We start from the raw sequence: 139321 nt of genomic DNA on the forward strand, positions 1-139321 counted from the left end.
TTTATGACTCGATCAGATTTAATCACAGAATTTTATTTTTATTTTATTTAAAAGCTGGAGTGTCACTGAATGTGATTCCTTAAGAACAATGGACTGTATCCAATTTAGATTTCATCGTTTTTTCAAAAGAAAATTTATTGATTGAAATAAAATAAAGTATTATTATTTGCGTCATAAATTTCTTTTGAATTTAAAATTAGAAACTGAATTTTAGGATTAATCAGAGAAATTTTTATTGAATGATTACTATTGATATTGTTCAAATTATAAGAAATATTTTGTAGTACATATAAGACTTTAGTGCTGTAAATTTTTTTGTACCTACATTTTTAAAAAAAAACATGTTTGGATTCAGCAAAAGGGTTTTTGTTTTAATTGAAGTTTAATCTCTTCCGTTTCAATTGAAAGCTCAAAGCTTAAGGAGTTTGACAAAAAAAGTAGAAAAATATATAATGTAATGGGCAGAAAGGCATATAATAATAAGTTATGTGAACAATCAAAATGTGTAGATTAAAAAATATTTTGCTGAAGAAACTACTAAGAAATCAAGTTACACAAAATATTGAAAATTTTGCCAGTATTAATTCTGGTGATATAGCTGGTCGCCAAAGGCGGCTAATTTGTAATATAAAAGTTTTGCTTACTAATGCTTACAGAATTTGATGTACATGAGTGTTAAAATTTTATTGTTACCAAGAGATAGATCTTCTTGTAATCATATCATCTCAAGATGATAGTAGATATATTTGTTCTATGAAAACCGTTTTTTTTAAATGTAGATTTCTTATTTGTTCTTAAATATAAATTTTATTTAAATCTTCATTTTTTTAAAGTACATTAGGATTATATTAAGTTCTATTTAACTGCGGTAAATGATGTATTAACTTCCTCCTCTGGTTTCATTTTTACCTTTGCCTATAGTATATTTGGTAAATATGATATCGAGTACGAATACTTGTAAATGCTTCATATAATAATCAAAAACACAGAAGAGTTTTCAAAATTAACAAAAAAAAATGTACAGATGTAAGGCGAAATCATAGGAATGCCTGAGAAAAATAAAGAATACGAAATAGTTTTAATTAATAATTTTGCCTCCTCTAATTTGATTAATTGAGAGGACATTTAGTTATCCCCAATTCGCTCCAATTACACCTTGCATTCGATGTGGATTGCACAAATAAAGGTCGTGCACATTCCCCATTCAGAGTTGCTTCGAGTTCAGATAATGTGCAGGGAAGAGAAAACTGAAAACAGACTTTACTCTCTAAAATATCTCAGAAAGAATCTATGTTATTAAAATCAGGGGTTAACACCGCTAGGGTTAAGGGTAAATACAAGGACTCGAAGTTATTTACCACATGATCATTATGCTCGTCTAAGCATGTTTGAACGTAGTGAGTTGTGTGCAGAGGGCAGTTATAATTTGGAGTAAAGAACAATCTGAAGAATAGGGTGGAATTGATATATTAGAATATGTTTTAATGCTTCTCTGTGATATTTTTACTCAGGGCATGTGTCCCTAAACCACTCCAATGTATCATTCCCCATAGCGTCATAACCCCATTCATTTTTAATTATAGTAACAAGACAGTCAATATTAAATGCTTGTGCTAGTTTTCTCCAGACAAACACACTACAGTGTCTTGAAATAATGCAAATTATGATTCGTTTGATCTCCGAGTTTTGACAGTCTTGGAGCCATTATTGTCATTTCATAGCATTCCGTGGCGATATTAACAATTTTGGGATGACCGCTATTTCAGCAGTGGTCTTGACACGCATCTTCTGTCGAGTAGTTTTGGCGGATACGGGATACTGAGGATGGATGTTCATATCGAGCGTTATTGGAGGTAGTGCACTCTTATATCTTTTTGAATGTTTCAAAACTCACTTATTTTGTTCAGCCAACTTAGATTTTCGTCCAATGTTCGCTTTGCAGAAGACACTTTCCCTAATTTGGGAAGACTGTCATAATCCTTGATGCAATAGTCCTTGAAATATCAACAAGGTTTACTGTTCTTAATAAGGATGCTCTAGCAAAACACACTCCCAGAGATCATGCCTTTTCACATCGGACATAATGACGCTTTACCGGTTGCAAAATTTTTTCATACATATTGGCGAATGTTCCGTTAATACATTTCCAGTTACCACCATTAGTTGGCAGTCTGTTACGATAAGTGGTGGATCTGTTGATCGAGATACGACGCAATACGAAATGGGTGCCTCTATTATTTTGTCGTATACCTGTATCCCATTTTGTTTAAGTAAACTACATGTTTTAAGCAAATAACAAATTTAAATCATATGCATTGAATGAATAAATAAAACAAACAAAGCTAAGAGTTACATATTTTATTGACTAGACACATTTGAAAATACATCAGGTTAATGATACTGAAACTTAAAAACATTGAAAAAGTTCAGGTAGCATTTCTTTAAATGAACAGTCACTTAAAAAAATGTAAATTAAAATGACTTAAAACATATCATATTGTGTATAAATATTCTAGATTAGAAATGCGCTTTGGTTGTGAGTAATAAATAAAAATAATGTTCAAACATCACAAAACTTAACATCACATATAAATAAATCTTACAAGCTATATTCTTGCACGATGTCAGATAGTTTTTTTTTCAATTACTAATTAAATGTGATTTATATATATTTTTTATAACTGATATATTACACGTCTGATTTCAAAGATGTTTCTTGCTATTTTTTTTTTCACTAAGAAAGTATAACAAGAAATCTTATATGGAATGTTAAACAAAAAGTTATAAATTTCACTGAATATTTACCATTACTTTTCCACCATTAGATAATTTGGTTATTATTATTTATTCCAATGTAGGATGAAATTTGTGCGTTTTTTAAAATAATTTTTCTAACATAATAAAGAACATTAAAATATCTTGCATTATATATGGTTCTTTCTTTTAATTAATTTATCAGCCATCTAGAAATAAAGAAACGAATAATAAATTCATAATAAGCTATCAGCAGTGCTTTCGTATTTTAAATTTTTATTAGAAGATTTCAAAACAAATGCTCTAGAATCAATACTGTAATGAAAACAATATCATTAGACTTTTGAAGACTTAGGATTTAAAATTGTATCATTTTGTGGATTTCTAAAAAAGAAATACTGAGTGGTAAGTATTGTTAATTATAAATTATGCAAAGCATAATCAAATGGAATCTTTGCATCCTCCTTCACAAATGTATAAATCCCTAAATTTAAAACACCCTGATATATTAAAGGAAACATTTATATAATATTAATGAAAATAAAGGAATTTAAAATTAATTGTTGCAAAATTTCAAAAAAAAAAGTTTTTTTTTAATTATTAAATTTTATACCGTACATGACAGTTAATTTTGAATAATTTATAAAGACTTTAAGTGAGAAAGTAACTCAAAATAGCACAGAGAAAATGATTTAACACTTCAATTCTATTCTCTTAAAATATTAATTTTAATTATACATTAATCATTAAAATTTATTGGATTCTTTTTAAAATATTTAGATTATTAATCATATTATTGACAAAAAACACACAAATGAAGTAAATTTCTAGTACATAAATGGATTTTAAAGAAACTTGACATCTATAATGTAAATAAATTGAAATTATTTAAAAAGAAAAATCCCTTTAAATGTTGACATCTTCAATAGAAATATCTGGACGTATTTTGTTGGGGCTTACGACATTTATGTCAAGGAATTTGATACTATTGAATGTTTCTAATTTCATTTGAAAAAAAATCCAGCTTGAAAGAAACACTATTGACATAAATATTTTAAAATTTATTTAAATTATAACTCACATCTTCATTTAAATTATATTAAATTCCGTTTCTCATTATTACCCTTTATAATCAAATAATGGGACTATAATAATGCAGGGAATATATTATCTAAAAAAGGTGTGCTGCCTTTTTATAATATTTAAATCTTATAGCAAGTTTTCTTAAAAAGTTTGGCTTTTATTATCATCTGTATTTCATTATAAAACTACAAAAAAAATTACTAGTTAAAATCTGTACTTCATAAAACTTATAGTAAACAATTATAGTTTCGAAATAAGCATATTAGAGATAACTGTTATTTAGACCGATACCACAATAAAGTATTTTTAAACATGTGGTAAATAAAATAGATTTGAATTTTAAAAATGAAGACATTTTTCAAAATGGTTTTAATTTAGTTATCACTTATGTTGAATTTTTTAAACATCAGCTTCTCAGATTTTTGATTATTTTCTTTTGTTAAAAAAACCTTAAAAGTACTAATGATAAAATTTGTTTATAATTTTCAGTATTAATTTTTTTGTCTAACTTAGTTTTATTTCGATATGCAATTATAAATCAACATGGCTGTACTTTTTTTCAATTTGAAAAAAAAAACAACATAAACTATCAATAGTCACGAACGTTCCTCATGCATCTTTGTAGATGTTAATTTATATTTTATTCGAAATAATTACAGAAAAAGATCATTCTTTACTCAAACTTGACATGGAAATTTAAATTAAAAGACTTTAAATACTTTTTTAAAAATTTAAGGTAAATTAACTAGCAAAATTTAGAGAAACCTGAATAAAAATATTATTTTGATCATTTTTTTCTAATGTTTAAACAATTACTAGAAATCAAATAATAAGGAAGAATTAACTTGCGAATAAACACATTTTGTAACATAAAATTGTGCGTTGATTTAATCTCAAAATATCATGAAATACAGAAGATATTAATATTACTCGAATTATTTTTCTCCAAAGTTGGATTCTAGACACTGAGAAATAATCTGTATGATGTAAAAAGATTATGAAATGACTAGACCCGCTACAGTGAAGTGTTCGTTTTCCAGAGAATAGAACGACGGATACAAAACTATTTTGAAATTGAAGGAAATGCATTTTATACACTGAAAACTAATCGATGCTCAAAATCGTTGGGGATTTTTTGAGGATAAAAAAACAAAAAAGAGCAACTTCCAATCTCGTGATTCTAGTTCAGTCTTTCTTGTGCAGAATCCAGAGAGTTTCCTTTAAAATATGAAATATTTCAAGACGATTTCAGTTCAGAATGGAGATTAGTAGTGTGAATAAGTTACACTTATCAACAGTATCTAAAAGTTGATAGTTGATGTTGAAGCCTTCAGCAGAAAAGGTCATTAGAGAAGTCCTTCACACACAGCAGTTCAATGAGTTAGTTACATCAGTGCACTAAAGAGAGCTTGTGTCCGTTTTTCTTTTGTACAAGATAAGCTCTGGCACGAAAGTTTATTTTAGTAGATATTTGATAGTTTTGTATTAACACGTTCAGAGCCATAGAAGAAACTGTAATATCATCATACTGATATCGCATCTAGTCCATAATGTATTATTTTAAAATTACGAGGTTTATAGTAATTATGGGAGAGTAGGAAATGAAGAATGCTGAATATCTAAATTTTGTTTAGCTTTGAATTTCTTCAGATTATTGAAAGTTTTCATGTTCTGTTTTACGTGCCTATTAAGTAAAATTAATTGCTTTGATAAAATAATATATGAATAATTTTATTTCCAGGAAAAATTTTAAAATTTTAACATAACAAATTTAAAATTTCAAAGAAAAATTTTTCAAAGAGTAAATCTGGAAAAGTTCAGAAAAATGACTATTGAAATTTTCATGAAAAAGGGAAATGTAGACGCTTTTTTCAAATGATAAGCATGTTTGTTCCTAAAAGAGACCTTATAATGATTAAAAAAATTATATTTATAGCAGAATTTAATCGAAAACAAGTATATATTGAATGCAAAGAAGATATTTAACTATATCGTAGTGTATAACGTGCATGCCAAACAAATGAAAAATAATGTATCTCATCATATTACTTTAGTTTTCATTTATTTACTTATTTAAGTAATAAATTAACATATTATTGGTAACAAAATATAAGTAAATAAATATACGTATGTATAATGTTTTGCAAAAAAATATATCAGCTTAAGGATATATGCTGCAGACAAAATGATATGGATATACTTGCTCGTGGAAAAAATATATTTTTCTTTAAAGTAAATTTGAAGAGATTTCGATTTATTTATAGACTTTATTTAGAAGGACGAAAAGAATATATGAAATGTACATAATGTACATTAATGTCTTAAATAATGTATATTAAATGTATATAAATGTATATTGTATTGTCCTAAAAATATGAAATGTAACATTTAGAAATTGGAAAAAAGCTGATATTTAAAGAAAACTTAGTTTATTTATTTTCATTGGTTAGCAACTATTTTTAATAATCATTTTTCTGATTTTTTTTTTTTTTTTTTTTTTTTTTTTTTGCTTATGACGCTTTTATTTTATTTATTTTTTGCTTTTATATGCATTTTCCCTGATTTTACTTTATGACTAAATGTATTTCCCCTGATTTTACTTGATGCCTACAAATATTTCTCCTGATTTTGTTTGATTTTTATATCATTTTCCCCTTGTACTGTTTAATGACTAATTATATTTCTTCTATTTTTATGTGATGACTATAATGACTTTCAAGAATATTCATCGCATCTGAACACAAAGTAGGTGCTGTTAATCCAGTCCATTCATCAGGAACTTTGTTAACGAATATGAACTTAACATATTCATATCTTTGAGATTCATAACTTAACATTTTCTTTATTCATTTGCGTGAATAAAACGTTCCGTTTCTTCCAACGAATGGCAATGAGCGTGTTATAAAAAATACTTGTTTCATGGGTAAAATAGATAAGAAACTCCAGCACCTTGACGTTTCAAACTAAGGTTCGCTGAGGAGGTCTTGCCAAACGCCATAAAACAAACACCCGATCACTTTCTTTTATGTTTCTGTGCAAAACTGCACAATGCTATTACGTCTGGTACTGCAGCATGGGCGCCGCAGAGAGGTTTGGATGCGGCGTCGTGTTCATTCTGAGGGCAGGAAAGCTCTTGTTGTACCAGTCTTCATCTGCGTCTTGCCTCATGGCCGCAGCCATGTTAGGGTTGGCATGGCCCATGGAGAAGGGCTGAGCTGCCATGGGTGGGTAGCTGGAGGCCATAGGTTGGTACCTCCCGCCCATACTGTTCATGGCATTTGGAGGTGGGTACTGATAGCCCCTCGAAGCCACCGTGGCCGTCGGGTAGATGTTGCGCATCATGGCGCCGTTGCAGGTTGGGAGCACAGAGGGCGCTGCGAGTGCCTTCTGTAACTGTTTTTCCTGCTTCCGGTACTTGGCTCGTCGGTTCTGGAACCATACCTGGAATAAGATTAAATTTTTAATACAGATTATTTAAAAACCTAATGTAGTTATAATTAGGTAAGAGACTAATTATGAAACTAATGTGATACATCATATGGCTAATTATATCCTGTTCTGCAGTATATTATAATTGTTCAAAAAAGTTTTGCAAATTAAATAAATGAAAGTAAGGAATGCAAGAAAAATAAATCTGCAATTTATTTTAAAACTCATTTTAACTGAAATCAATCATTAAAAATATTTATAGTTTCATACAATTTATTTAATAAATCTTTTTTTCCTCTCTTTACTTAAAAAAATACTTTAAATATCAATTATTAAATTATTCAAAAATTAATCGAAAGAAAAAAAAAGAAAACTGCATGATGCATATGTAAATATCTATTCCCGTTTATGATTTTAAAGACTGGTTAATCTTGTTCGATTTATTAGATCAAGATCAATGATCCATGATTGTTGTTAAGATGAAAGTAAGCTCAAAGTTCCTTTAACCATGCTCAATTCGTTCTGTTTTCTTCCTTTCTTTAAAGTTATTTTAATGCTTTAGAAGTTCATTTATCGACATTATTATTAGATATAAAAATAGTCGTGGCATATCCATCTAACTAAAGAAACCATTTGCTAAAATCACCATACATTTGTTGTATAAAATAAAAAAAATTTTAAAAAATTAATAGACTTTGCATTAAATAGATTTAATAATTCGCCTTTTAAAAACCAAGCGATTAGAGACATACTTTCTTTCAGAAACTTTCTAATGTATTTATCTAATCTAATTTATTTTAAAAGTTAATGTCTTCGAAAAGATCTCGAAGTTTTTTTGCTAAAAATATTTCATTACATTTGGGCAAATTTCAATGCTCACTCGAAAAATAAGAATATATAATCCTAATATGCATTTATTACTTTGATAGTTTGTAACAAGAATGCTACTTTATAAATGTGTAATTACAAGACATAAACGAAGTTCTCGTGAGGCATTGTTTTGTGTAAAAGTGCTGTAATAGATTCAAATTTATGCACTGAAAATTCTATGAATTTAATACCAAATTTATTGAAGAACTTGAAACATATCCAGAATACTAAAATGCATGTATTTACATCGATAAGTTATTTAAAATACATAAGAGAATTCAAACATTTTATTTACATAGCTATACAGCCAATTCTAAATATTAATGGATTGTGGTGATATTTGTATTTTCTAAAATGAAAATATATCGCTATTTGTCCTCGCAAACGACACACTACACTTATATTGTATAAAATGAAATTCTGAAGCGTGAACTGAAATTTTGCACATCAGAAGGTTTTTGAATTTCATCGAAATTTCATGCAATATACCAAGGATTTTTTTTTTTTTTTGAAAAAAAGAAGCGATGAATTATTTTTAATTTTATGAGTTCATTCAAAATTTAATGCATAAAATTATAATCAACTAATAACCTTAATAATTTTAACGCTATAAGTATAGTATATCCAAAACCAGTTCAAAGTTTTAGAAGTGGTATTCTAAGAAAACATGGATTTAGTTAAAAATATGCATTTTTATCAAAATGTTGCGACTTTTGATCTAATGTATTAAAAATTATTGTATATCTAATGTTTCATCCTGATGGTTTTAATGATTTTATCACCACTTAAATATTCTTATGTAAATGAACCTACGCATGTTCACATGATATAAGTTAAATGCGAGAAATTTTGGAATTCATCGTGCATCTTATCCAAGTAGAGGGCAGGTGATATCAATTGAAATTAGCTACTATATGATACAATCACTTGATAAATATGACTCTGACGTCTTCTGGATTGATCTATTTAGGAAATAAAATTGAATTAATGATTTATTTTTTGTCTAATTTTACACAAAATTTATTTTATTTATACAGGAAATGAAAGTTTAAATTATGAAAATTTATAATTTTTATTTTACCAATTGCACAAAATTAGCTTTAAAAGCAGTCTAATGAGATGAAATTTGTTTCCTTTACTTTATTAAATAGCTCTAATTTTAAACAAATAATTACAATCATATCTGTTGCTTAAACAGACATATTTAATTAAATATGCTTATTACATCCGCTAAAAATAATACTAATAAATAACTATTTATTATAAACTGCCATTAATAAAAAAATATATCGCCGTTTGTTCTAATTCATTGGGAAAACTAGAAAAATGTAATAAAATTAAAGAGTCTTCTAAAATTATGTATAGAATAGCAAGATTATGCACATTATTCGTTTGATGAGTTTTGCTGTAAAAATGTCAGTGTCATTTAAAAAAAAATCTAAATGTGATAAAATTCGATTTTATTCCTCCAGCATAAATATTTTATTACTTTATGAATAGATCTGATTTTGTATACCATTTTTATAGCAAAATGAATTTTATAGTATTGAAAAAGAATTATATTGATTCTTTTTTTCTAAATTTTCCTTTTTCACTAATGATTTCTTAATTCGCTTTTAGCATTTTACATGTGCCAACAATATACTTATGAAATCTGCGAATCCAATGAGGAAATGACATATTTGGTAAGAGAGTGGAAATTAAAAATGCATATTAGTATTCATGGTTTCAATTCAAAACAAGTGCTTTATTTTAACAAATTTTAAATGATTGATGATTCAGTTAAAAGGTATTGCTTGTTTTGTATTCTTTTGTATTCTGCAATAAAATTTTATTTATGTATAGATTTGAACAAGAATATAATTTAGCTAATTAATTTCATTACTGGTATTACTTTTTTCTGAAACGAAGTAACGATTTCGAAATAGCCCTAACTAAAATATGCTTCAAATTTGTGAATCTGTACTTTAAAAATGTCCACCTCTTTCCTGAAAGTTTTATTTTACGGTTAGAGTAAGAATGCTTATCATCAAATCCATCAATTTTTAAATGTTAATGGTAAGCTATATTATTACTTTTAATGTGAAATGCTATTGTTAATAACTTTAAAAATAACAGAAATTATTAATTAGTGCAAACTGCGTACTTCATATTAGTAAATACATATTTACTGTGATTTTAACAGTAAATTAATTATCATTTTATTATTATTTGAGATACTTAATGTAAAAAAAAAACTATTCTAGAAGTTCGGTATAAATTGTCTTAGAATTTCAATGAGAATCATATATAATGCATCATATATAATTTTATCCTAAGATAAAGGCTTTCTTTACATATTAGCAGTAATAAATACTTCTTTTTTCAAAATGATTTAATAATAACTCAAAAATTTCTTTCATAAGATCTATTCCTTGTCAAGTGCTTCAAAAAATTTTGTTCATTGCCTACCGTTTACATTTTTCTGCCTTTTCAAGTTCTAAATCGATAATTACTTTCTTATATACTGTGGAAGCAAATATATTATGTAACCTTACAGTATTTATAAGAAATTTTGGACCTATATTTCAAATAAAACTTTGCTTTTGTTTGCTCTATAGAAATGATGATAACTAGCTTTTTACAGTAAACGAAATACTTTTTTCTGAAAAGTTGACAATGAAACTTCACTGTGGAAAAAAAATAATATGGCACTATTCATGCATAATTATTATATACTCCTTTTTTAAGTAGAATAAAAGAAGCACTAAATAATTATTTCAAATACAAGCAGTTTTAAGTACTAAAAATGCCCAAATGTAATAATAATAAGTGTCTTAAATAATAAGTGTGTTAAGTTTGATTGAATTCAACTCAGCTATTTCGGTGGAAATATATACCTACATAGCCGCATTAATTTTTATTTATATTAATATTTCAAAACATTTGTAAAATGTAATAAATAATTGAAGATATTTATAAATTTTAAAAAAATTACAAAATACTCGTCTCTATATTCATGAAATTTCTATAATTTCTATCCTGTAAATTAGTATTTTGTAATTTTTTAAAAAATGTTTATTTTTTGCCGATGATATTTAAATATCACAATTCTATTTAAGTTGTATTCGTTAGAATTAGAAAAAATAATAATAATAAAAGCTACGATTATTTGGAAAATGATTTTCTATCCATTTTGAATTCAGAATTCATCCTTATTAAGGGTAAATTCTTAATAGCATTTCAAAAAGGAAAATGATGAGAATTTTTAAAATACTAAAAAATTTATTAAGAATACATTTTAAAGTAAAGAATTTTTTTTAAGTTATAGAAAATGCTAATTCAAATATAATTCATTCATAAATAGGACATATTTTTACTGTTTACAATATATTTTTGTCATTTAAATTTGCAAAACCATTTCATAAAATCCATATAAGTGTATTTTTACCTTTTAAAAACAGATTAAGGAAAAAAAATTCATATGAAATCAGTCTGTGATTATAATACATCCTTAACTCCGATTAAGATTAATATTCTATCAAAATTCGAAAACAAATTGTTCGAAGAAAAACTCGAGGCAATTTTTTTTCTCTTAGAAGAAGAAAACTTTTTCCTCAATAAAAGGTGAAATAAAATCCAGTCTCCTTAAGTTGCATTATCTACCAAAGCAGACATTTAATGTTCGCTCTAAAAGGATCAAGCAATCACTCTTTCTGCTTCAAAAAAGAATAGAAGCAGCGAGTTGGATATTGGATCCTGTTGGGACGAAATGGCTTTTTAGCAGAACGAATGAGATGGATTCGAAAACCTTTTGAAATGGGTTCTGATATGCTCAAAGAAAGAAACTTGACAAAAAAAGAAGAGATTAGATGGCTTCAAACGAATTGAAAGTCGATTGGTAAAAGTGAGAGTTATTGTTTCTAAAATTGTTGACTACCTCAGGCGATATTTCTCTTGCACTGAAATCTTTAAAAAGCGCATTAAACAGATTGCCTTATATTTCAAAAGTTGGAGTGCCGTTAAATATATTTCTTTAAAAAAAAGAAGTTAACGGCAAAGTTTCATTTATATAAAAATTGCCAAAACAAAAATTGTAACTAGATAAAATCAATACTTTTTCGTGCTACAAATACAGACTGCAGAAACAAGAAAGACTATGCTCTTTATTGCTTAGTTTCATATTACTATAAACAATATAATATTCTGTTATAATAAATTAATTACAGTATTTATAATCTTTGGTATACGGTTAACTACATCCTGCTTTTTTAGTTTCTTTGTAAAGTTGGCATTTAATTTATATGTTTTGTTTGGCTCATAAATATTTATTAATAAAATAAAATAAATAATGTAATTGAATAAAAATAAAAAGATTTAATATAAATATTTTTATATACATATTTAAAAACTAATATTAAGTAATATTTTATATAAATATTTAAAAAATCCTATAAATATATGACAATTGAGAAAAATATATTTGAAATTTAAAATTAGAATTTTAAGTACAAAAGCGGAAAGATGTAGTTAAGCAAAACTGTAGATCAGCATGAAGAGAGTAAATGAAATTTAACAAATAGAAGTTGCTAAGAAAAGTTATGTTTTACATTGAACTAATCCCAGTTTGTAGATAATGTGTAATATCCAGAAAGTTTATTAATAAAGTTCAATATAATTTCCTTATATGATACATTTATGATTGCCTATAATCGTTGGCAATATTTAATAAATTGTAAAAATAAACAAGCCTTAGTGTTCTCACCAAAACGTTTTCATATATTCTCTATTAATTGTACCAGAAAATTATTAAACGTATGCCATTGACGAACTATAAAAAAGAGATTATTAGAGATAAAATTTTTGGCTATTAATTATTGGAGTGTACCGGAAAACCGAATGTATATTTTGAACTGCATTTTTTCCGTCCAATTAAAATTAAAATTTGACACAGAGCTACAACTGTAATCACAAAATCATATACGAAGTTTCATATATTTTAAGCATTCTGTGTTTGAGTTATTTATCACGTTGACAAGTTTGTAAGATCGACAGACGGTTGATCCCTCGATGGATTTGATACCGAATTTGAAATATAAATACCCTTTTGATATTAAATCTGTGTGCCGAATTTTATATATTTAGATTTCTTAGTTTTGTATTTATCATCTTAGCTTATATTCGAACAGCCGGAAAGATCGTTTTTTTCTGAATGCATTTCGTTCAAAATTTGATACCAATTTACAAATTTGGAATAGACCATATTTTAAATTTCATTCGTATAGCTCAAAGCGTTTTCGAGTTATCGCGTTCATAGACAGATAGACGAATAGAGAGCCTGGCACAGTTCCAAAAATGTGTTTTTCGGACTTAGTAAGTTCTGCAATGTGGAGAATCGTCAAAATCTAAAGTTCAAATATTTTGATGATTGCAACAGCTTTCTTTTGTAGATAAGAAGGTAAAAATCTTTGAGAGTCAGAATTAATAATTCAAATTTTCTACAGTTTAATGACTTTTAATGAAAATTTTTCTTTAAATATGTATACTGTTAATTAAATGCGATATAAAAATTAAGAAAAAATGAATTTATATTTAGTCCTAAACAGAATGAAGTTTCCAACAAATATCCAATTTTAAGTAGTTAGCGTTTGTATTTCACAGATTATTTTCATCTTTTATATCCAATTAGCTATTTTATTAATTATCTTTTCTCCAAAATTCAATTAAATGCATTTTACATTCGATAACTTAGAACATTTTGATTTTCTTTAGTGGTCTCAATAAAATATAATCGAACATTTAACTTGATTTGCTGTAATATAACATTCTTTATTCTTATGAAAGAGGTGGAATGGATTTCAAAATACATTTAGTAATACTCTCTTAAATTTTATCATTTTAACATGAATCGGGTTTGATGACAAAGAGATGACTTAGATTCTTTTAAAAATAAATTAAATGAATCTGAATAATCTCTTTGTAGTTTAATAAAAAAAATATAGAGTTGCTAAGAACGTACTCATTTTTGTAAAACAAAAGTATTATTGCAAACTGAAAATATATATAAAAAATGAAATCAAATATAATATATTTATAATTAAAGTAAGTTTAATTAACATATCTGATTTTCATAGTTTAAAGAAATGATATTAAGAGGTAACTCTAAAATGAATAAAATATACGAAATGAAATACGAAACGAATCAATGTTTGAAATATGTGTGTAAATAATAAATTAGATGAATTAATAATATAAAAAGCTAATTAATTAATTATTAAATAATTAAATACCTAAATATTAATTTATTATAAATAAATGCTAAGTATTTCCAACAAAGAATATCTGCTCAAATAAAAATGAATGCTTGTTTGTGTGTTTCTTTTTATTTAATTCTACAGTTTTTATCCGCTTTTGAAGAAATTTGGCAGAAATGATCTTCAAGACAGGAAGCTAAATGTCAACTTTTAATTTAATAAAAATTTTCTGCTACATCGTCCAAAACAATTATCTTATTAAAATTACTTTTATACTACCCTAAAGACTTTTTATATTTCTTTTATATTGCCAAATTCATTTTCATGCATTTTTTCTCTAATTTTAATAATTTTCTTAAAATTTAAATTGCTACAGAATTTGTAAAAATGATCTTATAGTTATGTTGTAATTCAAATTAATTTCCTAGTTACATCGAAAAATCAGTTTCATCCTTCATTCATGTTAAAATCAAAATATAAAAAGAACAACTGTCTTTGATTGTTAACACCAAATTAGGATTTTCAATTCTTTTATTTCGAAACATATGCAATTTTTAATTTGCGCGTGCAATGAAATTATGTAAATTCAAATTCATTCAAATTTTCCCACCTATCTAGTAATATCAACTTTTAAATAAATGCATAGTAATAGCTTAATAGTCAGGAAAGCTCAAATTTCAGGCGAAAAGAGGCTAGTGATATGTATATTAAAGATAATTGTCTTGACTTCCTATATATAATATATATATATGTGTGTGTGTGTGTGTGTGTGTGTGTGTGTGTGTGTGTGTGTGTGTGTGTGTGTGTGTGTGTGTGTGTATTTCTTAATTTAGAGGTGGATTTATATATTTCAGCATTTAAAATTAGCCTAATCATTGCTGTTTCACATTACACAATTTTTTTTACCTTTATTACCTTATAAATTTTACAAAAACACTTTTTTAGCATTTATAAATTAAAGTATGGAAAATGAAATTGGCAAGCTTTATTGTCTTTTTTGTCCTCACAACGTGCATAAGTTTGTTCTAAATTTTTGATGAAAACTTTAATAATATTACTTTAAAATTTTTTTATCCTCATTCCTCAATAATAATTCTGTTTTCAAATGAAAATTATTCTCTCTCTCTCTCTTTATATACTATACAAGATAAATAAATATGTAATAATAAAGGTTTTATAGTTGAGAATTTATGAAAAGATGAATAATTTCTGTCGAATAGTTGACAATAAGCACCAATTGTTATATTTGACAAAAATAATAATATACATCGCGATTATGAAATTAAATTATATATGTAATTATGCACAAGTTTATAAATTTTGTTAATTTCGAATGATAATACATAAAGCTAATTCTAAATGGAGAAGGCAATGGATGAAATGGTTTTAAATATATCTTTAGCTATAAATGAAGATTTAATTTTAAATAAAGCATTTAAATTTAACCTCGGCCTGAAATGCGCATAAAAAAACAAAATTTATTCATGGGACAATCTGAATAGAACTTCTCTTTTTCTACCAGATAGAGAATCTGTTTAGAGAAAAAAATGGGAGCTTTGGAAAGAAAACTAAATCAAAGTATGACGTAAACAATAAAACTGATTTTATGGACAATGCATCGCATTTGCCAACTTCAAAAAAGGAAAAACTAGTAAAAATTTCCGCTTCACAAGATTACTTTCTTTTACTAGTCTATAGACAGAAAGCAGAAAATGCATAGGGAAATTCTTCCACTTTAGGGAAATATGTATGTGTTTTTGTAGCAAAACAAGTTACAGAAAAGTTATTTATGCGCAAGATTGCTTGAAAACTAGATGGATTTCCGGTAAACCAAAAACGGTCTTCAGCATTAAAAGCCATTTACCACTACGAAGTAAAGTCTTTATTGCGTTGGGTATTCGATGCGGAAAACCTGTGGCAAACAACGTCTTATCTGCTGAGACTGAACATCAGAAATGTTTCCGCTTGATAGAAAAAAAAGAAAGAAAAGAAAAGAATTTACTTTTGCATACAAGAATCCTTAAAGCCCAACGGGGCACGTTGCTTCGCCTTATGCATAATTGATAAAGATGCTGCATCGTCCTTATTTCCTTTCTTGCCCTCTAAGTTTTGAATCCTAACTTTAAAATTTGCATATAGAACGCAGTTTTTTTCCCCCTTCTTCGGAAGATTTATTCCCTCTTCTATCGCCGTTGCACGAGTTTCCTTCATTCCTGAGGCATATGCAAAAGAATGCTTGTTTACGTGGGAAACAAATTCCTCCTATGGTGCAAAGAGGTTTTTGTTGCCAGTGCAATCCCATTGTTGATGCCCTTTTATTTTAGACTCCTCTGTAATTTTTTTTTGTTGTTGTTGCTATTGCTGCTTTGTTCTTATTCCTTTTCCTGCGCTCCTTTAAGGTGAGAAAGGGTAAAAACTCGAATCCTTTTGATGGCGGCTTAGAGCCTTGCCGAAGATACAGCAGAACCTCAGCTGTGCGTGTGTTACTTCTACTTGATCCGTAGCTCACTTACATAATTCGCAGCGCTTACTTCGAAACTTTGGTACCATTTTTTTCTCTCTCTTTCCTTCGTTCTTTTCTGTACCTTTCCTTATCTTCCGCCGCCTCTCGCATTCGTATAACCCGATTTTATTGGGGTGTGTGGAGGGAAGCCCAACAGACAGCTGCGTGCAGAAGGCAAGGCGGGGGTGCAGGGAATGCCCGTTTCATATGCAGAATCCATTACTGCCGCTCGCCTGGCTTTCCGCGTACGCTCTTGTCATACCAAATGAAGGCCGCTTGTTTTTCTTGTTCCTACTCTCTTCGCCAGAGCATCCACCCCTCCCTGCTGTTTCTGAAGGAAAAGAGGGCCTTCCCGCCCTATCCCCCATCAGCCACTTACAGCAGCGCGAGGCTGCTGCGAGGGTTGAAAGGAAAGAGCCGCATTAAGGCGGGAAGGCGCTCCCCGCTCTTGCTCCAGCACCCTTAATGAAGATTGGCATCCCTGCGCCGTAGCTGCCGCAGCGACAACTCACTGCAGGCTGCAAATTCGATTTTCTCTCGGGCACCGGGAACGTAATGGACTTGAAGACGTTTCATCGCACGCCCGAAAAAGCCGGAGTTCCACCACCACCGTTGCCTTTTCCTCCAAGTCCCTTTTGCACCACCATTTCCTCTCTCACTCTCTCTTCCCAAGTACGCCTGCAATCAGTGGAACCAGTAATGGCGAAGGGAGACACACACAGAGAAAAGACAGAGATATATCCTCGGCGAAACTTAACGGATTTGATTTGGAAGGTTCCCTGGCTAAAAGGAAAAGGGTGAGGGAAGGAGGACAAGGGTCTGATAAAGTTCCCCTAAAAATTACTTTAGTCTCATTGTCGGTGCGCTGCAATGGCGAGAAATCAGATTAGAGTTCCGATCTCTTCGTTATGTGCCCTGCTTTTCGGGCGCGAATGCAATAAGTGGTGAAGCGTGTCAACGTGTGCTCTGCGCAACGCCCTCCCTCACTCAATAAACTATATTAGTGAGGTGACCCCGCTCAATTATTTGCCCACACACGTGCGACAATGTGTGTGTGGAAACGAAGGATTTTAAACGAGCTGACATTATGTGCTCGCGGGTAATGAGCTTACTTTAGACACCTCCCAACGGGAGAACGAGCCATTAGTCGTGGCAATATCCGTAGCAGGAGACAGCCGCATTGATCTTTGAATCACTGTTATGTAATTATACTTCGATATGATTTCGTCTGCACAGGGGTTCTTGGGGTTCCGGGTGTGATTGGCCCGATATCGTTCCTTTTAGAGTAAAATGATTGGCTAGCTCGTCTGGTCAAAGTGGTGACAGAGGTAAATGTGGTCGATTCGAGATGCCTGAAGTAAGTTAAAGTGGAAAATACTCCAGAATATCTTAAATCATACAAGTCTGTGGTAAAGAATTTCAATAGATATTTCTGTACTCAATAAATTAGGTTTTAATTTAGATTCTAAAAAGAAACTATCTTGGGGGTTATCCAGTTTAAAAACTGCAACAAATAAGAAGTTCAAAAATTCATGTACTTCAAGACTTGTAATGGCCTTGTGTTCTCTATGTAGTTGTTTCATGCTAAACTGATTCGATTGAATGTGTTAGAGATGGGAATTTAAATTGCCAAAAAATTAAGTCTAGATGATTTGATCTAGACTTAAACTAAACTGGACTCTAGATCACTAAATTCATACAAATAAGAATCATAATAATGAAATCATTTCTAAAATATAAAAATAGATTTAAAAAATCTAGGTAAAAGTAACGCCAGATATCATGCCATTAAGATTTGAAGTTCTTATTCATTACTTCATTAGATGATAGGAAATATGTTATGAGATTTTTATTATTATAAAATAAAAATGAAATATTTATGATATTATATTTTGACTATTACAGCACCGTATTATATGAAATATCATAAATAATTGACTCGCACGTTTGACTTATTGGCTTGAATAATTGAATAAATGACTTGCATGAATAATAAATAATACTCTACTAATCTAAGAGATTTAAAAAGCAAATTAAATTCTTCGAACAGAGATTACTGATTAAAAGTATTAAAATTGTCACAACGCGTTATCTCTTTAGAGCCGTCGAGTGGCGTAACTGGATGCAAAACTTTCCACCAATCTTGAGTAGTCATAAACAAGTAAAGCTCTTAAAATGTTGCGGAAACTGATGGTATAATAGTTCAAAAACAAACTGTTTATTATAAGGGCATTCGAATTCTTCTCAATCTGTAATTCGATCGATTATTAATTTTTTAATAAGTTTATCTTGAAGCATTTTTTTATGTTTCTTTGTAAATCACTATTGATTTGCTTTAGTTTAAACTGGTTTATTTTTGTGCGAAAGAGGGACTAAATGAGCAAGATTTTGCTACCATCAATAAATACTGTTTATTTTAGAGTAAACTTCCTTTCTTTTAATATGAAATAATAAAAAAAAATTAATTTAATTATTCACAGGAGCCTTGAAATACTTTGACGATTATCAGATCTGGAAGTTAAAACAATTATTGCTCAGAGTTTCTGGAAAACAAAGATGCATGCTGTATTTCCTACCTATCCATGATTCTAGTACTTGATACAAAGTCAAAGGATAGTCTCAACAAGGGATAATAATTTTCTTTCGGATCTTGTGCCAATATTTTCAGATCTTGGACGCAGTAGATTTTTTTTTTCTCCCCATTTTGTGTGGAATCGTATCCTAGCTCAACTCGCTTAATTTTTTGTGAGTGTAATTATTTTGTAGATCGTTTAATTCTCTTCTTCTGCTGTATCGCTACTTTTGCGATAAACAAATTTATATTGAAGATGGCAGATTGGAATACGTAACACTAATAGGCCGTAAAAATATAGTGCACGTCTTATCGCATAATGACTTAAAATTAGAGAAAGCATATCTTCATTTCAAAATCTCATTTACAACAATATGAGATGTTGATAATTTAAGACCATCACTTAGTTCTATGTGCAGGCTACCAATAATGATCAAAATTTAGAGGGAATAAAGATTACTTTAACCTGTGTTTTCGTAAGGGTTGCAGATGCAAAGCAGCTTTCTTTGAAGAAAAGTTTTATTGAAATACCAGGTTCTAGGCGATGCAGATTTGTGAAGTCCGAGATAATAGATATTCGTTGATAAGGTAGAAGTTGAAAATAAGAGAAACACATTGATTGATCTATCATGGACTGCTGAAACCAATGTTCAAACTAGATTTATTACACGAAACTCGCTGCAGCTGCATAGTTTGTATCGGAATTGATGAACCAGCACGTGAATCTTGAAATTATATTATTATGCACAGTATTATAATTCAGAAATAATATTTGTAAATGAATGTTTTATATTAATTAATATTTGGAAATTGTGTTGTTAAAATTTTTCTTCATTGCTTTACTGCATTATAGAGAATGTCCAAGGGCTTATTTATGAAATTGGTGGAAAAATAATTGTGGTTTTTACAAAGAAATATGTTTATCATGCATATGATTTATGTCATTTGATATTAGATATTTGATACTTAAATTTTACTTTTGATGTAAGTTATTTATAATTTTATTTAGAGATGTTTGTATGATGTTGATTTTAACGTGGAGTCTAGAAAAAGAAAATTTTCATCATATATATACATAATTTTTTTTTTTCTTGAAAGAAAGGAATTTTTTGGTAATTACAAAAATACATGGAATTTATAGTGTTGATGATTACTTAACATAAATATCAGAATTTGTTTACCAATTATATTTTGGCTGTTTTTTGCTAGGAGGTTATCAACTTTTCACTCGTCTAACAACTCAAATTGATTATAATAACTGATTTCAATCATCATAATTAAGTCCTTGAAATTAGAGAAGGACCCCAAGTTCAATTTTCAATCACCAATCCGATGAAAACCGCGAGCTTTAAGCAGTTCAATATTTGAATTACACAATAATTAAAGAAAATTAGAAAAACACGGCGTGTAAAATGTACGGTTGATGCACCAAACATTGAAAAGGGTCCATTTTAAAGCGAATGATAAACGGCAGTGAAGAATAGATAACATGCAATTATATCAATAAAAAAATTCCCAGAGAATTTGAGATGAACCAGTACAAATCAGATGGAAAGCTGACACTCTTCAAAGAAAGATTGTGCCATTAAGAGGAATTGCAGAGATATTTTATATTGATTCAAATGTGTATTGACAGAGATAGGGAAAATTAGATGAAGTAATCAAAGAAAATTCTTGAAATAGCAGAAGATTTAGGTATCAGATTTCTTCCATGATAACATAAGATTATACTTATCTGTAGAAACTCAAAAAAAAAATAAAAAAAAATTGCAAAATGGGTGAACAGTTAAATTTACCCTTTACGGAACTCAGACCTTGAGGCATTAAATTATATATATATATATATATATATATATATATATATATATATATATATATATTGTACTTTTTTCAGTGTTTTGTTGTTAAGAATTAGAAGTTTTATGTAAGTGAGTTAGTGAATAGTGAAAGATAGTTAGCTGTTATAGATAGCAATAAGAAAAGTTGTTAAAAGTTTATTCACTGTTTCAAAATTAAAGCTTTAGTCTGTAAAGGAAAAAAAAAAAGACGGCAATTATTTTTGTTCCACCTTAGAACTTTGTAACCGAATGGTCAATTTCTTTTAGAGTAACAAAATGAAACTCAAAGGAAAGAATAAATGAATTAACGGATTTTCTCACCTGGATCCGAGCTTCGTTGAGCTTGGTAATTCTGGCGAGCTCCTCTCTGCAGTAGATGTCCGGATAGTGGGACTTGGCAAAAGCTGCTTCGAGCTCCTGGAGCTGTTCTTGTGTGAAGGTGGTCCTGTGTCGACGTCGGGCGGGGGTGGGAGGACAGGTACTCGCACTCGACCCCGGCGTCGTCGTGGGGGGCGTCAGACTGCTTGCTGACGTCACCAGACTAGGACTCGTCTCGACTTTCAGCTTCTTGAAGGCACCTTCTGTAGCTGCGCTCAACACTGCAAAAGTAACATTGCTACTCAGTCAACATTAAAAAACAATATCTATTCTTCAAATTAAACGTTTTCGCCTTCATTCATCTAACCAAAATGTGGTTCAACTTAAGAAATATACTATTGACTTCCAAGCCGGATTTTCAAGAATAATTCTTATTTTCTAAAGTCGTGCCCAAGCGTTATTCATGTATCTATTAATTATTAATCTTCCTTGTCAGGTTGTATTTTGTAATTTGTATTTATTGGTTTTGTTTCTTGAGATCATCGCAATACAAGTATAAATGCATAACAAAGGGTAAATAATAATAACGTAATAATGCGTAATATTTTTTTTGTTTGTAATATCATTAAGAGGATTAGCATACAAATTTTTAGAAAAAAAAATTATGTATCTATTAAAATACATTAACCTTGGATCTTGCCACTCAGTTTTGCAAGATTAGATAATTTTTCCTACAGAAGATTTAAAATTTTATCTCAAGTGATGTAATAAATTTTTCAGAAAGTGAATCGAATAGAATAATTAAGAAAATCCAAAAGTGTTTGGAGAAGATGGGAGCTTAGTTTATGCAGGCTGTAACAATCTCATCAGTATCCAGATTTTATAGGAATCGATGCAGAATTGTCCCTTATGGTTAATTAGGAATAAATCAAAACATCAAAAATTTTACTATGTTATTGCTATTATTCCTTGTTAGTTCTTTGTTGATGGTCGCGGAAATAATAGTAATTGTTTTCAGTTTTTTTAAGCAGTAAAATTAAGTTAATTTTAAGCGTCCTCAATGAAATATGAATGGTTTGATTTTTTCAATTGTCAAGCTACGAATGCCACCTCATATAGAAATATATATATATTTAATTTAAAGTTATAAAATGGAATGTAGAGGTTGAAAATATAAGGATTTTGTTCTACATTTATAGAATTGATTTTGATTTGATTATTATAGGCTAAAAAAATGAGATAATTTAAGATTTTAGTTTGACTATATTATAGCAAATACACTTAAACATTAAAAAATCATTAATATTGCATTTTATAATGCAAATTTTTTTTAGATATATGTGTGTCAATTAAAATAATTAGTCTTTTTTACTATATCCCCCACAAAAAAACAGACACTGTAACAGAGTCGAAGGTAACATGTTTGATATTGGAAAATTCTTTGTTTTTTCGCATAATCTTTTTTCAGTAAATATATTATCCTTGGAATAAAATTTTATTTCTTAAGGATTTTATTTTTAATTGATTAATTGGATTAGAAAGAACCATTTTCTAATGTATAACTACAGAGAAAGAATAAAATTATGTTTGTCCCAATTATAATTTTAATTAAATGTTTTTTAAGAGTGCCTTTGTTGATATTCACAACGTATGCAGTAGCATCACCTAATCGCCGTTGATTTAACTTTAATAATGAAAGAAAATTTCAGGAAGATGTTACATATTGAAATTTACTGTTCAATAAAAGAAACAAAAATTTTTAAAAAATAACAAGAAGACGATTTTGTAATGTCAATGCGTGTAATTTCTTTTATTTTCAGCACTGAATAACTGCTCAAAAATACAGTGCGTAAAATAAAGTCCATTTTTCACTGATTATTTTTAATATTTTGTCTAATAAAATAACCTAGTAATTTAGAGTAGAGAAAGTAGTTTTAAACTTGAACATCCAATTAAGAATTTTTTTTGAAAATCAATGTAAAGTTTTTCAAACTACATTTTACTTTATCTTCATGATTTCAAATAATTTTATTCAGGAAAAAAAATCATGAAGCTAATTTATTAATCTACGTGATAGGGAAAGTCGAAGGATAACGCATGTTTAAAACTTTCAGTAACATCTGTTTTGAAAATTAATGCTTTTTTTAAACTTCCCATTTGTTAATTCATTTCAACATTTCCCACTCTGTGTAACAAGTCCATCAGTGCGAAACAAATCGGTAAGAAAAAGGGTGCAAGAAAAGAAATTCTTTTCTTCCTCATTTTGAAAATCAAACTTATAGGATGTATATTTTGTTAATATATAAATCCAAAAATAAGAAACAATGATTTATAATAATTTAGAAATTTCATATGTTTGTATCAATTTTTCATTTATTTTAATGATTTAAGAGTTCCGTTTATATATAATAGTGGAACGTAGGAAATTCAGTAAGATATTTAAAATGGTATGCAAAAAAAAAAAAAAAAAAAATGATATGGAAGATGTAAACCACAGACATATTTAAATAATATTTATTTTTATCTGTCAAGTATTAATAAAAAAGGATATATTAATTTCAAATGTGTAGCTGTCTATTCTTATTTAAAATTTAAGCTAAATTTTTTGAAAATTTATTTAATATATAATCAAAAAATTTGTTTCCTATTCTAAATATTATTTTTAAATTCAATTATTTGATTTCGCTAATTTGGAGACTATTGTTTACTCTCATAAGAGATAAAGACTTATGAATCTTATTCGGTGCCTTAAGAGGCAAAGAACCTAATGATGAAGGGCTTACCTCCGTTTTGGACGTGTCTGAGGGTGGACGACGTGACGGAGGTGGGCATCGTGTAGAAAACCATTCGACGACCCTGAACAGCTACACAACCGAAAAAAGAAAAAAATAAATAAACATTAGTTTTCTTCAAGTTATTAAATGACTAAAGAAAATAATTCATTCATCTAAAATCTATAATACTGTGCAAGTTTTTTCTAAAAAAAAATATGCCCATTCTTGCTCCATGTGTGTAATAATTTTGAGTAAAAAATTAAAAAATCAAATAAATAATGTCTGTTTTAAATTATTAAATAAAAATTATTTTTCACCTTATTAAATGGCTGAATTAAATATTGATCTAAAATATATCGTATTGTATCAATTTTTTCAAATACATACTCGTTTTATATGATATAAGGATATTAAATTAATTCTCAGCATAAAGTTGACATTTTGTGCTGAATATAATGCCATATTTCTTCACTCATTATATCAGCAAAATGGTCACAAAACATTTTAATAAGGAAAGGATTTTAGTTTTCTAATATTTAGAAATTTTTGAATTGAACTTGAATAAGCATTGGGAGTTAGAAAATAACAATAAGAATTATATACGCGAATAAAGTCAACAATACTAATTTCTGATAATTTAATTTAAAAGAAAAATTGAATAAAATTTGTCTACCGAAAAGTTTTATAAGTAATTGCATTAAGAATTTTCTTGTAGAAAATACGAAGTAAGCAAGAATGGGAGAGGGAATTAAAAAATGCGCTTCAATTGAAATGAAGCGAAAATTTATCTTTCTAATAAGATATATTAAAAAAAAAAAGAAAGAAAAATTAAAAAAATAAAAATAATAAGATGTCAATATAAAATTCCTAGAAAATTCCTGCATTTCAAACAAATATTTATTATTATTATCATGGTAATCCTACTTTTTCAAATTGTATTCTTCATAATCTTGAAGATTTCATGTAGATAAAATCTGTTATTTTGATCAAATTTTTAAAATAACTTCGTTTTTAAGTTTATGTTCATGAATCTCAGATTCTGCTTTAAGATGAATACGAATGGGAAACAATAATATAGATTTAGAAATTCAATCCCCTCACCCCTTTGCCTACATCAACGCAGAATTTGCATCGGATTATTTCTAAAGTCATCGGATAACGCTGTAATAGCATTGGATATGGATAGAAATGAACTTCTTTGCAAGAGCATTTGTATTAGCTTATAAGCTTTATATGCAGATATGAAAAAGCCCACGGTTTTATCTAAAAAAATAAATAAAAGAAATCGAGAGATTGGTGTTCAAAAAATCTAAAACTCGATATTTATCTTAATACATAATATGGCATGCTTTGTATATGAATTTTTTTTTCCTGCAGTGAAACATATCGCATACGTTTTTGAAAATTTTCATTATGACTAATGAGTCTAAGATTTGATATAACTTCAGTGACAAGATAACATACAAACTTTATTTTACTAACTCATAGTAGTTTTTAGTCTGCTTCTTGATAGATTTCACTCAAAATTCAGTAAAACTATGCACACACACACACACACACACACACACACACACACACACACACACACACACACACACACACAAATATATGCAGGAGATGGAAAAGCAGCGTTCTGTTTGATTTTTAGTCCTTTGTTTGATAGTGTTACGAATATATATCAACACATATTTGATGTTACAAATATATATCAACGTATATTTGATGTTACAAATATTTATCAACGTATATTTGATGTTACAAATATATATCAACGTATATTTGATGTTACAAATATATATCAAATTACATGAATGTAGCTTTATGATATATTTTTTTTTTAGTTATCGGGCTCAGAGATAATATATATATTCCAAAAATGTGCTTATCAGACTGAGGAAGGTTAAAAATAAATCGTGAGTTCGAATTTTTTGAGGATAAAAATACTTTCTTGCTGTAAGCCTCATACACAAGAAAATAATAAAGGAAAATAATGGAATTATTTTAGGTAAATTATTTATTTGTATTTCTGAATTAGAAATTATATTAGTCATTTACACATTAATTAAATATAAATTTTATTTATTTCTACCGCACTTTTTAAAAGTTACGCGTCTTATATAAATACAATGAACCTCATCTTCTATCATCGGCATCAATCCTTCCAGCATTGTCATTGGAGTAGATTATCTCGAGGAAAAGCGAGAACTCACTTTTTGCTCAGTGACTTCTCTTCCACGTAATCGTGCTTCCCCATCCCCACATTCGTCCCTTAAAATCGCATCTTAGTCCACCATATAATCGAACACTAATTATTAATTCGCTTTTTTTCCGTTTTTGAATAGCACAGTATATGATATAATCTGATTTTTAATTTTGATCAATAATGGCAAGAATAGAAAAGTAACAGACTTGAACAATTAAGGTTTCACAAAAATATTTGGTTTATTCTCTATAAGGATGACTTAAATATGTCAACGATTTATTTTAATGGATTAAATAGTCACATGTTAAGCAGAGTTTCATTTTTCTTCCTTTTTTAAAGAGGAGAGATTTAAATTATCTGAAAAGCATGCATTGTCAGATAAATAACTCAGAATCAAACTTTGAATTCACTTGGAATTTCTGGCGCTGGTTAATGGAGTTAAATAAATTCATTATCACAAGGTAAACATAATAGATTATGATTTAACACTTCACTATATGTTTCATTGTGCTGTGACATAATACTACTAAGAGCAGTTGAAAAATACGTGATAGATTACAAAAGCATATTGGCTTGCCGCTTTCAATAAGAATTACTTGATAATGAATTCACTTCTTTGACAAAGAAATATATTCAAACTATTTTTTTTAGTTTAAAAAATAAACTTCAAAAATCTTATTTATTTGTTTATTTTAAGCGAATACTAAATTAAGGCTTTTAATAAATTTACAATTATTTTATAATTTAATGTCATGCGTTTAAAAATGATCTTTCCTAATTAGCTAATATGGATTTAACACAATTAAAATTTTTTACTACATGCTACCTATATCTTAAATATAGATGCATTAAAATAAGATGCATGGATTTTTATTTTACATTTTATAATCTCAGATATAGCTATATTACATGCATTTGAAAATAAATTAAAAAATTAGAACGTAGGAAACGTCTTTAAAATTTTTATGTTGCACATTTTACAGGGCAGGTCAATTGACTTACAGCTAACATTTCAAGAGTTTCAACTAAGCTGTCGGAAGAATTCTCGATATTATGTTGTTTTTTTTAAATTAGACTTTAGTAAATGAACATTTAATAGAAATGTTTCCGTTTTCTATGATAAAATCGAAAAATAGAAGATGCATAGTACAATGAATATAATAAATGTAAAGCTACTAAATGCTATAAATTACCTATGAAAATTCGAAATATAGAAATAACTTACTGGTAGAAATAACTAAACGAAAATCATTCTCTCCCCCTTTTGTTCGATTCTTTTTATTTTCATTTTACTTTTTACTTTCTACTATAAATAAACTATAGTAATCGGAGGGGGGGGGGACCTATCCAAGATTCAGATTTCTCCGAGTTCAAAAAACCTATTTTCATAATTATGTCTGTCTCTCTGTGAACACGATAGCTCAAAATTGCTTTGGGTGAGACGGATGAAATTTGGCATATAGTCTTTAAAAAAATTTATAAACTCACCTCACATTTTGAGTGAAATCCATTCAGGGAAAGTTTGTATTTGTCCGAATATATATCAACACGATAGGTGAAAAGCGTAGTGAGCTAGACAGATAAAATTTAGTTCACAGATATAACATCTAAAATGTAGATACCTATAATTTGGAGCTAAATCCATCAAGAGATTGACACGCATGACGATCTGTGCTTTCACAAGCATGTAAAAGCGATTAAAACTCAAAAAACGCAATGACTTATGATTTAAATACATGAAACTCGATATGTGATTATGGTGACTGCAATTGTAGTTCTGAACCAAATTTTGATTTTAGTTGGTTGGAAAAAAAATGTCAAAAACACTATTCAATTTTCGGATATTATTATTCGAATGATTAATTAAAGATCATCAAGGATCACACGATAGATTTAGTAAAAATGCTAGAGTCATATTAAAGATTAATATTTCATAATTATTATTCGCCAATTCCATGCAAGGCATTCGCAGCCTTATCTAAATTCTACAATTTTATGCGGGAAGAGGAGGAGAATACTATCTTTATTACAGGGTATGTGAGAATTTTAAAAAGACCGCTCCCGAGTATATAAAAGACCATAGTAATTTTAGCGAACCATATGTTTTCTAACTACTGACAATATTAAATGAAAGCTAAGTCTTGTAGTTTTGTCTAATGAATGAGTTTTCGATCTTAGAAATAAATTATTACTAATTCAAAAGTGATCATTTATTTTTTACTGTTCCTTATAAAATATATATTCGGCCTAAAATTTTTAGAGGTACCTATTTTAATTCATTAATAAGTATACAGAATGCATTCACTTGTACTTGAAATGAACGATGTGTACCTAAAGTTTATATATTTTCATTATGTTTGAGTTGCCGGCGTCCTTGCATAGGGGTAGCGCATCTTCCCCGTGATCTGGGCGTCCCGGGTTCGAATTCCGGTTCGTGCATGGTTGTTCTTCATCTGTGTTCTATCTGTGAGGTGTGTGAATGTGCCCCCCCCCCCCCGTAAAAAGGGGTTGTGCAAGCAAGTGTGAGTTTCATCTTCATATGAGCTAGAAGTCAGACTTCTGCCCTCGGGTGCACAGGGGTCTTTACCCTCAGAAGCTACTGCACCCCTTTTCCACAGTAACGTGGATACGTCATCATTGTGTTTGAATTAATATATATTTTTATTAAAGGAGCCTGAATAAAAATAAATTTTTCAAAGAGCAAAACATTATTATTCTTGCGTTTTTTATAGAATATTATGTTTTATCTTCATCCCACAGTTTTAAGATAAGCTTTTAGGAAAGTGAAATATTGCTAGAAATATAGACTTTGGACATCTCACTATAGAACAGTATTCGAATATTAAGACTAAATATCGAATTATAAATTCTAATATTTTTACAAGCATATTCCTTTTTGTACCAAATATAATCCGTATTTCTTAAGTTTATGCAACTAAATACAAGGATATGTATTGCATATATCTTAATTCCTTATAGTTTACGATTCTTTATTATCAACAATTCACTTATAATTAATAAAAAACAAAATGCTTTGAGCTAAAATAAAATAAATATTAGCAGAATATTTATAGAAATATCTATAATGGTTTTATGTAACGAAGCATTTCCACGCGATTATATTAAAAAATATATATATCACTATTCAGATAAAATATAAAACCAGCTTCATTTTTCTAAAAACGGTTTTAATAATAATAATAATAAAACCTTTTAATTCAGGAAAGATAGGAAAAAATCAATTTCTGAAGTTTATTTCCTCCCATTTCACAAACATGTTTCATTTTATAAATAAATCAGAGATTTACGTTTGGAAATCTTCTCGGGCCCTCTTGAAAAGGATCCCAATTAAGTTATTCCTAAAGGAAAGGTCTAATGAGAATGAAGGAATTCTCGGGAGTCTGGTTTGAACGAGAAATTCTCCGAAAAAGGGAGCAGTTGCTGGATTCCCTTAGGGAATTAGCGTTAATTGATTTCGGGTCGTTATCCAGTTTAGAAGGTAGCTGTTTAGACGAAGCAAAATATTGCCAAGAAGGTCTTGGTTTGACATTTCCATTTTGTGTGGGTGTGAAGAATACGAAGATGTTTATTTCGATAAGCCCTTGTTAATGTTTTTCCAAAACTGCCATCATTATGGTTTCTTCATTATAAGAACTAACACTGTTGAATTCTATTTCATAGAATAAAAAAAGGAATACAGAAAATTGACTTTTCTAAAACTGAAAAATGTTTCATTGATTTATGCTTAAATTAATTTCGATTTCGTTTCTTTAGCCATTTCAGAATAGTCTCAGCAAAACATTATAAAGAAACAAATGTTTGACATCTCTAGTTTGTATCGATGGAAGTAAAAAAACTTGCTTATTTATTTTCATTTTTATTATAAAAATCAACACAATTTAATTCTGGGTGATGGAATAATAATATAGGAAGGACATAGAAGTCTGAAATTTCTTTTAACTTAAAAAAAAATGCTATATTAATGAATTTAGAAAGACATTTCATTTCTTTATCTAGTTTAGATAATTACTATTTAGATTTTTTTTAAAAAGTATTTAAAGAAACATCCTAGGATAACATTTTTAATTAGTGAGTGAATAAGAACAGAGCAAAAGTTCGTTTCATTCAACCATTGTCAATATATTTCGAAATGTGATCATTACCGTATGAATCATAAAGTTTCTTTATTTTAAGAATTGGCATTATTTTATTCTGCTAAATAGTATAAAAATGCTAAATGAAAAAAATTACATTGTTAACACTTCATAAAAAAGCTTCACTAACGTATTATTAATCATTAATGTCAATTTTAGCAGTTTCAGTACTTAGTAACAAAAAAAAAATAATTAGAATTAAAGTTAATCATTCATTCTAAAATTCTTTATCGTAACTTTTTCTACTTCATATCAAAATAGGTTTCAGAAGAAAACTTAAATAATCCCTAAATTATTGAAAATCGCTAATTAAAAAGGGAGAATGCAGATGAATCATATATATGTTAAAGGATAGAATAGGTTTGAATATTTCATGAAATGAATTTGATTTTGCATCATAAATTTTGATTTTTATAAAGAATTTTCTGTTCAGAAATTTATTTAGGGAAAGTAAACTGATAAACTAAATTCTAATTTTTTTTATGTATCTTTGTTTCTACACAGAAATTTAGTGCTGTTAAGAGTATAGGGTGAAAACTTCGGTCGTAAAATTATCAAAATCCATTTTTAGGAAATTTAATTTTCTTTTCAGAGAACTTAAATTGTTTTTTAAGAAAATATATGTTTTGATATAAATCTATATTTTTACTAAATGTTTATAGATTTATATTTTTGTATAGAAATTTGCTTCACAGTAAAAGGGAAAAGTTCTTGTTACAGAACTTGCTATGTGTTATACAAAAAGCATAATTTTTCTTGCAGAACGTGAGAAACGAACAATTTTATCAGAAGAAAATTTTTGATGGATTTGCTTTTTCTGAACACCTAGACACCTGATTCAGAGCATAGAAATGAAAAAAGAAGGTGAAACTAAATGAACATCACATGGATGAAGCTTTTTAAATGCGAAAGATAACTATCGAGCAATTAAAAAAAAAGGGCGTATACAGTTTGTTTAAAATGTCAAGAAGAACAGTTTCAGAAACATAAAGTTTTATGACTGTGTCATTAACATTAAAAAAACCATGTTTTCCGAACTAACTAAGTAAATCATTTATTTTACAAAATGCAAAATAAGTATGTTTACAATCTAACTATAAGGGAGGGGGAGACGAAGCAGTGTATTTTAAGTGTGTTGGATCCGATATTTTCTAATAGATATGGATTACAAATCTAAAACTATACTGATATTTATTCGTTTTCCTTAATTAGGTTTTATAAAAAGAAACGATTTATAAAAAAAAAAGTAAAAATAAAACTTAATTAGTAGGAATTGTTTTCTTACAGGAAACATTTAAATGAATTTGCTATAATAATCAAGTCGAAGGATACAGTTTAAGTTCGGTATAAAATAAAAAGAAAGGACTGTTTCATACATCAAACTGAAATTGCAAGGATGACATTTCTAATGAGGGACATAAAAAGTAATTGTTCTCCTTATTTATTTATTATTTTGCCATATGTACTAAATATCCTTTGGCAAGTTTCAAAGCCACTGAAAATCATCTAGATGGTGGACTTGTTCTGATTTGACAAAAAGTAAAAAGGCAAGAGATTCTCATATTAAACTTGCGATTTCAGGATATGATTAATAAATGCTTTTGCTCAAATTTTTCAAAATAGCAGAAGAGAAGCGTCGAAAAATAATATTTAAAAGGATAATAAATAGCCTTTTTTAACCCTTTGACTCTAGAAGATAGTCAAAACCCGAATGCAATTACAGCTGGATGCAAGTGCATTCAGGTTTTTGACTATCTACGGGAGTCAAGGGGATAAAAAAGCTTTTTATTCTCCTTTTAAATATTATTTTTCGACATTTCTCTTCTGGTAATTCTGATATTTTTAAAGAGAGACTGTGTCTGAATTGAAGAGTTTTTTTGTATTCAGCATCGAACTATGAAATTCTGTTTCGATTAATAAAAATGATTCCTTGAGTAAAATTAAAATAAAACATGGAAGTGAAAAGGCTAAATATGGAAAGGTTTAGAAAAGTTCAAAATCTAAACCTGGGGGTTCGAAGCGATTAAGTAATGAATTGCAACAGTACTAAGTCAGATTCTGAATACATTATGATTATGTGGCGACATCTGAGTTAAAGAATGATTATTTGGTACATTAATGATATATTTAAAATAACTGGATCAATTTGTTTTGAACTTTGATGTCTTTGACCTTTGACTCATTCAAGTAAAAAAAAAAAAAATTAAAATCAATTATTTCTACAGTATTCGTCAAAGATTAAAAATGAAGGTGTCTAGGTGATCAGAAGATCTTTAATAATTAAAGATATTTTCTGGAAAATAAATATTTTCCATTTAACCAGAAAAAGATCATAGACAAGAAAGTGAACAAACTTATTCAAACTGTTGTTATTTACTTCGTATTCTATATCAAGCAAAGGATAAAGTAAGGGAAATATTGGTGCTTAATTTTTAAGCTCCACAAAAATTCAAAATCATCCTTTAAAATAACAACATCGAATAAGAGATAAAATAAATCTCTATGTAGTAGTAAGAAATAAGAATTTTTTTTTTCACATAATGAAATAAGAAATAAATTCAATTTTATGTTACATTTTATTTCCTTAATTATCGATAAAATTGTACCAACTAAAAAATTGCTATTGCTTTAAATTCTGTAAATGTTCTTATATCTTTTTTTACAAAGTAATCTTATTCATAAAATCCTTAATGAATGTGTGGTAAAATATTTAAAGGTCATTAATGTAAACAGCTATTGATTAACCATATTAAATCTAAACCCTTTAAATTATATATGTACCATTTATATCTGAACTTGCTTTTAATGAGAAAAGAGATTTTTTTGTTCGTGCAAAGATGAGTTGGCATTCGTTGATTATTTACTCAACTCTATAACTTCTAAAATAACTAATCTGAAGTTGCATTTTATATAACATTCAAACAAGAATTAAGACTCAATATGTCAAGCCATAAAAAAAAACAGGCCATTCTTCTATTTCTAACTTATAATGACACAGTCATCTACGTCTTTTCACGCCTAATTGGAAAGGAGTTCGGGAAGAGCTCGATAGAAATCGTTCGCACTCACCTTCCATCTCTGAGAAAGCTTCATCCAGTTGGTTCATCTTGTCCTGCATGGGGCCACCCATAGCGTAGTCGGACGCAGTGCCCAGAAATTCCATACTGCGCCGGGCCAGCAGCGCTTCGAGCTGAGTCCGAATTGAGCTGTCTGAAGAGGTGGGGGGAGTGTCCTCTTTTTTAGCACTGATATCCATTGGCAGAGAATCAGTTGCAAAGAAAGCACACAGCTCCTGCAGAAGCATATATTTAGATGTGATTAATTTGAGTTACTAACCTATTACGGCTAGACGAAATCTCATTTTATCCTTCTTTCAAAAATGGAGATTCTAATTAAGTATCAAGAATGTGTTTCATAATTTTGATGTTAATGGAAGAAAATGCTTTGTCTCTCTTTTCTACAGTCCATTAATATTTTTCTTTTTTAATTTTTTTAAATTATACTTTTCTTCTGAATCTTAAATGTATCGTTTTGTTTTCAATATATAATGTTTCTTCTGTTAAATTAATTCTTGTTTATTTTCATTATATTCTTAAACATGTTCATGTTTTGTTCCCATGTGACCAACGGGTGCGGGAGATCAGTGTTTTCATGTCACATGAAAACACTGAATAGATTCTCAATACATTTATGCAAATGTTTTCTTTATACTTGCTTTTTCAAGGCACATTTTCATACGCATTCAACCGTTGAATAGCTCTAATAGCTCATACATGGAGATGCACCAGATTAAAGGAAATGAAATTTTCTCTCAGGTTATCTGAACGAACGATAGATTTTGATATGTGGGAGGGTATAAGGGAATATTTCATCGATTCTTTCATTTACAGTCGTTACCATTGATACAAGAAAAATAATAAGGAATAAAATAAAGGAATTTTATAAAATTGAATGTACTATATGCATTTTTTAGCATAATTAATTTTCATCCATGAGCTTACAAGTGTAAATATAAACGAGGCTCACCAAATTTTATTATATGCTCCTAAGCCAAAGGATTGGCCAGATCTTCTGGATGTTAAAGGAGGAGAGAAAAAAAAAAAAAAAAAAAAAAAAGATTAATAAGTCCATCTTCAGAGTTTCAAATTCAAAGACTACCTTCAGAGTTTTTTCTTAGTATGTTGCAATTAATTTTTCATCCTAATTAAACAAATCTATAGATTTTTCTTCTAACGAGGTGGAATTCAGATCCTTTCGTGAGACAAAATACCAATCGGCAGTCAAATGAAATTAATGTTTTTGTATTACTATACTGCTAATATAAGAAAGATTAAGTATCCCTACATTTTTTCATTTAAAAAAGATGGAAATAAAAAATTATGAATTACGAGGTATTTTTGGGGAAATTAATTGAATTATACGCATTAAATCTGTCCTTGATAGGTCTGTGCTCATATTAATGTACTGTGAATTCTTTGGATTCTAAAGTCAAATGTTGCTCTTGTAATCTGATAACAATTCAAAATTATGAAATTATCTTTACTATGGCTTTTATCACTAATGGAGCATTATATTCTACAAATCCATGATGTAGAAAACAAGGAATTGGAAAGAAAAAAAAACATGTTAAAAATTGAAATGAGCTGGCAGACGATAGCTCTTTTCTTATGATAATATGCTTGTCTTGCCAGTTACCGAATAAATAATATGCTGCAATAAATGAAAATATTTTTAGAAAATAAAAACTTTTAAAAATAATGATAAGTGGAAGAGTGGAAGAAGTAAATAACAATGGACAAAACTTTACATTACAAGTAAATCTAAAAGGACAAAGATTTAATTTCTAAGACATCCTTAAAATAATATAATATTTATTACATAGACAGGCATTTTTATTGAAATGAGATTATTTTTTTTAATCGAAGAAGGATTCTCTAATTTACAATTTCTTTAAATCTTTACTCAGATGCAATGTCTTGCAACACAAATCCAAATATTTTTTAATGAAGCAAATTGTTACTTATATTCAACCTTATACTATCGAATATAATTCAAAGTTGTGATATTAAGAAAAAATACATTAGCCTTCGAAGGATAAATATTTGGAGGGTTAATTGCACTACAATGATTTGTAAACGATTTTGACCAGATAATCTGATTATTACGAAATTCTAATAAGATTACAGTAATTTTTTGAAGGTTTTCACCAAATTGAATTTGGCTAGTTTCTAATATTCCACGATGGATTTCAGTCGTTAAAATATGTAAGCAGAGCATGGATTTAAAAATACAAATTCTACTTAGAGGTAAGTTAAATTTTGAGCTGTTACTTTGATGACAAAGTTTGACTTGAAACTTGATTTATATCAAGTACAATTTATTGGCATTTAATATATGTGTGTAGAAAATATATTACTGTGCCAAAAAATATTTCTTTCTTTTTCTAAGATGCCTAATACTTCAAGAGGAAAAGTAGGCGAATAGGAAAATGTAGTTTTAAGTTCAATAGTTATTTAATTTATAAAACCTCTTTATAACTCTCACAGGAAACAAGCTTAAATTCATGATCACAACTATATTACAATTCTTTATCTTATCAAATTCTGTTCTTTTTACCACGTGGTCATTATTATGTTTGCTATTTTCTAGAAAGTTCACTTGTAAAACACATTCACCCCTGATATTTTAAAAAGAATATTGATGGTTATTCTGAAAGGCAGCAAAATAATGCGAGTAAATTATCAGCAATTAGAGAAGTGAATTCGTACATTATGAAGTAACTCAACTCACTCTACATTTTTTGGGGAGTAAATTTAATTTTAAATATACTGCAAAAAGTTTTATTTACTTAGCCCTTTGGATCGTTTATTATAAGGCTTAAATATTTTAAAACACTTTGATACAAGTGGATTTGTGTATTTACTTCATTCAGCATTTCGATACAAATTTTACAAATACAAATTTACAAAAAATACAAATTTTTAAATTTCATTACGTTCAATTTTCTGTTTTGTTGAAATTAGCAGTAAAATCTGCTTTGCATATGTACCAAGACACTGATTTACTGATACTACTGAGGTTTGTTTTTATCTGAGGACATTTAAGAGTGAAGGACACATTGTTGTAAGGAAAATTTAACTGTAAAATGAGTTTTAGGAAGGAGAACAATATTTCAATTGGATTTTTATTTTTTATTTCTTTTTGGGAAGCTGCTTTAGGTATAGCATGAAATGAGACTACGCAACCAAATGCCACATTGGCAAATGACATGCTAGTAGTAACAACAATATTATAAGTTTGTAAATCCTTTTTTATAGATAACATTTTGTGTGGTAATATGCGAAGTGAATATGTGATGAAAAGAGGTTTGATAGGATGGTCAAAATGAATATTACCACAAATTTAATCTATATCTATTTAATTTCATCTAATAAATTTAATCATTACACTTTTTTCGCAATTTTTGTTTGTTATTCGCCTTTTTAGTGACCAAATGGTTCGTCAAGAGTATGACGTTTAATTAGAATTAAATTTTAATTCGAATTATTTTTAAGCATCAAATTCCGACGCATACCGAATCCATGCTAATCTTACAACTGCTCTGCTCCTCGTATGTGTGAACTATCCTAATATTATAGATCCATTACATTGCAGCTGCTCAATTGATCTATCTTCAAACTTTCGAATTACTGTCATTTTAATTTCTTATGCTTCATCTGATCTATAGAAATATTAAGCAGAATTCCTCTTTCTTAGCTTTCGAAAATGGAAGAAAATCATTCTCTTGATGATTGAATATCAGTCCAATAATAAATCTAATTGTGAAAATTATTCAAAAAGAAATATAGTAATTTTAAAAAGTTGCCAAGATTTAGAAGAGATTTTCTAGTCTATTAGACTGGTATCATCAAACCTAGTATTAGCGCTTTTGGCGGCCAGGTGGTTTGCCGAGATTAATCAATGTGTGAATAGCTTCCACGGCAAAAGATTTTTAAACTTGAAATTTTGATAGACACTATTTTAGAGACTTTACACTGTTCTCTAACAATCAATTTCTTTACTTTTCTATCTTCATATATCCATTTATATCACAAGAAAGAGCAGTAGCGCTTAAAAACAGGCGCATTTAAAAACGAGTGGGTCCATTTCTAGACTTTAATTTTTAAAAAAATTTCAAAAGTTTTATTAAAAGTACGTCTAGTGCTGAAATCTACTCAACATGGAAAAATTAGCCAAATCTTAACATTTTGATACTCAAGATTGGGATAAAAATAACAAGTTGAAATATCAATTTAAAAAGTCAAAAGAATTTAAGTTTTAATTCTATAATGAAATATATTGTTGTAAAACACTTATAATACATTTTTTTAAATAATTAAAAACAGAAAAATGTTTTACGCAAAAAACTGGTATTTTGATTTTTATGGTAATGTAAAAATATGTTGACGCTGTTATATTTTTGAAAGCTATTACGGAAAATGCGCTTACTTAAATTAATAAATTAAATATCGAACTGACATTTGAGATAATCCCTCCGAAATTCACATTTCCCATCCTTTAAAAGTATGCATGCACCATGTTTGTTAACTCTAGATCAAATGATCTGAGCTAGAGTTCCAACACATTATACACATGCACACACACTCATCTTTATTAGTAGAATAGATTTTGATGTTCCAAATAGTTATGTTTTTCAAGTGGGCATAGTTTTAAATTTCAACCGAAAATCGAATGCTTGGGATTATTGAGTTCCTAAACTCCATAAAATCATTACTTATGATATTCTCATTCCATAGAATCATTTCAGTAATTTGATTTCAATATTAAACAATTGGTTACTCGGCTATATAGCCCATTAACCAAATCAAAAAAAAAAAAAAAAAAAAAAAAAATTCCAACCCTTATTAACAAAAGTCAGAACTAAAAGACGCCAATTTCAACTCCTTAATCGTCGTCCCCGTATCCCGTACAGGTATCGAAATATCGCTTCTTAAACTTATAAGCTGTAATTAAATAATTCAAAGATGCAATAATGCGACACAAAAATTACACATAATCCACAAATACTTGAAATATCTATTAATGATTCTTAATTGAATCAATAAGAGAGCATATTCCAGTAACGGAATCATCTAATTAGATTCTGAAAATAAATAACACATAAGACTTTAAACAATTTAAAACTTAAAAAGATACCGCGGGGAATAAACAAGTCATAGAAATTATATCGGCATTAATGAATAAAATCGAAGTTCGAGAAACAAGTTAAAAAAAAAAACCCAACAGAATGGAAAAAGTATTAATTTCAATTCCGGCATTAAACAGATGAACAGATTAAAGAAGGATTCATTTCATATGAATATATATTTATAAGTATTATAATGCTATTTATTCATTTTATCCCTACTAGCAATAAACTATATATATGCATATGCTGACGTTCTATGAGCCAGTCCATAAAGGTTAATTAGCATTTAATTAATTAAAGCTTAATTATATATATATATATATATATATATATATATAATTAAGCTTTAATTAACATAAATTCAAATTACAATACCGCGGAGGATAAAATATAAATGATCAGACCACTCATTTTTAATAGCACTGGTATATCATGGAATCTGAATCCATTTGGAATGTTCATTTAGGCAAAAAACAGAGCAAGTGTAAGGCTATTAAAATAACTTGGCTGTGATGTGTATCATATTTTTCATGTCTAAAAATACTTTTTTTTTTGGGAAACCATGAATATTAAGTTAAGTATACGACATCTAATGGAAAATAAAACAACAAAAGCAACAATAGTCTCTGAACGAACTTGAAACACAAGGCGGCTAGTTGTTAACAACACTAAACAATACATTGAAGACAACCAGATTCGGGAATACAGTCATTAGATAAACGAAATTTTAAAAAATTTGGATCCAATAAAATTTTCCCGCTGAAAGATAACATTCGAGACCTTCCTGCACGATACATTTGATAGGGCTCTTTTATTTGTCCCATGTTTGGGTCTGGAAACCTGTAGCAGATTTGGTCGGTGATAACGAGTTTCAGATAGGGTGATAGCGCTCCCCTTTGTTGAGATTTTGCGTCCCTCAATAGATATATCTCACTGAAAATCTAGAACGCAACACGCGGGAGCCGAATCATGATATACCCTAATGTTGGGTTTCTTTTGGAATTGGTTGTTGTTATCCATAAAAAAAAAAAAAAAGACTTTCTCGGGAAATTACAAACTTAGTTGCCTGTACCTTTTTACAGTACTGAATATTTATTACTTGATGAGCTCAACACATATTAAACACAATTAAAAGAAATATATATTATTTTTAACTACATCTACGAAAATTAATTTTTATTAAAAGAAATCTGCTGCCATTTAGTATGAATGCTAGAAATGTATTGAAAATTCTTTTGATTGACTTACACATTTTTATTTAAGATTGAATATTCAAGATAACATTCTCTAGTGCAAACTTTGTACTATAATAATTAGAAAGATTTATAATTTAATAGAAAGTAAATAATAATAATAGCATGCGGTAATAAATAATCTAAAAATGTCCGATTAAAAATTCTAAACTATTTTGATTACTCATTTTAGAAATTTAGGATTCAACGATTTCTTAATCTTAACAATGATTTATAATTAAGAAATGACTTTTATATACAAAATAAAAGTTAAATAATTAATATTTTATATAAATATTATATTTTATGTAGAATTATATAATATATATTATATCTTATTGTAGTTAAAACGTACCGAAAAGTGTGAGTTGGCTTTGAAGAATATTACTTTTCTTTGTTGGAAAAGGATGCGTCAAAATGGTACTGACCATTCTCCCATTAATAATCCCCAGTCATGACAGTTTTCATCTTTTTTTCCTTTTTTCTAAATCGATAAAGACAATTGGAGATTCCTCTAAATGAGCTTTGTATAATTGTTCTATTTGCATATTGATTTTTATGACACGATCATCTTTTCAACTTGCAATATTAATTTTTATTAATCAAATGATATGTTTCAATTTTTTATACTAGTTATAAAAAGGAATAAAATAAGTATCTTTAAAGATTTCCATATACAATGTAAATACATATGAAAAACATATCCATTTAAAAATGCATAGATGCAGGATATATTATACAGGATAATTATGATGTATAATATAAAAATTTACCCCCATATCCACTTTGGATTAGTCGGATTTCTCTATCTTGGATACAAGACATAATATCAGTTAAATCCATTTCCATATAAGTATTATTACATTGATGATTGAATTCTAGATATTAATCAATTAATTGTATATGTTACCAAATGTTGGTATTCTAGAGAATATCTGGGTACTTTTAGAATAACTTGAGTTTTTAGACAAAATATGAAATATTCACTTTCCTTATTCAATGTGTATGAAGACATTTTACAGAATAAAAAAGTTATATAGGCAAAATATGAAGAAAACAAAAAAGGATCATGATAACGCTATTGTTTAAACAGTCTTAATAGTTTGTTTAAACATTAATTATTAGTTTAAACAGTCTAAATAGTCTTAAATACAAAGAGAGCAAGAGAGCACAAAACATCATTAACATAGCTTTTACTCACATGATCACAGAAAGTATGAATTTTTTTGATCACCCTTTATGCATGCGCGTACATCACTAATTTTCTTTAAACAAGCACAACAGTTAACGGAAATAGAATCTAAACTAGAGTTGGATTGGGCTTCATTTCTGAATTCTGAAATATTCAGAATTAGTGTCACATAATTATGATCATTCTATTAGACTATGCAATGTTTGATTTACATTTAGGTCTTAAATAATTTCAGCTATGTCCAAATAAATACACATACACAAAGAATTGGCAAGAAAAGAAAACACACACACACACACAAATTTTTGCATAATTGCATGAAATAAATACTTAATAAATAATTTAGAATGGGAAATATCAATCATTTTAAAAAGTATTTAGAATACCTATTTTAAAATACAAAACATATTCCATGTTATATACTTCATTCATAGATAAAATAATTTTCTATGAATGAACACATCATAGAACACATTTTGCCTAAGGTAACATAGTACTTCCAAACTTCCGTAAGGAAATTCAAATCTGTTCCAAATTGTACATAATCCTTTTGTGAAAGAGGGTTTTGATATGCAACAATGGATCACTCGAGGGGGGTATTTTATGTCAAACGACACGCGTCCGAACGCGGATCTCTAATTTGAGGGGCGTGTGGGCAGGTGCCGCTCTTTACACCCCCGATCTACACCCCCCTAACACGTGTTTGTGTGCAGTCGGCGCGTGTTAGCAGCCACTCATTGTTATCATACTAACCAAACACTACGACGGATTATGGCACTCATATGTCAACTTTTCTGTTGTCCCCGCTGGAGCTCTGTCTGCACTTGTTCGTCACCTTTTGTCAAGAGTTCAAATAAAGAGGACGAGGGGGGTTTTGCTTTTCATGTTCCCTTCCCCAGTTTTTATAATAGAGAGGGACGAGTTGGTTGAATTGAAAGCTTGCATCAGGTTATTGTGCAACTTCTTTTACGTTCCCTGTTGGCGTAATTGTACCCGAAATCAAAGCCGCGAACAGTATTTTTTATCTAGAGAAAGTGAATAGTAATATCCCCCTATCCCGTTATTTAAGAGGAATATGCATGTAATGGACTACCACTCTACTCATGGATTGAAACGCTTTGGAAAAAAAAAAAAAAAAAAAAAAAAGAATGGTGAGTGGGCTATTGCATATGACAGGATCTAACATAAGGACAGTTTGTGAAGGTTTCAAGTGGATGTCGAATATGAGTTTCATGTCAAACTCATGAAAACCTGAAGGAAGAAAAAAGTGATACAGAATTTTGAGATGTACTTTGCACAAAATGAAAGTATGTTTAAGATTTTATATGATAGCAAAAATTTATTCTATAAATACTTTTGAGAAGAATCTTTGTAAAATATTTGTGATGATTCTATTTCTTTTCCAGAAGTTTCTTTCTCTTATGATAGTTCGATTGCTTCTTGAATATGAAATTGTTCCGTTTTAATCATAGCCCGTTAGTAAAGTTCTTTGTCTTTCTAGACATATACATACTATGATTTAAAAAATGCTTTGAAGTATGTAAGGAATAATATTTTATGTTGTTTGAGGCAATAAATATTTTTCTGAAAGAATTACAAAGCACAAATTCTTATACAATTCATTAGCCCAAATAAAACATTCTTGACAAGCTAATATTTTAAACGAAAGAGCTCCATTCTTCTGTGACTAAATCTGACTAAACTATGAAACTGAATATCCTGATAGATCATTTTAATGAGAACTACGTATAAACTTAGACTTGGTAAATATTTCGGCAAATTCTTATTAACACAAATTAGTTAAATATTTATTTATGTCATTCAGAAACTTTTATAGCTGGGACTAAATGCCAGAGAGAGCTAGCGAAAAAGGGTTCGCATGTATTTTATTGAGTGTCCCTTGGAGTTAAGTTGGAAGGTTCGAGAGTCCGCGATTATGATGCCAACCTGTGAGGATGGCGTAGCGTTGCATATGCATCTAAGAATGGATTGAACAACAGGTTAAGGTAAGTGCACCGTAACATTTGTGCTAAATGCCTATCTCTAACGGCTTAGAAATTAGTTATTTGGCCAAGATTATACTGGACTTGCTCTGATAGATAGGATAGATAGGATTCTGATAGATAGGGAAGCATGTACAGACATTTTTTGACGACCCTTTTTTTCCCCGACAAGGTCAAATTTGTTCCAAAGTTATGCAGATGTTAATCTGAATTTTTTACCACTTATTTTTTCTGTTTAACGCATACTCGCAAATTTTTACACAGAGAGTGTAAAAATTTTTGTATTTCTGTATATTTAAAATTAAATAATTTTAGGACATTCATTGTATTACATAAATAGACTAGGAGAAAGTTTTTGAAAAATGCGAACTCGGAATAATATTTTTCGTTTTTTTTTTCTTTGCGAATGTATGTGTTAAACAGAAAGAATAAGTGGTAAAAAATTCAGATTAACATCTGCATAACTTTTGAACAAATTCGACCTTGTCGGGGAAAAAAACGGTCGTCAAAAAATGTCTGTACGTGCTTTCCTATCTATCAGAATTAACTTCAAGGAGGGGGGAGCCTCATTTTAACACTTTTATTCTATTATTTCAGATGATGTCATAACAGTCAATTATAAAATTAATTAATTAATTTCCATAAAGTAAAACTCGTTTTCCTATTCCAAATTCAATTTTAACAACTTTTTTTGAAAATCATCCATTACGACATCATTTGAATTCGTAGAACAGCACTTTAAAGCAGTTTTTTTTAAACCTCGAATTCTGCAGAAATATACCTATAGACATTTTTCAATACCTGTCTTTTATCTGTACATCAAAAATCGCTCGCTACTCCTGTTCTTTTATGTAACATACGCTTGAGTGGAATTTCAAATATTTCGCTGCCATTTTTTAAAAAATGAAAAATATTTTCCCCATTTGGCGCTTTTTTAAAAATTTAATCCTAATCTATTTAAGCTATGATATTTCCCGAGCCCTCATTAAATGTTTTTCATACGCAATATTTTAAATTTGAATCTAATATTTTTCCTCTCCAATTATTGACCTTTTTTTTTATTTAAACAAGAAAAGCCTGTGTTTCAATATCACAAATGAATTCAATAATTTTGCTGTTTATTTATTCTTTCCAAGTAAAAGTATAACTCTATTGGACTATGAAAGAAGATATTTTTTATAAGATATATATGATACTGATTCCATATCATTATTATAAACTTTAATTTACCATCAACAAAAAATCATATTTCACCGCTTTTCGCAATCATGGACTCTTTCATTCCTGCAAATGGCACAAAAATTCTAAGTCGCATTGATGCAGATTCTACAAACTTAAAATTCATTAATTTATAAAAATACAAAATCAATAAAAAAATTATCACGTTAAAAAAAATCTTTTTCTTATCATGATAGTGTTTGTAGGCAAGCATACTAATGCAAATAAATGACATGATAATACAATAAGTATGATGAAAAAAAATCTTTCAAGATTTTCAACAAAGCAGAGAATTGGATCTAGAGCTTCCACAGTTACTTCTTGAGAATAAATGCACATTAAAAAAAAGGTTTTAGGGAACTTTAATTTAATTATCAACTAAAACACTGCCAAAATATTTATATTTAGCATTAATAATTTTAGAAAAAATTATCACACAAAAGCCATATATATATATACCACATAAAATTCAAAAAATGATCAAAAATCAATATAAATAATATATCCGAATAATTTTTTTTCCGATTTTAATAATTTTAAGTGTATTTTACAATAGTAATGAACACTTTTTTAACAACTGGAACGATATGAAATATAATTTTTTATGTACATAATATATGCTATATAATTAAGGGCAAAATTTGAAAATAAATTATGATAAATCATTATCATGCTGAGATTAGAGTTTCAAAACTTTTAAAAATTTTTCTAGATTAATAATCTAATGCTTTTAATTTGTAAAGCTTATTTTATTGGACTAATAAACTGATATTTGAAAGTATTAACTTATTTATTTTGTACATTCTTTCTCATATACGTCAAAAAAAAATGGCGACAAATATCTAGTGAATCTCCATATTTTAAAACTATCTAAGTCAGATAAAATATTTTAGAATTTTTTCTCTGTCTGCTCTTATGTATATGAATATTATTAGTGAAAAAGGTATAACGTTTTGTATTAATGAACTTGACATATGACTTTCATTTCGAAATTACAAATTTATATCAAATTTGATATCAAATCGATGCTAAGATTCATACTGAATTCTCTTCATTAGGCAAAGAAGTTAAAAAAAAATGCAACATATTGTGAAAAAATGCGAAAAAAATAAGGAAAAGCACTTTTTATTATTCACATCATAATTTTTATAATTAAATTCAGCATACTTGATTATGAATTTACCATTTCACCATAAATATTAAATTAATAATACTTAAAAAAAATTTTATTGCGAAATTGAACATTTTAAGAAAAGTAAATGCAAAATATGCGTCTTTTATTCTCCAGTTAGGTCGTGTGTCCTCGTAATTTGGTTAAAAACGTTCTTGGGAATAAATCTCTACATTGCGATAATATTGGCAATAGTTTAATCTTTGATTATTTAATAGACGTTTTCTTATCCAAAGAAAACGTCTATTAAATATGGCTGCTTCCAAAAAATAACAAATTTAAAAGAGATTTAAATCTATTGCTTAAAATATCATAACATGATAATTTTTTTAAATCTGATTCCTCTGTTTTTATTTTATTTAAAAAATTTACTGTTAGTTATAGCAGCGAAAATGTGCACATAAAAATATGTACCATAATGAGTGTGTGCATAAACACTGTAACTAAAATAATTAAAACTATTTTTTTTAAGTATAATTAGAAATACTTTTAAAATTTATTAAAATTAGGGACCAAAATTGTCCGAAAGTAAAACAGATATAACTGAAAGGCTGACAAATTGAATTTTAGAGTGGGCAAAAATAAGTTCTGAGAAATGATGAGCATCGAAATTAATGATGTAAAGCTTTAAAATATTATTATTTTTTTTAATTTTGAAAAATCATTTTTTTATTGATCGTTTGTAATTGACTTTGGCAAATTTGGTAGCTTTAGGATGCAATGATTCGTTTTATATGAGTATTGAACAATTTTTGTAACATAATATGTCACATCATGCTATTTACTCTGACTGTATACAGCTTATAAATGCAAGGAATGCAGAAAAAGTGTTAAATTAAATTTCAATTTAAATTAATTTGAACCATTTAATGTTAAATTAAAATTAAGAATAAACGTATAAATCTATTGTTACTTTTTATTTAACAATAAATGAAATTATTTTACAAAAATTAAAAGATTTAATAATAAATAGCTAAATTATACAAATATATCAACGATGAATATATGAATCACTAATCAGTGTAATCAATTTAATCATCAATACATAGATTCAGATTATCATTAGAATCTATGTATTGAGTAATTCTGTTTTTGTTTTATAAAGGATTCAACTTTTTTTCTAACTAAAATATCTTTCATTTCTTCTCTTTCTAAAGTAAAAACTTTTAACATTTATAATGATTTACTTACAAGAAGTAAATTGACCATTCTTGCGTTATAAACAAGTTAAACTCATCAATATTTTTCATAAAGTTATTCTCATCAATATTTTTTATAAATTTATTCTCATCAATATTTTTGCCGTATTGCTCAGTTCTCTCTTTTACTCAATTCTTAAGACTTAGCATATAATTACTTTCGAAGACTAGACTTTTTTTTACCATTAATAATAAATTAAAGAATAATATCTTCTTACATAATATGTATAAATATAAAAAGATAAAAGTAGTAGGGTGGCCTCAGATTAAAAATTCTGTATCAGTAGCCAAGGAAAAAAATTATTCAATTAATGTATATATTTGCAAGTTAAATAATATGGAACAACTTATGTACCATATTAAAAAAATAACACTGATTAATATGAACAATTAATAAAACAAAAATATATTGTCATACATTTTCATCTGAAAAATAAGTGAAATAAAAAAATTCATTAAAACTCAGTGAACAAGAAAATGTTTTTCATTTGAAGCTTTAGAATTAAAAGAAATCCGGAAAAAATTTCGACAATAACACATAAAAATTTAATTTTATTTGGAGTTCCAAACATTTTTTTTTCTCTTCCAGTTGAATATGCTTCGTTATGCACATAATAGCGTTAAAAGCGAAGCACATTATTTTGCATTTAATAAAAATGCCTACTCTTTTTAAGCTCAGTGAACGTCTGAAAGTTTAATTTGTAATTTAAAAATAGTTTCTAAAATACATTTCAATAATTTTTTATATAATTGCCTTCACCAAAATGATGGAGTATATATGGGTTATGAAAAAATTTTGCACAATAATATTTTTATGGAAAAGTCTTTATAATTCTACAAAAGTTAATAGATAATATGTAAATCAAATCAAAAATCAATTGCCTAACGTAGAGTTTTCATCATTTCATTGTTTAACATTTTACAAATGCTGTTTTCCTGCTGTCTGATAAAAACAGAAATAACATGATCATCTAAACAATTTTTTTTTCAATATATTGTTCTTTCAGCCTCTAATAATGACAACTCTTTCACAGGAAAATGTTAGTCATATTAATTTCAACTAAATCTTGTATATATAACTTAGAATTCACGATTCTCTCTCATCAAAATATTTTTAATCATCTAATTTTGAGAGACATTAAGCCATGTTATTTTGATAGCATATTATTAAGTTATTTATTGTTATTTTATAGCTTATTAACTCATTTGTTATGTTGACTCTACACAAGAGTTTTCGTAGTGAAGTTAATTTTTAAAAGACAGACCAGGTAATATGTCTTTTAATTGCAAGTGGTGTAAGCTAAACAAACTAATTATGAAAAAAAAAAAAACACATTTTTCAAAAATCGTCAGATTTTAGGAAATATTGCGCAACTAAACCGGTATCATTAAAAAACAATTTTTTTTATATATTTCAAAAAGATATAAAAATCAGTTTTGTTCAATAATATTTTCAAAATTATAGCGAGAAAACGGCTCATTTTTAATTAATTGAAGTCTTAATTTAACTTTCCAAAGATACAATTTCTTCGAGTTACAATCTGATACATTGAATAAGATACTAGAGTAACAATGCATTTGAAGTAAATTTTCTGCACGTGGAAAAGCTGTTCTCCATTTTTGAGATTACTACATATGAATTGGGAGAAATTACTGGAATCCTTTTTCAGTGAACATCAATATTACACAAATATACTTCTGTAATTACAAGCAGCCTTTGCACTGAAAGGCTCAAAATGCGAACCTGATTCCACCGAAAAACCACCTTGACCATATATCTATCTGGTGCGCGTTAAATTCGTTGCCACTAAACGTTAGCTGGCTGCTGTAGTGCTGAAATTTAGAGAGGGTGCGCCACTCAGGTGTCATCCTCGTCTGACAGAATTTCAAAATTACAAGTCAGTCGGTAAATAATCCTAATATTAGTTTAAAACAAGACGCTAATATAAGTAATAGAAAACCTAAAGTACAAAGGATAAGACGGAAGATCAATCCAGGTTCCTTTATTGACTTTTTTTAATGCAACTAAATTCTTTGAAAATTTGGAATGACAAACCAATACATTCAGAGTATCAACTTAATTAGCCATTCGTCTACCGCTTTCTTTTTATCCAAACCAACATCAGAAGGTGTCTTCTGTCCTGGAGGTTGTGCTGAGTTGAAATTTCACGAAGTTGATCAAAAATAGAATCGCACTATCACCAATAAAAAGACGAACTCATAAGATGTATTTAGGCGCTGTCATAAATTAGATTTAATTATTCTATGACACAGGTATTTAAGGTATTGGATGTCATAAAGTCTAATTAACTATGGCTTGGAATGGAGTCTGTTTAGAGCATATGAATAAGTGGAATCGGCAATAAAAAAAATCTGTTTTAGAAACATTCAGGATATTTTTGCAGTTTTAAATTACTGATACTTTGATATTATTTAATGGAAAAAGCAACAGTTATTCACAAGAATAAATGAACCCTGCCCCGTCAGGGCATCATGGAAATGATAACTTAATGCAATTCATTTTGATCCATCGATAAATCAAAACGTTTTATTAAAAAAATCAAAGAAAGGAAGAAATCTCTTTTAAAACTGAATGCAATCAAATAAGTGACCAGAAACCAATTGGTGACGAGAAGGAAATGGGTAAGATTCGATTAAGGGGGGACCCATTTCGATTCAAAAATCATCGCAAATCGGATTCATTTCGACGGCATCCATAGCAACGGCCGTAACCTTTTTAAGGCTCTCTGGCGGGAATGAAAACTCAATTGCAGTTTTTCTCTGAAGAGAGAGGAAGTGTTAAAAAGAAGTGCTCGCCTCATAATTTGATGTATCGTAGCCGATCGAATGGAAATTAAGTGACCGAATTTCATTTTCGGATGAGTTTAAAGGCAGGGGGGTGTACGAAAATGATTCAGGTGTTGGAACAATTTATATAATCACTTAAAAGTAACGCAGTTACGCTTTTATTCCGCCTAAGTGCATAAAGACAATGAATTGATTTTAGTCTTGATATCGGGGGGTGCAGTACAAATTAAGACAGGATCTGGAGTATTTTTTTTAATGAAATAAAAAAGAAATATATCTTTTTCTTTCGTTACAGAACCGATGATACATAAAGAAATTTAATTTTTAAATCAAAAACGGATCTTATTATACGTCTGACGGTAAGTACAAGTTACATTTTTAAAATTACCACCTTTTGATATTATAATTTTAACAAATCAATGAGTACCTTCCACAGAAGTTCTAATATACGTATTCAGTGTGGCGCGTTTGACCTTAACTTCATCGCACAATCAAGAGAATCAATATGTATTTTGAACTGCTTCTGTTTGATTGATTGATTACAAAAATTTTATACAGATCGACTTTTAATGTTAACAAAACCACGCATCAGATTTCCTTTGTCTAGCTATTTGCGATTTATAATTATCGTGTTCGAGTTACACGGATTGGCAGTTCTGCTTTTGGTGTATTATGTCCGAAATTTGATATAGATTGAAAATTCAAGTGATAAACGTTTATGTCACATTTACTATAAAAAATAATTTACAGTTATCGTATTTACATGTGCACGGAAATATTAATAGAGTCATTTACATTTGACAGAATTTGAAAAAATTGATGGAAATCAACATTTTTATCATTAATATGTACTAAATCCAAAATATTTCAGACAAACTTGAATTTTTTATAGTTGCATGTATTTTTTTATTGATTGATGAGGAATTTCGAAAGAACAATAAAACCAAGCATCCATGAGAAGATATAAAATTTATAAATCCTGTTTAATATTCTGAAAACTTAGTTTTCACTTTATTGATTATTTTAATTTTGATCTTGCACAAATGCACCAGATAATAGAACAATTACATTTAACTTTGAAATAAATAAATATTTGAATATTGCAAAAATGATCAAATTCATGAAATTAATTAATAAACATTCGAATTAAACATGCCTATTTTTGGCTGTAATTTAATGAAATTTACATATATTTGTATTTTACTTATTTTGTGTTTTATAGCTGAAAAGTTTGAAAAACTACATGATGTGATAGTTGTCATTAATTTGCATTATTAGCAAATTCTGGAGATTTTTTTCACAATCCGGCTTTTAAATGATTTATCACCTCAATCAGAAAGTGGGAGGAGCTGAGTAATACAAAAATATTGTTCCAAAAAACATTTCCAGAGTAAATAATTTCTTTCTGAAAAAAAGAAAATAAGCAAGTATGTGTTCATCCGAAATTCATTGAAGAAAAAGAAGAAAAGCGAAGGGAAGGCGAAAAGAAGAAGAAGAAGAAAAAAAAAAAAGACAAAGGGGGATGAAAAAAATAAAGAAAGGAAGGGAAAAAAACAACACAAGGGATGTCTTTTGATCCCTGATTAGCATTTAAACTCAAATTTTAAATCCTTTATGAAAGCAATTTATTTTTTGTATAGAAAATCAACTAGGAGTTTGCGTTGATTTTCAAATAAATTGATTTTCGAACTTTATAACTAGTGTAAGTGTTTCCTTACTTTTTCATACTCACTCAATTCTGAAACTTATTTAAAAATGTGTTTCTTATCTCTTCTACAGTCTTTCCTAAAAGTATTTTCTTTAAAGTTTCTTTTGAATTTTCCATATTCTCAATTTGTTTCGAATAATGTACAATGTTTACTAATTTTTTTTGTATCTATGATGAATTTTAACGTAACTCTATATAATTAAAATTTTATTATCTTTAACTTAATGTACAATTTTATTTTTAAATATAACTTAATAAGTATATTTTTTTATCTTTTATTTGCTTCTATCAATTTCAAAATTACTAATAAATAGTTTCTTTAAAAATAAAAAAATAAAAAATATTTGAAATAATGCTATTTCTTTTTCGGGGTAATATTATAAATAACTGTTACGAAGAGAAATATTATTGAAAATGCACTGTTACTTTTGTCACAAGATCGTGCAATTGATTCCATTATAAAATACCGAAATTAACTATCCTTGTTTATTAATTTATTGCTTTAGAAATAAAAATATAACCACTGTTTCCTTTTGAATTCTTATTAAACACATGATTATCATTTTTAATTTTTTTTTAAATAAACTATACTATGAATGAATTTTAAAAAGTGATATATGTGAAAAAGCGAGTTTTACGCAACAAGTATAAAAAATTAAGCTACGATACAAACAGATTTTTTCAAAAATGTCAGGATTGTCGACTTTCTTTTTTGCCCAAAAATTTTGCCAACACTTTTGTTGACAGATAATTTTAAAATGACATGCAGATAGTTTAATTCGAATATCTAGTTATAAATTTTTAATTTTAAATAGCAAAAATTATTTTATTTCAATGCATTTTTATATAATTTCTTTAACGTCTGATTCTTTAGTGAAATATTTTATCTTAATCCACGGGAAATTTAGATTTGTTCCCTGTTTATAAATTAAAATACCATGATGAAGTCATGCTAATTTCTATAAACGCCCAAACATTCTTAATTTAAATATAAATAAGAATTCAAATTTTTAAATATTCTTGGTTGAAATGTAAATAAGAATTCACATTTCTAAAGACTCTAATTGAAATATAAATAAGAATTCACATTTTAAACACTCTGGTTGGAATATAAATAAGCATTCACATTTTATATGGATTTTTATTGATATGTTAAAGTGAATTCTGCTGCACTTATATATGAGTACCAATAATAATTCGCATTCCATTAAACAACTGAAGAAAAGAAAGGTTTTGATTTTTTTTACTTCTACTAGTAAATAAAAAAAAATCGAATATTTACTGTAAAGTTAATTGATCTGCAAACTTTAAACAATATATAATTAAGCAGTGATATAATATTTACCAACTGTTTACAAAATTGCATTTATACTAAAATATTTTAATTTATCTAATGAGCTAAAGATTGCATGAAAGAACGCTTATTTTTTAAAAAAATAATATACACCATTATAAAAAAAATATACATCATTATAAAAAAAGATTTTTGATCGTGATAATTAAAAATCAAAATCAAAAGTTTTTAATTAAGAAAGAACATATAACGAATTTCAGGATCTGATTATATTCACTTACAGATCAAACAAAATGAAATTGGCTACCAAAAGTAAAAATAAAAAGCATCTGAAAGTTCCATTTGTTAATTAATTATCTATCTTTTTGCAGCGAAGAAAATTTCACCATTCACGTGATTTTATTACATATTTCCTTCAAAGTAATGATAGATATAATGATATTAATATAAATTTTTGCTAACAAGTTTTCTAGAAATTGGGTTTGGATTTTATGTATTCATTTAAATATTTAAAAAAAAATGAAAATAGAATAAAACTATCTTTGCTTACTATAAAATAATGGAATTAAAATGGGAAATCAGTAAAATAACTGTTGAGCTTAAAAATTTATATATAAAGAATTTATATTCTTTGAGGAAACTTTAGAACAAGGAATAATAAAAAGAATAAGAGTTATTTGTATGGTATACAAATAAAAGAAAAGTAAGTTACACGAAATTTAACAAAGAATAACTACTAACAGTTCCAATTTTTTTTTTCTCTTATGGAATCATAATGTATCATACTAGGAAACTATCTGAACACAAAGTTAAAAAATTAGCATACCTGGAAATCATACTTGAAATATTTCTTATAATGATAAATCGATTCAGATCAAAACATTTATTCATTTCTTAAATTTTATCAAAAATATATGTTGCCAATTTAAAGCAAGAAAATGTTAGAACTATAATTTTTTATATCTTTAATAAAACAAAAAATAATTATTAAAAAAATGTCAGATTAAAGATAATTAAAAAACTTAAAAACAGATCTTTAATTTTAATAATAAAACTAACTTAGCCGCCGAGTCAAAGCAAACGATCTTTCTTCATTTATTAAAATTTACCAAAACCATATTACTGTATCGTTTGATTAGTGAAATTAAAAAATATTTTATTGAAAACGATAAATATTTTATTGAAAACGATTATTTTGCTATGTTAAGTTTTTTTATGTGGATAATATACGTTAAAATTTTTTAACTTAAATATTACAATTGTTAGAATACGTCAAAAGTAAAATATTAATTTTTCTGTTTGAAAGTTCTGTTATGAAAAGCAGATCATACTGTTATAGTAAATTTAAATGTTAATCCAAAAGAATTTTATAAAAATAAATTGTTATTTTTACGAAGGAAATAAATATTTTATGATGATTATATAATAAAGTTACTATTTTCGCTGGATTTTATTTTTTAATTAAAAATAATTCCAGATTTTTCACTGTTAAATAACAAGAATACTATTAATTTTATCTGATTCCATTGTTTGAAATATGAATGAAAATACATATAACATGCATTTTTGAGTACAGAGAACGACAAAGGAAAAAACTGAAACTTTTCAGCTGTTTCATCCGTTTTCTATCGAAAACCAATCCAAACTTCCCGAATTTTGTTGAATTTTTAAAAAAGCAAAGTTTCATACTCATGCGTGTTAATGACGTGACCATGATAAATTATTTGTCTAATTGTCATTCCTCAAGATAATATTTCTAAAGCTGCCATTATGAGCACACATCTTATTTTAAAATCAAGTGAAATTATGGGAAATTTGAATTTCACATTGATATTGTGATATTTTATGTATAACTTAAGATTTTCAGCGAAATCTTACAAGTATAAATTCGTGAGTAACATTGATTCATGACTATATGTTGATGTCGCTGAATCAACAGCAGTGATAGTTTGTTATAATTTTGTTAAATATCTATTTAAAATTGAGATAAGCAAGGAAAATTGTTATTGGTAATATATTATATTCAGTATTTGACAGTATTGATCTTCTTTAAAATCAGAAATGAATATTAAATATAGCCAGACGTTGAAGCATTATCTTTTAATAATGTTTGTATAAGTTACTGTCAACGATATAAAATAACATCAAAGTTCGGCGGTTAAATGCTAAAAAAATGATTATAGTATTGGAAACTGATTGAATCCTTCAATTTCTTGTTTGTAAATTTTTTAATGAGCAAATTTTTTTCACCAATGAAATCGTTGCATTAAATCGGACGTTAATTGATCAATTTCGCGTCTCCCATCGTAGGGCACTTCAGAAATAAGGATGAGAAGTTTCCGGTATGGTGGCTGGTTGTCGCTACACTAATGGGTACAGAAATGACAGGGGTCGGCTATCTTCTATCGATGGCGAGACGTACTTTCCACAGAAAGGGTTGTATTATGGCCTTTAAGACTCAACCTTAGTTCCCGCTTGCTATCCCTGCCCTCCGGTCAATCATATTTAATCTTAAAGCTTTCATTAGGTGTGGTGAAATAGTCAGCGTAATTATCAATTTCGTATGTCTCCCCAGGGAGGGAACATATCAGATATGGAAAAGCGAAACTTCGATTAGGTGATCAGTTTCTTCCACCCTGTTTGTATAGAAACGCTATCCTTCCACTGATGACGAACCGTGCCTTCTAAGGGAGGGGTTATACCTTGGCCGATGATGGCCCTTAGGGCTCAACCATAATTTCCTTCTAAGCTGTTGCAGCGTTCCGATCATTCAGTTTTTCCGAATTCCTCAAGAAGAGGGTGTAGGAGACACTTTTGGTTATCGATTTCGTGTTTGTAGATTGCAATTTTATTTATTAATACGTGTTTCTTAACGTTATCATTTGCAATTTATATGGCAAGAAAGTGCATAATATACTGCTAACCAGATAAATTTTTATTACCTGGTTAGCTTTTGTGCCTTTTATTTGACTTCATGTTAGGCATGGAACATCAAGACGCATATAAAAATAGAGTGCATTTTACATGTATTTGTCTAACCAGTATGTTCCTTGATTTCCGACTGCAAATTATTAATTGAAAGAAAATGCAAATATAAAAGCAAATGCGGACTATCAAAATATAACTCAAACAAAAATATAGTTAAATAGAGAATTAAATGAGAAGTTAAAATGATATGACTTAATACTAAAATAATAATTGCAATGTCCACTTTATAAGCATTATGTGATTTTAATAAATTTCAGCAATTTTGATAATTTTAAGCAGAATTTATATAATTTCGGATAACTTTGGCTATATATATAGAAAAAAATTGTCTCTATAGTAGTGTACAAACAATTCGCAACTAGATTGACGGGTTAAATTAATCTTTGAAATTTTATTTATGAATAATAAAAATGAAATAACTACATATTATTTAAATTCCAAAATTTTATTAGCAGTTCTTTCATATGTAATTTTCTTATTGAAACTAATTTTTCTGGATTATTGGATAACAATAAGTTATTTCAGATAATATCAGCATTGCACTGATATAACAAATTTCTAATCGAAATATATACAGTTAATAATATAGTAATATTAGATAATAGTAAGCATGCAGTAAAATAACAGCAAAAAATTATACCTTAATATTTTATTCGCAATTTTACACTAGTAATTATTTGTGTCATTATCATATTTTTAGAATATGTTATTCTTGCAAAAAAAAAAAAAAAAAAGTCATTTTGTTGAGAATATGTTTACATATAACACAAAACAATAAAAAGAGAGATTTAAAGATACCAATTGAACTTATTTACTAGATGCGTGACAGAGAATTGTACATAAGCTGGAGGATATTAATTTCAACTCACATACGGAAAAATGAATTAAATTATTTTTGACAAAATGTACTATAAACTTAGATTTACAAATAAATCAAAAAGAAAAATTTATTTTTTGCTTTCACTTTAAAATAATTTATCACAGATATATAATTTTTTTGTAAAAGGGTTGATTTCTAACTTATAAGCGAGCTAAAACAACGTACAAAAAAGTCTTTCTAAACTACATTTACTTTTTAATTCACATCAATTGTTCTAGAAATCTTAAAATTCTATAAATTTATTTATGGAATACATATGATATTTAATGCATATATGAGAGATATGCTACTCAACAATGTTTAGAACTGGAATATATATTAATAAATGTAAAAGGAAATGAATAGAATGATTTCAACTCACTAGTTACCTTGTTTTAAAGAAATGGAATCACTATTCTAATCGTTGTCATTTTCCTTATAAAAAACTACTCTTGGCAAAAATCAGTTTATTTTCAAATCAATATTTTCATGTTTTTTATTAACAGTAAAGAGAAGTTACAAAATCATTCTGTGGTTATAAAAAATTATTGTTAAAAAACTATCATAATTTGGCACATGGTTATTTCGATATATTGTAAAGATATGACGTTTATTAAAATTAGGTGAAGCCACTTATATCAGTAAATTTCAATGCGAGAATCCTCGGTAACTCAGACAATGTCAAGGCGATATTCCAATTCGAATTCACGTATTCACGTCAACATCTCAAAGCTCACACCAAATATAATATCTGTATTCTTACCTTTGAATGTTCAATATCTCCAACTGGCGTTGCAAAATACTTTATTCTTTCTGTAATCCCAAAATTGATACTGAACAATAATGGCCGATTTCAATTTATGAAACCAAAGAACCTAATGTTTTTCCTTTTAACGCCATCTTATTAATAATCGAATGTAAAATCACTATTTCTGCATTAGATTCTTAATCTGTTGAACTAAGTAAAAATTTAAAAACAGGACAATTACATTATAAAAATTTTACAGTATTATATTTAATGATTATTTTTAAATAACTTTTTTAAAATTACATTTTTTTGTGACAGGGAGAGACTTAAGACCATTCTGTATATTGACAAATCATAAAGATATCAGAAATAATCACTCTCTCACTCTCTATTTTTTGAGCAAACGCTAAAGGTTTGTCATTTATTATAATATACGGAAAAAAGATGAACGATTTTCAAAATTTATCAATGATTTATTTTATTTTGTTCATTGAAATTTTTAATTATCTAATGAAAAATGGAAAATATATAAATGGAAGAAACAATATCTCATAAACTTATTAGTAAGAGCGATATAATTTTTTGGTTAAGGAAATATAATCGATAATTTTTGATTATGGAAAGGAAAATCGGTATTACATATAAAAAGATGAAAAAAATATATGACTGGTAAATAGTAGGTTCTCTATGCGTGCAGCTATTTGTTTATTAGAAACTGCGCACCAAATTCGCAAGAATAGTTTAAGAAATGAATGAAAATCCATGAATCGAAAAGTGAATTGATGAAAACCCAAAACTGCAGATTGTTTTTCATTGTCACAATTTTTCAATCTTTGAAAAGAAATCCTTTATTCTTATATAAACAAAGGATTTTAATTTCCTATATTATAACTCTGAATCGTGCATCTTTTAACCGCTGATTCATAAATGTATGACAAACCTGTGATATAATGACTATACAAATCGATAATTAATGACAATAAATAATCGTTTTTTTTAAATAAATATAATTCTGACACTATTAATCTGACTTAATTTGCTTATTAAAATTTCCACTTTAAAATAAAAAATTAATAATAAGAGTTAACATATAGTTTGAATGGAAGAGTTAAATTTTTCTCTTGTTATAACTTTTCTGGTGAAGTAATTTCACGAATGGCTTTCACAGATTGGAAGAAATCCATATTTTCTTTTAAAAGTTTAAAAATATTATTGAATATTTATGAAATTGTCGAAAGTTAATAAAAACCTATGGTCGAATCCATATTTATTTCTGTTAAAAGTAAACAAACTAAAACAGTTTTTATGATACAATGTATTCTCTAGTTCCATTTAGATTTCTTTGTTTTTAAGATGCATAAAATTAAAAACAGTTATACAACATAGATTTAAATATTTACTTCAATAAACTGTTGAGTGGAATTAGAAATTACAAAAAAAAGACTTAGGAGCTAAAAAAATTTTTAAAAAATAAATAAAATAGGAAAGCTTTGAAACTTATAACTATAAAAACTAAAGCAAAAATTTATCTCCCAAAATTGAAAATACTTACTTAAAACAAAACTTATTTTGGCATTAATTAATTGAAAATCGGACGGAGCAAAGTTCAACAAAAATCACTGGAAGAAAACTGTAACAAAAAAATTTTACTAAGTCATTTCTGAATCGTATTATCCCCAAGATAAAACAAAAACTCAAAACTGCTACTACACCTACAAATCCGAAAAAGATCCAATCACCTGCTAATACCCGAATCCTATGGACGGAATTCCGACTCCAGACGAACAATAGCTATCATCTCCCGACCTCTCCCGAACAACAAGCCGACGAGATCCCATCATCCCGCGAGACGGTCCACATCTTCCTCCTGTCAAGGACTCTCCCCGCGCTGCTGACGGATTGGAAGACAGGGATGGGGATGGGCTGGCTGCCCCTCTTTTATTTCGCCGAGCACGTAGACGTTATGGATATCGATTCGTCCGTGAAGTGCATAGCCACCCCCCACATGAATATATCGTTTGGAATGGCCAGGAGAAAGAAGATATTGAAAAGAATGCATATATATATTGAAGAGTTGCCATGGAAGGAGTATTGAGGAAAAAACGCTGATATAAACCGGTAGAGAAGCTGATTTATATTCATAGGCGAACTAAAGAATCTGTATAGATAAATTGAAAATGCATTTTCCATTTATATCTTCCAAGTATTTTCAAATTTTTATTTTCACGTATAAGTAGTATAGAGAAAATATAGTAATCATCAAAAAAAATTCGAACATAAGATTTTGACGAATCTTATCGTTTTTGAACTCCCTGAGTTCGAGAAACACACTTTTGGAAAATGTCCGCCTGTCTGTCTGTGACAAAGATAACTCAAAAGCACTTTGAGCTAACAGTTAAAATTTGGTCTTTAAACCAAATTTGCAAATTTGTATCAAATTTTGAGTAAAATATGTTCAGAGGAAGTCAATCTGTCCAGCTGTTCGAATATGTTAACACAATAACAGCATAACAAAGAGAGCTAGATGAGATTCGGTACACGCATTTAATATATCTAGCGTAGATACCTGTCCAAGTTTGTGATAAAACCAACAATAGGTTTACTATCTGTTTGTCTGTACTTAAAGAAACCTGTTACCGCTATAATTCAAAAACACAATGATTTTATGACTACAAGAGCAGTTTTGTGTCAAATCTTTGTTTCAAACGATTAAGAAAAACGTGTGTAAACAACAAATTCGATTTTCGGATACTATTAACTGCCCGCCATTGATTAATCGCCAAAAAACCTTGCCAAGGATCCACGATAGATTCAGTAAAAACACTAAATTCAAGTCAAAAGTCAATATTTCGTAACTATTATAAATCAACTTCATGCAAAGCATTCTCTAGCATGAAAAGTTTATTGGAGAGTGCGAGAAAGTTTTGGGGGGGACCCCCCCCCGCTGGTTTAATACAGTAATTTAGGAAGGTACGGAATAATAATTTCAGTAGATCATAATCAAAGACACATTCTAGTGTCTTAAAAAATAAAATACGAATGTGGAATATTTCAGTGCAATCACCAAATAATTCTCATGAAAAATTGTTCTTAAATCTCAGTGATATTTAATAAAATACATTATTTTATTGGCATTTCATTATTTTTGTAGAATGTACCTTACACATTAAAAACTAAAATACTTCTCTCTATTTTGAACTATAGAGATGTCTTTCTATTAAGTTTGTTTGAATTGTTTGGTGAAGTCGCCACTTATAGTTATGTTTATAGTGATTGTAATTTTTTAAAACACTATTATCACTAAAACATCGATTTATAATAAATAAAATATGTAAAATCGAGATATGAATGTGGATTTCTGTTACTTACCAACGTGTAAATTTTCACTGTGTTGTAACTTAAACATTCACTACTTTTATTGTTATGGCGTATTAAATTTCAAAAGAAAATGGAACTTTGCTAATTTGTTTAAGTGTTTTTATGATTAATTGAAGAATCGTTTAAAATAACAGCTAATTTTTGAGGTACTTTGATATCATTAATATAAAAAGTACTATTACAGAATGTATCTTTAAATATATCTGATATTCAACCTACTATGTTGTTTCCAGAAAATTTTAGATTAAAATAGGATTTGATAATTTTTAGCGCTTTGTTGCCATTTCTTTGCGAAGATATCCATTAAGAATTTCTATAAGTTTCAAAGAATTTTAATTCTACTCCAATTACCATCTTCGTTTTTTTTTCTAAGATTTTACTCGTGACTGTAATAACAGTTAACAAGAACAACTGTGTCTTATTATTTCCGCTTTTGTTTTTATTTTTTATGCTATTATGTCATACGGCTTTATCTCATTTTCATTCATTTTTTTTATCATTAAACAGAAATCCTTTATTTAAAACTGCAAGTTTCATCTGTCACTTCAAACCCAAAACAAACGCGACTTATTTGACGAGAAAAGTGGAAATCGTTTGGCAAAAAAAATCATTTAAAAGGAAGAGGAATTTTGAAAAGAAAAAATTAAACGAATTCAGTGACGTCATTTGAAACCTAAAATAAAAAATCTTTTATAGAAAAATACTCCAAACGGATGGAATTTATAGAATCAAAAGAATGTTTAAATCAAAAAATAAATGCATAAATCTGTGATATATTGTAAATAATAATTTTACTCATATTTTAAGAATTTATTAGAAATATAAGTTTTAATTTCCTATCCAAACGGTTGTGACATCATTTGAAACGCAAAATAAAAATCTTTTATTGAAAAATGCTCAGAGAGAAACGAATTTTTAGTTTCAAAATAATAATAATAACTTTTTAAAAAATGATAAATTTCCTGATATAATTTTGTAGCTAATAATTTAATGATATATTTTATATTATAACTGATTTTAGCATATATTTCGTTTCTAAAAACTATTTAAAGTATCTGATTAATTGATAATTAAATAATTTTTTGTGAATGGCAACGTTCATATATTTTCAATGAAAAATTGAAAAGTTCTAGGTTGCAAGTCTACTTCTTAAATAAAAAGCGCATACTACTCAGAGATCTAATTCATGCTGAAAATTAACGGGAAATTTCTAGTTTTATTTTATTGTAGTTATGAAAAGAAACTAAAAAACATTTAATGAATAAAATAAAATAAAATTTACCAACTTGCTAAAAAATAAACTTACTAATAAAGAAAATAAATTTACTATTTCAAATATAAAACAGATTTCCTCTTAGAATGTTGGAGTTGCTATGGTAAGTCAATTGATCATATAGAATATAAAGTTTTGCTTTGTATTTAAACTTTTGTTTTAGACTCTGGTTAGGATCAGAAAAAGATCATGGAATAATTTTATTAATCTTGCTCTTTTATAATCTCAGGAAAGTACTAAACATGCATTAGTAGTTAAAAGAAACATTCAATTAAACACCAGTTATCGAATTCGGCCCTCCAAAATTCTTTAAATTAAAGTTAATTGAAGAATTAATTAAAGTTAATTTTCTACATCATTTTTATTTCTTAATTAAAAAAATAAAACTTAATTAAACAATAAATTTTATTTTTCCTTTCAGTTAAAATTTATTTATAGAGAAAAATGAAGCTGTTTCTATAAACTAAAATCTTTATTTTATAATCTTAAACACAAAATAAATCCTTTTATTATTCACAAATGTATAAATGTATTTAATTTTAACTTTTTATTTATATAAATTATTAAACAAATTATTAGGTATATATAACTGATGAGATATTTATAGTTTGTTATTGTAATCTAGTTACAGAATGGTCCATTATTCAATTTCTTTTGTTTGATTATTTACTAATGTATCTTTTTTAAAATTCTATTTTTTTTTGTCGCCCATAATATATATTTATGTTTTAATTAATAAGCATCGCCTTATTGTCTCATTTGTTGCACAATCATATCAACAACTATCCATGACTGACATGACTATCCATGACTGGATTCCATTCTGTCTATGACTAGAATGGAAATTCTTTGTAAGTTCTAGAAAATCTTTAATTCTTCTTTAATTTAATTGAAAATTTTTCCTTTGAATTCACTTTACTGTTATAAAAGCAACCAGAGCATCTGGTTACTTCTGATAAATTATTTTGCTGTTATTACTGAAAAAAAATTAATTTACTCAAAAAAAAAAAACTCAGTTACAAATGCATTTTCGGATCCAATGGGAACACAACTTATTTTTGCATATTTGTTGTAATTATCTTTACAACAATCAATTTCTAATGCATTAAAATAAAAATTAAAATTGCAGTTATGCTATTAATTTTAGTTGCACGATATAAATTCAATATTAGAATGTTTTTGAAATTTGGAGGAATTAAATTATCGTCAATTAATTATCGTAATTTCTTATGAATTTCGATTTCTTTTCGTTCAATATTAATTAACCACAATGTACACAATTTGTAAAATGCTTAAAACGATAGTTCTAAGCATTTTGCCATAAAAGGCAATCGTTAGGTACTAAGTAGATATTAACTATTAAATAACTTGGTTCAATATAAGAAATAATTGCTCATTATAAAATTAAAACGTGTTTCTGCAATCCACCGCGCACCAGCATGTAAGGGAAAAAAATCATATATTTTCCCAACTCTTTAGTTCCTGTTTGCAAAGTAGGATATAACTGTAGTAGCATATTATGTAACGCGTTTGGTTAAGAGAGATTTCCAAATTTCTCAATTTAAGAAAACTATTTTTTATAAATGTATTATTCTTATTATTGCTCCCATTTCCGATGCTGCATTTTATTAGCACATCATAATACATAATAATAAGAAATATTAAAATAATTTAATAATATGTTAAAAATTAATTCCATCTTTTCCTAAATGTTCGCTTCCCATTAAGACTTTATCTATTGCACCGCCAACTTTAGACGTTCTTTTATTTGTTGCCCATACATTTTAGCAAATGTTTATATTTAAATATCTTTAACAGCATCATTAAGCCCATAGTAACATCTATTTTAAGAACATTATGCAATGAAAAGAAAATAAGAGGGATATGTTAACAAATTAATGCAAAATAATTTTTAATTATCTTATTTTCGCTACAATCCAATTAGATAGCATCTTTCGCTTAAGCAAGGTCTTACCAAATTAATTAAAAGTTCATGGGATATTAGAAATATTTATGAGTTTATTTTACGTCATTTGTGTGCCAAATTATAACATCAAGGGATTATTTAAATTTAACTTATTATTTGGGAAAATATATTTATTCGTTGTACTACTGCGTTTCGGTAAAGTTAAGGGATTAAATGGTAAAGAAATTAAATTTACATATTAAATACATTTATTACATATAGATTTAAAAAATCTAATAAACAATTTGCAAATAAATTATTTTTTTCTTTACGCCGTTTTATATAATTCAGTCAGAAATATGTAGAATAAAGTGCATGGCAGATAATTTGATAGACAAATACTAATAATAAGACATAGCCTATAATTTTGTCTGAAAAAAAAAAGTAATTTGAAATGTTTTTAAATATCTCAAATACAGAAAAATATTAGAAAATATTTTAGAATATGATAACGAACACGGAACGGAATCCGTCACAATACCAATTATCCACATTGTAAAAAAGGGTCAATCCAATTAATTGTTTTAATATACCTTCTTATTAATAATGATAGCATTGCAGACAAGAGCATAAAAAGTAATTAGATATTAATTTTGGGAGATTTAATTTTTAAAATTTTTTATTGAAATTAAAGATTGAAAAGAATTACTTAGACACTCATAAATTCACTATATAGTCCAATTTTCGCCAAATGGAGTCTCTTTTTTATTGCAACTACTAACATGAAATTCATTTCTAGTTGAAACATGCGCTTCTTAAAATCTGAAAAAAAAATGCAGTCTTTTTTTGATAATGCAAATTTATTTTGAAAGCCTTAATTTAAAACGTTAAAATTAAAGCCTTAAATTTTAAAACGTTAAAGTTAAAATCTGTTTAAGAACGTAAAAATAAAAAAAGAATTATTTCGTAATTTCTAAATTACAAATTTTTTAACTATAAAATTGATATACACATGATAATTAGATTAATTTTATTTTGAAAGTAATTATTTTGTTTTAAAACTTTGATTCTACGAACCAAAAAATCAAACGCATAATTTATTTTTGAATGAGATTCTATGCCAAATAAATTAATGAAATAAAATAATTTCTATTCCCAAAAAATCTATGAAATTTTGTTTATTACTAATCTACGTCTCTGACCTTCCTAGCCTTTGAAACTTTTCTTTCTGCATCATTTTATATAGGTACTCACCCTTTTTAAAGAATATTGAAAATTTAAATACTTATGTATTTTAAATCATTACCAATTACTAAACTATAGAATTCGCTCTTTAAAAAATATTTCGCTTTCATTTTAACCAATTACATTCCTTATTTTGTTATAATAATTAGATTTTGTTTGTTTGTTCTCCCATATTTCTATACTATAGAGGACATGCAAAACAGTTTGAGAATATTATTAATTTGCATTACAGATTGATTATTAATTAACATAATTAATAATATAAATATGTCTTAAATCATATTATCAGCAATTTGTGGTAAATGTTAATTTATTGATAATTAATAATATAAAAAAGTTACACGCTACCATTAAATTAACTGCTTGCCCTGAATACGAAATAATTAATAGTTGCAATTAATTTTAAATTTTAAATAAATTCGTATTTTCAAATTTTAATTCATTTCGTCGAATTTAGTACAATTTGATTCAGGGTTTTTTTTTTTTTTTCCGAATTCATAAAAATATTTAGTGATTAATTTTGATTCATTCATAGGTCCTACTTCAAATTGTACAACTGAACATTTTTAAAATAAAAAGATACTGAAATTCTTTAATAGACACTGCATTTTCCAAGGTAGCTGATATTATGATTTATTGCTTAGAGTTCTCGAAGGTGGATTTTTCCATTCGAATTTCCTTTCTGTTTTGAGAGTATTCCTGATATTTTATTCTCACACTTATGCGTAGTAATGTTATATTTATGCATCATGGCTATGATTTCTACCCTTTATTCATCTGATAAATATTTTAATCTATATTGAAAGCAAAATCTACTTCTATGTGGAAAATTTCGAATATCGTCGCTATCCAAGAAAATACTTTTTTTATCATAATTACTTACGCAATGAATAAAAATACCGCATTACGTTAAACAGAACTTTATAGAGGTGCTTGAGACACCAAACAAGTCTCAAAGTATCTTTCTGGAAAGGAAGGAAAAAAATTTAAAAGTATTTATCGCAGTTAATTCGATCAAAATAGTTAAGGAATGGATTTCAAATTATTTCTAAGTAATCTGATAAAGCACGCCAAACGACAGGCAAGCTTATTAATTAACAGAAAACTATTTAGTATAAAATAAATGAACAATTAAAAACTAAGCACTAAGTGTTATTATTGCTTTAAAATTTCAAAAAGGAAACTCTATCATTTGTATAACCAATTGCTCAACAGGAACTTCGATTAGGAAGAAAGAACTAAAGAAAAAAGAATGTGGGTTTTTCTTACATTTATAGATCCACGAAAATCTTTCCACAGTATTAGACTTTTCAGATTAATATGAAATAAAACCTATTGAAGCTAGTATTCCTTAATAATTAAAATAGTAGGAGTGTTAAATTTTGTTTCACAATCAAAAGACTGAATGTTAGAAGAAAACAATCATAACAATTCTTCTTTCAGTCAAATTTTACAATTAAATTAATAAAAGACTCATCAATTTTGACGATAAAGTAAAGCTTGGAGACGCAATTTTCGAGAAGAAACTTTTTTTTCCCCAACATATTCAAAGTTGTTCTGTAGGATATATTCTGCGTATGTTATATTCTAGAGTATGCTTCGAATTATTCTGTATATGAATTAAAATTTCATGTTTTCAATCATTTTTACGTTAATTTTAACATCATTCAATGCATTATTTGAAACACATTAGAGTACCAAGCAAAAGTAAAGTAACTGTGATACTGCCTCGAAAATTTAGAAATTTTCCTCAGAAATTAAGAATTATTTATATAATTGTAGAAAATATTTAGAATAATCAGTTCAGAATCTACAGAGATCAATCAATACTTTCAGCATGATTTATTTAATTTTGATAATAAATCCATTTGCTAAGAATCTCAAAAAAAATCATAATTTTTAAATGAAACTATATTTTAGGCAGATAATAACACAGCTGGTCTTTACAAAAAATAAAAATAAAAGATTCGCAACTTTAACTTGTGTTTGAAAGCAAAGCAAGCTCTTTAAAATCCACAGAATTATTAATAGATTTAAATTATGAATGTAATTAAATACTACGAAATAAAAAGCAAGAAAAATCCTTTTAGTGAAATAAAATGAATGTAATAAATAAAGTAAATTAAAATTATTGAAGTGTAATATAAATGATGGGTTCATTTTCATAGCATAAAGACATTTGCTATACCAGATTTCAAGTATTAAAAATAAATTATTATAAATTGTATCTAATTTGATATTTTTCTAGAACTATGATGCAACTAATCAATTTTGTAAACTTATTGTTACTACGCATCATTTCAAAAACATAAATGTAAAATAATATCAATTCTTGTAGAAAAACTGTCAAAATTCAAACTGTGCTATGTATATTAAGGCAATGTAAAATCCAATCGGACATTTAACTGATTCAAATAAACTGAATTTGCTTTATGAAAACTCAATAAAATTAATAAAGCTATTTATCAAAACAGCATAATTAGTTAATATAAGGTTTCATCCATTAATTAAATACTTATAAGTGTGAACAAATATACGCATAATTACAATAAAATATATATAAAATTAGATTGACCCCTTCTACTAACACAAATACTTTTTTATATATGTATATATATATATATACAAGTCAGAGTAGAAGAACTTAAAAGGACATATACTTACTCAACTACTGAAACCAGCCATCGGGTAGTTTAATTCCCTTTTCTTTAAAATGTATATCAATAAACTAAATCTTAATAATATTTTAGTGATCAACTTATTTTTCACACTTGGGTTATGCTGAGATATGTAAGAAGGATTTAAAATAAAAATGATCTGTTTATATAAAATATCAACCATATAATTTGAAAAAATAATGATATGTTATATGGAAGCCTGTTCCATTCTATCCCGTATTAATTGCCCGTTAAAGCTAACTCTGGTAAAGTCTTAAGATTAAAATATAAAAATGAATTATTTTGTCAAAATTTATTAAAGCAGTTACTAGGTAATAAAGGCAGATAGCACTGAACAGCAAAAGGAAATTAAGTGAAACAGTAACAAATACTAAATGCCCATCGCAGCAAACTCAGACATTCGAACACGTGCAGAGCTATTTTTTCCTAGTCTTTGATGACTTAATTGGCTTAGTGAGGGTCTGTTACCAGCTCTAGGCTATTTATAGAACCGATTGATGTAAGAGCTGAAAAGCTTTTGCATCATCTAATCGGGTTAAGAGGTGAAGGTAGCAAGAAAAAATGACAGTACAAAAAAGAGCGTTAAAAAATAAACAAATCAAGGAATGAAGGAAAAAAAAGCAAATAAACATCTTTAACTCGGGTCAAGTGCACGGTCAGAGGGAGCAAGAGCCTCATAAGATGCTGCAGTTTTGCCTTTGACGACCGCTTGAATTGAAGTGAAGTGAGTGAGAGGCGAGGCAAAAAGTGCCACCTCCAATCATTCCAATGGATTAGGTGAACAAATGGGCGACAAGCACCTAATACAATTTCCAATTTAATAAAGCGCTCTCTCTCACTCTCTCTCTCTTCGGCGTATATTAGAAACTGAAAATGAAGATTTTCGGTCCACGATTCAATTACCGGCGCCTCGTGCATTATAATTCGGCTTGATTTATTGAATTTATTACGGAGAGGCAGCGAGAAGAAGGCAGATGGGGGTAGAGTAGTGACTTACCGGAGTGATCGGGCAGGGCACGGGCTGCTGCGGCTCCCTCCAGCCCATACAGGGCAGCGAAGTCGTCGCATTTCCTCTTGTCCGTCCGGTCGTCGGTCAGCAGTCTCTGGTCATCGGCCATTTTGGGTTTATGTCTCTTCTATAGCGGCTGATGGGTAGAGAAGAGATGCAACCAACAACACAACGCGCTTGAAGCTGACGGCCTAACCAAAAGTGACTAACGAAGTTACCCCCTCGAATACGGCCTTATAAGGATCACCTGTCTCCTACGACTCCTCCAATACCCTCCGCATGCCCGGGTCGCCACTTGGGGAGACGCCTACCCCGCTCCTCATTGGCCAGAGCCGTCGCAGCGGGTGGAGCACGGTGATCTACCGCATCAGGGAGACTCCGCCCATAATCTGGTAGAGAACCTGGTGGCTAGGAAAAGGATAAGGCAAAGGCAGAAATTGATGCAATAACTCACTTTACAAGGGGCGAACACACACGGTCATTTCGCGTAAAACGGGTCGACCACTTGCTAAGGGGATAATTGCGCGGATATAAACAAACTTGGACGTAGGGGGGGATAGCGTCAATAAAAAAATATATACACAACACGCACATAGAGAGAAGGGGGAGGGATGAAAAAAAAACGGAGCTACAGAGAAATAAAATCAAGGGTGAAGGATGGTAAAGGGGAGGGAGGCAGGCTGGAGAGCGAGCGAGAAGGAGAGAAGGTGGGGGGAGGAAAAAAGTGATAAGTAAATAAAGGATGATGGACCGTAATGCGCACCCTCATTTCAAACAAAAGAAGAAGGGCTTCGGCTAAAATGATTATAACGTAAATTTAGCGTCTAAATTACGTTCGCGGATTGCGAAATTCAATCAGCAGGCGAGGCGGGAGTATAGGTGGGCTTAGTGCCGGGGCCGGTGGCTTGCCAGCAGAACATTTGCAGGGGCTGCGCCAGACGGACACCCTAGGACTCGGGCTCTCAGAAGAAGAATCTCTCTGGAGTCACACGATAGCCCCCATTTTTTTTCTTCGATGCATTTGTGCCTCGCCAGTTTTGCATCTGTTTTTCTTCCGAATGGCCCGACGTGTGTCAATCTCTTGAGTTCCTTCCGCAAGCGGAGGTTTGGTAAGGCTATGGTGGACAGTGTGAACGTGGATGGTGATCTGAAGGCGCCCCAAATATTATCTTCCGCTTGAATTCATTGTAGCAGGTGAGTTGAAAAGAAATTAATGATCTTCCATACTTTGAGAAGCTGCTTGTTAAAAATATTAAGGTTACTCAGGAAATGTATCATTGATTTCAGGTCGAGGCACCGAGGCTGTTTAAGAAATGAACCAAAGACTTTGTTAGTTATACAAAAATGTTAAAGTAAATCAATATGAAGCAAAATTTATATTATAAATTTAGAAAGCAAGTAATAATCAAATCAGAGTTTATTTTAATTAAAGATTTTTTTCACAGCATTTGAAATTCGGCCATGTTTTATTTATATTGTCATTTAAACACAATTCTAATGAAAAAAGAATGAAAGCTGATATGGATCATATCAATTCTACCTTTTAATGAGAACTAAAATCATCAACCAATACGTCTTTCTGGAATTTGGTATGTCATTTAAATTGCCCGACTGAAAAATGTTTTAATGAATTTAAACCATTTGTTATTTTTTAAAAATAATAAAAATTAAAACAGGGTAATTAATAGTTTAATTTATTTTTAATTCAATTCAATATAAAACACTTTTTCTAAATGAATATAAAAATTTCGATGTATTTTTCCAAAATAACAGGAAAAGATGAAGTAGTTTCCCAAATTAACAGCAAAAATACTAAGTAATTCATTTGAATGAAGTAATTGAAGCAGAAAAACAATACTGTTTAACCATCGACTACCAAGAAAAGCATCACTTTTTCATCAAAGAATCGTATTCTTCGAATGATAAATAGGTAATGGTTTTAACATTCATAAAATCGATACATAAGTGTGTGAAATCCTTAAACATCTAAAGTATTCTACGAATTTTTAGTTGAATCAACACAAAACTTTACCAAAACAGAAAACGTCATCTAATAAAATAACAGTGAAAAACATAGTTGAGGAGGTAGAAGGAAAAATGGATAAATAGATAGAGAGAGAGAGTGAGTAGATAGTGGAAACAGACAATTTTTACATACTCTTTGAAGGTTTAATGTTGTTCTTGGTAAATAGCGATAAATTTAACCGTGTTATACTGATCTATAGTGATAAGTGAATAATTTTTTATCATATATAGGATTGATGGTGAGTTAATGATAATGGAGAAGAAAAAGAAAGGGAAAAAAAAAGCGTTTTTTTTTTTCTTCTTTTATTTTTCAAAATCTTATTTAGAAATGTGGTACAACAATTTCGGGTTGAGAAAATACTTTAAAAATGGAATGCAATGGAAATTTATTTTTGAAACCAATTAAATTTTCTTTGTCTTCGTTTATTCTTATTATAACTGACTATTAAAATATAGATGACAGAATATTGTTTTCCTGTATTATTAAACAATATTTCATGTTATTTTAGAATTATGAAAATTATTCAAAAACATCAGCAAAGCAAACTATCATAATTCAGTTTTCAATTAAGATATTAGTTGCCTAGATTGCTTACTTGGAATTGTCAGTTAATGGTCAAAGTTAAAAAAAAGAGGCATATATTGATAGCGTTAAGATGATTCAAATTTACGAAACAAGAGTATTATAACAAAGAAAAAGTCATTAGAATCGAAATTTATCATAATAAATGTGGAATATTAATTTTTAAAACAGAAAAAGAATGAATTTGCCATAAATTACAAATTATTAAATCAACCTTCAAATTTATTTTTTAAAAAATGTTCAGATTCTTTTCATAATAATCATTAAATATTTTTTAAAAATTTCAAATGCAAACTAATCAGACAGCATATCGTATTTTTTACACAAGCTACGGAAGTAATCTGTTACTAATTGGAGTTTTTTCCTTTGAATTATGGAATTTTTCTTAAATATTTGAAATATAAATATGTTTTTTAAAATATGTGAGATAGAATGACTTGGTTTCTGATACGACTGCATAAGGATTGTGCTGTAGTTTTCTCTGCAAATGACTTTTCCTGGCCATAAAGCAGAATTTACATGCGAGATGCCAGATTTCAATTTACATCCGAAACGTATTTTAAACCATATTTGTATGCTCGATTTCTCGAAGTTCACGTTTAACAAATTCTCAAATATTTAATCTATTTTCAGAAAAGCACATTTCATTGTTACGAGAAATATAAAATCATGAAAAATATAAAAGCGTTATTAATTTTTTAAGATTCATTTTTATGAATATAAATATTTTAACATAATTCCTAGAAGTATTTTTCATAGTAATAAAGTAACAATTATAAAATTTCGTAATTTGCTATAAATTATGTATTCGTTTTAGTTTGTTTTGTAATCATTTATTTCTAAAATATCTTATGAATATGTGAAAACAGTTTACTAATATTATTATATATCTTCTAATTTATTTTATTAATGTTCTTTCTATTAAATGCTAAGCGGCATTCGATGCCACATGATAATAGGTATAATACATGGATTTCATTTTCTACATTTTAAATTTTAATTACTTTATTTTTTAAAGACAGATACAATTGATATAATAACGTTTTAAAATATACAAATTATTTTCATCTGAGCTTCATTTTAATTTTTGAAAAAAATCTCTACAATAATAATAAATAATAAAAAGTATATATTTTTAAAATATGATTATGTAGCTGAACTAACACAATCAAGTAGTTTAATTTATTCAATTTTTTTATTTATTTATTTGTTTATTTATTAAGACTTCAAACAAAACGGAATAAAATTAATAATTTCTTAAACTGCATATACTGCAAAATAATCTTTAATTTTTAAAACAATTTTTGTTTATTTATACATTTAAAAATTGATTTTAAATTTCTTTTTCAAGAAATAGATTATTTTAATATTGGTTCAAAACCAGCAACGGAAGAATTTTTCCCCTCACTTTTAAGAAAGAATTCAATAAAAAATCACAAAACATATATTTAAATTAGCTACAATAGTATGGACACAATAATTAATATCATATTATTTTTTAATAACAGTAAAAACTACTGAAAAAATAACGATGAAAGTGACTTTATATGAATTTTTTTGAAAATACTTGCTTATGTTGTATAGCATTCATCTTTTCTTTTAATATACATTAATACAACTAAAGCCGAGATTGCTCTTAAACGTGAAATAATATTAATTTTTAAAAATTCTTGAATTTGCCATTTTTATTCAAACTAAGCCCCATTTTTTAAACATGTTATTTTATTCAAAAGTTTATAGATTTAAATTTTGTATTTTGTCTTTCAAAGATTAGAGTATTAAAATACAAATTGAGGAAATGGCAATGTTGTCATGACATTTTTTTCCCAGAAGGAAAAGAGAGAAAAATGTTCAATTATTCACATTAATACTATTTGTATTATTTCCGAATTTTGTTTTGTAATAGCGTAAACATTCTATGAATTCATAATTTTGTTTAGTTGTTTATATTTATTGCCTAAAAGAGAAAAAAATTATCATTTTATTGAAAAGCCATAAGAGTTTATATAATTCATTGTATAGAAAAAAATGCTTTGAATTGAAATTGTGATACAATAACGATAATTACTAATAACGATGGAATTAATTTAATTTATGTTTATCAAGCAAAATACAATTTTATATTAGAATTTATTTTGAATGTTACATATTTCTGTCTATCTATAAAATTCTATTCTAATGGTAATAATCCATTATTTCTCTGAACAAAATGTTTAATTTAATCAGACTTGTTTTTGTATTTTGAAAAATAGTACATGACCATACACTTTAAAGAATTTTTTTACTATAATTTTTTCTTGCTAATTGCAACTATAAAATATTGATCAAGAATTGATCAAGATCTTCCCTCTTTGTCTTATATAAGATATTTGGCTCTTTTAGATTGCCGTAACACTCTTTCCCTCTATTATTAGCAATAAATTTAATCCGCACACCTGAGGTTTACAATAGAGTAGGAACGTAAAACTATCCACTGGATGATTAAAAGTAAGACAGATCTATTCCAAGAAAAAAAATTAACTCTTAATTTAACAGTATAACATTTTTACCATTCTTACGTGAAAGGAAAATAACTACAATACATCTGTTTAGACATTTATATTGCCTGAAAGAAAATGTCGAATTCCTAACTTAATCGTGCACATTTTTGTAATAATATTGACTTTATTCTTTATTAATTGTTTATATGAGATGTTTGTAAATTCTCTCTACCCATAATTCTAGAGAGGATTTGCAAGATTTTTTCAATTAGCTTGGGTTGATTTAGGATCTACAAGCCATTTAGAGGAAACAAATTAAAATTGGTCTCATTCATTTCTAATTTCACTGAATACAACTTTGTGATTCTTCGAGAATTCATGTTAGATTTTGATATCACTACTCGAATTATTTTACAGTGGCATTTCATGCGAATTGCTAATTCTAATTTGGATTATTATTTTGTAATACAATAATCCGCTGGCAAATCTATGATTCAAACCTTTTTTTTAAGTTTCATAGTGTGCTTACCAAACTGGTCAATGCAATATTAATTAACTAATAGTGAGGGAAAAGAAGTTAAATTAAATATATATGTCCGTGAAAATTCGTAATCACCAAATAAAGATGATCAAATTACATGGGATTTCCTACTAAAGAAGCTTCTGTAAGAAATGCAAATGCACATTGCATGCACACTTCAAGAGATATTTATTAAAAAAAATTAATAGAGATTTTTCTGAGTATTAATAAGGTAAATCTATTTGAGAAAAGACTTTATTTGTAAAGGCTTGACGTTTCACTTTAGTGAGGTATTGCTTTTGCCTATATAGCATGAAATGGTGACATCTTTACTCCTTCATTTTTTTTTCTCTTATAAAGGCCAGAAATCTTTATGGTGAAGAAAGTATTCAGTCTATCAACTGATTGCAACGAGGAGAAATAATTAATACTAAATGTCGTTGAAACGCTCAGAGGCAAGCTTTCGGGAAAAGGTAATGGTTTTCTATGCCCCATGTGTTCAAACAGATCCTCGATCAGAAGCAAAACTTATATGATAGCAGCAAACATCTTTTTGTGACACTCCAGTCTCTTAAAAATGATTAAAATATCAACTGTTTGCTAGTGAAAAAAAAAAAATTCAAAATATAGCAAAGCATCTGATCCATCACCAATCCAAATCTTTGTACACTGAATCCATTTATTCTTTCTAAGTGTGAAGGAAGGATTCCATCATCAGTGTATCTATATCAACGATGATGTCGTGTCTGCGTTACCACGGAAAGGGGGTGCAGTAGTTTCTGAGGGTAAAGACCCCTGAGCACTCGAGGGCAGAAGTCTGACTTCTAACTCATATGAAGATGAAACTCACACATTCCCTTGCACAACCCCTTTTTACAGGGGAGGGGGCACATTCACACACCTCACAGATAGAACACAGATGAAGAACAACCATGCCCGAACCGGGATTCGAACCCGGGACGCCCAGATCACGGGGAAGAATCTATATCAATGGCAATTATGTATGGATGTCACGCTACACGTAAATTGTATTTAAGATGTTCTACAATTAATTCAAGTAATTCAATTAAAATATATTCTATAAATATCTTTTGGGCGTATCTTCTATATAAATCTTTGTTTACATCATTCATTTATTAAGTAATCTCAGAAGTTCTAACTGTCATCAATTTTGAATGGTAAAGGTTCAATATTCGTTAGATTCTACTAAAGGAAAGGTATTTATTTGTAAAAAAAAGTGTAACCAATTAATTATTTCCAAATTTCTTTCAATGACAAATTTCCCTTTTGATAGAAAAAAATCATATTTCGAGATTCATTGACAAAATTAATATGTCAATAACAGAATGAACATTTGTTTAATAATGCAAGCTTATTCAAGTAATTCAATTCAATAATCTGTAAAAAAAAACATCTCTTTCTCAGCTCTGCATTTAATACAAATCATATGTAGTCCACCATGTTACGTGTTCTGTTTCTCATTTCCAAACGAGTTTGTTTCGAAACCTATGACGATAATTTAATATTTGGCCTCATTTCAACTTTATTACGAATCCCAAAGAAAACATTAATTAAGACAGAAGATTTCATAAGAAACGTAGTATCGAGATAGAGAATAAAAGCGGATCTTTCTGATCTGCCTTTATTTGATTTCAGCTTTCTTATCCTTTATCGATCCTTCGTCAATTCAGACAGGATAGATTTCTTTTAAGACAAGAGACACCATAAGTTTTATTCATGCTTTTTCCCCCATGTAGATCTGAATTTTTAAAACATATGTAGGGAGTTTAGAGTTTCATTTTCTAATATTCTCGTTTTGAATTTACTGCCTCCAATTTATATCTGGATGGACTTCTTTCAATATAATTGCTCTTTGAATCTCCGAAATCGTAATTGAAATACTGTAATAGAAAACCGTATTTCAAGTAACTGTTCTTATATTTAAATTTGATTCTTATGGAACATCAATTTTTACATTGATTATTATATTTTATATAACAATCATATGAACTTTGTATATAATATTTTATTAAAATGCACTTTACATTTGTAAAGTCATGCATCCGAAGCCATGTTTCAATTCTTATTCCTCCGATGCGGGGCATTTGATCAGATGCAGTGGAAATGGTTTAATCATGATTATTTCAAATGAATTGTGCAGTATTCAAAATATATATATATATTATTAGGTAGAATTAATGTCTTCTAAAAGACAACTGAAATTAACAATTTGAAGGAAAAACATTTACACTTGTAACTTAAAAATTATATCAGAATTGTCCTTATTACAAAAGTTTACGTGGCAAATGTTTTCGAAGCGGAGAGCTTCAGATCCGAAGTGCGATTCAATTGAAAATTTGTCGTGTAAACAGTATTTGTGCACTTTAATTCAGACACAAATGCTCTCCCGTTCGTGAGAAGTGGAAGTTTGTAGAAAAGGGCTCATGCTCAGATGTCTCGAGCTTCGATTTCTGATCGGAATTTAAAGTTTGGAGATCTCTCAAAAAATAGCCTTAGTATTGTTTTATGATGGGGCTTCAATTAACTAACCAACTAAAGAAGCTAATTTCAAGGCATTCAAACATATAAATTGATAATGTAAATGATGAGTCGCATTTTAGATTGATCAATCGAGTTATTTGCTATTTGAATTATTATTCCAATTTGAAAACAACCGTTGCAGAACCCTGAGATAACAATCAAGATAAAAAAAAAAGTGATTGCTCACATCGATATAAGTTATATAAGAGTCAATAGGTTGTCTTTTACAGCATACTGATGTTATCATCTCTGAATCTGTGAATTATTAATTATTCACTTATCATATTTTTGAAATATAAAAAGAAATATTATTATATTTCAAAATATAATAATAATAATTTGCTTTTAATTATATATATAATCAAAAGCAAGTGAGAGTGAAGAATTGAATCATCTGTGACATTCTTGTACCATTGTTCCGCTTGAAAAGAAAATATTGTTTGATTTATTTTTAAAAATAAAACAATTTAACATGTTGCATTCTTTTTTAACTTGGTTGAAAGTGTATAAAAAAAACAACACTTCGCAGTTCAAAGTTCTGTGTTTAATACGAAAGCATCAGATGGTTTTTGTTTTACTACTACTCGATGTTAATATTTCCTACATTATTGATAGCCGGACATTCTACAAGAAAGTGAACATTTTTTATTGACATTTGATGTTTTGAAATTCACATAATACTATTCGTTTAATTGATACTAATACAGTACGTAAGTGACTCTCAAATTTGTACCAATTTAATGTATTTTAGCTAAATTGAAATTTATTTATCATTTTATAAATTCACTAATTTATTAATTAGTTCTAGCAATTTCAATGTATGATCGCCTCCAATTCATTACATGTGATAAAAGATCAAAGCTTGATTTCAAAAAGCAGGCTACTTTTAAAATTTTTCACTAATCCGTTTTTCTAAGTAATAGCTGGAAGTTGACTATCCAGCTGAAATATACTATAAAAGGTGTGGACATCATGCTGTGGTGGCCACTCAATTGCCCTCAGGGAAATGGACATCTGAAATTCCCCGCAGAGTTGCCTCTGCAGTCCACTTCGCGGTCCAGATGTCACATTTCCTTCGACTGGCCAGTTTCGGTAGAAGAGCAGTTGAGTCATTTTCAGGTTCAAATAATTTATTCGAGTAAATGAAGATTCAGTGCCCTTGGTAATATATTTTGAGATGTATTGAAAACTGGGGGGGGGGGGAACTATAGTTTGATTTTCAATGATCATTCATATAATAATTACAGTATTTAATGCAAGTACTAAGTAGCTTATGTAAAGTATTTAATTGAGATGTAATAGAATATTTAATGCAAGCAATAGCATTTCATTTTTTAGAAGAATAGAAGATATTTTTAATTTGTGGGGAACAGGAAGGGGAGAGTAAAAGCTGGAGTTTAAATAATTTATTGTCTAAAAATGCTCTTTTAATATGTAAATAAAAGATTTCAATTCAGTAATAGAGCATATTTTTGCTTTGAGGGGTAAATTAAATTTGAATTTTCACTGATGATTCGTTTAGAAACTATTTAACTACTTAGGTTGTTGAATCCAATTCATTCACAGAGATTTTTTTTTTCCGTCACACATTACACATTGTGCTCGAATGACATTAATATATCTTTACAATTATAAATCATTAGAAGAAAATTATTGAACACACAAAAAAAATTTCATGAAATAGTACTGAAAAAAAGATAACGATAAGTATTATTAGATTCCTTTGTAAATATATTAGAAAATGTTTCACTCCTTTTTTCTCTGCTTTATGCTATTGACTTATTCCTTCAAAAACATGATTTACCAAACGACTTCACATTTTCTGCTATATGATATTTATATCGGTTTACCCTTTTTTGTTTATTTATTTATTGCGACTTACTTTACATTTGAAAGGATGATATAAATTTTTCATTCTTTTTCTGGTGCGATATTGTTTGAAATTTTGTTTGCTTCTGTTGTTTGATCTTGATGATAATATATTATTTAAATATTTTTTAGAATCTAATTTTTAGTTAAATAATAGACTTCATGAAATTTTATTCATAAACATCGTTACTACCAGGAAACGAATTTATGAAAAAGAATAATTGACAGCACTCATAATATTTAAAATAATAAATACTATTATATTTACTAATGAAAGTGCATTTTTAAAACTTTTATTTCGCCTACAGGCGATCAGAAGCTAAATATGAATTATAAGAATCCTTGCATTGATGATAATATTTTTTTTTTCAATTCCTTTAGTAAACATTATCAGTTCTGAAAATTATTATAATTAGTTTATTTTGTTCAGATAAATTTTAATCCATATTAATATATAATCGAATAGATCAAAATGTCTAAATGAAAGTTTTCATGGCAAAATCAGCGTTTAATTGCTAAATTCACAATTAAAAGCGGATTATAAGCACCTCAACACAGCTAATATTTCATTGTTACTAATTTGATAAAAAAATCTGGTTTATTATTTTTAATAGGAGATATCTCAATGTGCTCTATTAGTTTTTATAAAGTGTTTGCTCTGTTTATGAAAAAAGTTAACGAATTTTAATTTGCAATTATATATAATTTTTAGTAGTTCGATTAATTTCTGTTAACAGATTTCGTATCTAGTAGATAACCCCATTGGAGGGCACCTCTAAAGTGGAAATGAGAAGCAACTGGTTCTCACTTACGTGATGTATAACGTAATGGTGCGGGGGTTGCTACTTCCATTCCGATGATGGAACATATCTCCAACAGAAGGAGGTGCATCGTGGCCGATGATGACCATTAGGATTCAACTATATATTCCACCAGAATAATAGCACAACGATGCGAATCATTTAGTTTATCCCGGATGCTAGAGTAAGATTGGAGCTGTTCTTTATGATTTGTGGTTATCTACTAAATAAACTTACAAGCTGATTTCAAACACTTAAGACATCTTTCTATTGAAAATTTTCACTACTTCCGAAAAAAAAAAGTATCTTCAATTCATATCTAATTTCATTTATGTATTTTAAAAGTCCTTTAATTTCAAACACATCTGCTCTAATATTGACATGAACAATCAAAGACACATTGCTTTAGTTAACACTTGAATAAACGTTCTAAATGTTAAATTATATGTAAACTAATTAATTAGTATTCAGTGAGTGATAAATATTTTTAGTTTTTAGGTTTTTTTTTTTTTTTTTCCCCTCAAATTCTCTTTAAGAAAAACTATTGAAAACATTGGAATTGAAATAAATTTGAAAGAAGAAAAAGAAGAAGAAGAAGAAAAAAAAAAAAAAAAAAGATTGAATTTGGGAGAAAAAAAGAGAGAGAGAGAGAGAGAGAGAGCGAGAGCGAGAGCGAGAGAGAGAGAGAAATTTAAGCTTTATTTTTAACAAATGACAGAGAAGATGCATTTTCCATAATTGCTCTAGACACTCATTCCGATAAATTATTTATATAAATAATGATTAATTTCTGCTTTATGCTAGTAATATTATGATTTAACTAATGCTAACACACACACACACACATATGTGTAGTATGTGTATGTGTATCATATATATATGAAAACTTTTACACTGAACAGGAGGTGTCCGGTAATCTTTTCGGTTTAGATACTGTGAGATTTATCCTATAAATAGCATGAACAATTTTGGGGGGGAAGGAAACTTACAAGCTATGCATTTAAATAGGAAATGATTGATGAGAAGATAAATGATGAGATAAAAGGGAAATAATATTGAAAAATGCCAGTTTTTTTTAAACTCAAAAGTAACTTTTTATCTTCATTCATCGTTTGAATGATAAATTAAGATAAAAAATTAATCATTTAATTTATCATAATATCTTTGATTTTTAATTAATTTTTTATTATATAATTAGAACTCGAAATGTTTTAATTAGAAAGAAACTTGCATTAGTAGATATTAGACTTAAACCGAAAGATGATTTCAGATCTGAAAGGAATTTTCTGAATTCATTTTGAAATAGTTAAATCTCTTTAAAATGTAAAGCATCGACATTTAAAAATAAAACTAACAAAATATTTTTCGACAATTCTCACATTTTTCTTTTCTGTATACGAAAAATGAGAGATTTTGAAATTATTTTTTTTTAATTAACATGTTTATTCTTTTTGACAATAACTTATTGCAAATTACAAGATTATCAAATAAAATGTAACTTTACTGCATAATATGATTGTTTACTTTGAAAATGGTTTAACTTTGCTATTTCTTATTTATCTAAAATTAAACATTAGCATATTAGTCAATTAAAAATATAAATTAATTACGTCAAGTCTGGCATTATTACAACTACGTAATTTGATTATATAAATTTCTTTTAAGTTAATTTAACTAAAATAATATGTACCTACTGGACGAAAATAAACCTACACCCTTTTCATGAATAATTAATTGTGAAAAAATTAACTCTAGTTATGAAAAATTAAATGTAATTCGAAATGTATTTTGTATTAATCAAATTTTGTTTATAAGTAATAATAATGAGAAATTATATATAATAGTACTTTTTATTTTAAACGTTAATTATATCTCTATATTGTGAATATTAAGATATAATTATTATTAATTATTAATCATAAAATAGTACTGACTTTTTGCATCTTCTTACCTGTATCACTAATTGAAGTTAAAATGAAAAAAGAAACCATTTTTCAGCAGAAAATAAAATAAGTAAGATTATCTTGGACGCGTGAAATAATGAAAATATAACCACGTGACCCCGCCATCTATCTGAAAATTGGACCTAAATCACTTTCGTAATCGATTGCTATCCAATTTCATTTATACACCCATTTTAAATTCAACATAATACTGCCATTTTTAAAAGAAATTAAGAATTAAAATATAAATAAAAGGTTTACACTAAATTAATCGCAAATTGCGTAATAACTCGCATAAAAAATGGATTTCAGCCCCCTTTAAAATATTCCTTGTTACATATTTGTATTTTTTGTTAAAATATATCGCATCTGATACAAGCAAATATGATCGATTGATCATATTTGCTTGTATCAGATGCGAGTTTCCTAATATATCTTAAAATAAGATGTTATATCAACGTACATTAATATTGCAATAGACATATTTTCTTAATCATTTTTCATGGCATAATTCTCGTAAAATGGTCACAATAACTTTTAATAATAACAATTTTTAATGTATAATATCAACTTTGTAAAATGTCCAAAAGTGTACTGTCATTTTTTTGACATTCAAAAACATCATGAAAACGCAATCACATATTTATCCACGCTGACTTCAACTCTTCCGCTGAGCAAGTACGAAACTACGATTTTAAAAAAAAAAGATAGCAAAAAGCGGTGATGACAAGACCGCCCGCTAGGCGCATCTGTCGCCGGTTCGGAATCCGTGCACCGGTGCGGAAGCGATGGGCCCGCGTCCCCGCCGGCCTCCAGTCGGGCGGACTGAAGCGCCCTCGGCCGCTGCTCCGCCGGTTAATTGCGGCGGACTGGCGCAGTAATTAAGTTCGAGGATCGCTCTCCATGAAGAAGAGAGCGGATATTGATGGCATGTTTGGCAGGAAATAATGTGCTCGATGATATGATGTGGTTAGATTTCGTCATAACAATAAGGGGAGATTTTTAAAGTGTTTGTACATACTCTAAATTTTTGTGTGCAAATTTTGTTTTATGTAAAAGAGCGACTTCTTAATTTAATCAAAAAAATCAATATTTTTTTTTTATGGAGAAAAGCAAATTCTTCAAGACAAAATCGAATGAAAATACGAACGAAATTTAGAAAATAGCTGGAGGAGAGAGGAGGGGAAGAAGAAGAAAAATATGATTTCATCCCCCACCCCCTTTCTTTCTTGGTATATCCCAAATCCTGTTATCATTCTCCTTTGAGCAATGGAGGCCCCATGAATGCATTTTCACTTTTATAAAATGTTTTCATTTAAGTAATGCAATTCTGTCATCCAAAAACCATTAATCGTTCTTGTTATCATTTAATTATGGAGGTTATGTTACAATCAAACGAATTTTACTTAGCAATAGTGCTAAAAGTAATCACTTAAAAATAAAAAGAATACAATGTTTGAAATTGTGATTGAAATAAAAATATCTATAATTTTAAATAATTCTCATTAGAAAGCATTAATAAATGTATGCTTAGCAGTAATAGCTGCCTCTAAAACAATTTTGAACAAGTACAAAATTTAGGAGAATGAATTATTACTCTACAATAAAAGATATGAACTATCTTTCATGGGTGATAAGAGCAATTAAAAATTTCATGGTGCCCATTAAAATACTACTGACTTTCATAACAAGTAATGGAAAATGAAAAAAAAAAAAACTATAATGCTATAAGATTACTCATATTCTTGTTAAGAATAATAACATATACTATAAACTATAGGATACAATTCCTAATATATTTATTCATCCACAGTTAATAGTTCTGTGAACAGCAAATCTTGCATCACCCCCTCCCACCTCCAAACTACAAGCTCTGCGTTTTACTACAATTATTTAAAAACAAGGCGAGACTGTTGTTGTTTTTCCGAATCCGAATTACTTAAAAAAATCTTTGTTTTTATCAGCGTTCACAAAATTGCAATTTATTTTTATGAATACTAATAAAATTACAATTAAATAAATGTCTTACCATCATTAAAATGATTCAGGGTACAAATTCTCCATTACCTTATCAAACATTGAAACCATTAAATAGATTAAATGGTTAAAACGATTTTTTTAAAAAATCAAAATTTATTCAAATAAACCGTTTTTCTTTTTATGACTTCGACAAAAATGTATGCCAAATCAGAGGATCAGACATTTTCCCTGAATTATATTAGTCCAGAAAGCGGTTATAGTAATTAGAAGTCTTCATAAATTGGAATTAAAAAAACTAAGGGGAAAAAATAAAGAGATATTAAAAATATTAAATGAGTATAAAACTAAGGTGCTAAATTTTGTTTTTTATTTGAAAAAACGAAGGTATAAGAAATGGTTTAGTGTTTAAAATGTCATATTTGGATTTACACATTAAATTCTGAGAGAAACCTAAAAATCAAAAAGTAATTTTATAATTTTGTTTTGATTAATACTTTAAAAAAATAGCTTGACCAATTTGGAAAAGCCATTTTTTTTAAATTTATCCAATGACATAATTTTGATATAATATTTTTTACTACTTTAAAAATGCATGCTAAAGAGTTAATTACATTATTCTAAAAATAAATAAACTATGAAAAGTTTGTTTCCTCAGCTTTTTTTTTTTAACAAATTAACTTTTCCATCACTGCATTAAAAAATTTTAAGTTTTACTAATAAAGTAACTTTCACTTGCATTTGTTCCAATAAAAAAAGTTTTTTTTACAAGTAATATGTAATATTATCATTTTATCCAGAAATGTAAAGTGGAAAGGGAGATTTTGTTTCTTTACATTTTTCAACATAAGTAATTGTAATTGATGCAAGAGACGATTCTCAAGGAATAGACTTAAGTATGGACATACAAGATTTATCTGTGCAAATGGTATTTTGCAACATTTCTTTTAAGTATTTTAATCTTATTATGCAATAAACGTCTAAATGATCCTTTATGAAATATTTAAGTGATTTTTTAGTTTTTACAATTTTAGAAATGTGAATTTTACCTATCTCATATGGTATGCCTCTGTCTTTAAACATGCTTTACATTAAATTGGTCAAAGGCTAGTTCATTTGAAATCTACTATTTCTCCAAAGTTAGTTATTAAATTAATATAATAAAAGCAGTCGCCAAAAATGCACTTTTATTAGTGCGATTAAAAGTCGTTTTTTTTTCCTGTTTTATTTATTATATATTATAAGGTTTCTAATTAATAATTCATTATTTTAAATCTTAGCTTTTTATCTTTCGAATCTTTACATCATTTTTTTCAGAAATTCCCTATTAGGTGGCGCTACCTGTATGGAATCAGAGCTTAATTAATTAGATTATTGACATAGTTCTAAAATTATTAAATTGACGCATTGCTTTCAAGAACATGAATTTGTGCAGAATTTCGTGAATAAAACATCGATTATAAAACTCCATTCTTAAAAACATGAAATAAGTTAAATTAAATAAAAGTGCTTCGAAAAAATTGCCTTCTGTAAATTTTTAACAGCTTTCTTACATAGCAACCAATTTTATATTAAAAAAAATTTCCCCTAATATTCAATTTAAAAAAAAATTGTCCAGTAACTGACTTCTAAAATAATGGAATTTTTTTTAAAAAAACTGAATTTAAAATAGTGACCTTTCTTCGCCAGTTATAAGCTTTATTCTTGCTCACGATTTCAAAAATCATACAGTTTGAGAAATCCAGTAAGAATCGTGTGTAATCTCCCTCAATAATATTTTATAATTAACGTGAATAATACAAATCAGATTTTTTATATTCTTTTAATAAAAAATACAGATGTGAATTCAAATAAATAAATTCTTTATAAATTCAAGATTGCTTTTCTATACATTTCTGTAATGTTTCAATGATGTATCTAACTTACTATAAGTATTCATTGCGATATAAATTATTGTGTTAACATATTTATATGCGAATTGATAATTAGCATCTATTAAGACAGCAAAAATATTTTTTTTTCAACAGAACTTTCTTCTTGACTTTCAACTATTCATAAAACGTCGCTCTTTTCATAAAGTATGAAAACTATTCTTTGATTGGTGTCCTTAGCAATGACTGAAACATGTAATCGCTTCTCAACTCAATCCCATGGAAAACTTGTCATACGTTCATTATGCTTAACATATAGGTTTTTTTAAAATTTAATTTCATTAAGTATACAATGGAACGCTGAAACTAAAATTTCTCATTTTCTGAGGTGATGTTTTGAAATTTCCATGGCATTTTTTCTAATGCTATAAAAAAAACTTCATCAAAATTCGTTGGTAACTTTTTATTTTTTGGTTAAAAAATTTTTAAAAAAAATGCCTTAAAATATTACAAAACTCCAAATTGTTCCATGAGCATTAAAAGAGAACACAAACTTTTTTTCATTTTTTTTTTTAGATAGATGTTTTAATTCTATAAAGCATTTTGCATTCTTAACTTTTTGAAAAAATAATTCTTATTTCAAAACTTGAATTATTTAGCTTTTTTTTTGTGAAATATTTCAAAAAAAATCATTGTTATAACATTGCTTTAGGTCTTCAATAAAAAAAAAATTATTATTCCTATATGATATATTCTTGTAAAATTATATTATTATATGTTATTATATGTCTAAATATCAATTTTTTTAAAAAAAACTCTTATATTAAGAAAACAAATGAAGCTATCAAAATAATTCCTTTTGCAAATGATCACTCGCAATCTAACTATTCATAAAAGCTAAAAATTAAAAAAAATGCGGTTTTAATCAAATTTTCATATTTTTATTGTCTACTGTAGTCTTAAGTATAAAAAAAAAAGCCAAGATAGGCAAGATTTCTTAAGCACATTATATAATCAGAAGAAAGTGATATTGAAAATTTTAGGTACTCAACAAATTCGACGATTTGATTCAATTCGAACCCTAAACTTTAGCATTATAGTTTCAACATGCGATATTTGGAGATTTCTATAATACGCCAATTAAGAAAATAAAAGTTCATGTCAATTATGATTACATTATCAGATATTGAATTCACCCTGAAATAAGGGCAACTTACTGCTATCCAGGAAAAATAAGACTAAATATTATCAGATTTGTTACAAATATTACCAGTTAATGTAAATATTTTCTGGAATTTCATTTAAAATGAAATCCATTAAAAATTAAATTAAGTAATTAATTTTTAATGAATTTAATTTTAAATGATATTCAGAAACTAATTAAATTCACAAAATTAAATTCATCAAAATAAAATTAATTTATTAAAAATTAATTTATTAAATTTTTTCTAGTAACCATAATTATCCGCAAATGCATTTCTAAATATTTTCAAATAATTGATTTGATATTATACATGGCTGGTAAATTGTTATATAGAAATCGAAATTTCTCATGGTTAAAAGGGGGAAAAAAAATCTTCTCTTTGGAGATTTGTAACAAAATAGAAATTAAAATATACTGAAAAAGTTTTTATTACTCTTATTTTTTTCTCTCATTTTCATCTACAGCTTTTGCTTTATTTTATTCATTTTTCGAAGTTCCGTGCATAAAAAAACTTTTAAATTGAAAACAATAGGCTCTATGCTAAATACAAATCCTATACATAAACAATCATTCATTAGTTATTTAAGATGTTTTCAATGAATAGGTCCGTAAACCTTGTCAAGAAAGATAATTTTGTTATCCTTTATTCATCGAGTACAAATGTGATATTGTTGTAAACAAGAATCCATCAGTATCACGAAACAGGCTCAAGTAGGATGCCTGTTTTTCTCTTAGATGGTTCCAGTTGAACGAACTCTACTTTTCAACTTCGAATTTCGGTAGAGATATTAGTCAAAGAATATAACAATAAAAAACAAAACAGTTTTTAAAAAGACGCTTTTGTAAATATACTTAGATGAAAATCCTTTTCTTAAAATCAACAATAGGAAGATCAAAACTCAAATCGGGGAAACGCGTGGCATTGGTAAAAATAAGCTAAATAAATTGGAAATTTTAATCTCCTCTACAAATTATTTTGTGTATATTTGATTCTCAATTAGAATGTAAAACTACTTCTTGGCATATTCATTATAGTTTAATTTACTTTCGATATCATTTTCAGTGCTCAAAAGTTTTAAGATTTTTATTTTGCTCTCCATAATTTTGAGGGGGGGGGCGATAAAGAAAAAGCTATTTTATATTCTTTTTTTTCACAAATAAAACGTTTTTTCAAGAATTTTTTGTTTTTACTATTTTCTGCTTCCCACTTTTTAATATATTTCACAATTTATTGTTATAAATAAAGCAAGTCGTCCTTTTTATTCTCTAATGTTTAATACTGATTAGCACTAGAAAATCAGAAAAAAAGGAAAATGGAGTCATGTTACCCATCCCCCCCCTCAAACTCATGGCAAGATGGGAATTCATTGGAATCGAAATTTAACTAAAATTTATTGACAAATTGATAATTATGTTCCAAAAAATACTAAGATTCTATCCTGCCATTGAAAATCCCGACACTGAACAAGATTTCAAAGCTCCGTTGCATCAAAAAATGAGTTATAAGTCAATGATAAAGTGCCATTTTTCAAGCATGAAATTTAGAAACGATGATGAAATTGAATAAAAACGTGCGAAGAAAGAAGAATTTATTATTTTAAGCAAATAAATGTTTATCTAGCGCAGTTATTCATTATATAAATATAGAGATCAATATTAATTTTACAAACACTGTTTCTATATTTTTCTGGAATCGAATATCGTATGTATTACTAATTACTAGAATATAATTTAACTAGAATACCAATGTGCATTTTATTCCAAACAGGAGGGTTTTTAAGAACTTTATTGTCTCGTAATGTAAAATTTTTTTGTAAATTAATGAAATATGACCAAAAACGACTAAAGCCTTCCAAAATTATTTTTAAAATATTGCCCCGAAGATGTAAAAAACTACATCTTTAATTTAAACAAACAATGAGATTTATTAGAACGAAACAACTCACAACAGAACGAGACTGAGAATTGACCCATCACTGATGTGACTCAGCTTTTATGCACATATAGAAATCTTACATATCTTACGGGACGTTAATTAAACTATACCAAAATAAAAATCCAATTTGAATCGTTAAGGAACATTCTAGACCTTATATAAAGAACAGATAACAATTTTAATAAAAGAATTCCAGTCCTTGGATAAAATACAAGGGTGGGGATTCCATCCATGGGCCAACACATCATAAGAGAGATGTTCTATTGACTGAGCCACGGATTCATTTACGCTGCTTTATGTAGCAGTATACAATAAAAAAATCAAATGAAAGAGAAAAATGATAAAGGAACTTAGAAGCAATGGTTACGTAACTTTAGTATGATAGATAAACATCGTTAAATTTTGGTCAGATGAAAATATTGGATATTTGACCTAGCATTCCACTTTCTTAACTTATTGCCTATTAGCGTGAAGGTCCTTGACCCACAAAGGGTCATTTGATGTATACAATATCCCTATCTAAGGCGGATCTGTTGTAGTTTATAGTATCAAATTCTGAGAGCTGAATATTTATAAAACTTCAGGAAAGATTAATCACAGAATGTTCCTTTTCTTCATCCACAAATACCGAAAAGAAAAATAACAATAATAAATATAACAAACCTTTCACTTTTCTCACTTTACATCAATTCATAACAACACTTCGGTTATAAATAAGTATTTTATTGCTGTGCTTGACATTTATTATTCTTATAAAGCAGTTTATTAAATGAATTTATTTTGTAACATGTAGCATGATCTACTAAAACGAAGAGTTGTTAGATTATGATTAAATGAATTAACTATAATAACCATCAACAAAACACCAATTCCATTAGTCCAATGTTTTTCAAAGGTTTTTTTTATTATTATTATATATTCTTTCCTCGTATTTTGCTATGCGAATGTACATTTCAGGGGTTAAAAAAATTATCCCAGATAACCTAATTCAATATCCAAGATTAGATTATATGAATTAATTACTCTACAAATGCATAAGCATTCCAAATAAGCTCTTAGCACCACTTATTTAGGAAGAAATAAAAGAGTTATTAGGTTGAATAAGTTAAAATAGAAAGAAACTATAAATAGCAGGAAATCTATTTACGCTGTGCTTTTAGCTGTTTAGATAGCTCGAAAATTTTAAATTGAAAATTGTTCGAATGAATTATTATTTTATTTGAAATTTGGTGTAATGTTTTATTCAATAATTAAGTTAAATTCTTCCCGAGCTAAAATAAATTTAACTCCATTTATTTTTAATCCTATAAAGTATATTGAGAAGCAACTACATTTTATTTGCTATGTATAACATTTCATATAAAATTTAATGTCAAAATCTATTTAATGTTTTAAAGGATCGTTTATTATTCTAGTAATACTATGTTAAAATGCTTTTGAGATAAAAATTGTTTTAAGAAAATAAATTAATTTAATTCATTATATAAATTAATTTAATTTGTTAAATAATTTTATCATATATTAATTATGGTTTGAGACAAAATATTGAAATATCTTCTTTTTATTGAAATTAACCGAGCTCTTATACCTATCTTAGGTTTAGTAAATTAGTAACCAATTAATAATTAATTTGTTCAAATCATATTATGAGGCTAAAGCGTTTAATAATATTTTTGTTATTTCCTTAATTGTTAAAATATAGTAACTCTAATCAGCGGTATGAAAACAGCTTATTATGGATATTTAGAAATTGATAAAATTAGAGATGAACGAGATTTCTTAAAAAGGATTAAACTGTATTTATGAATATTCTGGTTAATTCTCTAGATAATTTGCTCTGTTTGATGATCCGTTTGATCAACTAAAATATTAGCTTTTCCGGTTTTTAAATTATTGATGTGGAATACATTTATACAAAATTTCACTTTTTTATTCAATTAAACTAAAAAAATATGAGTTTGATGGAATCCATCTAATATAAATACGAATTTAATGGAGTTAATCTAATATAAAATACTTAACGCGCAACTTTAAAATTTTATGTGTTGCGAAATAGACAGATGTAAAAATACTACTTCATATATTTAATAACAAAAAAAAAAGCAAATTTTTTAAATTTTAATTTTAATATTGGCAAAAGTACGCGATTGAAGGTTTTATAGAATTATGAAATTAATTGTCACAGACTGCGCAATAATTTAAATAAAAAAATATTAAAATTAATAGAAACATTGTAAAGAAATAAAATTAATTTTAATTAAAAAAAGATAATTTTGAGGGTTTAATAGGATTTAAAAATAAATTTGTAAGATTATAGTTTTGGACAAATATATTCATTTTTAATAAAATATAAATATTTTCATATATATTTTCATAAAAATGAATAAAATATATTCATTTTTAAGTAAGTTATATTTTAACAAACCTTTGGACTTCGAAAATTCGATAGCGACTTTCTTTTATTTTGAAGAACATGTGCGCTGAATTTCATTAGTATCAGACAATACCAGATTAATTATTATTCAAAACAGAATATGTTTTAAAGACGGTTAATTTATTTGAACTTTTAATTACTCAGGCATGTAACTACTCTTAACACAATAATTTTCTTTGTCACGAACAATTATTTCCACATTGTATTGAATCCATGATGCTTTTAAGATTCCTGAATGTAATTTACTATTATGATTATAGCTACTTTCGTACTACATTATGAAGAAGGTCTTTTGCTAGTATGCCGATAGTTGGAAAGTTATTGTACATTTTCCACTATCATATGAAAATCTTGTTGTTAGAAAGAAGTGTTATAAGCGAATTGATTCTATTATTGTTATGCTAATAAAATTAAAAAGGATTTAATTCAACTCTGTTGTAATATTCTTAAATTTGTGCTATATGATACCGTGGAGTTTTTATACAAGGCGTTGACTCTATTCAAAGCCTAAAACTATTTTCTAAAACGTTGAAGATAAGGATATACTCCCAATTGGAAAAAGGCTTTACATGATATCTAGGAATATATTTCTCATTGCTTCTATCAAAAAATGTATTGTTGGGAAAATGTCGAAGTCTACAATCTTAACCAGTCCTTAGGTTCTATTAGTCATATTTAGTAATAGATTTTTGACTTTATATCGTGTTAAAAAAATATATCGAGCGATGAAGATTTGAATATAACTATTCCTAGACAATTGTAAACTATTTTAATGAATCCCTCAAGGAAGATCTGCCAATCGATTGGCAACACTTCTTTAAAACGGTCGATGATTACCCAAAAATAACGAAATTCAAAATTAGTTTTTAATTGCAGAAGACTTAAAATTGTAATTATGTTGCGAATATTTTATTAAATATGATTATACAAACGGAATATTGTATAAAAATTTTGATTTCCAACCTGTTTAAACGTTACAATTTTTTTCTAAAACAACATAACATTAAATTTAATTCTTGACATCATTTAAAGCATTTCTACATCAAAAATATATGCCTATTTGTAATATATCAGCTATTTAAGCACTATGTTTAAATGAAATATTCCATTTAATTATGAAAACAGTAAATTCCATAAAGCGATCAAATTAAAAAAAAACCCAGGAAAGTTGAATTTTTATTATAAAATCGAGAGATAAATTAAAACCACTCATTCCGTTTCAATATAATCATCGCTAAAGACGAGGCAATTTTCATAACGCTTTACAAATCTTAAAATTATTTTTTCGAAAGAATATGTTTAAAAAATTGAAACCGTACTATAAAATCTTCGGTAAGTGATTTATCACAGTCGAAGCGGGCTAAACAATTCACTGTTTTCTGTGCTTAAATGTATGATATTCGCTCGATGCTAAATCCGGGCTCTAGGGAGAAAAGTTCTTGGGTGCGTCTAATGTAGAGCGGAAGGACGTTATAAGGAACCAAGAGTACACTGGATCTTCGCATACCTTAAATATTTATTTTGAATATCTATATACAAGTATTTACAAACTTTTACACATTTCACAAGGGATAGCAACTGCCGTAGGATATGTGCCGCACAAAAAGCATGCGATTCCACACACCTCATATTTGGCGAGATTTTTTATTTCAGTGTTTATTTTTAACAGTTTGATGAGTTAACTGCAACTTTGTTCTCCATTTTCCCTTAATGGTGCCTATTGAAAATCAATGTACAGTGACAATGGAATGATTTTGCTATCTCTTCCTGCCCATATGGAACTTACTAGCCGAATTACGTGGATGATGTACAATTAAAAAAAATCTTTGAATCAATTTGAAATAGCATAATCTCGTTTCAAAAAAATGTTTGGGAAAAAAAAAAAAACGGACGCAAAATAATACTTTAGATAATAGATGTTTGGCACAAATGGAAATGGAAAATCAAACTGTCTGAGCTTCATATTCTCACATATAGTCTCAAATATTCCTTTTGTCACTATTTTTTGGTGCATATGTTTTCATCTAAAACTTCAGTTTGAACAGTTACAGTCATTTGAACGTCAGTTTCACGCGACGCTGACAAGGTATTGTTTTTGCTATTTACAAGACTATAATAATATATATATATATATATATATATATATATATATATATATATATATATATATATATATATATATATATATATATATATATATATATATATATGTATGTATGTATGTATGTGTGTGTGTGTGTGCGCGTGCGTGCGTGCGTGCGTGTGTGCGTGTGTGTGTGTGTATCATTTTCACACGAATTTAGAGCAAAAAGTTAAGATAGATTGAACTTAGTTAAAATCACACCGAGCCAGTGAGACAACTTTACGATTTTACATTAGATTTAATATATCTTAGTTACTAATTGATGGTGGAATCTGGATTTGAGCCAAGGAATTGATGGAATCGATGTAAAAACTACCAGGATTACGACCTATTTAAAGTTTTAAATGATTCAATCAATGATTTTTAAATATTAATTTCGTTTAAAAATTCAATATTAATTCAATTTTTAATTCTATCCTTTAATAGATAGAAAAAAATGTCAAATACAATCGCATCACTCTTATCGAGCGCCTCTCATAACAAATGCTTCGCATTACGTGCAAAACAAAGTGCTAAAACATGTATCTCTTAACGACGAACGATAATTACAGGTGGAGTAACGAGGTGTCATCATGACTTTCCGTGCAGGATTGGCCTGTATCTGAAATATCACTTCGTGCTGAGCACTTGCTCGAAATGAATTCTTAGAAGCTATGGTCTTATAACGCTGTCGAATGCGATTCCGAAAGATTTGCCCAAATGTTCGTGAAGCCAAATAGATGAAATTGTGACGCTGTCCCCGATTATGAAACTAGAGTTCCGTTGCTACGACACCGATGATCTGGTAGAATAACATGTCTAGAATTACTGAAGAGCTTATGGAACTGCATTCTATGTCACAGCAAAAAAAAAAAAAAAAAAAAAATGCCGATGAGATTTGGTCATGACAGACGAAAATAATAGCTTCAACAGAGCAACAACAGTCCAGTAAAAGGTGAGAGATAATGAAAACATGGGAAATTATTGCATTGTAAATTGAGAAGTATCAATCAGGCAGTAGCTACGCTCGCTAAAATCCATTTAATGCTTTACTCATTCCCACCAAATTTTGAAGTGTAAACAAAAACAGATGTCTTAAGAAAACTTCTTCAGAATTTTTTTTAAAACACCTTGGCTTACGTTTAATAAAATATATTGTTATAAATTTGTCAGAGTCTTTTTTCTTCTTGGAATAGACTGCATTGACAATCTTTCACAAATTCCATGGAAAAAAAGTTGTTTTCGCTTAATGTCTGATTCGCATAACTACTTTACTATATTTAATACATCTGCTTGAAAATATTTCTATTTTAATTTTTCAAATGTAAATATCAAATAATGAGAAATAGATAAGTTAAATTATGTCTAACTTTAATTTTTAAAGCTTCTTTTTTGCATTTAATATTTAATACATATGTTTGAAAAAAATTAGTATTTTATTTTCTTTAATATGAAGATCATCTAAAGGAAAATATACAAATGAAACGAAATGTCTAACTTATTTTTTTTAAATTATTTTTTCTCCTTTCAATGAGATATTAAGATTTTAAATACATTAGCTTTTAACAGGATACATTATCCACGTAAAATAAGTTTTAGTTCAAAGAAAAATGAGGATAAAAAATTAATTCGAGCAGTCTTGAAGTAAAATTTCTCATTCTAAATAGAAAAAAAAAATAATCCCTCCATGTCCAGACTTCAAAAAAATTCAAAATAAATAAATAAAAAAGGAAAAAAAACATGGAATTCTATCCCTTAAGAAAAGTAGGCGTTAAGTTGTCAAATTAATCCTCCCCTGCATTTGCCCCCCCCTTTACTGATGAATCAGCTTCCCGTGATTACTTACTTCAGGAGATTTTTTTTTAGTTATTATTTTGTTGATTCTGTTGCTTTTCTCAGTTTTTGCATGTGCTTTCACTGTCAAAAATACAAGAAAACGATCCGGAGGGCAAAAAGTCTCTCACAAATAAAGAAATAAAACTTTTCGTTGCTATGGCAATATTCAGGAGTATTGAAGCTCTCCTCTCGAGAGCATTTTAAAAACAAAGTTTTTGAACCATTTCCATATTTTTCTCTCTGCTTGAATTGCTAGAAATGAAGTCAATATTACAATGTCTCAGTAACATGGATACACGTAGCTGCTCATAAACATTCAAAAGTTAACAGCTTGTTGTCTTGCTGTGCATATTATAACTTTTTTGTTTCTTGCGAATGCATTCTGAAATTAAAATGGCGGCGCATTTTCGCATGAGCATGAATTGACTCCAATGATTCTATGATGTAACCATTTTCATAAAAAAAATTACAGATACTGTATTTTCGTAAGATATTTTAGAAGGAATTAGGAAGTATGAAACACTTCAACTGAGTCATCCACCCTTTGCATGAATTTTAATTTAATGTCGAATATTATTTCAGAGCTAAACAACCATGTATGTCGTGCTTAATTTCTTTGTTATTGTTTGCTAGATGGCTTTGACAGGTGGTCCATCTGAAATATTAGTTTTTTTTATTTTTAATTTCAATTAAATTTCTTAAGCGTAATTTGATGCCCATGCATTCTCTTAATAAAGCGTTTTTAAACATTAAATTTTGTCAGATCATGTCTCATTTAAAAATAATTTCATTTTAATACCTTTACACCTATTCTGCTTGTTGTTGTGTACATAAACAATTCCTAATGGACTCGTGTCCCATGACATATAACAGTGCTTTTAAAACTTAAACATTTGGGTAATCAATTTCAAATTACACTTTGTCTTTTGCAATAATTTAAATTAATTTCCATACTTTTCTTGTAAATTGAAGAATCTTTATAATAAATTAAAACCTTTTTTCTTTAACTTCAATAAAAGTGGAAAATTGCGCAACAAAAAATTTGCTTAAACAATAGAACGGTTTGAAGTTCATTGCAACACTGAAATTATTTTTCTGTATTTTGAGATGATGTAAAAATCTGTATAAGAGAATATAATCACCAAAATTAATCGCCAAAAGATGTCGAAATGTCACTTAATTTTCATTTAATTTAAACTGTAATTAAAATTCACAAAATTGCTCCAAACTGCAAATTTTTATCTGTCGATTCTGCTCCAAATTTGATGGAGTCAAATAGTTTGCCTCATAGTGTCAACACACACTCTTCTTTATAATTACTAGAAAAAAGGTTCGAGTAACTGGTTCGGCTTTTTTTTCTTTCTTCTTTTTGAAATATTGGCTACATTTAATGCCAACTAAATAGTTTGGATATAATTTGACGATTCCCTCAAATAGTCATATACTAAAAATGTGCTATTTTACTTGTCTTACTTAAGCTCTGTTTATTATTGACATGAATCTTCCTAGTGAAAACCATTCCCATAGCATGACAGTCCTATTTAAAAAAATAACTGTCTGGTTCTTCCGTGTTCTGAATTTAGAGGTAACTCACTCATTTTACTCATTTTAAACTCACTCATTAACTCTTTTACTCATTTTAAAACCTACACAGATATTTAATAATTTTTTTTTCCTTAGCTTTCCACAATCGAAGAAAATCACGTAATTTAGATTTCAGATGAAGCAATAAAAACTGTTTGAATTTCAAGACAACAATATAATCTAATGTTGAAAATCAGACACGAGATTTTTTAAAAAAATTCTAAAATTCAGGGAAAATTTGCATTATTATTATATTGATATCATTAAAAAGAGACATTCTTTTTTGAAATTTGATAAGGCATAAAAACATTATTATTTTTCAACAATATTTTCGGAAGTTATTTCGGAAAATAACAAAATTCAGCTTATTTTTAATTAATTGAAAAAAAAACCCGCTCCGAAGTACGCATACCCATCTTTCAAAGTACATGCAAGCCAAATTTGGTAGCTGTAGGTCAAACTTATACATACATTCGTCTTTATTATAATTAGACATAAAGATTGCTTCAGTTCAACGTTTATAACTAAGGTTGGTTTATTATTAAGTGGTCTTACGCAGCTACTTAGGAGCGCCACAACATTATAGTATAGTCAATTAATATCATATTGCAGTTCAACAAATGGATTTAATTCTTAATGATGATTTGAATTTTAAAAATAAGAAGCGTTGTTGTTCCCAGTCAGCTGCTGAAATTTTAAATGCACCATTTCATTTTGAGAAAAGAAAGAAATATTTCGATTTAGGGAACAAATTAAGAATTTAAAATACAAATATCTATATCAACTTAGCAGCAATTTTAAACAAAAAAAAATATATATATATGATTAATTTTTTTTAATTAAAAAATTTTTTATGTATAACTACGATGTTCTAATGGTAGACACCTGAATCAACTTCAGTTTGCGTATGAATGAGAATTTTGTTTTTATAAATATATATGAATTGCAAGTAATTTCTCCTGAAAATTCCTTTAAAAATGTTTGTGTCTAAAAAGACATCTTACGTACAATTTTCTGCTAGAACAGATTTAATAACACAAATATGTAGCAACAAACCGCAAGTTATAGCAATGCGTATTTCCAAATTTTGTCATCTCACAAGCAAGTAAATATAAATAATAAGAAAAAGATTTATTTCAGATTTTTGAAACATCGTTTTTAAATTCTTTCACAAGATTGCCTGTCTTAGCCTATATAGAAAATATCTTGTAAGATTTTGTGTATTCAGAAGAGATTATATTCTATCGATCATGGATCAAGAAATATCTATCTGTCTCGGAATAGTTTCAATTGAACATAAAGTTACAACTTACTTGAGGTTTATTCACCAGACGAAAGCAAAGGACATTCATTTTTTCGTAAGAAGTATATGATGGAAATACATATTTCATTTTAAATACAAATGAATGAATTATTAGGTATGTTAATGAGTTCTGATTATAAAATACGAATTAATGAAAATTATCACATATAATTTTTTCCTTTCTTTTATTTAATTTGTTATGCTTAAGTTTGTTTGTTTGTACATACTAATTATACAAGATATTCAGTATAACTATAGACCGAAAATTAATTTCTAAATTCTTAAATTTTGAAATATATTTTCAATTGGATAAATATTTTAAATGAACGTAAAGAATTATAATTTTTGTTGTTGGAGAATATAAGAAAGAATAAGAAATTGCTGCAAAGAATATAAGAAAATATAAAAAATTACTGCAAAAGTTACGAATAATATTTTATACATCTTCTCGAACCTCCTCCATATTTAGCAAAATGTTCTTGGCATTTTAGCAATTGAAGCTGAAAAGACGTTTCTTTCCTCTACGATTACAACTGATCGAATTATGAAGTTTTAAATCTAAATATTTTATAAAATTTTGTATTATTTCATAGGTCACCTTGAAGAGATTTCATCAATCAACTGACACCTCAAGAAAGCAAAAACTGTGGATTGATTTAATTATTTATTTACTTTAGATGTTATACCATTCAGTTCTGAAAAACTCTCACTTATTGTTCAAGATATAAATGATTTGGTTCTTATTAATTAACAATGAAAGAGCCAAAACTCGCCAAATATAGCACAAAAACCAAATTGGAATTACAACCCTATGAGCGCGCTTCTAAGTTACAAAAAGAAAACAAGCATCTGTTTATGCTGTTTATACAAAATTTACAAGAATAAACTCCTTTGGTTTTTAGGAAATTTCATTCGATCATGGTTTTTGTTTTCGTCAACGAATTGCTAATCCTTCACAATTAATCAATAAATACCAATGATTTGTATTTGATAAAAACGCGCAGAAATAAATGCAGTTAAAAATTTAATGTTTTGACAGTAAAAAAATCTTCATTCCTATCTGTCTAAGCAAACTCGACAAGGAATCGCGTTAATCTTAACACAAATTTTTCCTACATCTGTCGCATAATATCACCAGCGGAAACATTCCTCCAAGAATTGAAAACGAACTGTGTCGTGAGCCTGAAGCAAAAATCAATGAGCGAATACTTTTCTAACAGACAGTAAAAGCGGAGAGAGACTGGAAAAGTTGCCTTACGTGGTCTGGGAATCAAGCGACAAGCGTCCATTTCTGAAATCGATAACTTCCAGAGCGGCTGACTGATGGAAATATCAAATTTCCACTGCCCGGGGATTAGACCTGGGAATACTGTATTTACCCTTCGATTTTGTAAACAAGGCCATGAGCTTTTACTCCACAATCATGCTTCAATCAGCTATTCTGAGGTATTGTCATCGAAACTACAAAAATGCTCAGTATATTTATAACAATTTTGAAGTAGCAGTTTGATTAATTTTAAACTTATTCTTCTGCAACAGAAGAGTTTTGACCTTTTCCTATAAAGATACATTTGTATATTTTTACCCACTCTATTTCATGTTGTGAAAGCTTCGGATTTTTACTTCTCTTGTGAAGAAAATAAGCAACAATCGCCCTTCACATGATAACGTCAACTTCGCTTTAATTATTTATTATCCTATATAAAATAACTTGGTTTAATGGTTTTCAAAACAAACTTATAAGGATAAAATTTAATATTTTAGTATTGTAAATAAGTTTCATAAAAAATAAACTTTTATTAGTGTATTATTTCTTTTATTTTAATGATTACTTTTTCGTAAACTTAGCCTAGAAAAAGTATGGTAATTGTCAACAAATTCTAATTCGAGATTTTGACCGAACATCATATTTCAGACATTTCTGAGTTCGAAAAATACAATTTTGGAAAATGTATCTCTGTCTGTGACAAAAGCACTCAAAAACGCTTGAAGCTAGATGAAAGAAATTTGGAATACCGATTTATACCAAATTTGTAGATTTCTATCAAAATCTGCTCAGAAGAAATCTATCTGTCCGACTGTTCGAATATAAATTAACATGATAACTACAAATCGAAGAGGGATAGTTGAATGAAATTCGTTACACATATTTAATATCTATCAATTTTCCAAATTTTGAACCAAAGCCAGTGAGGGGGTGACCGTCAACCGTCTACACTTTCAGAAACATATAAATGCGATAACTCAAAAATGCAGTGAATTAAATATATTAAATTTGGTATGGGATTTTGGAACTAGAAGTGTAGCTTTGTATCGAATTTTCGTTTCAATCGATTTAGAAAAATAAGTCTAATACACAAATACTAATTTCAGATGTTATTATCACATTCCGGAGATTAATTGCCGAAAAAATTGCCGAGGATGACATGATAGACTCACTAAAAACGCTGAATTGAAGCGGAAATTAATATTTCGTAATAATTGTACGCTAATGCCAGGCAAGCTGTTCTGTGAGATCCATCTTTGTTTGAGAGTATGCAAGAAAATTTTGGAGAGACCATTCTTAATTTTTTTTTTTTTTGGTTCATGAACTCTTGTATGTAAGATATTTAAATTAACAGGTTAAATTAAGCTTAGGACATGGGGACAAAGACTCTTTTTCCATAATAATTAAAATAATACATTTTATTTGATCGAAAAAATCAAATCAACATTTCTATGAATCTGCACGATATTAATTAGAAATGAGAAGAATCAAATAAAAAGGAAAGAAAAAGTCATATTCCATGCCGAAATCTTCTTCTCTTGACATTCTTGAATGAACTTTTTCACGTAATATCTCTGCAGATTCCATCAATAAAATGCAATCAGACGAATCTCCCATTTGCTATTGTTTATGAATTGTTTTTAATGTCCTGGTGAAATCATTTACCTTTTTCTGTTTATAAACTTTAACTAAAACTGTCAAGATTCCACATACTTTTGTTAGAACTTATATTCGCAAAGTAAGGGGAAATCCTCAACAAGAGCTCTTTCACTAACCCTAGCTTTCGTTAATCTATATTATTGCAGCGGAGGCATTCATGTAAATTTGGGCGAGGGACATTTTCAGCTCCAGTAACCATGAGAATTTCATTAAAAGAATGCTTTACCAAGTCTATGACTTTTCTCTATGACAAAGCATATTTTTTTTCTATCCATTATTATTATTATTATTCTGCTGAATCCTTAGTACGAGAAAAAAAGATATTTCATGTGATTCCTTTCTGACCAAGGGGATAGCTTACGATTTTTAAATCCACACCAATTACTTAATCTTTTCCATCCTCATAACCGGCTGGTGTGGTGTGGCGTGGAGAGGGGGTGCCAGCTCAGGTGTCGTTCTCGTCATCTGACCGCGATTCAAAATTACGAGGTCCGTCCCAAAATAGCCCTAGTGTTACTTTACAACGGGACGTTAATATAACTAAACTAAACTAAACTAAACTCCATCATCATAACTATAATAACGTATATAATTTTTTATATTCATAACGGAACTTCCTAGATGAGAACTAATGATAATATTCTTTCTTCTTTCTCCTCTATTTGATTATGTTCAAGACATAACTTGGTCACTAATAATTAAAGTATGTTATAATTCAGCTATATTAATCTCAAAAAGAAAAAAAATTGATATAGATAATTTTTTTTTTCGTATATGAAACCGGTACAACAAATACAGATAAAAAAAATTCACAAACTTACAGAGATTTTTATTTGTTTTTGCCTTGAGTACGCTATTTTTGTTCCTATATTAATATTTTTTAATATTAAAGTAGGATATCATATTTCTAGGTGATTCAAAATATCGAGGTGATTAATTCTATAATTCTATGTTATCATGGTTTATATATACATGATATCCCCTTTAATCCCATCCAACAGCTAATTTCTAAGCTGTTAATATTAGGTATATACATCAATAGGGGAAAATGGTCTAAATGAAGACAATAATATTATTTTATGCAGTTTGAGTTAATAAATGCTATAATGAATACCGAATTTTATATTTTTATAAGGCCGTCGATCCTGTGATTCCTATTTCGTAAAATATTCTTGAGACACTAACATTTTAAATAAAAATAGAGGTCCAATCTATTTCACCGAAACTGAAAGGATGAATGAAAATTTTGTTGTTACTACCTTCTAAATGATATTACTATCTTTGATATATACTATCTACTAAAAACTCGCGTTTTTAGATCACTCCATTGATCATTTCAAAAAAGATGCACCACTTTCCATAGCTGATTATTCTAAAAATACGATGATGAAAGGGTAATATTCAAAACTTTATAATTCAGCCAGATTTGTCTCAAAAGATCGAAATGTTCTTTTTTAATTTAAAAGTTGGTATGTTAAAAACATTTCACCGAATATAATTCTTTAGGGCTGAAGAACTGCATAAAATTTAGACCATAATTTTTTTGAAATGCATTTATTGACAGAAACAAAACCAAACATTATTATTTATGTCAATACTTTTGAAACTAATACTAAAAACAGAATTTTATAATGAATCAGATATCAGTATTGTATAGTTCGTTGAGATTTTACATAAATTATAAAATGATATTCTATAGGACACATAAGACATTAATCCTGAAACGACTCTGTTTATTGTACTCGCATTTTTTTTAATTGATTTTAGAAAAAAGCATTTTAGTATTTATTTCAGTTTAATCACATTTCTCTTCAATTTAAAGTTATAATTTTAGAAGAATTGACAGGAAATTACAGGTACATAATGCAATGAACAGAGCAGCCAGCATAAGCCATTTATAAGAGTATATATGACTATCAAAATTTGAAGTTTAAAAATATTTTTCTGAAGGAGCTATTAAGAGACCAAATTACATGAAATATTTAATTGAAAGTTTTAGCGAACCATGAATCAACTGGTCAACAAAGGCGGCTAGTTTTAAATACAGATTAATCGCATCGACCATAATATATATATGTAACGATATAATCAATATTTTTAAATTATTTTATTTCGATCACTAAAATGCTCTATATTCTATGTATGAGTGAGTCGAAATGGTTGATAAATAAATAAATAAAAATCAAAACTGTTCACCAGGCATCCTAAATTTCCTTTGAATAGAAATTGTTCCATGATGCAATAAAGCTGATTTCCCCCATCATTATTTCTCAGTCATAAATTTAATTCCATTGTAAGCAGTGGATAAAAATTTACTTAAACCAATTAAATGTTTATAAAGTACTTACACTGGACTAGTTATGTTATCAATCATACGATAAAAACATCTTTAAGGGAAGGTCATGAATAAGAAATATACTGCATTTACAGATATACCACCGGAAGAAAATCACGAGTACGTGGATGAGAAATTGCCATATAAGTAAGCAGATTCACGTTGTATATAGAAATGGTGTTCGAGTTATTTCAACTCCGAAGACGGAACATATCTCTTTGGGAGGAATGCATCTGTAATCGATGTTTCGGTTGTGGTTGTTAGGTTTCCACATTCAGTTTACACTTTTGCTGCAGCGGCATTGGTCATTTAGATCATCCCAGTTGCCGATAAAGCGGGGATAATTTCTTCCTAGTTATATTGTATCTTCAATTATATGGGTATGGGATAATGGGGATATGAGAAATCCTAAATTTCGCTTTTATCAATAACCTATTTTGAATAAATATCCACAATAATAATTCCACATATAATTTTTTATATATTTTTTGCTCAAAATTGTTTGCATTTTACTTTTTCATTAATTCAGTTTTTTTGAGGGAAGAGAGTCAAAATAACAATCGGATCTAAATTCGGATATATATTGTTACGAATCTGTAATGTTACTTTCCAGCACGAATAGTTCCATCGTAAGAAAGACCGTTTTCCGGTTGGCTCTGATGGATGCTGATCGGATGCCTAATCAGGGATCCCAAAGCTTGGTGACAAACTTGGAAACTATTTGGCGACCTTGGAGACAAAATAGATAATATTGGAATCTTTCAGAATTTAGGTGACAGAGCCAATAGGAATCGAGATATGCCTGATTGTTCCAGAACCTTTTCTGCCCGGCTCCGGGAACTATAAAAGGCCGACGTTCTAAGCTGAAGATAAACGTGGAAAGAGTCGCTGAAAGGTTTAGAGTCGTAAAGCGAGTCAACGGCGAATAATTGTATCAGTCCAGCAAAGCGCAAGCGTTGAGTAGAGCTCAAGCAATTAGTGAATTGAACTGTGTGCCGAGTCCTGGAATTTATTGTAGAAGTAGCATCGAGCTGTATGAGGAGTAGTCAGTCGTGTAATAGTTTGTCGGCAGTTAGATACAGCTAAAGCGAGGTGACAATACGAAATTGCATGCGTTTGGAGAGATTATAGAGAGTAGCTACGTAGATTCCCTCCTCCTGCTGAGTTCTGTCTGGCCACTTTATGTGCTGTGGTTGTTATTACTACTTGTGGGTTACTGTTTGTTATAGTGTGCTGCATTTTGTTGCTTGTGGATTTGTTGGGTGTGCATTTGTTGAGTTCGATTGTGCATTTATTGTCTGCGTATTCTTGTTCTTCGTGTTAATAAAAGTTGCCGTTTGTTACTGAGGTCTGTTGTTTCTTCATTGACTAACAAATCGAAAGAACCCCGAATTCATAACAATATATTTAGGCACTTAAAAAATAATTTAAACATATAAAGGATAAATGAAAAATGTTAAGTTTCTTTTATTAAAGTTAGATTTTAAATTTCTTCATTGTTTCAAATTAAGATTATTTTCAAAGCTAATTTTGCTTAATAATTAAGAAATGCTTCAACAAAAGCAATTCCAGACAGAATTTTCACAACTCGATAGTTCATGTCAAACGATAGATAACCTCATGTTCTTTATTGTTTATGTAAGTTTAATTTTAAAAGTTCAGTACAACTATATTTGATTTAAGAATCTGACAAAAGTTTGTTAACATTTTCGTTGTAAATTTTATATAAAGCAAGTAAAAAAAAAAAATGCAGAACTTATATAAAATTTATAATTTTTTATATATAAATTTCCCGAAAGTGTATCATTAATATTTGATAACATGAAAATATTGAAATCAATTGACTGCTCCATCATCCGATTTTCTTAAAAGCTTGATTTTACTCCATATAAAACTAGTTTGAACTACGAAGAACAAGATCATACTAACACACTTCGACAAAATTCGTTTTGCATCAAATCGGCTCCAGCAGATAGCTTACGAACATCAAAACGAAAACAGTACCCGGACCACTATAAAATGCCAAGACATAGATTACGTTACAATCATTTTTTTCTTATGGTTCTTCGATGAAACCAATCCTTCCCGAACGGAAAAAGAATACTGCGATGGACGATGCAAGCGTGGCAGACATCAAAGAGGAAACCAACCTAAAAATTTGCAAATAGAGGCCACGTGATCGGTTATTCATGAAATCATCGCGTGGACGGTGGCCTCATAAAAATACGATTAGTGCGTAAGACCCTTCTTGTGTCGGGGGAAAGTCTCCCCTAATTCAATTCGCCACCGACGTGAATGGGATGGAGTCATACATGCATTACTACTCCCCCCCCCCGATCGCCTCTCCCCCTCCTTCCTTTTACTCCCTCGTCCCGATCAATCTCAAACCCTTTCCTCCCTCCGAGATGTTCTCTGGAAAAATTCTTCGCTTTTACTTCTTTTTGCCAGTCGGAGAAGTTCCTTTGTTCTAATGCGGAAGAGAGAGTTCGCTGGGAGAATTATCTTTGTGTTCTTCTTCGTCGTCGTCCAGGTCTTTTCTTACTTTTCCTGCCTTTCTTTTTCTTCGCTGCTGGAAATGTCTTTCATTTTTTGTGGTATGCTATGTTCGTAAAGGATAATGCGTTATTTTTTTTTCTTTTGCTTTTCTTGGTCTTTGGAAGAAAGTCACGTCAGATTCAAGAACAACTGTTACGGTGCTTTGAATCTTCAGGAAAAGTTTCTTGTAGGATTCGACGCATGTTTTGAGCAAGCGTTTGAATAATTTTTTTCAATGGGTTATTCCAATTTTGAAATTTATTGTATATTTTATTTTTAAGTTGCGTTGTAAAATGTAATGTAATATCTAAAATGTATCAAAATTGGAACGGCTTTGGAACGGAACGTCTTTTGGTATGTACTACTTACGCATGTGTTAAACCTGATAATTCAAAAACGCAATGTGTCAAATTTGTTATAGGATTTTGTGACTACAAGTGCAGTTTTTTTTTGTTGTCACAATTTTTGCTTCAATCGGCTGAGAAAAATGTGTCTAAAATACAAATTTGATCGTGGATACAATTAACAGATGCCAGGGACTAATCGCCAAATAACTGGCTAAGGAGGATGCATAGAATCAGTAGAAGTTCTAATTTTAAGTCAAAAGTTAATACTTCGTAACTATTGTACGCTAATGCCATGTAAGCCATTCTTTGGCATAATAAGTTTATAAGAGAATATCCCAGAAAATTTTGTGGAGGTCACCACCGCTGATCTTTTATTGTTATTGTTCTTGTGAAAACTTCTTTTCGCTTTTCCTATCTGAAGTTTTCTTTTTTATTTTTTTTTATTTGTCATATAGAATAAGCTTTTTTTCATTTCATACACAAGAATGAATAACTTTTTATAAAGCTTTTCATTCTTGTAAAGCTTATAAATAGATTATATCTCTCCTTGTCTGTTCTTCAAAAAAATCGGCAAAAAGTTTTGAATAAGGGCTTTTAACGTGTCTCAATCAGATATCGGTTTACAGTTTGGCAAGGGTTACATTAATTTTTTTTCCCACTGTAAGTCTTCGTAATTAATTCTCTCTCTCTGTATGTATGTGTGTGTGTGTCTTTTAAGGTATGATCTCTACGATCAAATGCTGCCATTTGCTTAAATTTTTAGCTGAGACATTAACACAGCATGCTTCTACCAGATTTTAAGGTTTTAAGTGTCACAAGTATATATAAGTGTGCCGGCGTCCCTACCGAGGGGTAGCGCATCTTTCCCATGATCTGAGCATTCCCGTGTTTGAGTCCTGGTTCGGGCGTGGTTGTTCTTCACCCTGTGCTCCATCTGTGAGGTGTGTGAAAGTGCCCCTTGTAAAAAGGGGTTGTGCAACCGAGTGCGTGAGGGTCATCTTCATACAAGCTAGAAGTCGGACTTCTGCCTTCGGGTACTCAGGGGTCCTTAAACTCAGAAGCTCCTGCAATCACTTTCCGTTGTAACGCGGATACATCATCATCATCAAGTACCACAAATAATTAACAAAAAATGTCTTCCTTTAAAATGTAGTAAGATGTAATACATATGTTGAGACGATTAACGTAAGAGACAATTACCGTAATAAATATGTTGAGGCAATTTTTCTTATTTTATTCATTTATTTACAACTAATTATTAAATCAGAAAAGAAAAATTAATTTTTGATTAATTATCAAATTAAAAAAGAAAAGCTAAAACTAATTATCAAATCAGAAAAGAAAAATTAATTTTTTTACCTCGGTGGAAAGAAATCGGAAAAGAAATCGCCAATAAAAATTTCTTCCTAAATGGAACTCTTCAGGTTGTTTTGCTTTGCTTTGCTTTTAAAATACATTGATTTTTTTCTTTCTACTACAGGAACTATAGATTGAAAAAGAAAAGTAATTGTAAAAAAATCCAATTTGACTTCGATTTTTTTAATCATATTTCAGACCGAACCTTTTCTCTCTCCATATTTTATTCCTATCTCAGATCAAAAATAATAGTTTTTGAATCATGTTTGTTGATCTGTCTGAGCCTGAAGAAGATAATTGAAAAATGAAGTGACCTAGAGGAATGTAATTTATCATGCTGTTTTAACACTAAAACTGCAAATCTGAATTAAATTTAGGTCTAAATACGGCAAAGAGAAATACGTCTGTATGTATTCAAGCACAATAACTTAGAAACATAATGAATTATATCTGGAACAATCTATATCAAAATTTAGATCAAAGCCATCAATTTATTTATTGGTTCATCCATTCACAAGTATAGAGAGAGATAATTTTAAAAAATAATGAAGAAAATTTTAATATATGTTCTTGATATTAAAGTTTTATACTGAATCAAGTTTTGAAACTAAGCTATCTAATGGAAGTCCAAAACAAACATTGAATTCTCTTTATTATAAGATGAATCTAATTATAAATCTCCCCTTACTACAGAAATATATGAGACAAGTCGAGGACAAAATGCTACCTTTTATTAAATTAATAGTTTTCCAATTTTGCTTTCTAATTTCCATGGTTCATTTTTTCTGTATTTATTATTATTATTATTTTATAGAATCAGAGTAATCGTTTAAGAGTGAGTATGTGTTTATTTTTTTTTATTTTATTTATTTATTTATTTGCGCTGTTTATTTTGTGGATAAACACACTTTCGTAATTTTTCTATTCTACAATATGATTGCTTCGATTTCTTCATTTTCAAATTTGCTCAGAAATTTTAGAATATTATTTCTCTGAATGTAAACACACTTTTTTATATGTGTAAGGCAAATCGAATGCAGAAGTAATTATATACAGTACACTCCCGATTATCCGCGGAATTGGGTGGCGCGGCCGCCGCGGATAGCAAAAATCGCGGATAATCCGAAAAAAGCTAAAAACGGGTATAGCAAAAAAGAAAACAGTCATTCCAACTTTGAAAAATCGTTTTATGTACAATAAAGCGTAAAATAAACAGCAGGAAATGTTTAACTAACGCTTAATTTTAGTATATCACTCAAAACTAACCTAAAATACATTTTGTTAATAAAAACAGAAAAGTGCTTTGTATTTGCGAGAGGTGTCAAGGATACACAGAAAAATTAATACATATGTACTGTTTTAATACTGTAATGTATTATGTAGTTACAAAAGCATAACTGTAAAACTGCACCATTTTGAAAAAATCAGTCAAAAAAAAAAAAAACCTTTGTGTGGCAGGCGTGGATAATCCGCACCGCGGATAACCCGCCCGCGGATAATCGGGAGTCTACTGTATTCCATTTTTATTTATACTGAATTTCACTCATAAAATTTAGAAATTCTATAGCTTTTATTGGGATAGTGATGCAGTTTGCTTTGTGTTGTTTGATAAGAAATGATATAGGTCTGGTTATCAATATTTTTTTTTGTAGTGCACTTTTATGGATTGTGTTTCTAGAGGGTATATGTTTTACTTGATAGATAGCTAAAGTGGGGAAAAGTATGATAAGTATTCGGTCGGGAAACACATAAGAAAATCAAGCAGAACTAGTTAGAGACTGTGAACTTCATTAACTGATCAGGTCTGTTGTACAGGCGTTAAAAAATTTCCGTTGCTGAAATGATCACTCGATATCAGCAGTTTAAAAGCGTTTATAAATTATTATTAATTTACAAATAAGGAAAGATATAAAATGGGAATATAAATGAGTATTGAATTATTCCTTTACTCTTTTTTAATTGTGAGATCCTGAGAGCCTTTAAAATAAATAGCACTGTAAAAAGTGATTAAGTATATCAGAAGTTGAATTGCCTTTATAATTAGGGCAGTGAAGATGTTGATGATGAGATCCTGGGATCCTTTAAAATCAACAATACTGTAAAGAGTGATTAAGTATATCAAAAGTTGAATTGCCTTTATAATTAGGGCAGTGAAGATGTTGATGATGAGATCCTGGGATCCTTTAAAATCAACAATACTGTAAAGAATGATTAAGTATATCAAAAGTTGAATTGCCTTTATAATTAGGGCAGTGAAGATGTTGATGATGAGATCCTGGGATCCTTTAAAATCAACAATACTGTAAAGAATGATTAAGTATATCAAAAGTTGAATTGCCTTTATAATTAGGGCAGTGAAGATGTTGATGATGAGATCCTGGAATCCTTTAAAATCAACAATACTGTAAAGAATGATTAAGTATATCAAAAGTTGAATTGCCTTTATAATAAGGGCAGTGAAAATGTTGATGATGAGATCCTGGGATCCTTTAAAATCAACAATACTGTAAAAAGTGATTAAGTATATCAAAAGTTGAATTGCCTTTATAATTAGGGCAGTGAAGATGTTGATGATGAGATCCTGGGATCCTTTAAAATCAACAATACTGTAAAGAATGATTAAGTATCTCAAAAGTTGAATGTTCAGTTTCTATTTTCTACTTTACACATTTGGCAATAATGTTGTTTTATTTAATTACCCCATAAGAGTCATGGTGACCTGGTAACAGAATCTGCAGGCAGAGAATTCCGATCTGGGAAACTTCAAATCTGATTATCTTAAACATTTTTCAACTGGTGTAAAGTTTGGAAAGAATATGCCCATGCAAAGGCCATATTCATCATCTGATCATGGTTTAATATTATGGGGCCTATTAAAGTATTCTATAGCTTAAATTGTGTATTAAATTGTGTAAATTTCAATTATTGCAATATTGTTATTGTCACGAACTAGAAAATGTTAAAATTTGACAATTAAAGGGGATGTTTTAATAAATGTCCTTTAATGATAATAAACATTAGAATGTTTTCCAAATATTATTTAATTTTCAATTGCTTTGAAGGAAACGATGTGTATGTATCCAGCAATGCATTATTTTAATTAAGTGGAATTCATTATAAATGTTCCTTTCTGTTAGTTTTAACTAAACGCTCTATTTTATTAAATAAAAGCAATTAACAAAGATCCGCTTATTTTTAAATGGTAATAAAAAAATTGTGAGAATACTTTAAACTAAATCAAAGTTCATAATTTAGTGTTAATGCCAGGTTACTGATAATGCAACCATGTAATCGTAAAGCAGATACAGTGAATGCTTGCCTTCTTTTAGACCATTAGTAATTTCAGTAACTGATAGGTTAGTGAATGAAATTGACATTAAAAAAATGGATAATGACGCAATTTCACCATTTTTTATTGAAACTGAGGTAATTAAGGTAAAAAATACTTCTATTACTAAATTTAAGGTCATTAAATTTAAAAAATAACTTTATAAAGAATTAAAAAAAAAAGAAACGTTGGAAGCAAAAATAGGTGTTTCTTTACTGTTAAGAGCATTTACAATAAATTCGTATATTTTGTGAATATCGAAGTTTAAAAAAAAGATGAAAATAACAGTATGCCCGAAAATTCTTTTAGCTACACTACTGTATGGTGCTGTGCAGATCCAAGTATCATAACTGGGTTTCAAACATCGAAATACAAAAACCTATCTATAACTAAAACCCATATTTGTCAAATTACATTTCTATTCTTATCCTTTAAAACGTATGCTTCTTCTTTAAATGAGTTCATCATCAAACGGAAATACATAATCCGAAAAAAGCTTTTTCCTTTATCTCAATGAGCGTGCAGCGCTTTATCCTTTGCCGAGAGACCCGTTTCTGTAATTCACTTACCATCGATGATGGGTCTATCAAAGGAGGGTATGTGGAGACCGAGAGAAGGCGTGGACAAATGCAGGGCAGGTGTCGACTCCTCGTGTCCCGACGGGAGGTCCCAAGGAACCCCACTGAGAGCCCAACAATGACGACGAGTGGAGCCATATGAACCGAGGGGCCGTCTTTTGTACCGCACGTGCGACCACTTAACTTCCCCATGCCGACTTTCCCCCTTTTCAATCTCTGCTCCCCAATGTATTGCAGCCAGGTCCCTTCCAAAAAGGAAGACATGACCAAAAAGGCGGTAATGTTGACAGATGGCCACGTGCCATTTGATAGACGAAGAAGGCCACTCTGTCCATTACAATTGTAAAGCGTGAATGATAGGTCCTTCGGTAGAAAGAAGAACGGCAAACTGCTCATGATAAAGCTGTTCAAAAAGAAAAAAAAAAATAAGACTGTGTGTTCTCTTTGGAACTGTTTAGTAGTGCGTAAAATAGATTGAAATATACACCAACCTGTTGAACAGTAAGAAAATTGATCTGAAAGGCGAAGAAGGCACTTTTTCCACTTTAGTAGTGAAGCGTAAATGATAAATCTTTTAACAATACGATGAAGATAGTGAAAATTGCTCATACGGTAGTTCTTTAAAGATAACGTGTTTGTAGCATGTGTAGGGTTATATAAAGCATCCAAAAACGCATAAATAACTTGGAAAAAGCTCCAACCTGTTGAGTCAAGGTTGACAGATGGCCACATGCCGCTTATTTTGTACTGCCTTTGTTGGATATTATTATGTATAGAAGAAGATCATGTTTCTGTTACTGTAGTTTGAAACCACTAATGGCAAGCCTGCCATAAAAAATTTGTAAATTTAGATCAAATGTCACAAGCAAGAAGATTTTGCATTTAATTTTCGAAAGGGTGTCAAAATATGCTCAAAGGACAATAGTTTTCTTTTTTATTATCATTATTAACAACCAGGGTTCATATAATGTGATAAAAATTATGACAAATAAGTTCATGACTCTGCCAAATCAAAAAATCGTTTCTCACAAATATCCCGATGCCTGTTATTGAAATCTGACTGTCACATAATATTCCAGGCGTGTGATGTGGCGAAGGTAAATAGAACCCCAGGTAAGGCATTTTTTTTTTTTTTTTTGCATCTTTATGATTTTTTTTAAAAAGTGAGATAAACCCACTATCCTATTTCCAAGGCGTTTCCTAATATTGATACCTCTTGTCCGCTGGTCGAACATCTTGAAGGTTGCCTGCATCAAGCAATTATTTTCTTTAAGTATCCCTATTCTTATTCTGAACTCTCACTGGTCACATGAGATACCAGGTGCAGTGACATAGTGAAGGTAACTCGAACCAAAGGGAAAGCATTCGTTTTTCTCCACCTCATGGTATTTATTTTTAAAAAGTAAGATTAACGCTCTAATGTTTTATCTCCAAAAGCACCTCCCCTTAACACTTGCTCCCAGGACAGCTATACTCCCCCTCCTTGACCGCCGGTCGTTATGCCACTGTCCATACAAAAAACTGGACAATATCTCTGATGGGAGAAAGTAAAAATATATGTAGCAATATAGAAAGTGTTTTCGATTTTAGTAGTGAATGCGCTGAAAAGCAGCTGAACGTGTGCTGTATTTATTCCAAAAAGTGTTTTCACATAAATTTGTTTTCTTCCTTTTTACTAATATACAGAAATATTCTAGATGTCTCCTGTTTATGTTATGTCTATACTTTCATTTACATTTTCACATCTTGAAATTGATGGAAAGAAAAGAAATAATGACCTATACAAAATCTTGGCTCGAGTTCTATTGCATAGTGGATGCTAGATTTGCCATGTGTATGTTTATAAAATCAACACAATCTGTCATTTATACTAAAAATAAAAATAATTACATGTATTGACGCTCTACAGGTCAGACCGTTTAACCTAGAGGTACCATACTTTATATATATATATATATATATATATATATATATATATATATATATATATATATATATATATATATATATATATATATATATATATATATATGCTTTGGGTGGTAGAAATGGGAGGATGAAATTATGGCGTTTTACCGCGGTAACTGCCGAAAATATTATAGCTCAAAAGTATTTTTACATCATCTTAATATTAAAAAAAGATGTTTGAAAGTTTCTTTGTCATACAATAATCTTTCTGTTTTTATAATTTAAAAAAAAAAATATTTTAAGCGTATTTTAATTTATATTTTGGATATCAGTCATAATATTTCATTGTTGATGATCAAATTATGAAGATTCGTCTTATTTTTCCATACATTGAAAAGGTTTCTCTTTAAAAAGGCTTTTAACATGCTTTTTGAAATTTATTATTCTTACGAATGTTTAACTTCATAAGTAAGTAATAGTGAAAACTACTTAAAATTTGCACATTTTTAAATTTTGCTGCTTTTTTCGATAGTGAAATTGGATGTTTAAAAATAGAAAATTTAAACAAATACATAACACTATGAAGAGAACGGAAAAACGCTTCTAAAATAACATAAGTTATATGACTATCAAATTTGTTGTTTAAACATATTTTGCTGAACAAGCCATTAGGACAAAGTTACACAAAATGTTTAATTAAACTTATTAGAAACCATTAATCCTGGCGAAATAACTGGTCATCATAAGCGGCTAGAAGAAAAAAAAATTATATTTTTGTTGCTTTGGTGCTTATCTTTGAAAATAATAGCGGTTCTTTCTTAGTCTTAATATTATTCATTTCTCTGCATTATATCTGTAGTCTATTTTTGAAAATCAATCATCAAGTCAATGATTTGTCACCAAAGGTGGAATATGATTGCTTTGCTGTTCCTGTAAGTCATATTTTTTTCGACTATAATAATGAGGAGTTGCTAATATAATATGCCTCAAGACAATGCTTGCATTGTTAAAATTATATATAGCCAAAGGGAAAAAACCATGATTGCATTAAAGACTATATTTAATAAGCATTATTTACACAAAGTATTTTCCGCTTTGCAGTATCACTGACCGTTTGTAGCAGTGATAATAAAAATACGATTCGACTGCGAGTTGACATTGAAGAAAATGCGTTTGTATCGTAAAAGTGTTCCAACAGAGATAATTATTAGTATTAATTTTATAAAATTGTGTACCGACGATGCAAACATTTACAGTAGAGTAAAAACATAGACAAAAAATGTAAGCAAATACAATCACTCATGCTTGAGGTAATGCTATAAATAAAAGCAATGTAAGGAAACTAATATCCTGGAATAATAAATCAATCTCGACTTATATTAAATACTTGTCTTTTTTGACGACCAGCCGGTTCGCCAATATTAATGCTCGTTAAAATTTTAATAATTAAATATTTTATGTAATTCTTACTTTAAAAGCTTCTTCATTAAAATATTTTAAAACACAAATTTTGATAGTCATATAATTCTCTCATAATATTATAAAGGCATTCAGTCATAACGTAATGTGTATCTCTCACATTTTCTGTTAGTTCCCATAGAATTTATGCTTTAAATTAAAGTGGAAATGATTAATCTGCAATTAATAAAATAATATTTTTTACTGAAACAAAGTATTTTTTATATGATTACTGAAAACACAGTCACTGAGCATTTATACCTTATGGACACTAAAGAATATCTTTCTTAATTTATGTAATATCTCAAGAATTTGTCAACAAATTTTTCTCAGATTCATCATGAACAGATCGATTTATTAACAATGTATCATTTTAAATGCATCAAACACTAAGAAAATAAACTGGATCATTTAAAATAATCGATCGAAAACAGGTTAAAAAAACTACTTAAAAAACTATGTACTTAAAACTATAAGCATATACAAAAAATATATAACTAACATAAATACAATTTAATTACAAAGCATACAACTAACCTAAAAATAATTTAAATCAAGTCCGCATTTGTTGAAAATAGTTGTCAATAATCAGAACACAATGTGCATGCGTGAATTTTCAACGCCAGTTATGGTTACGCAAATGTGTGAATTTTTCTATAGCAGTTGGGCTAACGCTATGCAGAATAACGCAGATTAGAAATTTTTAATTTCCTTTATTCTGTTTTATTTTAATTCAAAAGTACTTCAGAATGAATCTGAAAGATCGATTAATTAAAAATGTTTAATTTTAAATGCATCAAACATTAAGAAAATAAACAAAATCGTTTGAAATAATCGTTCAGAAAATGGTAAGCCTAGCCTTATTAGCGTAGGGGGGAAAACTGAAGCCTTACTCATTTGGCGGAGGGGAAAATGATTTTTTTTGGCGGGAAAGTTAGGTTTTAATTAATATTTAAAATTCTAATACAAAATTCCAAAAAAAGGGTCCCCAGGTGCACATTCCCAACCTCCTAGGTATACATGCACCAAATTTGGTAGCTGTAGATCAAACGGTCTGGCCAAAACACACACACACAACACATTGAGCTTTATTATAAGTATAAAGATAAAAGTGTTGCATGTGTATGTGTGTTTTTTGACACTCCGCAGGCGAGATCGTTTTATCTACAGCTACCAAATTTGGCCCCGTGAAGAGATTTTAAAAAAAAATTTTTAATTAGAATTCGAATTAATTAAATATATATATATATATATATATATATATATATATATATATATATATATATATATATATATATATATATATATATATATATATATATATATATATATATTTCACAAGAAAGTTCAAAAGTTGAAAAGCAGAAAAATTCATTCATATACACAATGAACAGAACATTAAAATAATACAGCTTTAATGTCTGACAATCTGACAGGAAATGAAGTTTTGTCTAAATGATTTAACTAAAATTGATTATAAGCAATATCTCCGGTAAACCAATTGATCGCCAAAGGCGATTAGCATTAAAATAGAATATAGCAAAACAATGATGTGTATAAGAGACTGGCTTTTTATCTCATTATTTTAATTACATGCGAGGAAGTATAAAAAAGCGCACGTCAGGAAAATTTTTCACTATAAAATTTTCTCTCATGATTTTTAATCTCGCAAACAAAGTATTTAAGCTGAAATTTTTGGAATAAAGATTTTTTTAACTATTTATCGTTAAATAGTGTTTTATTTTCCAGTTTTTGAATGACGACTAAACGTTTAATACTAGAAACGATTTTTTTTTTTTTTTTTTTTTTTTTGAAAAAAGGATTTCTAGAACGACGATTTAAAAAATTTATTTACGGAATTGAGTATAAATTAATAAAAAAAATACATTTCAGTCTATTAACCCCTTCGGAGGCATGACTGATATCTCCCACGAATAATTTTTTATATACTTTGATCTCTAATTAAATCACAGAGTTATTAATTAAAATATTTAAAATCTTTTTGTTATGCTCTATCATTTGATATGGCTCATATGAAATTGGAATAACAATAAAGGCTCCAACTAAGAGGTACCATTTAATTATTAACCCCTTGACTGTTCTGCTTTTATTTGACAATTAATTAAATGGTACCTTCTGTGATGGAAAAGGGTTGTCCTACTCATCCAATTACGAATCTATTTATACTTCGAGTGTTTGTGGATTAGTATAATTTTAAATTAAATTATCGCGTCCTTGAATGATTTAATTTCAGCTTATAAGCTTAAGAAACGATAATTTAATTTCCGTAAGTGTATTGGCACACTTATTAAGGAATTAATTTAAATAAATTATAGGTCAAAGGCTTAACACGTGCTTAAATGTTCATACCTATAGCTGTAGAATATGCAAGTGTTCTTTCACTTAGAAAGTTAATAGTACAGTTATAAATAATGTACTTTTAGTACCGACAATAAAATTTGATTAGAAAAATTACATACTTAGAAGTTGCTCACTTTACGATAAAAATGCTTAACTCCATAGCTCCTTGCAATCATCAATGAATGTGGTTCACCTATTGAAGCAATCTGTATCAAAAGTTTTAATCAATATAAATAAAACGCTGACGCACGTGACAGAGAAATTTCTCTTATTACTTATTACTAAATGGCAACAGTGAACTGTGAGCAAATCTATATTCCTTTCATATTGCTTAAAGAATGCTTTTACAGCTGTACATAATTCAACGTTTTGCTAATTGATGGAGCTGTAAAATATTATTAGGAATACTTCAAAGATGGTTCGCAGAAACTCCATTCAGTCAAAAAAAAAAAGTTAAAAAAATCAAGAAATAGTTTAATCAAGAGGGAAAATAGGCTTCGCCGTAGCCAAATGAGTAACTGCTACGACTTAAATATGAAAACTGATAATTATATCTTCCAAAACTATTATCTGACAAAAATAGTTTCTGTATTACGTTAAAATAGAAAAAAAAAATATCAAACTCTTAATGATAAATAATTTTATTTCCGTGTTCTTTTTTTATTTATTTCTAATTAGTTTTTAAAATTTAACTTGACACACAATCTGTAAAATGTTTTTACAGTTAAATTGAAATTCAAACAAAATTCCTTCTCACATTAAAACATTAAATCATATGCTTTTGTGAATGTTTAAATTAAGATACGACTATTTTTTGGGGGACATTCACTCAGAAATAATAGTTTTTCCAATTCTGCTTTAATTTTGCAATACATACACTCATTAATCCCCCCCCCCATACTTACTTGTAGCAAATTGATTCAATTAAATTCTCGTTTTTCAGTTGTATCTCATTATTCAGTTAAAGGAGCAGTTTAAAAAAATGCATTCTATGTTATTCATTTAGAGCCTAAAGGGTCAATAATCTGGGCGAACAATCTGGTCGCCAAAAGGGGCTAGTATTATGTTAGCTTATCATTTATTGAATCTCAAACTTTTCTCATCATGCATGATTATTATCAATGAAGTTAAATTAAAATTACATTTTATCAAAAACATGCACAAGAAATCAAAAGATTTCAATTTAAAACCGTCTTTTCAGGTTTTGAACCTTTGGGGGTGAACGAATTATTTTCTTTTCTCTAATTCGTTTAATAAATAATAAATCGGAATTAAATAACATGCAAAATGTCTTTAATACCATTGATAAATTCTAAAATCCCGAGGCACTTCACAAATATTTGCCAATCAGACAAATAACAAAGATATTGTGAATATTGCTTTAGGTGTATTATTTGATCTAATCCCTTCATAATGTTAGGCTACAAAACTGAGCGAAAAGCAATAATATCTTGCTTTCATCTGCTCCTTAGTCCTAGGATCATCTGTTTTAATCCTTGTACCATTTTAAAGCACTAAACCCTTTAACTGAACGAGGCTGAATCTCCCCTTTCACTCAAAATCAGTAAAAATGTATTTACATTAAAAAAAATATAAATCTTGTAAAGGTAATGCTTATTTTATTCATTTTATTGTTTAATTTAAAATTATGTGTATTGAATTTTTTTAAATCTTAATTTTCAAATTATTAATCTCAATCTATTGATGAAATTATTGCATATTTCACATGCACTATCTGTTAAAGCTGTTGCATACTAAAATGCAATTCTTCACTGCAATTTTTGGCTTAAAAATTCCTCTTCCCTCATTTCAGCCCCAATTTCGGTAAAGGTGAATTTTTTAATAAAGTTTCTTTATTTCAAATTAGCAAAGTTACGACGTTTTGCTCTAATTTTTGGAAAACGAATTTTGCTTTGCATCTTGCGTAAGTTTATTTTACCCGTGCTACTCTTAGAATTGGACTTGCTCAATTTTCTCTTTCAATCAATTGAGAATATTTAAATAAGAATAAATCATTAAAAGTATTTACTAACAGAATTTATCTACGCTAATACGCTATCTACGCTATTTATCTTATATTTCACAATACTTCAGAGTGTCTGAATAATTGCATCAAAGATTAAGTCACACTTAACCCTCTCACTAATGTGGCAGCATCAACAAAAGAGTAACTATTCACTGATTATTGAGTTATTTATTGAAAGAATGATAAGATTTGTTTCAATAATTAATGAATTTGTTTAGCGCCTCTTTGCAAACTTCTTGAAAGCACCAGCTTTCAATAACAATTCATCAAAATTATACACATTGCGAAAGAACAAAAATGCCTTAGATTTTGTTATAGTTTATTGAAAGTTGCGAAACTTTTGACTATGAATAGTTCCAATAAATTTAATAGGCATTTCCAAATAGAATAACGCAGAAATAACTCCCTTCGTCCAAAAAAAAATGAAATATGGATTTTAAAAAACTTTAGAATTGAAGCAATGCTTATTTGCTATTTTGATGAGATATTTAATTCAGTTTTTAAAAAAAATTAAACGAGATTCAAAACCATAAGCATCTCAGAATGACAATGACTTATGTTTGAATGGTTCATCCTTATTTTATTTTTAAAATTCTCTCCTATTAAACAGCAAAGATAACATACACACAAAAAATGAATTTAATATAGTTAGAAAGCAAATGAGCATAAGATTAGGTACTAACCTGGGAAAATTATTTAACTTTTATTTAAACAATTTTTCACTTATTAAAATTGGAAAAAAAAATATACAGAAATAAAAATAGTATACTGAAAAATTATTATATTTTTAATTTTGAAGTGGTATAAAAATAATTTTTCTATATTATTCTCTAGATCTATTTAGGAAATTTAAACTTAAAATATCGTTTAACTTTAAATTAAATAAAATATGATTAAAATTTTCTAAATTCCTTTCTTTGTGAGCATTTACAATTCAAGAAGCAACTACATAGAAAATGTAATAAATTTTTTTTTCAATAAGTTCGAAGCATAATAGTGCACGAAAAACCACTTTTATGCCTTTTTGAAATTCAAAATATGAATTTGTCAGAGATTTCAGTTTTATTAAACATACAACCATCAGTCCACATCAAAAAAGATATTTGAAGCTGTTTTTATTTGCGCAGATTATCAAATAGAGAAAATCGGTATCTGCTTAGCAGTCCCAAAGTTTCAATTTTTTTTCTGTTTTTAAAAAAATAATTTTGAAGGAAATTAAAATTTGTGCCTTCATTTGATTTACGGGAATTATTTATTTAAACTTATTCAAATTAAAAGCCAGTATCATTTAAATTTCTGAATAGCATTTCTAGAATTTTTTTCCCTGTAGGTTTTGTGACCTAATCTGTTTTTGAAGGAGGCTAATTGAATCAGATAATATTGTCACGTAGTTACTTTAGTATGGAACTCAAAGACACACACGAGAAGTAGAGCTAAACCAATTTATTAACTCAACTCTGAACCGAGTGACTGACAGATCTTCTGCTTTTATACTAGCAGGGAAAGTTCCAGAATACTTTTCTGGAGACAGTAAGAAAAGTCCAGAATACTTTTCTGGTAAACTAAAGAAATGTCCAGAATCTTCTGGAACATGAAATAAAGGAATTTAATATTTACTCAGACAGTGAATCGCATTGTCTCTAGCGGGATTCGAACTTACGATCTCTTGATTAAGAGAGTCGAGAATCGACGGCCTCTTTTCAATGCGGCAATATAATAGATTATGTAAATTATGTTTAAAAAGTTTAATACATTTTTAACTGATATTCAAAATTATTTCAATATTAAATTTTTTTCGTAAAGACAATATAGAAATCAATTTTGTAGACGATAACGCATAGTTAACTATTTTTAATGGCAGTATGTTGTACTATTTATTATTTGAAAATAGATTAATTACATAGAAATATTAAAGTCACTAAAAATTAGATGGGATAAAAAGTTAGGAAGAAAATAGGACCGTAATTTGATTTGCTAGTAGATTCTGGTAGAGTTTAATCTGGTCCTGTTTACATGACAATCTCTTATACTTTGTACATAAAAATGATTTCTCCGTCAAAAAAAGTTTTTAAAGAATTTTTAGTTATTTAAAGGTGAGCAACGTCATCTTTTAAGTACTATTTAGGAAAGTTTGTATTGTTTGACGTTTGAATATTCATTATCTTCAAAATGGCAAATAGAAATAACTTCTTTTTCTTAACTTAAAACTAATTTCAAGCTATAAATTAACTTCAACAAAAAAAAGAGACTTAAGAATTAGCATGAAAGATACCTTTTTACTTTCATGTATATAAAGTATACTGTGTGCTAAGAATATCATTAATTCAGCTGTTTTACATCTTTCCGAAACAACGCTATTTATAGCGGACTTCATCGTTTCGAACAGTAATCGAAGAAGGCCCATTTATACAAACTTCCACGCCCTATCACCTGAGAGTTTTTGACCCTGATTAAGTAGGCGGGCAGGAGTTCCGGTGAAGGAGTTCCTGTTGTTGTTGTTTCTGATGGCACTTGCCATGGACAAGCTCGTTGTTACGAGAACAGCGATTTTAAGCCGGTGGGGGAGCGTTTCTTGTTTTTTCAGTAGCGCCAACTAGCGCCAAGGTACGACTTTGCTACTCACGCTTCAGTCATTCGCTTGCACAACCCCTTTTTACAGGAGGGTACATTCACACATCTCACAGATAGAACAACCATGCCCAAACCGGGACTCGAATCCAGGACGCCCAGATCACGAGGAAGACGCGCTACCCCAATGCCAAGATGCCGGCAGGAGTTCCTTCTTCGGTGAATTGGATTTCAAACCTGTAACACTCCAAATCCGAATCTGAGATCTTGCCACCAGGTCTTAGAGGCATTTAAGATAACATTATAAATCACGACATCGAGATTTTGATGAGTCTCCATGTTAAAAATGACAAGAGTCAGAATTATTTTTTAAAATTATGTTTGTCTGCGTGTGAATGCGATAACTCTAAAATGCAACAAGATAGCAGGACCAAACATGGTTTTGGAGTCGTCCAAAATAAATTTTTTGTCGAAATCTGTGAAGGGAGATTTTTCTATCTCTCTGTTCGATCGTGTACATGCGAATACTGTAATTCATATAACTTCTAATTATAGATAGCTGAAATTCGGAATATTGTTTTGTGACTCTGAATGTAGACCTGGGAAGGAATAATTTATGTTCATGTGAATGTAATATATGAATACAATAACTATAAAAAAATGAGAGTTAGACTAATGATATTTGGAATACAATTTTATGTCCATAAGTGTCGGTTTGTATGAAACTTCTACTCCAATTCACATGAAGTTTTGACAGCCAATCTGTGTTTTCTTTTGCAAGTGTATTAATAGATTACTCAATAAACATTTTAAAAAATGCTAAGACGTAGATTAATTACCAGCGCGAGTGGTCTCCACAAAACTTTCTCGTACACTCTCTAATAAACTTGCCATGCCAAAGAACAATTCGTATGGCATTGTCGTACAATAGTTACAAAATATTAAATTTTGGTTTTAATTTAGCATTTTTACTGAATATATCCTATCATCTTCAATGAATTTCTTAGCGATTAATCCCTAGCATGTTGTTAATAGTTTCCGAAAATCGAATTTATGCTTTAGAGATGTTTTTTCCAAATCGACTGAAACTAAAATTTGACAAAAAAAAAAAAAAAAAAAAAACTGCACTGTAAATTTGCACAAAATTACATACCAATTTGATATATTCACGTTATTACGTTTTTGAATTATCGCGTTTACATGTTTCTGAAAGTACAGACAGACAGATGATCAATCCCTTGTTAGATTTGGCTCATTGATAGGTGTCTGAAGTTTATCTATCTTGCCTTCGCATTAACGTATGATCGAATAGCAAAACAGATTTCCTCCGGATAGATTTTGCTCAAATTGTGGTAGAAAGCTACAAATTGGATGCAATGATCGCATACCAAATTTCATCCATCTAGCTCAAAGCGCTTTCAAGTTATCTTTGTTACAGACAAACTGGCGGTCATTTTCCAAAAACATTGTTCCCGAACTTAGTGAAGTCTAAAACATGAAGATTCGTTAAAATCTCAAGTTCAAATTTTTCGACAATTTCTATACTTTCTGTATACTATGTATACGAGAAAATAAAAATTGGAGCATAAATTTATGATGTTAAATGCAGAATTTAGCGAAAGTGTGGACCCAATCAACGTAGAAGCTGATGTTCAATCGTTCTCAATTCACATGTATGTAAACTCGTTAATTCAAAAATGCTACAACCACATAAATAAAATTTAAAATTCGGTATTCCACCTTGACACCAAAAATGTGCACTTATATAAAATTTTGAATCAAATTGGTCAAAGCGAAGAGCTTTAAAATTTCTACATTTTTTTTTTTTTTTTTTCTCTATACTATGGAATTTAACACAAAATACATCACATTTTATGTGAAATGTTTGAAGGCAGAATCCTGATGCTGTTTTGTCTAGCATGAAAAACCAAATCTTATCTTACGTATTCAAATTCCAGACAACTCAAGTTACCCTGAGATAGATTGGTTGTTGCTTGGAAAGGGAAGAGGGTGGGGGTGGGGTGGAGAATGAATCTCATCTCAATCATTTCCTGTTCGAACAGAGGAAAAAAAAAAAAAGAAGTAGAAGAAAATCACTTGAGGAAACCATGCAGCAACTTCTTCGGTCTCGTCATGCGAAGACCATTTTCTTCAGCATTCCTCGCCACATTTTGAGCCAAAGTAGATAAGGGGGTGAGGTAGAGTTCGTCCTAATCTCTTATCTCGAATGCCGGCTAATAGTAAAATAGGTTGAGAAGAATTTATTGGTGAATGAAGAAATAAAAAAAAAATCCTTCCTGGAGGCTCCAATTTCCGCTTGTGTTGTTTTGCTCCGAACTAGAGGAAATTGCTTCTGCTGCTTTTTCCAATCGCTTGCAGACGACCCTAGGAAATGGATGAATTTCCTCCTTTCAAGGAAATAGGTGACGAAAAAACGCCAACAAAACTGATGATCCATACAGATTCAAGGCACAATCGTGTGCCAGAAGAGGGGAAATGCGATACGCTGATAATGGAATGAGGTTCACTGTTACGGGGTGTGATTCGTTAAGGCAGAGGAGGACATGATCCAATGGGGGATGGAAATGAAAGCCAATTTATATGCATCTCATTCATAGCCAAGTAAGGAATTCGAAAAAGGTCGAATCAGCCGAAAGTGAAAAGCTACTTTAACTTTAACTATATTCTTGTTTCGCATGTTAAGATGTCCATGCCCTAATTTCACGCTTGGAATGATTTCTATGCAAAAATTAACTACAGTTTGCTGAATATTGAAAGGCAGAGAGATGTATAAATGTAAGGCTTTTCTCATCTAACTAACGCAGGAACTTCTTTAATAAACAATGTCAGCTGTAAAAATCTTCGATCTGTCCGATCTTTAAGATTGGCTTATTGTTGCTTTTCCAATGTACTTTATTTTTTTCCCCCCTGTAAATATAGAAAATATGGTAGGCATCAAAACATTCAACTTCTAGATTTTTGATCAATGTCTTCGTTTAATATCTTCCTGAATATGCAATAAATCAATTTTGTCATTTCATCTGTTTATCCATCTGTGATAATGAAGAAGTTAAAAATAGGAACGAATTGATTTTAAGAAATTTGCCATGTATGCATACAATCAAAAATTGGTGATACGTTCAATTTTTGTTGAAATCCGTGAGCCAAAATTTGTATGTATTTTGGTTCGTATTCAGACAATAACAAAATAATTTTTTAATGTACTAGATGAATGAGATCTAGTATATAGTTATTTTTTTGTTCCAAAATTGTAGATATGTATTGAATTTTGGACCAAAATCTATTAGTTGGTCGGTTTAAAAACGCGTTCAGTTAGAAAGAAGAAAATTGATATGTGATCTTGACATGAAAATTGTAAATTCATATCAAATTTAGGACATAATCCATCTAAGAAAGGAGCTCAACACTAACTTCCGGAGCTCTTCACTCCGTAAACAAATGCTCCATGATGTTGAGTTAGTTAGTTAGTTTGGGATTTTTTGGCTCAAGGGCCATATTTGGCCATGCTGCGCCAATAGTATGGTAGAAGTTACTGCTCTAATGGTATTCCATAATGTTGAAGTATACGAGAAAAGGGAAGAAAGAACCTGATTTGCTCATATATATATATATATATATATATATATATAGCGGTTAAGGCATAAGTACCAGATAACTGAATATTTATTTTACAAGCCTTTTTTACAACCGGTTGAAACCAAAATTTGACACAGAGTTACAATTGTAGTCACAAGATCACATATCAAATTTCATTTATTTAAATCATTGCATTCTTCAGTCATCATGCTTACACGCATGCAAAAACACAGACCTAGAGATAGTCCACTATTTTGCAAACATGATTCAAAATTTGATTAGGATTTACACTCTAGACCCTAAAAATGTGAACCAAATTTCATTTACCTAACTATTTATGTTTTTGAATAACTGTTTTTACATGCATATATAAATGCAGACTGTCTTAGGATCAGACCTTGGGCATATTTAATTCCAAATTTAATACAGTTTTACACTATGTAAACTAAATATGTGAGATAATTTTTAATTATGTAACTCTTTTTGTTTTGCCATTATCGAATTAACTTATAATTGGACAGTTAGACTATCAAATCTCTGAGTAGATTTCATTCAAAACTTCATAGATAGTTATAAACTTGGATAAAGACTCAGATTTTATATCAGACTCAGACTATCCCAAGACTCAGATTTTATAATCAGATTTCACCCGTTAGCTCAAAGTGGATTTAAGTCATTGTGTTCACATACAGACAAAGCGACAAACATAATTCCAAAAACATGTTTTCGGATTCGGAGACATCTAAAACGTGAAAATTCATCAACATTTCGCTGTTTTTTTTTTTTTTTTTTTTTTTTGAGAATTAAAGTATTTTTTTCTTTTTATACTTCTTGCATGAGAAAGTAAAAAGTAAGATAAAATGTATGGTAAAAGAAAAGGGTACATAGTTCTACAGTGTAAAATTTGAAAAACTTGTTTTCACACCTCTATATCTTTTCTCCTTTTTATTCACTAGTTGCTGAGGCAACAACATTAAAATGAGTCATTGCGTCTACACTATTCAGAGTTCTATTTTATTACATCAAGCTCTTCCTTTCCCATCTTCTCCACTTTACATTTTCACTCTGGTTCCCATTATAGCATTTTTCTGTATCATGCCCTACCTGTTAAAGTTTTGATGAAAAATCGACACAAAACAAAGTGTTCAGGAAATTTAAACGTTATGCGAGATAAATTCAAAATTCACAATTACATTCGGAACAAAATACCTCCTCCAAATATCAAGGGACTAAATTTGATTAATCTAAGATTCCTTTCTGTCCATATTTTCTAGAGAATGAGACAATGGAATACGTCCTGCTTGAAGAAGGAAAAATAAGAATGTTGCTAGAGTCATTTTAACACAGTGCGAGAATAATTTGGAGTTCCATTAGAATCTTAACAAATTTTCTTTCTTTCTTTCTTTTTAAATTTTCTCTCTTTAAATTTTTTTTCTATTAATAAAATAGACTAATAAATATGAAATTATAACTAATAAATATAAAAATTGTAGAATTTAGATTAATAGGGTATAGATCAATTTATATATAAAAAATTTAAATCGAAATAATTCTGAAAGTTACTTAAACTTACAATATTCACAAAATAAGAAATATTATTATATTTAATCTCATGATACTGTGCAAATTGTTATCTAACGTAATATTATTCTTAATACAGCTTCCGATAGTATGATTAAAGAACTAAATATGATGTCCTATTTTAGTATCAAAAATATTAATATAAGAACATAAAACAGCATACTTTATCAATGATAAGATAGGGCGAAAAAAAATGTTTGTAAGATGTGTGAAGTTTTTTAACTGTATTTGCTGCGTTGATTTCATAGATAAAAATTTTTTTATTTTAGATTTAGTGCAAATATTAGCTTAATTATAAAATAATTAAATTTAAAATTTTAAAGAATTTATTTATTAAAATCTTAAAGAATCTTTAAGAAATCTTTAATTAGAGAAAAGAAAGGAAGAATGTTATTTGTTCTCACCTAGAAAATCCCATTATGAATATAAAAAAGAACTATGTTGTTTTAATTGTGATCGTGGAAATGATTAAACTTACAACCATCAATAAGTAATTGGTGTGGGTTTAAAAATTGGTAGCTACTCCCTGGATAGAGAGGAACCATACGGAATATCCTTGTTTCTTGTGCCAAAGATTTAGCAGAATCAAACAAATGGACAGAGGAAAATGTGCTTTACCTTAGAGAACAAGATAAAAGATTGTTTTGTTGAAAATCTTATGGTTGCTGAAGAAGGGAAATGTTACTCGTAGAACCTTGTATGAATGACCCCTCTGCATATATAAAAGCTAGGGTTAGTAAAAGAGCTCTTGCTGATTCGCTCTTTACTTTGCGAATATAAGTTGTGATAAAAATATCTGGAAAAAAGCTTTGAACCATTTTCCTAGCAATCTTGGCAGTATTAATGAAAGTTTATGAACCAATGAAGGTAAATGATTCCATCCTGACTTTCAAAAACTGCGCAAACAATAGAAAACGAGAGACTAGTCTGATTGTATTTTATTGATGGAATCTGTTAAGTTATTACCTGAAAAAGGTTATTCAAGAATGCCAAGAAAAGAAGCTTTCGGCCTAGAAGACTTTCTCTTTCATTTTTATTTGATTCTTTTCATTTCTAATTAATCCAGTATAGATTCACGTAAGTGTAGGTTAGCTTTTTTTCAATCATTTAAAATGTATTATTTGAATTATTATGGAAAAGAATCTTTAATTTAACCTCTATATCCTAAGCCTAATTTAACATGTTAATTTAAATGATATTACAGTCATAATCTTACATACAAGAATCCATGGACAAAAAAAAAAAAAATCATATTTGTTTATGGCACATGAAATACGCATAACGTCAACTAAAGAATCGCTACATATGTTTGTGGACCTGGTTCAATGTAAGCAACTCATGTAATATACATATACTAGTCGCCTTTAGCGACCAGCTTACCCATAGCGTCCACTTAAGTCTTTCTACCCCACAATAGCTTAAAAATAGCGATAGTTAGTGGCACAGACTTGGATTTTAAGTATTACAAAGTGAATATCCGCCAGTGGATGAAATGGATTATAACGTCACCAGAAGCAAACAAAGGAATTAAAGGATGCTTCTATCTCGGACTGGAAATGAAACTGTAAATAATGAAATTGTAGATCATCTACAATTTAGTAAGAAAAGATATCTTGCGCACAATAACTCTAAGGGGGACACACACTAAAATGTGCATTTGTTTGATCGCGACTTTCCAAACCTATGATGCAACAACTTACGATAACGGAAGGAAAGATCAACTTTTGAAAGAAAGGTCAGTCTAATAGCGTAAAGCATTTCGAATATTGAAAATAAAAGCATCTGCCAATAACTACCTATTCTGTTTCATTCCTAACGTTTTTATGACGCAAGATTGCTGGCAATAACGTCCAAATCAATGAGTATATTATGCATGTTTTAGGTGATCCAATCTTGCAGCTTCAAATACCTGAATTTGCTTCAAATAAGCTCCTTATACTAAATTGAAAATGATACATTTTGAAGAATGAAATAATTTATTATTGCACAATAATTTTACTCCCATTTTCCTTTCATTCCTTGTATTTTGAGAAAAATATATTGAATACTTAAATCGCATTGCCGCTCTCCATAAAGCTGGCGATTTGAAGAAATAACGCATGTAAAACGTTTCTTTATTAAGTAGACTCAGCTGTGAAAGAAAACGGATCAATCCATTCCCATCCACTTTCGAAAGCGAAAATGGAAAAGGCGAAATCCCAGGCAGATTCTTACCCCCACTAAGCAAATTCCTTCGCTTAAAAGGAAGGAATCCATCTCAAACCTGTAAAGCTCGGGATTGCAAAATCCTCCGAGACGAAATCCCGCAGCCCAAACACCTTTTCCGAACGCCCAAATCTCGTCAGCCAGTGATCGACTTTCCCAGAGATCCAGATATCCGGAGATACAGTTATAGAGAGACGCTTATTTGCGAAGGTCAGAGATCGGGAGGCGGGCCCTGATCTTTTAACTCCGCCTGATTGCTCAGAAGCCACGCCTTTTTCCTGGGAGACGACGGCCGCCAAAACAAATAGTGTCGAGGCTCATCGCTCATGCAAGCATAATTAGGAAAATTATTCGAGACGACCGGGATAAAGCTATTTATTAGTAGAGCTAATATTCTTTCGCTCCATTTTAGCTCATTTGTTTTTATTTTGTTGTTTTTGTGACCGAAACCAGCTGATAAAACAGAGAGAGAGTGGGGCAGGAGGGATTACCTTGAACTTGAAAACTTAAATTATGATATTATGAGGACTGCTTAAATTCAGAATTCGAATGACTTTTATTGAATAAAAGAATTCGAATATTACATTAGTGGAGAATCGTGGCTGGAAAATCAGCGGAATGGGTTTTACTCTCTCAATTGATTCTATTTCCATTCAATATTTCCTTCCTCTCTTTTATTTTGCTTTCTTCTTTTTCTGTTTGTTTCTCACTCTCTTTATCTTATTGAAATTATGATTTATGTTCTTATTCAGGAAATTTCTTTTCATTGCTTATATAATATGATCTTTGTAAAGAATACTCGAATTTGAAAGTGTATCATTTTTTTTTTCAATTATTGATTCCAAAAATTTTTTTGTTAATTCAGCGACAGTATACTCTGCATATAGAAGAAGATTATTAGATATTTTCAAATTATTTGTAGTTTATCAAAAGTATGGCTTAAGTACTTTAAAGTATAGGTCTTAATTACATGCTAGACGTCTTTGACGATCAGTTGTTTCACCTGCAATGCTGGGTGTCCTAAATTGCAACTAAATTTCGTAAGCATAATTTGCTGCTCGGGATTCTTCCAACACAGTATATTTAAGCATCAAACTATCAAAGCTATTTAAGCGCATCATTTTAACAACTTTATACCTCTTCTATTTGTTATTTGATGCAATGAAAAACTATAAAACCAAGCTCAGTAGTTAGTGAACGAGTATTTTCAATTTCATGCAGTATTGTGTCCAAAATTAGACTTAGCTTTAAAACTTAGCCACCCTCAGTCGATATTTTATGTTTTTTAAAATCCTATTTTCTTAGGAGAAATTAAAATTAGTGAAAACAATATAAATATTATTCAAATTTTTTTGTTTAAGTTTTCGTTATTTTGTGTAAATAATATGTATATGTAATCTTTAATTGTATTGAATTTGATATTGATCCGTTTTTTGTTATTTTATATAACTTAGAGAAAATATTTTTCCCTATTCTATTTTTTTGACAAAAATTCGAAAACCTGCTAAAACCGGTTTTTTTGGAAATATGGAATTCGAAAACCGGTTTTTCAAAAAGTCGGTTTTTGTATAAACCCTAGTTATAATGCTATTAAGAAACTTAGATGTCTATGTAATTTCTACTATCCAAAGTATATGTGTTTGGTATTACAGGTCAAACGGTTTGATCTGTGGAGCGCCAATGCATACAAACGTACACATTCATTTTTATTAGTAGTAGAGATAGAGTTAATAAAGATTTTTCTTCCAGCACTTCATATATAGCATTATTCATTCGACTTGCCTTTTCTCTCCAAATTAAAATAATAATAAAAAAAACTATAAAAAGATGATTATGCATCTTTTATCTAAACGAAATGTCATGTTTCTGGTTGAAATTAGCTAATTAGGTAGCCCCAATGGATTTATTTCCTTTGGGCTCGACCATATTTATTAACAGAAACTGCGATTCTTTTTAGTATTACTTAGGTAATCTTCTATTAAAACATTAATTTCTGTTCATTTAAGGGAAGGTTTAATCAATTAAATTGGAAGCAAATCAAGTTAATTTCGAATTTTTTAATAAAATATTTTCTATATTGTAAAAAATATTTTGTAATTTTTTTTTTTTTTTTAGCAAATGTGTGTCAGATACACAATAGTTAATTATTAGATTTAATATTCGATATCAGACTAGTCAATTGATTTTTGTACATTTCAATATAAAAAAAAACTACTTGTCTTTGATTTTTTTAAAAAATAATTTAATTTACGAATAAAAGATTGTAAATTAGACAAATAAAGGATAAATTTTAATATTGAGATTTATGTTATACAGATAACAATGAGCACGGAACAATTTTGAAAAGCTATCCAGTTGTTTAAAACTTTGTAGCATGAAAATGTTTGGATTTGATATCTCTGTCTTTATTTTATTATTAAAGTTACTCTGAATTATACACGATTCATAATGACACACACATACACAGAGAGAGAGGGAGAGAGAGAAATGCCTCTAATACCGCCACACAGAGCATGAATTTAATCCAGTTACAGAAAGAATAAAAAGTAATGTTGTAAGACGTACCTAGAAATATTTTTTAAAATTTATTTTAAAATGTGTGTGAAAATAAAATTGATATCATTAGAAAGTGAAATTTTTAACGTGGTGTAAAAGGGATTTCAGGACAATAAATAACTTTGAAATTGTTGAAGTATATTAATAAATTTCGAAAACATTTTTAATTAAAAGCATTTAATTAAATTTAATTTAATTAAAAGCATTTTTTAATTTTAATGCGGAAAAATCCTATCTTATTGACCACCTATTACCCTAGAAATAACTACTTTCCAAATTTGATCGTCTTAGGTAGAACTTCTTGTATACTATAGATTACCAGTTTCGAATTTTAAATCGTATGACGCAATTTACAGAAAGTATACCGGCTTATAAATAATAAACATTATTAAGCCTATTTTGTCTAGAACATGATAGAACCATGTTCTAGACAAAATTGATTATTTCGTTTAGATATAATCAACATCTCATTTAGAACTGACGCGTTCAAGGACATCTTGAGACAAACCTCGTAATTTTGATAAAAACGATGTCGGCAGCGCTTACAATGAAATCGAGTTTCGAACCTAATACCCGATCCTGAAGCCAAGACTTACATCCCGATTTTCGTAATAACGACGTCATTCTAAACTTACTTTTTTTAGTTATATTTTTTACAGACAAATACAGCGCAAAAATTATGTTTTTCAGATGTAGAAAAATCTATAAAATAAAGATTCTTCAAAATCCTGAAGGTGTTTTTTTTTTATTATTATTATTTTTTATATCACACTAACACAAAGAATGTAACATGTACAAGAATATAAAAATAAGCCTTTTAATTTTCATTAAATTAAAATAATTACATTTACTATCAGATGCCAAATTGGCAATATTTATCAGACACAAAAGAGATTAGCATTAACTTAAAAACGCTGGCATAAAAATATGAGCTAAAATATTTTTGTTCTTTCAGAAACAATGATTATGTACTTTATTGTTTTATAAGAAGAAAAGGAGAGGATTACATAGAAACGAATTTCATAATTTGAATTTCAGTCAGATGATGAGAATGGAATTTCCGACCAAAAAAAATCTCTATTTTGTCTAAATGTTTAAATTAAATTGTTCTAATGTTCAGTTTCATTGTAAGATATAAATAAATAAATAAATAATAATAATTTGTTCGGTAATTGATTACATTCAAGTTCGAAATATTAAGTGCGACTCTCATTTAAAAACCGAATTTCAGAAAGTTGAAGTGTCTGAAATTTTTAAATATACCTCAAACAAATTTGGAAATATTTGAAAACAAATTTATTGCCATTTTTTTTAATGATAGCGATTAAATTAAAATGCCTCAAATAAAATGAATCTAATTTGAATATTCTATATATATTCACGTACATATGATTATGGTTAAATTTTTCATTCAATTCAACCAATTCTCTTCCCATTAAGCGCAAGAAAGTAAAGGAATAAATGAGCAGGTTTTATATTTCAATGAGCAATAAACAATGAACAGGTTTTATATTTCAATTTTTTCAAATATAAGGAAAAAAATCCCAATTCTTCGCTACTCAGTCAATTAATTCATAATTCCCCCCCCCTTTTTTTTTCCTTACATTTTTCTAAAGTTAATTTACGTATTCCTGAGTTTAAATGATCTTAACTACAGATAAATTAATCAAATCAAAACTTTAAAGGAAACTAAAAAAAAAAAAAAAAAAAAAAAAATCTTTCAAACCTGATACATTTCTATGTTATTATATACTTTAGGAAGATAAGAAAAAGTAAAGAAAAAAATTAGAGGGAGGAAAAGAAGAGGGGAAGCTATTCACATTAGATTCGGTATAGTCCACATTGTTTGTATTGAATTCCTGAATGTAATGCTAAAAGTCGGAGAGAAACCGTTGTTGATAGAATCAATATCCTAGATATCTAAGTTTCATCATTTACCAACTTGAACTACTACTGCGTTTTTGAATTATAGTGATAACCGTACAGAGAAACTAAGACTTCCCTACGGTGGATTTCGTCAAAAATCTAACTCATTTCTGCAACTTTTTGGACACGACATAAAATTTCTTCCAACAAGTTATTTTTGGCTATGAATTAGAACTTCCATTTAGTTTATATTATATTTATGTTTTGCTTTCAAGCAACATGAAGATTATTTTGTTAGGGATTTCGAAATTTTGATGAAGATGATATCTAAACCGATACTCCCAACAGCAAGAGAACATTTAGCGCCAATAAATTTGGTGTTCACTGGGCCTGCTTACATGGCATTTTTCGGTGGATTCAGATTTCGACCTTACCAACAGGTCACTGTGCTCTTTTGAATTATAAGTTCTCACAGATTGCATAAAAGAACTTATAAAATCTTTAAATTCTTCAAAATTTCAAGTCAGAATTTTTTGACGATTGCTTTCTTTCTTATTTTTGACTTCACTTCCTAGAAAATGAAGAAAAATTGTAGATTTTATGCCGGAAATGAAAATGTTTTAATATTCTCTCATTTTCCTGAGAAACCAAATTTTAGTTTAATGGATGAACTTAAATTTTCAACTCTTCCTTTCGGGGCATATAGATAAATATAAGGGAAAAAAATATGATTATAGGCTGTTGCTGTTTCTGTATCAATTAAGATACACGCCCAGCCAATCCTGAGCAAACATATGGAAAGTTTCAAGTATTCTGATAATGCAGTTACTTCCCTATTCCATTGAATCAATTCACGCATGATCTCAAGATGAATTGGAAATGAGGAAGCGGATAGGGTCAGGTAGTGATAACTTCACAAACGGTTAAAAGAAAACCAGAGTTTTTTTTTTTTTTTTTTTTTTTTTTTTGACCAATACTGTAATGACTTGAAAAGGACGAAAAACTTTTTTTCATTCGTCCTTTGTACAAACGTATTACGCATTTTTTATATTATTGAGCCAACTTTTTCAAAATTTTAAACATAGAATTTGTAATTGTTTTTTTTTTATTGTTTGTATTGTTTTTCATTTTCACTCTAGTGTAATAGAATTTTTAAATTTTGAAATGTAAGTTTTCCAATGACATCAAATGAAACTATATCAAAATATAGGAAAATTAGCAGCTAATCACATGATTTTAATTAAATCTTGATTCCATATAAAAGTTTCCACCTAATAGTGAAATTCAAGAAAAAAATGAATTACAAGAATTACAAGAAATATAATCAAAATTAAAAGGCAAAAACAGTGATAATATAAAAGTTTTAATGGCTCATTTGGCGTACTCAAAAGTATAAATCTTTCATTTTATCAAAAATGTGAGGATTAGAGCAAAATTATAAAAGAGGGAGTTTCTAATATCAGTACTCTAGTGAAAACTAAGTCACAGCAATTATCACAAGAAACAAAGTTTCTAAAAATCCATCAAAATTTTCAAATACGTTATAAAGCTAGTTAAAATTCTTATATTTAAAAAAAAATGCATCAGCATCTGCTTTTACGACTTAAAAACTTACTTTTAAAATTTTTACTTTTAAATTATACGACTTTTTAAATTATTTCTTATTTTTAATATTTTGATAAAAATTTTCGCTTTACCTCTTAATGTACTAATTCATGTATATTTTATAAACATTTTTTCCATTATTTAAAAATTTAATTGTTTTAAAATTATTTTAGGCTAATTATTTTGAAAATAGGATTATTCAATGTATAAGTGACACGGGGTTAAATTTAATGGAATACTTTTCTTAATTTCAATGCGTTAAGAAAACAGAATTAATATGAGCATTTTTATCAAATCATTATTCATCGCATAAAAAAAATATGAATATAGAAGATTTCATTTTCTAACCAAGAAAATATTTGTTATGAAAGCGAATGAATAAAAGGTAAGGGAAATAGCCGAAAAAGTAGTTTAAATCTTTAAAAAACTTTTTTTTTAAATAAAAAAGAGAATTTTTTATTAAAAGATTTTTTTTTTTTAAAAATGACCATCTCCGTCATGAAAAGAAAAAAAAAATGCTTTCATACCTTTTATCAGGATTTATGGAAACAGCAAACTTTACTTAGAAAAAGGGAGAGAATAAAGAAGGAATGCATTATATAATAAAAAAAATAATTTTGAAAAGCTAACGCTGAACTGAAAAAAAATAATAATTTCCATTGTTTTCCAGTTGAGTTTTTTCAATTTCTTCTAAGTTGAAAATCGTAAAAGCTTTTAAATAATAGTAAAAGATAATAATGGAAGATTATTTATTTTATGCTTTTATTAAACCTTTTTTTTCCCTTTAGAAGACCAAACCTTTTTTTTTCATCCTTTCTATTTACTTTAAATCCAAGTCTTCCCATTACATTATTTTAATTTAAAGTAAAAGTTTTAAGGATTTACTCATTAGCAGGCAACAAAAAAATAGTAAGAAATACTTACAAAAGGGCACAAAGGAAGAAATAATATAAATATCTGCGGTCATTCATCCTAATACGCTGATGGACTTGATGTTTTTCTAGATTTTTCAAATGAAAGAAGGACGAAAAATGGTTAAAACTCCCCGCTTCAGCCTCTACCCCCCCCCCCCCTTCCTCTCTCTTACACTGCAGACATAAGGATTCAAAAACATTAATTGTTCCAACAGATTTTAACATCTTAAAGAATAAAAAATTTCTCCACAATTCTTTTTTTTTTTTCGTCCTCTCTTTTCTTTTCCATCAAAAGCTTTGGCTAATCCTTTTCTGGGAGCTGTTTTTAATTCCGACCTGCCGTCGAAATTAGCGTCGTGGAAGACAAAAAGAATGAAAAGAGAGAAGACGCATAATGGAAATAATGCGCTTTCTACATTAGAGGCCTATCCGCAGCTGATCTAATCAGTTGCTCCGAAGGACCAATGATGATGACGTCACCATGTGCCTTAATTTAATATAATTCCACCCCCACCCCCATAACCCACCACCACATCGTATTCTTTTCAGCAGCGAAAAGCCGTGTACAACCGAAGCAGAAGAAAAGCCAAAAGGGTATTCTATTTTATTTCTTTATTATAATTTTTTAATTTTCATTTTGTTGTTGATATTCTTTGTTTTTAATTTCCGGATTTTTATGCGACGACAACAATAACAACAGACTTATTAACTGAGCGCTCTCGCGATGCTCTTTCTTCTGCTAGCTTTCTAACCATACTAACATGCATTATCGGAGGTTGGTGACATAGCAGTATCTAGATATGGAAATTTTTCCTCTCCATCCGATCCGATTAAATTCATTTTGGAAATTTAAATGGCTGTATTTAGTGTCAGCAGAGAATGCTGATGGAGCTCTCGTATAGTTATAAAACCTTAGCTCATTTTTTTTTCTCCCAATTTTTTTCTCCCAAAAATGAGTGGAATTGAAATGACAGAAATGCGGTCGATGATAGAATTTAATGAGTGTTGTTGTGTTGTTTCAGTGAATCCATTTCTACTGATATATTAATGGCTGAAAATTGATGCTGTGTTCATACGACAACACATTGTTATTAAAATGCATAGCGAACTTCCATTAGAGCTATAGGTCGATTTTTCTACCCTTTTTTTTTTCAGCATAAAGGACAAGAAAACAAAAGCAATAATGAATGAAAAATATTAGTTATGCAAATTTCGAGTTCCCCTCAAAAATAAAAACGTGCATAGAAAATGCTTCTCCTTCTTCACATTTAAATATTTTTCTAACCGGATTTCACACTGACATTTTGATTATTCAAGGACTTTTGAAACTTTTTATACATAAAATCATTTTATCATCCGGAAAAATATTGCCATGCCTATTTTTGCAGATAAATCTTTTTCGAATAAAAAAAATTGGAAATAAATAAGAAAATGAAGCATTAATCTGTAGTAAATAAATAATAAATGAGATATTTATAAAATTAAGCTTAGTTGGTGTAACGGAAAGTAAAACAGCGGGTGTGGTCTTCCAAAACTTCCTCGCGTACTCTCTAATAAAGGTATTATCCCAGAGATCGCCTTGCATGGCACTGGCTCACAATAATTAAGAAATATAATATAATCGATAAAACTTTGGCGTAAATATGGCCTTTTTACTGAATATTTCGTGTCAACCTTGGCAAGTTCTTTGGCGATTGATCCTTGGCATGCGGCTAATAGAATCCAAAATTCGAATTTGTATTTTAGACACGTTTTCCTCAACCGATTAATACCAAAATTTGAAACAAAACTACATTTGAGATCACAAAGTCCCATACAGAATTTGATATATTTAAGTCATTGCTTGTTTGAGTTATCATGTTTATATGCTTCTTAAAACAGACGGTAAATTAGACCGACAGGCGGTAAATCTGTTTGGATTTGGCTCGAAATTTCATAGTTGTCTTCACTTTAGATGTTAAACTGTTTTGTAATTGTTTTTGCTTTGTAATTGTCTTGTTAACTTATATTCGAACAGCTGGATAGACATACTTTCGCTGAACGGAATTTGCATGATAGAAATTTAAAAATTTGGTAAATAGACCGTATACCAAATTTTATCCATCTAGCTCAAAACGGTTCTCAGTTATTTTTGTCACAGACAGATGGACATTTTTCAAAAATGTATTTCTTTGAACTCAGGTAGGTCTAAAACGTGAAAATTCGTCCAAATATCGTGGTCAATTTTTTTTCTTTTTGACGATTGCTATACTTTTTCTTTATTACATATACCAGAAAGTAAAAAAAAAAAAAATGCTTTATCAAAAATATAAAAATAAAAATTAAATTAAATGAAAATTGAAAATGGCAGATAGAAATGCTATTAAATCAAACTTTAACTTCTCTTTTATCACCATATTTCCAATTTTTAATGATTATTTCGGAGAATGCTCTTTCTTCTGATATTTATAGTTATTGATGCTTTTAAGAGTTTTTTTTTGTAAGAAAAATTAGTTCTACTTCCGGTTTTATATATATTCTCTTATACGTCATTATAAATATCATTCCAACTCATAAACATTCTTTTTCAAAATCGCTATCAGATGGCGCGATTTATATAGAATCAAAATTTAAAATAAATTAATAGAAGATTAAATTCTGAAAATATTAAAATGAAGTATTGTCACTGAGAGCAAACATCTATTTAAAATATCAGAATTCTAGAACATCAGGAAATGAATGGAAAATGTATCACAAAAATTAATTTTTAAATATGAAATTATACAAGATAAAAAAATTATGTTACATTAATTAGCCAATAGCTTTTAATGAAATGTTTTAAGTCAAGCTAATATTAATAATTTTGCCAACAAAAGGAATCTGATTTTTTTAAAAGGATACAGCTGAATACATAGTAATAGTGTACACATAATAATAGTTTTTATGAAAAACTATGCATGGATTTTCATGCCTTTTACTTCTGTTACTTTTCAATAATTTTTCAGTACTATTCGGTAGAGTCATTTCATTACGTAGCTACTTCTAGGAGCGGCATGGTCACAGTGATCGCATGGCTATGCTTTGAGATCGGAAGCGTCGTTGAACCGAGAATTGTCTTTGCAGATCAATTCCCACCCATCCACACACTCTCTCTTAGTGCCCATGAAATGCCTGGTGCATATTTCATACATATTACATATTACAGCATAAAAGCTGTAAAAATATAGCTGTGAAAATATAAGGTCTTTGAGCGAAATTTCCTTTCAAATCGAAACAAAATATGGGCTCTTTTATTAGCATATTTCGAGATGATGTTCAAAGTTATTTTGCATCCCTGGCAAAAAACATGTAAACAGAAACAAACGACATTCCTCTGTCCCTATTGAGACTGCAGAACAACAGACTATTTTTGATCTTAATAATTCAGAACTCTAAT

General features: G+C 28.7%; 1 protein-coding gene across 2 annotated transcripts; it reads right to left on the reverse strand.

The window, feature by feature from the left end:
* Positions 1 to 6394: 6394 nt before the first annotated feature.
* Positions 6395 to 69059, reverse strand: LOC129976286 (homeobox protein unc-42-like). 2 transcript variants are annotated; one of them, XM_056089772.1, is made up of 5 exons: positions 68817 to 68986; positions 33801 to 34023; positions 24384 to 24464; positions 21604 to 21881; positions 6395 to 7278 (listed from the first exon to the last, which is right to left on the reverse strand). In XM_056089772.1, exons 1-5 carry the CDS (start codon positions 68862 to 68864, stop codon positions 6892 to 6894), a joined length of 1017 nt encoding a protein of 338 aa, XP_055945747.1. In that variant the 5' UTR covers positions 68865 to 68986; the 3' UTR covers positions 6395 to 6891. The 2 variants fall into 2 exon arrangements, with proteins under 2 accessions (XP_055945747.1, XP_055945748.1); XM_056089773.1 differs by lacking the exon at positions 33801 to 34023 and having other exon boundaries at positions 68817 to 69059.
* Positions 69060 to 139321: the final 70262 nt, after the last annotated feature.

The sequence above is a fragment of the Argiope bruennichi genome, chromosome 7, assembly GCF_947563725.1.
Source record: "Argiope bruennichi chromosome 7, qqArgBrue1.1, whole genome shotgun sequence".
Lineage (NCBI taxonomy): Eukaryota > Metazoa > Arthropoda > Arachnida > Araneae > Araneidae > Argiope > Argiope bruennichi.

What these genes read in the sequence shown, in the direction of transcription:
- LOC129976286 (XM_056089772.1), bottom strand. Translation starts at nt 68,864, where the DNA reads ATGGGCTGGAGGGAGCCGCAGCAGCCCGTGCCCTGCCCGATCACTCCG. An exon ending in TGCCCTGCCCGATCACTCCG is followed by an intron (nt 34,024 to 68,816) that starts GTAAGTCACTAC and finishes ATGCTTCTGCAG; the next exon opens with GAGCTGTGTGCTTTCTTTGC. An exon ending in AGCTTTCTCAGAGATGGAAG is followed by an intron (nt 24,465 to 33,800) that starts GTGAGTGCGAAC and finishes TCGGTTGTGTAG; the next exon opens with CTGTTCAGGGTCGTCGAATG.